The sequence below is a fragment of the Rhinoderma darwinii genome, chromosome 3 (assembly GCF_050947455.1).
Source record: "Rhinoderma darwinii isolate aRhiDar2 chromosome 3, aRhiDar2.hap1, whole genome shotgun sequence".
NCBI lineage: Eukaryota > Metazoa > Chordata > Amphibia > Anura > Rhinodermatidae > Rhinoderma > Rhinoderma darwinii.
The window spans coordinates 305,116,135-305,260,313 of record NC_134689.1 but is presented as its reverse complement, the minus strand read 5'-3'; the positions used below and the strand labels follow the sequence as shown (position 1 = coordinate 305,260,313).

Below are 144,179 nucleotides of genomic sequence, written 5' to 3'. Positions count from 1 at the left end.
CTGCGTTGTTTTAACGTGTGCAAATCGGACACGCTCATCTGAATGTAGCCTAATGTTCCCATTTTAAGCGTGCATTGAAAACTAATTTCTTCAAGGAGACCTTTGCCACATAACCATAGTCCGTGGTCCATACACAACCTCATAAAAATCTACACTGTATTAGTTCCATTACTGGCCTAAGGACAGGTACATGGGGCAAGTTCCCCGGACAAAATTAGCGACTTGTACATATTCCAGTACATTTAGATTATAAATTAGTTTTGGCAGGGGCCTCTCTCCTTTTGTCTCATTGTTTGTTTGTTTTGATTATTTGTCATTTTAGTTACTTTCCCAATTGTAAAGTTCTGTGGAATATGTTGACGCTATATAAAGATTGTTATTATGATCAGGGACGTCGCTAGCACCGGGCCTTCGGGGCCCAAGCCCCGGATCTTTGGCCCGGTGCCCAGGGTTGAAAACCTTCTGTAAATTTACAGACAGTCCGCAAAAATGGGTGTTTTTTTCTGCCGTCTGTAGCGTCCGGCAGAAAAAAGCACCGGCCGGGAGTTTTGGCAGTCTCTCGGAACTTTGCACTGCGCATGCACCAAAATTCACATGTGCAGTGCAAAGGAATAGTAGACCGCGGCCGGGCATATTTTCATATTCTGTGGAACCTGAAAATATGCAGGCTGGCCGCTGCCAAGTGAGGTCGGTGCTGGGAGTGGACCAATCCAGTCACCTGACATGAGGTCAGATGACTCGGGTCAGGTGACTGGTCTGGTCCAGTCCTGTGCCGTCACTATCGCCGACCCCATTCAAAGTGATCCTCTGCCGCTTTGCTTCGCCGCATGACCACCTTCTCCTCCTGATGGTGAGTGGTGTCAGGCAGAGCGGAAAGTGGTAGTGTTAGGCTACCGCTGTCCGCTCTGTTTGCACTAAGTACAAGGGAAGGTGGGATGCTCTGTGTGGCTACAAGGGGGAGCTGTGTGTGGCTATCTAAAAGGGGGGAGCTGTGTGTGGCTATCTACAAAGGGGGAGCTGTGTGTGGCTATCTACATTGGGGAGCTGTGTTTGGTGTTTGGCTATCTACACGGGGAGAGCTGTGTGGCTATCTACAAGGGGGAGCTGTGTGGCTATCTACAAGGGGGGAGCTGTGTGGCTATCTACATTGGGGGAGCTGTGTAGCTATCTACAAGGGGGAGCTGTGTGGCGCTATCTGCAAGGGGGGACCTGTGTGGCTATCTACAAGCGGGGCTGTGTGGTATCTACAAGGGGGAGCTGTGTGAAACTATATACAAGGGGGCTGTGTCTAGCGCTATCTACAAGGGGGGGCTGTGTGGCGCTATCTATAAGGGGGCTGTGTGGCACTATAATAAAGGGGGCTGTGTGTGGCTCTATGTACAAGGTGGGCTGTGTGGCATTATCTACAGGGGGGGCTGTGTGACAGTATCTACAAGGGGGGCTATGTGTGGCGCTATCTACAAGGGGGGCTGTGTGTGGGGCTATCTACAAGGGGGTCTGTGTGTGGGGCTATCTTCAAGGGGGGCTGTGGGTGGCGCGATCTACAAGGGGGGCTGTGTGGCGCTATCTACAAGGGGGACTGCGTGTGGCGCTATCTAGAAGGGGAGCTCTGTGGCACTATCTACAAGGGGGCTGTGTGTGGTGCTGTCTAGAAAGGGGGGCTGTGTGTGGTACTATATGCAGGGGGGGCTGTGTGTGGCGCTAAATACAGGGGGGCTGTGTGTGATGCTATATACAGGGGGGCTGTGTGTGGTGCTATATACAGGGGGGACTGTGTGTGGCGCTATATACAGGGGGGCTGTGTTTGATGCTATATACAGGGAGGGGCTGTGTGTGGCGCTATCTACAGGGGGGACTGTGTGTGGCGCTATATACAGGGGGGCTGTGTGTGGTGCTATATAAAAGGGGGGCTGTGTGCGGCGCTATATACAAGGGGTGCTGTGTGGCTATTTACAAGAGAGACTGTGTGTGGTGTTATCTGCAGGGGGCATGGTTATTGATGGGGCACTTTTATTGTGTCGAGCACTGAGGGATCATTATTACCATCTGGGGCACTGTGGATTACGGGTTCGTTTAGAGGATGGGTTATAGGTAGAAGGTGCTGGAAAAGCGAGAAGCCAACATGTCTGTGTGTCACATTCTGCAGAGATGAGTCGTGGCTGGAATAAGTCGTCACAGCGGTCTGGGCCGGATGGAGAAAAAAAATGGAAGGTGAACGACTAATCAGAGAAAACACCCCATGAGTTAGCGGGGGAAAGCTACAACAGGAGCTGTGATTGGTGAGTCACTCCTAGAACACTGCACACTGCACAGGCAACAATTTTGTAATGTGTTCGTAAAAATTTTGGTCTGTCCGTGAATTTTAGCTCAGTTGTCCAGAAATTTCTGAAGTGGAGGTTGGCAACCCTGCCGTTGCCCCGGATCCCCAGCGACTGGCACATTCGCGGTGCAGCGGTCGCAAATGCGACCGGGCCGCGACCGTCCCCACAGCATCTGTTAAAGTTACTATAGTAACTGGGGCCTATGTAATCAAATATACAGGCCCGTTACTATAGTAACGACAAATACTTACTCATCTTCCTTCTCGAGCGCAGCGGAAGACCTGACGTCTTCTCTCGTCATGACGTCAGGATGCTGTGCGCCGCGATTGACGTCACGACGCTAGATTTTGTTGAGACATGATACATCCCAGACCCGAAGAGGAGGTAAGTGTAACGTTACGGTCTGCTGGGGTGCTGTATCTAAGCCTGCCTTGCGGTAGTATAAGATTACTGTCTGCTGTGGTTGTGTATCTAAGCATGCCTTGTGGTAGGCTTAGATACAGGGTCTAACAGACAGTATCACACATGGACCCTGTATCTAAGCCTTCCACGTTAGGTTTAGATACATGGCCCCAGCAGACAGTAATCTTATACAGTATAAGATTACTGTCTGCTGGGGTCCTGTATCTAAGCCTACCTTGTGGTAAGCTTAGATACAGGGTCTAATAGACCGTGTCACACATGGACCCTGTATCTAAGCCTATCACATGGTATTCTTAGATACACGGCCCATGTCTGATCCTGTCTGATGAGCCTGTATCTAAGCTTACCACATGTGTTACTAATTGGGTGTTTTTGTGTTTTTTTACAGGTTTGGTCATTGTACTATGTCGAATTCAAGGACTACTTCGATGACAGCTTTTTTTATTTTCAATAAAATGGTTAATGAGGGTTGTGGCGGGGGTTTATTTTAATAAAATATTTTATCTATGTCTGCTGCTGGCTGATTGTCATCATCCATTACTAAAGCGGGGCTTAGTGTTAGCTGCGGTGCAGAGGCTAACACTAAGCCCCGGCTTAGTAATGGACGCTGTCAATCCGCCAGCGGTTATTAATAAGGCAGTAGTAATAAAGTTTAAAAAAAATACAAGGACATAAAAAAAATATTTTATTGAAATAAAAAACCTCCCACTGAACCCTTATTAACCATTTTGAGAATAAAAAAAACCATCATCGAGGTAGTCCCCGAATCTGACGTAGTCCAATGACCGAACCTGTAAAAAAACACAAATACACCCAAAAAATGTGTAACACCTAAAAAACAAAACAATTATTATTCTTACTTTTCCTGGGTCCAGCGCTGGAGCTGCAATGTCAGCAAGATGGGCCCTATATCTAAGCCTATCATGCTCGTCTGAATGAGCCCTAAGTCTATCAAGTGTGATAATATCTGATGTGGTCCTGTATCTAAGCCTATCATGTGTGATACTGTCTGCTCGGGCCATGTATCTAAGCATATCATGTGTGATACTGTCTGCTGGGTCCTAAGCCTATCATATATGATACTGAATGCTGAGACAATACATCCAATTCTATCTAGCGGTGCATTTAAAGGAGCCTTAGTCTTAGGGTATGTTCACACGGCCTATTTACGGACGTAAATCGGGCGTTTTTGCCCCGAATTACGCCCGAAAATAGCGCCTCAATAGCGCTGACAAACATCTGCCCATTGAAAGCAATGGGCAGACGTTTGTCTGTTCACATGAGGCGTATATTTACGCGCCGCTGTCAAATGACGGCGCGCAAATAGACGCCCGCGTCAAAGAAGTGACCTGTCACTTCTTTGGCCGTAATTGGAGCCGCTATTCATTGACTCCAATGAATAGCAGCGCTAATTACGGCCGTAATTGACGCGGCGTTCAAGCGCCTGCACATGCCGGTACGGCTGAAATTACGGGGATGTTTTCAGGCTGAAACATCCCCGTAATTTCAGCCGTTACGGACCCCCGCCGTGTGAACATACCCTAATAGATACAGTGAAGGAAATAAGTATTTGATCCCTTGCTGATTTTGTAAGTTTGCCCACTGTCAAAGACATGAACAGTCTAGAATTTTTAGGCTAGGTTAATTTTACCAGTGAAAGATATATTATATAAAAAAAAAAAAAGAAAATCACATAGTCAAAATTATATATATTTATTTGCATTGTGCACAGAGAAATAAGTATTTGATCCCCTACCAACCATTAAGAGTTCAGCCTCCTCCAGACCAGTTACACGCTCCAAATCAACTTGGTGCCTGCATTAAAGACAGCTGTCTTAAATGGTCACCTGTATAAAAGACTCCTGTCCACAGACTCAATTAAAGAGGCTCTGTCACCAGATTTTGCAACCCCTATCTGCTATTGCAGCAGATAGGCGCTGCAATGTAGATTACAGTAACGTTTTTGATTTTTAAAAAACGAGCAATTTTGGCCAAGTTATGACCATTTTTGTATTTATGCAAATGAGGCTTGCAAAAGTCCAAGTGGGCGTGTTTAAAGTAAAAGTCCAAGTGGGCGTGTATTATGTGCGTACATCGGGGCGTTTTTACTACTTTTACTAGCTGGGCGTTGTGTATAGAAGTATCATCCACTTCTCTTCAGAACGCCCAGCTTCTGGCAGTGCAGACACACAGCGTGTTCTCGAGAGATCACGCTGTGACGTCACTCACTTCCTGCCCCAGGTCCTGCATCGTGTCGGCCACATCGGCACCAGAGGCTACAGTTGATTCTGCAGCAGCATCGGCGTTTGCAGGTAAGTAGCTACATCGACTTACCTGCAAACGCTGATGCTGCTTCAGAATCAACTGTAGCCTCTGGTGCCGATGTGTCCTCGCTCGTCCGACACGATGCAGGACCTGTGAGTGACGTCACAGCGTGATCTCCCGAGAACACGCTGTGCCTGCACTGCCAGAAGCTGGGCGTTGTGAAGAGAAGTGGATGATACTTCTCGTCAGAACGCACAGCTAGTAAAAGTAGTAAAAACGCCCCGATGTACGCACATAATACACGCCCACTTGGACTTTTACTTTAAACACGCCCACTTGGACTTTTGCAAGCCTCATTTGCATAAATACAAAAATGGTCATAACTTGGCCAAAAATGCTCGTTTTTTAAAAATAAAAACGTTACTGTAATCTACATTGCAGCGCCGATCTGCTGCAATAGCAGATAGGGGTTGCAAAATCTGGTGACAGAGCCTCTTTAATCAGTCTGACTCTAACCTCTACAACATGGGCAAGACCAAAGAGCTTTCTAAGGATGTCAGGGACAAGATCATAGACCTGCACAAGGCTGGAATGGGCTACAAAACCATAAGTAAGACGCTGGGTGAGAAGGAGACAACTGTTGGTGCAATAGTAAGAAAATGGAAGACATACAAAATGACTGTCAATTGACATCGATCTGGGGCTCCATGCAAAATCACACCTTGTGGGGTATCCTTGATCCTGAGGAAGGTGAGAGCTCAGCCGAAAACTACACGGGGGGAACTTGTTAATGATCTCAAGGCAGCTGGGACCACAGTCACCAAGAAAACCATTGGTAACACATTACGCCGTAATGGATTAAAATCCTGCAGTGCCCGCAAGGTCCCCCTGCTCAAGAAGGCACATGTACAGGCCCGTCTGAAGTTTGCAAATGAACATCTGGATGATTCTGAGATTGATTAGGAGAAGGTGCTGTGATCAGATGAGACTAAAATTTAGCTCTTTGGCATTAACTCAACTCGCCGTGTTTGGAGGAAGAGAAATGCTGCCTATGACCCAAAGAACACCGTCTCCACTGTCAAGCATGGAGGTGGAAACATTATGTTTTGGGGGTGTTTCTCTGCTAAGGGCACAGGACTACTTCACCGCATCAATGGGAGAATGGATGGAGCCATGTACCGTCAAATCCCGAGTGACAACCTCCTTCCCTCCACCAGGACATTAAAAATGGCTCGTGGCTGGGTCTTCCAACACGACAATGACCCGAAACATACAGCCAAGGCAACAAAGGAGTGGCTCAAAAAGAAGCACATTAAGGTCATGCAGTGGCCTAGTCAGTCTCCAGACCTTAATCCCATCGAAAACTTATGGAGGGAGATGAAGATCCGAGTTGCCAAGCGACAGCCTCGAAATCTTAATGATTTACAGATTATCTGCAAAGAGGAGTGGGCCAAAATTCCATCTAACATGTGTGCAAACCTCATCATCAACTACAAAAAACGTCTGACTGCTGTGCTTGCCAACAAGGGTTTTGCCACCAAGTATTAAGTCTTGTTTGCCAAAGGGATCAAATACTTATTTCTCTGTGCAAAATGCAAATAAATATATATAATTTTGACAATGTGATTTTCTTTTTTTTTTTATATATAATCTATCTCTCACTGGTAAAATTAACCTAGCCTAAAAATTCTAGACTGTTCATGTCTTTGACAGCGGGCAAACTTACAAAATCAGCAAGGGATCAAATACTTATTTCCTTCACTGTATGCTATCTCCTATATATATATATATATATATATATATATATATATATATATATACACACCAGTAGAAAGGCAGCAGCACTCTGTTTCCAAGTGGGAAATCCAATAGTAAAGGGTGCCAGCTGATAGTCCTGATCCAAAGACCATACAGATATCCCAAAAGAAAATCCAGCAGCACTCCGATAATCAAGGTGAAAAAAAGTGAAGTTTATTGTGCCAACATGGCAAGTGCAACGTTTCCGTCCCACCTTGGGACCTTTTTCAAGGTGGGACGGAAACGGTGCACTTGCCATGTTGGCTCAATAAACTTCACTTTTTTTCATCTTGATTATCGGAGTGCTGCTGGATTTTCTTTTGGGATATATATATATATATATATATATATATATATATTTTTCGGGGCTTGAGCCCCTGATCTTTTAAGACCCTAGCAATGCTCCTGATTGTGATTATTATTATTATTAATATTATTATTATTATTATTATTATTATATGGAACAATATGGGCTTATAAGCTTCTATGGGTTCTGCATTACTGCTCGCTACAGCTTGTAGTTTGTAGCTTCTAGCTGTAATACGACTGGGAGCATGAGGTCTAAGCTCTGAACATATTTGGGAAGCTGAATAGCAACCAGAGCTTCTAATAAGTTATTTTATTAGGGAAAATTCCCTTTACCATTCAAACAGATGGGACTTTACTGCCAAGAATCGCTTGTAAAAAAAACAAAAGACTATTGCTGGCTTTGTTTTTAGTTTTCACTTACTCCGTTTTTCACACTATACTGGTTAGGTAATACAATAGCTTACATTTTGTGTGGTTGCAGTACATGGTTATTGATCTCATTAAAGGGGGTTTCACACTGGACGATTATCATAGAACGCTCATTGCCGGTAATTGCCCAGGGTAAACAGGGCAGCGATCAGCAGATGAACGAGCAAACACTCAATCATCTGCTGGTCGTATCGTTTTAAAAAAGTAAAATATTATCGTTGTCGGCAGCACATCTCCCTGTGTAAACAGGGAGATGCACTTCCATCATGATAATAACGTATGGGGACGAGCGATCGGAGTAACGACCACTTGTCCCCATGCATAGCTCCGTGTGACAGGAGCAAACGAGATGTCTCTTTGATCGGCGCTCGCTGCACGGGCCGACTATCGGCCGGTGTAAAAGGGCCTTAAGTCTTTGCTTGCTTTTCCCGCGCAATTAGAATTTATGAAAGATTTTGAAGCACTTTTTCATTTCACCTTCCATACCTGCAACTGTATAACAGCATAGCAGTTAATCTGTGCAATATGTGATTTGGCCTTGTTGTCTTCATTATTTCCATTATTTCTAAGTGGTTATGTAACGTTATTTTAAATATTGTGTATTCTGTAGAAATCATTATAATACTAGAATAAAAGCTTACAAAGAAATTACTCAGCCACGGAATTCCATGTTTCATCACCACTGTGAACTGTTGTGCAGTTCAGTCATTACCTCATAATTAGAAATCCTTCAACAGAAAATTGTATTAATATGTGTGAGAATGAAGGGTGTCAACAGATGGAATCAACAGTGCAAATCATGGCAGGAAAGCGAAATATATTAGTACTATTACTAATGTTATTTCTCTGTGAACTACGGGTATCCACATTGAAGGCATGTCCCAAATACAGGTCCAGCTTCAATATCCCTTGCTGATCTGTTGTTATTTACAAGGGAAGCTCCATTCCACTTATTACATGGAGCCCGATCAAATGAAAAGGCGACCATGGTTGTGCCAAGTCCACTAGAGTGGGAGATACTTTTTCTACAAGCTCACTGATCTGTCTTGAGTCATGAGCTAGTGACTCCCGTCTTCTATGAAATCCCTATGTGGACTTCAATATGGACAGGGGTTTGTTTTTAACTATTTTGCTATATACCAAACTGCTATCTGTAATCATTGTAGTACTGTGATTGAGTCCAATCTGGGTAACATCTCACCCATGAGCTGGTTTACTCCCTGGTTTACTACCACACTCCAAAAATATACTGATTGGTTAATTGACTTCCTATAAAATGGACCTTTATGTTAGAGAGGGAAATTTTATTATAGGACAAGAAATGAGAAACCGAAACAATTTTTTACCTTACTGCTTTGCAATGTATACAGCTGAGAAGAAGGGCGCAATATGGTCCACTCCCTCTAAAATATTCTGCTAGCCAAATATCAAAATAAATTGTATACCAGGGCATGTGGTATCAGGAGACCAAACTCAGGCTGAGGGAACCTGTATGGGGCTTCCCTCTCTGCAGGCACCACACATGTGGATGCGACTGCTCAAAGGGTCACATTTCTTGTATCTCCTATAAAGGTTAGCTATTTGGCTTCTTTTAAGCTCTGGTCCATTAGGACACTGCAGATTAGTTGCATTGCCTAATAGTCTGAGATCTTAAATGGACACTAACTTTTCAAGAACTTATGCAGATCTAATAGTATACCTGATATAAAACAACTTTGTAATTTACTTACTGTTAAAATGTAGCTGTTTTATCCATGCAAATTCTGTGTGAAGATACTGCCACTAGGTGTCTCTCTTCCTGTAATCTGCACACCTGTACACTCACTGTTGTTAAGCATTGGCCATCCCTGGTTACAGAACAGAATTGATGGCTGCAGAAGGTGGGGGGATGTCGCTTCACTGCCTGGCTATGACTTTTTATGTAGAAGGGAGTGAGCAGCAAGAGGAGGGAGCAGAAGCAGAGAAAAACACACAGACGTGATGGTAAGCTTTCTATGTCACACCAGTGCTGGATTTTCAGCTACACTGCTCCTTACTGCTGTATGATGTCCTCCATGCTGCTCCTGCTTCTATATACACTACAGTTCAAAAGTTTGGGGTCACCCAGACAATTTTGTGTTTTCCATGAAAACTCACACTTATATTTATCAAATGAGTTGCAAAATGACTAGAAAATATAGTCAAGACATTGACAAGGTTAGAAATAATGATTTTTATTTGAAATAATAATTTTCTCCTTCAAACTTTGCTTTCGTCAAAGAATGCTCCATTTGCAGCAATTACAGCATTGCAGACCTTTGGCATTCTAGCTGTTAATTTGCTGAGGTAATCAGGAGAAATTTCACCCCATGCTTCCAGAAGCCCCTCCCACAAGTTGGATTGGCTTGATGGGCACTTCTTGCGTACCATACGGTCAAGCTGCTCCCACAACAGCTCTATGGGGTTGAGATCTGGTGACACTATTTTACAATCTTCCTCTGTCCAATGTCTGTGTGTTTTTGCCCATATTAATCTTTTCCTTTTATTAGCCAGTCTCAGATATGGCTTTTTCTTTGCCACTCATCCCGGAGTCGCCTCTTCACTGTAGACGTTGACACTGGCGTTTTGCTGGTACTATTTAATGAAGCTGCCAGTTGAGAACCTGTGAGGCGTCTATTTCTCAAACTAGAGACTCTAATGTACTTGTCTTGTTGCTCAGTAGTGCAGCGGGCCTCCCACTTCTCTTTCTACTCTGGTTAGAGCCTGTTTGTGCTGTCCTCTGAAGGGAGTAGTACACACCGTTGTAGGAAATCTTCAGTTTCTTGGCAATTTCTCGCATGGAATAGCCTTCATTTCTAAGAACAAGAATAGACTGTCGAGTTTTACATGAAAGCTCTCTTTTTCTAGCCATTTTGAGAATTTAATCGAACCCACAAATGTAATGCTCCAGATGCTCAACTAGCTCAAAGGAAGGTCAGTTTTATAGCTCCTCTAAACAGCAAAACTGTTTACAGCGGTGCTAACATAATTGCATAAGGGTTTTCAAGTGTTTTCTAATCATCCATTAGCCTTCTAACACAGTTAGCAAACACAATGTACCATTAGAACACTGGAGTGATGGTTGCTGGAAATGGGCCTCTATACACCTATGTAGATATTGCATTAAAAACCAGACGTTTGCAGCTAGAATAGTCATTTAGCACGTTAATAATGTATAGAGTGTATTTCTGATTAATTTAATGTTATCTTCATTGAAAAAAATTTTGCTTTTCTTGCAAAAATAAGGACATTTCTAAGTGACCATAAACTTTTGAACGGTAGTGTATGTGATAGAGATTGGAGAGCAAAATTATTCTCTTCTATCTGCATACCTTCCAACTTTAAAGTATCGCAAAGAGGGAAAACTCCCAGTTAAGCGACGCCTGTAACCCTGCCCAATCCCCGCCCATAAACACCCATTTCAGCCCACACAGTATCATACTCCTATATTGCCTGTATAATGCCCATTTAGCCGCCCCAAACAGTATAATACCCCATATTGCCTCCCACACAGTATAATGCCCCCATAGATGTACCCATACAGTATAAAGCCTACATAGATGGCCACGTACAGTATAATGCCCACACAAATTCCCCCATATAGTATAATGCCCCATAGGTGCCCCCATATAGAATAATGCCCCCATAGCTGCCGCATACAATATATTGCCCAGATAGCTGCCCCTATATAGTATATTGTGGCCACAGATGCCCCCATACAGTATAATGCCGCCATAGCTGCCCCTATACAGCATAATGCCCACACATATTCCCCCATACAGTATAATGCCCCACAGCTGCCTCCATACAGCATAATGCCCCCATAGCTGCCCCCATACAGTGTAATGCCATTATAGCTGCCCCATACAGTATAATGCCTCTATAGCTGCCGCCATACAGTATAATTCCCCATGGCTGCCCCATAGAGTATAATGCACCCACAGCTAGCTGGAGAAGGAACTGTGAAAGTAAGTGATCTTGCGGGATCACGCTGTGCTGTGACTAAAGCTGGGCATGAATGAAGAGAAGTATATGACACTGATTTGTCAGCGTCATACATTTTTCTTTACAACGCCCACTTGGTTAAAGTAAAAAAAATGGCCAGTTTTAAAAAATTTGAATAAATGTTAAAATGATAATAACGTTGTCACTAATAAACGTTTGTTTTCTTTTAAAAAACAACAACACAGTAGTTATCTACAACACAGTGCCTATTAGATTAGGTAAGGAGATAGGAAAGTATGAAACTGGTGACAGAGCCTCCTTAAATTCACAAGGAGTTCAGTGCAAGTTATAAGCTCTGTTACATAAAGGATAAAATAATTATAAGCTAGACAACCATAAAAAAAAACGGTTAATTTTGATACACAGGCAAATGAGCCTCAATAGCGCTAAATTCAGACGAGCGTGTGCAACCTCGGATGTAAAAACCGACGTTTTTCACGTCCGAGATGCAGCCGTTCGGGATGCGTTATCACGGATCCCTCATAGACTAGAGTCTATGGAGGGATGTGTGAAAACGCCAGAAAATAAGAAATGTCCTATTTTTCCACGGACCCTTCACACGCCTGTTGAAACAACGGCCGTGTGAACAGCCCCATTGAAATACATGTGTCCATGTGAAGGCCGTTGTTTTAACGGCTGTCACACGGACGAGATACACGCTCATCTGAATGAGCCCTAATGGGGGAAACCTGGTGTTCCATTTTTTATGTCTGTCCGGGAGTGCTGGGTTTTGTCACTGGTCCATTAATAATACATATACTGAAATACATTATAGTGATTTTTGTTCAAACAACAACTGGTTGCTTTTGCCAGGTTCAGATAAAAGACTCTGTAATGCAAGTTAGATTAAACAAAATAAATACACAGAAAATCCATTAGCTTTACCTACAAATAATACTTTGGTAGAAATAAGCAGCTTGAATAAATACAGCAAATCTCACGTTGCGGCAGCAGAAAGGATGGAGTCTAATGTTTTACTGTAATAAGCAGATTTCTTTGGCCTCTTGACTAAAACATTAAACCTTTTTCTTGCCGAACAGACACATTCCATTTCTGCAAATTATTACATATTTCATCTTCTATTTTTTACTGCACTGATCTATTCTTCTGTTTCCTCTTGTGCATATGCAGCTGGTTAGGGTGCTGCGCTGCGACCTTAGGACCTAAATTGACAGCCAGGACTGTGTTGCCAGGAAGCATCGGCTCTGTTTATGGCTAATGCTTAGATACACATTCTTTACATCACAAACTGTTCCAGATATGTAATAATAAGTAGGGCTTAATGCCCATATAAACACAAATGTAGAACTCATTTGTACTAAATCAGATGTGTGTAGGCATATGTGGATAAGATCATGTGTGTCCTCATTGATTAGAAGTGTATTGTACTTTAAAGCAAAGCACACGTGAATAAAATAATCTCCAACCAGTTATATTGAGTTTAATTGGACGTTCCCCATCTTCCCCAGACATTGGTCTGAGCTCTACATTTACATACAGATACATTTTCTAGGTTGGAAACAGATAAAGAAATCTTCCCATCCTAGCAAGATAATTTCTCAGAATGGGGTCTTTCATCTGACCACCTACAGCCCGTCATATTATAAACAAGGATGAGGCATAGAAAAAGTAGTATATGCATCAGGGATCTTATAGGAAATTAGGGTCAGAAAATATATATTAAATCCCTTTTTATTTGAAAAAAAAAATTTAATTTTTGATTTGAATGATTATCCATATAAAAAATATCTTGAACTTTTGTTGTTTTCATACTAGCCACTAGAGCAGACACAATAGGCTGACACTGCCTGTTTCCTGCAGCTCACTTGTCAGCTTTTCTGTAGAAATTGGGACAGATTAAGACTCTGTTCACGTCTTGTTTTTTTAAAACAATACATTTTTATAAAATTTTCAAAGTTTTTTACAAATCAAGGTACAAACCGATGACCTCTAAACAATGCGAGATCATCGAAGACATAACAGAAAACATCATGAATACCATGTCACGAAAGTACTGTACCGATGTATCAAGCAAAGAAAAATTTGTAGACAATTCTTATAAATAACAAGGACATATCCTACATAAGGAGATGGGCGCTGTAATGTAGGGGACAGTAATGCTTTTTATTTAACCCCTTAACGCGCCATGACCTACTATTAGGTCATGCTAACTGTAGCGTTCGCGCTCAGTGACCTAATAGTAGGTCATGGAGTAAACACGGCGCCGTTCGCGCGGGGCGCGTTCATGAGCTGTGATAGCTGCTGTTTCCGACAGCAGACTATCACTGCTCAATGTGCCGGGACCGATCGCGGAGCTCCCCCGCCGATTAACCCCTCAGAAGCCGCGTTCAATAGCGATCGCGGCTTCCTAGGGGTTAATCCGCCATCGCCGGCCTGCTACACGATAGCGGCCGGCGATGGTGACTATGGCAACCGGACACCAAACAATGGCGTCCGGCTATGCCATAGACGGAAGCCTAGTGGGTCCTGACAACGTCAGGACCCACTATGCTTGCTGTCAGTGAGTAGCTGACAGCTCTAATACACTGCACTACGCATGTAGTGCAGTGTATTAGAATAGCGATCAGGGCCTCCTGCCCTCAAGTCCCCTAGTGGGACAAAGTAATAAAGTAAAAAAAAGTTAAAAAAACATGTGTAAAAATAAGAAAATAAAAGTTTTAAAAGTAATAAAAGTAATAGTCCCACTTTTTACCTTATCACTCATTTATTATTAATAAAAATATAAAAACAAACAAATAAACTATACATAATTGGTATCGCCGCGTCCGTAAAGGCCTGAACTACAAAATTATTTTGTTATTTATCCCGCACGGTGAACGCCGTAAAAAAAATATATTAATAAACCGTACCACAATCACAATTGTTTGGTCACTTCACCTCCCAAAAAATGGAATAAAAAGAGATCAAAAAGTCGCATGTACCGAAAAATGGTACTGATCGAAACTACAGTTCGTTACGCAAAAAATAAGTCCTCGCACGGCTTTATTTATTGAAAAATAAAAACGTTCTGGCTCTTAGAATAAGGTAACACAAAAAGTGAATGATTGTTTACAAAATGTATTTTATTGTGCAAACGCCATAAGACATAAAAAAAACTATAAACATCTGGTATCGCCATAATCGTATCGCCCCGCAGAATAAAGTGAATATGTCATTTATAGCGCACCGTGCACGCTGTAAAAAAAATTGAATAAAAAAACAATAGTAGAATTGCTGTTTTTTAGTCACCACGCCACCTAAAAATAGAATAAAAACTGATCAAAAAGCCGCATGCATGACATGAAAAATGCAATGGATTCCTCAAGGGGTCTAGTTTCCAAATTGGGGTCACTTTTGGGGGGTTTCCAATGTTTTGGCACCACAAGACCTCTTCAAACCGGACATGGTGCCTAATAAAAAAGAGGCCTCATAATCCTCTAGGCGCTCCTTTGCTTCGGTGCTTCAGTCCATTACCGCCCGAGGACCACATGTGGGATATTTCTCTAAACTGCAGAATCTGGGCAATACGTATTAAGTTGCGTTTCTCTGATAAATCCTTTTGTGTTATAAAAAAAATGGTATAAAGAGGATTTTCTGACAAAAAAAAAGAAGTAAATTTCACCTCTACTTTGCTCTAAATTTCTGTGAAACACCTAAAGGGTTCATAAACTTTCTAAATGCTGTTGTGAATACTTTGAGGGGTCTAGTTTCTAAAATGGGGTGTTTGATAGGGGTCTAATATATGGGCCCCTGAAAGCAACTTCAGAACTGAACTGGAACCTAAAAAAATAAATAAATGAGGCAATACTTAGCTTCTTACATTATACTGATAATGAGTCGTGCCCATCCCGAGATTACCCCAGTTTTGACCGTTTGTGTAAACGGAGACCCCTATTAGACCGTCTCAGTGCCCGGTTTTCCCAATCATTCACCCCCGAGACGTGTATTTCTATTGATGAGTCCCTGGTACATTTTAAAGGGAGGGTTCAATTCCGCCAGTACCTGCCGGGTAAGAGGGCAAGGTATGGCGTGAAGATGTATAAGCTGTGCGAGAGTGCATCCGGGTATACCTACAGATTTAGGATATATGAAGGAAAGGCCACCCCCAAACCAGGCTGCATCCTGGACTACAATAGGTACATGGGAGGGATGGACTTGTAAGATCAAATCCTGAAGCCCTACAGCGCCATGCGGTGTGGTATAAGAAGCTGGCCGGGCACATCATACAGATGGCTTTGTACAATGCGTACGTGCTACGTCGATGTGCAGGCCAGAGGGGAACTTTCCTGGAATTTCAAGATCTAATCTTTAGGGACCAGGAAGGGGGGGCACCCAGTACTTCTGGAAGCGAGGCCACACGCATCGTACCAGGGCAACACTTTCCAGGAGAAGTTCCCCAAACCGGTGGAAAGGGAAAGAGTCAAAAGAGGTGCAGAGTCTGCTATAAGAGGGGGATAAGGAAGAACACAATATACCAATGTGACACGTGTCCCGAAAAACCAGGGCTCTGTATAAAAGATTGTTTTAAAATGTATCATACATCCCTTGATTTTTAATTTACCCTGATGCACTCCGCACAGCTTACCCCCCTCATCTTTCCCTTCTGAGCCCTGCCGTATGCCCAGGCAGCTGATAACAGCCACATGTAGGGTATTGCCGTACCCAGGAGAACCCACATTACAATTTAAGGGGTGTATATCTCCGGTGGCGCATGCTGGGCACAATATATTGGACACGGAAATGGCATAAATATATATAAAATTGCAAATCTCACACTGCACCATCTGCTGCGCATTATCTTTTACACAGTACCTGTGGGGTCAAAATGCTCACTACACCTCTAGATGAATGTCTTAAGGGGTGTAGTTTTTAAAATGGGGTCACTTCTCGGGGGTTTCAACTGTACTGGTACCTCAGGGGCTTCTGCATACATGACTTAGCACCAGAAAAGCTCCAGTAGGCCAAATGGTGGTCCTTCCCTTATAAGCCCTGCCGTGTGCCCAGGCAGCTGATAACAGCAACATGTAGGGTATTGCCGTACCCAGGAGAACCCACATTACAATTTAAGGGGTGTATATCTCCGGTGGCGCATGCTGGGCACACTATATCGGACACTGACATGCCATATATATATATAAAATTGCAAATCTCACTCTGCACCATCTGCTGCGCATTATCTTTTACACAGTACCTGTGGGGTCAAAATGCTCACTACACCTCTAGATGAATGTCTTAAGGGGTGTAGTTTTTAGAATGGGGTCACTTCTCGGGGGTTTCAACTCTACTGGTACCTCAGGGGCCAGGGGCGTAGCTAAAGGCTCATGGGCCCGGGTGCAAGAATTCAGCTTGGGCCCCCCTACCCCTCCCCAGCACCACCATCATCATCAGACCCCTGCGCGCTCCTATGCCCAGATGCCTTGCCCAACAGCCCCCATAGTATAATGCCCGCACACAGTTAATGCTCCCATAGCTGCCCCCACACAGTATAATGCCCCATAACGTATACTGCCCCCCCATAATAGCTCCATACCGTATAATGCTCCCCATATCAGCCCCCCATAGAGTATAATGCCCCCCCCACAATATCAGCCCCCCCATACAGTATAATGCCCCCATATGTGCATAATTACTTACCTATCCCCGTTCCCACGTTGAGTGGAGGATCCTTCGCCTCCTCCGGTGTGTACTATGAGTGACTCAGCGCAGGCAGGCGCGATGATGTCGCTACATCCCGCCTGCCTGTGTCGAGCCACTCACGGCACAGGGAATGCTGGATCAAGGAGATGTTAGCTCCTTGCTCCAGCATTGATTGGAACCGGGACCTCGGTGAGTGACTCACAAACCCCCAGGGGGACGCGACCCACAGTGTAGGGATGTCACGATACCAAAATTTGGACTTCGATACCGATATTTCGTTTACTTTGCCAACAGTAATAAAAATAAAAAAAAGTTCTTCCATTTTCTGATGTGAGGCAGGAGGTGTGATTATGAATTTTTAATGTGCCTCACATTAATAGTAATTAACCCCATTATGTTTCTCAGTCATAATGGGTTAATGTGCGAGGTACATGATGGAGTTAATTACTATTAATGTGAGGCACATGGAGGTTAAATTCATCATCGTACCTTGTGCCTCATAATTAGGCCCCATGCACACGACCGTAAATAACCTCCATACACTTTCATTGAGCGCGGACACATTTCCGTAGCGCTACGGATGGGTGTCCGTGCCGTAGAAATGTTCCGAAAATTATGGAACATGTCCGTCCTTTTGCATTTTGCGGGCCGTTCTCCCATACTTTGTATGGGAGCACGGCCCGAAAATGCGGGTGGCAGTGGGCGGCCGGCCGTGCCCGCCGTGATTGCGGGCACGTTCGTGTGAATGGGGCCTAAGTGATAGAAAACAATTTTTATTTTATTTTTTTACAGAGTACACATCATAAATGATGCAAAAAAATAGTTGTGCAGGTTATTACGGGCGCGCCAATACCGAATGTGTGTATATGTTATGTATTGAGACTTATTTTAATGTTTATTATAAAAAAGGTGTATGTGTATTTTTTTTATTTAACATTACTTTGTTTTTACTTTATTTTAAAACTTCAATGTACTGGCCTATAGCTATATGCTAGTACATTAGCCTGTGTACTGATAGTACACAGGCAGTTGTTAGGACATACCTCAGTATGCCCTAACAACAGGAAATATGGTAGGACAGCCCTGGGGTCCTTCAATAGACCCTGGGCTGTCTGGCCATATATGGGATGTCCCTTAATCGCGTCACAGGAATTCCCTGTGACGCGATCCAGGGGCATCCCCCCTTCTCATTTTCCCCTGAATGCTGCTGTCAGCTTTGATCGCAGCATTCAGGAGAATAGCGGCGGAGATGAGCGGTTTCTCTGATCTCCGCCGTTATAGAGCAGGGCTGCGGCTGTATAATACAGCCATTGCCCCGCTCCTGATATGAGTCAGCATGAGGAGATGCGGCCGGCGCTGCACTAATGAGCGGCGGTTCAGGCATTGAGGACAGAACATGGGGGTGTTTTGTAGCGCGCCCACCATGTTCTGTCTTCAGTGCCGACGCTCATTAGTGCAGCGCCGGCCGCATCACATCATCCTGACGCCGCGCACATGTCAGGACTCAGGAGCGGGGCAGTGACTGTATTACACAGCCGCAGCCCCACTCTCATACACTCGTGTGTACTATACTGTATTGTGTTGTATTGTGCAGTTTGCGGTGGAGGAGGGGGGGGCTGTGATTTAACGCCCCCCCCCCTCTCCACCGCAAACAACACAATACATTACAAGGCATCAGAACACATTACATTACAATACATAACGTTACAACACAATACATTACATTACAATATACATTACATTACACTGCAGCTTACCTGGAGTCCTCCGCACCGCCTCTTCTGCTCTGTCTGGAAGCCGTGTCACGTGGCAACACGGTCACATGGTACACTAAGTGTACCATGTGACCGTAACCAGGAAGTGCCGGCTTCACGGACAGAAGATTCAGTTAGAAAGCATGCTGTATGGCAACGGGGGCCCGTGGGCCCCCCAGGCTTAGGGGCCCGGTCGCAATTGCGACCTCTGCGACCCCTATAGCTACGCCACTGTCAGGGGCTTCTGCATACATGACAGCACCAGAAAAGCTCCAGTAGGCCAAATGGTAGTCCTTTCCTTCTGAGCCCTCCCATGGGCCCAAACGGCAGTTTCTCACCACAAATAGGGTATTGCCGCACTAAGGACAAATTGGGCAACAAAATGGGGTATGTTGTTCCTTGTGAAAATAAGAAATTTTGATCAAAAATGACATCTTATTGGAAAAAATATCATTTATTTCATTTCACAGTCTAATTCAAATAGGTGCTGTGAAATAACTGTGCCGTCAAAATGATAACAAAAACCATAAATGAATTCCTTGAGGGGTGTAGTTTCCAAAATGGGGTCACTTCTGGTGGGTTTCCATTGCTTTGATACCTCTGGGGCTCTGCAAATGCGACATGGCACCCGAAAACCAATCCAGCAAAATCTGGACTCCAACAAACACATAGCGCTCCTTTCCTTCTGAGCCCTCCCATGGGCCCAAACGGCAGTTTATCACCACAAATGGGGTATTGCCGCACTAAGGACAAATTGGGCAACAAAATGGGGTATGTTGTTCCCTGTGAAAATAAGACATTTTGATCAAAAATGACATCTTATTGGAAAAAATATCATTTTTTTAATTTCACAGCCCAATTAAAATAGGTGCTGTGAAAAAACTGTGCGGTCAAAATGATAACAAAAACCATAAATGAATTCCTTGAGGGGTGTTGTTTCCAAAATAGGGTCACTTCTGGTGGGTTTCCATTGCTTTGATACCTCTGGGGCTCTGCAAATGCGACATGGCACCCGAAAACCAATCCAGCAAAATCTGGACTCCAACAAACACATAGCGCTCCTTTCCTTCTGAGCCCTCCCATGGGCCCAAACGGCAGTTTATCACCACAAATGGGGTATTGCCGCACTAAAGACAAATTGGGCAACAAAATGGGGTATGTTGTTCCCTGTGAAAATAAGAACTTTTGATCAAAAATGACATCTTATTGGAAAAAATATCATTTTTTTCATTTCACAGCCCAATTCAAATAGGTGCTGTGAAAAAACTGTGCGGTCAAAATGATAACAAAAAACATAAATTAATTCCTTGAGGGGTGTAATTTCCAAAATGGGGTCACTTCTGGTGGGTTTCCATTGTTTTGATACCTCAACACCTCTTCAAACCTGGCATGCTGCCTAAAATATATTCTAATAAAAAAAGAGGCCTCAAAATGCACTAGGTGCTTCTTTGCTTCTAGGGCTTGTGTTTTAGTCCAAGAGCGCACTAGAGCCACATGTGGGACATTTCTAAAAACTGCAGAATCTGGACAATACATATTTAGTAGTATTTCTCTGGTAAAACCTTCTCTGTTACAGAAAAAAATTGAATAATATTGAAATTCAGCAGAAAAAATGAAATTTGCAAATTTCATTTCCACTTTGCTTTAATTCCTGTGAAATGCCTGAAGGGTTAAAAAACTTTCTATATGCTGTTTTGAATACTTTGAGGGGTCTAGTTTTTAAAATGGGGTGTTTTATGGGGGTTTCTAATACATAGGCCCCTCAAATCCACTTCAGAACTGAACTGGTACCTTAAAAAAAAGGCTTTTGAAATTTTCTTAAGAATATGAGAAATTGCTGTTTATGTTCTAAGCCTTGTAACGTTCAAGAAAAATAAAATAATGTTCAAAAAACGATGCCAATCTAAAGTAGACATATGGGAAATGTGAACTAGTAACTATTTTGGGTGGTATAACCGTCTGTTTTTCAAGCAGATGCATTTAAATTCTGAAAAATGCTATTTTTTGTAAATTTTCTCTAAATTTTGCAATTTTTCACAAATAAAGACTGAATATATCGACCAAATTTTACCTCGAACATGAAGCCCAATGTGTCACGAGAAAACAGTCTCGGAATCGCTTGGATAGGTTTAAGTATTCCGACGTTATTACCACATAAAGTGAAATATGTCAGATTTGAAAAATGGGCTCTGAGCCTTAAAGGGAATGTGTTGCCAGAAAAACATGTTTTTTTTTAAAAAATTAAACATGTAGTGTGTGGGTGATTAAACATTGTTCAAATTTTTTTTATTTTTTTCACGAGACAGGAAATATTATAAATTAATTCTAATTTATAATACTACCCATTTTTGGTCACTAGATGGAGCTATTCCCAAAATTGCAGCATTGCAACATTGGGTTAAAAGCCCTCGCTCTAGTGAGCTCTCAGCATCCCCCCCTCCTTTATCCTGGCTAGTGCAGGGATAAACGAGGGGTTTGAACGGTGTAACCTCCTACACTGTGTGTCGCCATTTTTTGAGCTAACACACAGTGTAGTAGGTTTACATACAGTAGTAAACACACACAAACACGAACATACATTGAAATCTCTTACCTGCTCCTGCCGCCGCGGCTCCCTCCGGCCCGTCCGCTCCGTTTGCTGCCGCTGGTCCAAGTGCACAAATCCGGAAGCCGCGACCGGAAGTAGTAATATTACTGTCCGGCCGCGACTTGCGGTCCACAGGAAAATGGCGCCGGACGGCGCCAATTTCGAATTGGACTGTGTGGGAGCGGCGCATGCGCAGTTCCCACACAGACGCCGTACACTGAAGTCAATGGGACGGGAGCCGTTCGCAGTCCCTATGGGACTGTGGCTGCCGTATTCCATGTCTGTATGTGTCGTTAATCGACACAGACAGAAATGGAACAAAAAATGGCAGCCCCCATAGGGAAGAAAAAGTGTAAAAGTAAGAAAAAGTAAAACACAAACACACAAATGAATATAAACGTTTTTAATAAAGCACTAACATCTCTAACATATAAAAAAATAATTTGTGATGACACTGTTCCTTTAAGGCCCAAACTAGGCTGCGTCCTTAAGGGGTTAAAAAAACGATCTTTTTTCACAAAGTTAGGAGCGATTTAAGTTTATGCTAATGAGCTTTCTTAATGCCCAAGTGGGCGTACTTTTACTTTCGACCAAGTGGGCGTTGTACAGAGGAGTGCATGACGCTGACCAATCAGCATCATGCACTCCTCTCCATTCATTTACACTGCACTAGCGATATAGATATATCGCTATGTGCAGCCTCATACACAAACCCTAACATTACTACAGTGTCCTGATAATGAATACACATGACCATCCAGCCTGGATGTCATGTGTACTCAGAATCCTGACACTTCTGACTCTTTTTTTTGTGAGATTCCGGCAAGTGAAACCAAATCTCTTTTAGCTCCGTGATCTCGTGAGATTTCGTATCCGTTGCTGGAATCTCACAAAAAAGATTCAGAAGTGTCAGGATTCTGAGTACACATGACGTCCAGGCTGGATGGTCATGTGTATTCATTATCAGGACACTAGTAATGTGAACCAAAATTTATCCAATATACCCTCCAAATATCTCCAGCTAACCCTATCAAATGCCTTTTCAATGTCCAGTGAAATAAAGACAGAGGGATTCAGAGAGTTGTTAGCTATTTGTATGAGATCCAAAATTTGTCTAGTTCCATCACTTGCTTGCCGTCCCTTCACAAATCCCACCTGATCCAATGCAATCAAAGAAGGTAAACACTCCTTCAGTCTAACTGCCAAAATTTTAGCATACAGCTGTCACGAAGGGTCTGTGGACCCACTGGGCCATACCGCCTTGGCGGTAAGGCAGCTGGCAAACAAGTAGCAGGTGACTGTCTATAGTTCTATAGGTAGCTGTGGCAGCTCAGACAGCAGCAGGGAAGGCTCGGCTGGGACTTAGGTAGGAGGCGGACGTCAGGCGAGGTGAAGCAGGTCAGATGTAGAGGCAGCATGGCACGACTTTGGCACAGCACAGTACTAGACCAGGAAGGTATGGAACAGGAACTGGAACAGGAAACACACTAGGAGGCCATCACATAGACAAACTATAGGGAACACAACAACGCTCAGGCATAGAACTAGGGGGCTGGACCCCTCTTATAGTCCAGGGTACTCATGGGTCAAAGTTCGTCCATGAGGTCCGGTGTGCGCGCGCTGCCCCTTTAAGAGCGGTCACGAGCGTGCGCACGCACCTTACGGGATCCAGCAGAGGTGAATGGATGCGAGCGCTGGCGTCTCCTGAGGAGGAGGCTGGGGCCAGCGCTTGCCAACTCGTGGCTGCGGCTATCAGGGGGAGGTTGGAGCTGACAGCCCGCAGCCACGGACATTACAGTATCCCCCCTCTTACGCCCCCTCTTCTTGGGACCAGAGTGAGAGAGAAACTTCTTCAGAAGAGTAGGGGCATTGAGGTTCTCCTCTGGCTCCCAGGACCTCCCTTCAGGACCAAACCCCCTCCAAACCAAATAAAAAGTCTTTCCTCTCACTCTCTTGGTATCCAAGATCTCCTTGACCTCAAACATGTCCGAGGGACCACTGGAGGCAACCGCAGGGCTGGGAGTCTTGGAATTGCAGTTCAGGATCACAGGTTTCAGGAGGGAGACATGGAAGGAGTTGGGAATCCTGAGGGTAGGAGGCAGCCGAAGCTTCTAAGCGACAGCGTTGATCTGCTGCAGAACCTCGAATGGTCCTAGGAACCTGGGGGCAAATTTACATGACAGCACCCTCAGTCGGATATTCCTGGACGACAGCCAGACCTTAAGAGGCTCTGTCACCAGATTATCAAATCCCTATCTCCTATTGAATGTGATGGGCGCTGCAATGTAGATAACAGCAAAGTTGTTTTTTTTTTTTAAAAACTAGCATTTTTGCCAAAGTTATGAGCAATTTTATATTTATGCAAATGAGCTTTTCAATGGACAACTGGGCGTGTTTTCTCGTTTTACCAACTGGGCGTGTATTGTGTTTTTACCAACTGGGCATGTATTGTGTTTTTACCAACTGGGCGTTGTGAATAGAAGTGTATGACGCTGACAAATCAGCATCATACACTTCTTATCGTTCCCACCCAGCTTCTTTCACAGCAGACACAGCGTGACGTCACCCACAGGTCCTTCAGCCTTGTCGTCGGACAAAGAAGATACATCGGCTCCAGGCGTCCAAAAGGTTAATATGCTCGTCTCTAGGGAGTTTGCTATGCTTACCTGCACATGGTGATGCTTCTGCAAATTCAACTGTACTCTCTGACGCCTGGAGCGGATGTGTCTTCTCTCTTCCGACGCCAAGGTTGAAGGACCTGTGGGTGACGTCACGCTGTGTCTGCAGTGAAAGAAGCTGGCTGAAAATGATGACGTCACCCACAGGTCCTTCAACCTTGGCGTCAGAAGAGAGAAGACACATCAGCTCCAGGCGTCAGAGAGTACAGTGCAGGGTATGTGCAGGTAAGCATAGCAAACTCCCTAGAGACGAGCATATTAACCTTTTGGATGCCTGGAGCCGATGTATCTTCTTTGTCCGACGACAAGGTTGAAGGACCTGTGGGTGATGTCACACTGTGTCTGCTGTGAAAAAAGCTGGGTGGGAATTATGAGAAGTGTATGAAGCTGATTTGTCAGTGTCATACACTTCTATTCACAACGCCCAGTTGGTAAAAACACAATACACGCCCAGTTGGTAAAACGAGAAAACACGCCCAGTTGTCCATTGAAAAGCTAATTTGCATAAATATAAAATTGCTCATAACTTGGGCAAAAATGATCGTTTAAAAAAAAAAAAAACTTTGCTGTTATCTACATTGCAGCGCCCATCACATTCAATAGGAGATAGGGATTTGATAATCTGGTGACAGAGCCTCTTTAGTGCCAGGAAGAAACCAAGGAGGCTCTCTTCTCCTTTTGTCAGCCTTCCGTTTCATGCGGTCCACTGCCATTATGATGGAGGATCGAGTCTGCTGCCAGATCTGCAAAAAGTCTCTAAACGTGAAGTCAGCTGCAGGTACCTCGGAAGTATCAGGCACCGGGAGAGGAATTTGTGGGTGCTGGCCGTAGACAGTGCAGAACGGTGTATTCCTAGTAGACTCGCTGTTGTGATTATTGTAGCTGCACCCAGTCATCATGCTGCTTGGAGATGAAGTGGCGTAGGTAGTTCTCCAAAATCTGGTTGATCCTCTCGACCTGACCATTAGACTGAGGATGGTAGGGAGAAGAAAAGTCCAACTTCACGCCAAGAAGTCCGCAGAGGGCTCTCCAGATCCTCGAGGTAAACTGAACCCCCCGATCAGACACAATATGCTGCGGTAAGCCGTGCAGGCGGAAGATGCGTTGGATAAACAACTTAGCCAACTGAGGAGCAGAAGGAAGACCGGTCAGAGAAACGAAGTGGGCCATCTTCGAAAATCGGTCCACCACCACCCAGACAGCACTGCATCAAGCAGAGAGAGGCAGGTCCGTGATAAAGTTCATCGCTATCTGCTGCCAGGGAGCATTGGGCACAGGCAATGGCTGGAGCAGGCCAGCAGGTCTGGAGTGGTTGGCCTTGTTGGCTGCACATACAGCACAGGAAGAAACAAAGTCCACAATATCCTTGGGCAGAGTGGGCCACCAGAAATGACGAGCAATCAAATCCCAGGTCTTGCGTAAACCCTGCATGACCTGCCAGTCTAGAGGAGTGACCCCAGTGGAGGATTCTTCCACGATCAGCCAGGCGCACAAAAGTCCTCCCTGGAGGAATGTCCCCAATTTGCAGGGGATTGACCGAGACAATGCAAGATGGTCGATAATGTTCTGTGGACTCTCAATGGTGTCTTCTGTCTCGAAAGACCTGGACAAGGCATCGGCCCTCACATTCTTGTCGGCCGGGCGATAATGAAGCTCAAACTTGAACCTTGCAAAGAACAGTGACCACCTGGCCTGACGAGGGTTCAGCCGTTGGGCCGTCTGGAGGTAGGTGAGATTCTTGTGGTCCGTAAAAATCAAGATCGGATGAGCTGCGCCCTCTAGTAGATGCCTCCACTCCTCCAGAGCCAATTTGATGGCCAGTAACTCCCGATCCCCAATCGAGTAGTTGCGTTCTGCGGAAGAGAAGAGCTTGGAAAAGTATCCACATGCCCTTGACTTGCACTTGGGACCTCTCTGGAACAGGAGTGCAGCAGCACTGACAGAGGATGCGTCCACCTCTAACGAGAACTGTAGAGAGACATCCGGATGATGGAGGATAGAGGCTGACATGAAGGCACTCTTCAGGTTATTGAATGCGGACTCTGCCTCGGGAGTCCACACCTTGGCGTTCATACCCTTCGTAGTAAGGTTAGAGATGGGAGAAGTCAGTGAGGAGAAGTTCGGAATAAACTGCCTGTAAAAATTAGCAAATCCCAAAAAGCGCTGTATGGCCCTCAAGCCTTAAGGGCGTGGCCGCTCCAGGACAGACTTTACCTTTTCAGGATCCATCTCGAGACCTCAATTCGAGACAATGCAGCCCAGGAAGGGTAGAGCATCCTTGTCAAATACGCACTTCTCCAACTTGGCGTACAGACGATTCTCCCTTAACCGTAGCAGAACCTGACGGACATGTCTCTGGTGCGTCATAGGATCTGGGGAGAAAATCAAGATGTCATCAAGGTAGACTACTACACAAACATAGAGGAAGTCACGGAAAATGTAATTCACAAACTCCTGGAAGACCGCGGGAGCATTACACAGGCCGAAGAGCATTACTAGATACTCATAGTGTCCATCACGGGTGTTAAATGCAGTCTTCCATTCATCGCCCTGGCGAATCCAGACTAGGTTGTAAGCCCCACGCAGGTCTAGTTTAGAAAAAAAAATTGCACCACGTATACGATCAAACAGTTCGGAGATCAGTGGCAACGGATATTTATTCTTCACCGTGATCTGGTTGAGACCACGGTAGTCGATGCAAGGACGAAGAGAGCCATCTTTCTTTTTGACGAAGAAAATCCCGACTCCTGCCAGGGAGGAAGACTTTCGTATGAAGCCCCTTTCTAAGTTCTCTTTCACATAGGAGGACATGGACAGAGTCACTGGCAAGGAGAGAGGATATACCCTACCACGGGGAAGGGATGCACCAGGAATCAGTTCAATAGGGCAGTCATATGCTCGATGTGGGGGCAATATGTCCGCCTCCCTCTTGCTGAAGACGTCCGAAAAGGCAGCATAATGACACGGTAATCCTGTCAATGTCCGAGGCAGAGAAGGCTGAGTTGAACGAATCCGCGCCAGGCAACGACCTTGACAATCAGGGCCCCACTGGAGAACCTCTCCAGAATTCCAGTCCAGAACTGGGGCATGCAGTCGGAGCCAAGGCAGGCCCAGCAACACAGGGTTAACAGCTTTGGGCAGGACATAGAAAGACAGAAGTTCGGAGGGAAGGGCTCCCACTTGGAGCCTCAGCGGCTTGGTCACGGCTATAAGTGGGTCTGGCAGAGGTAGTCCATTTACTGAAGCAACTGTCAACGGGCTCTCCAGAGGGGGGGGGTGGGCAATTGCAGAAGGTCCACCAGATCTCTGCGGATGAAATTAGCAGAGGATCCAGAGTCCAGATACACAGAGTCCTGATGCGTTTTCTCGCCGGACACTATGGTCACAGGTATGGACAATTTAGACAGAAGTCCATCTTTACCCAAGGTCGTCATTCTAAGCAACCCTAGGTTTTGGGATTTTTGGGGGCACAGGCGCACAAGATGACCATTGAGACCGCAATAAAGACAGAGTCCAGATGTGCGTCTGCGTTGTCTCTCTTGAGTAGATAACTTACACTAGTCCGTTATTACCGACATTTTAGGAGGATCGACATCGGGGGACAGCAGGGGTTGCTGCAAATTAGGAACCAGACTAGGAAGGGCTCTCTCCCGTTGAACCTCTTGGAAGCGTTCACGGATTCATATATAAATCCGGGTAGACCGAAGGATGAGGTCATCCAGGGTAGACGACAGATCCCGGGCGGCAAGTTCGTCTTTAATTCTGGAAGACAGTCCATGCCAGAATGCAGCCACCAGAGCCTCATTGTTCCGTAAGAGCTCTCCCGCCAGGGTACGGAAGTGGATAGCGCACTCACTCACGGAGGTGTCTCCTTGGTGCAGGTTAATCAAAGAGGCCGCTGCAGATGAGACCCGTCCAGGCTCCTCAAACACCATGCGAAAAGTCCGGAGGAAGGCAGGGAAGTCACGGGTCTCTGGTCCTTGTCTCACCCAGATAGGGTTCGCCCATGCAAGAGCCTTGCCAGTGAGGAGAGAAATGATGAAAGCGACCCTGGCACCATCAGACGAAAAAGTCCTAGCATACAGACTGAAATGGATCTGGCATTGATTTAGAAAACCACGACAGGTACTTGCTTCTCCATCATAGCGGTCAGGAAGTGGCAAAGAAACACGTGGGTCAATGCTGCCAAGAGGTGTAGACTGAGGATCTACATTGCCAGGAGGTGTAGTAGGAGGAATGGCGACTTGTGCCTCCTGCCGACGTGCAAGAATGTTCAACGCTTGGGGGAGTTGGTCCTGTCGAGACCGGAGGTCCAGCATATCCACTCGCATCTCCTGTGACGTCGTCATAGTCTTGGATCGACCAGCGGGGTCCATGGCCTGAGCGCACTGTCACGAAGGGTCTGTGGGCTCACTGGACCATACCACCTTGGCGGTAAGGCAGCTGGCCAACAGGGAGCAGGTGTCTGTTTATATTTCTATAGGTACCTGTGGCAGCTCAGACAGCAGCAGGGCAGGCTCGGCTGGGACTTAGGTAGCAGGCGGACGTCAGGCGAGGTGAAGCAGGTCAGATGTGGATGCAGCATGGCACGACTTTGGCACAGCACAGTGCTAGACCAGGAAGGTATGGATTGCTAGGAACAGGAACTGGAAACACGTATAGGTACAGGGACAGGAAGTGGAACAGGAAATACACTAGGAGGCCATCACATAGACAAACTATAGGGAACACAACATCGCTCAGGCATAGAACTAGGGGGCTGGACCCCTCTTATAGTCCAGGGTACTCACGGGTCAAAGTTCGTCCATGAGGTCCGGTGTGCGCGCTGCCCCTTGGGATCCGGCAGAGGTGAGTGGACGCGAGCGCTGGCGTCTCCTGAGGGGGAGGCTGGGGCCAGCACTTGCCGACTCGTGGCTGCGGCTGTAAGGGGGAGTTTGGAGTTGACAGCCCGCAGCCACGGACAGTACAACAGCTTTATATCACAATTCAATAGAGATATGGGGCGAAAATTAGCAGGTGTGTCTGGTGTTTTACCTGGTTTGGGTAAAGTAACTATAGTAGCTTGTAATAACTCTGGAAGGGGCCGTAAGTTAGCTGCTATGCCCATAAAAGCATTTTGTAAATGAGGGAGTAAACTGTCACTAAAGGATTTATAATATTAATTTGGCAAACCGTCTGGGCCTGGTGATTTATTAGGTATAGATTGAAGAATGGTTCTGCGGATTTCATCTAGGGAAATAGGTGCATTTAACTGGGATATTTGGGAAGTCGACAAAGTAGGAAGCTCCAGTTTTTCCAAGAAAGCGTTAACTGTATTCTCAGTAATGACAGGAAGGGAGATGTCATCTTTAAGGTTATACAAGGAGCTGTAATATTCCGCAAAGGTATTAGAAATTTTCTGAGGATCGTAGATCTGAGAGAGGAAATTTTGGACTTCGCTATATGGTGTTTAACCCTATTTGCTAAAATTTTGCTCGGTCTATCCCCTTGAACATAAAAGTTCCAATTCAGTCTTTTTAAAGTTTTTTCATACAAAAAAAGGTTATGTACTCAGAGTTTATCGCGGTATTCCCTGAGCTCACGTCTACCATCCTCCGATGGATTTCATTTAAAGAGGCTCTGTCACCAGATTTTGCAACCCCTATCTCCTATTGCAGCAGATCGGCGCTGCAATGTAGATAAGAGTAACGTTTTTGTTTTGTTTTTTAAAAACAAGCATTTTTGGCCAAGTTATGACCATTTTTATATTTATGCAAATGAGGCTTTCTAAAGTACAACTGGGCGTGTTTAAAGTTATGTACAAGTGGGCGTGTATTGTGTATGTACATCTGGGCGTTTTTACTTCTTTTACTAGCTGGGCGTTGTGACTAGAAGTGTATGATGCTGACGAATCAGCATCATCCACTTCTCTTCACAACGCCCAGCTTCTGGCAGTGCACAGACACTCAGCGTGTTCTCGAGAGATCACGCTGTGACGTCACTCACTTCCTGCCCCAGGTCCTGCATCGTGTCGGACGAGCGAGGACACATCGGCACCAGAGGCTACAGTTGATTCAGCAGCAGCATCAGCGTTTGCAGGTAAGTAGCTACATCGACTTACCTGCAAACGCAGATGCTGCTGCAGAATCAAATGTAGCCTCTGGTGCCAATGTGTCCTCGCTCGTCCGACACGATGCAGGACCTGGGGAAGTGACGTCACAGCGTGATCTCTCGAGAACACGCTGTGTGTCTGTGCACTGCCAGAAGCTGGGCGTTGTGAAGAGAAGTGGATGATGCTGATTCGTCAGCATCATACACTTCTAGTCACAATGCCCAGCTAGTAAAAGAAGTAAAAACACCCAGATGTACATACACAATACACGCCCATTTGTACATAACTTTAAACACGCCCTGTTGTACTTTAGAAAGCCTCATTTGCATAAATATAAAAATGGTCATAACTTGGCCAAAAATGCTCGTTTTAAAAAAACAAAAAACTTTACTCTTATCTACATTGCAGCGCCGATCTACTGCAATAGGAGATAGGGGTTGCAAAATCTGGTGACAGAGCCTTTTTAAATTGCGCCTCTAAAATTGTAATCTTAGCAAGAAGAGAATCCAGCGTCTTATTTATTTCTTGAATAAACAACCCTCTAACATAAGCTTTATTAGCACACAAAAGGACTTCCGGGGAAGAGACCATGTTTATATTAATCTCAAAAAATTATTTCAGGGAATTTCCTATTGATGCCTGAAGGGAGGAGGATTTTAAAAGAAAGGAGTTCAATCTCCAGGCAGACCCCGGAGATGTGTTAAACCTGTCAGAAATCATGAGGTCAATTGGAGCGTGATCCGACCAAGTCAGAAGCCCAATATTAGTTGATTGGACATTTGTTAAAACTGTTCTATCTACCAGGAACAAATCAATTCTGGAATACATTCTGATTGGGGAAGAATCAAATGTATAATCCCTCTCAGAAGCATGTTGGTACCTCCAAACATCATGAAGATCCTCCTCAGATATGAAAGCTTGTAAATCTTGGATCAATCTTCTGGAACTGACAGATCTATCCATTTCAGAGTTGCATACGATATTAAAATCCCCACACAAAATCAAACTTCCCTTACGAATGGCAGATGCCTTTGCTAACATTTTTTTAAGAAACGGAAGTTGCCTCCTGTTCAGAGCATATAATGAAATCAAAGTATACGCTATATTATTGAGTTCACAAACTAGAATTACATAGCGGCCTTGCGGGTCAGAGTATGAATTAAGGGGTTTAAAGGAGACCGAATCCCTAATGGCTATGATGACCCCTTGTCTTTTAACCTCTGTAGAAGCAAAGAAAACGTGTAAATTTCTTATTATGAAATAAGTGTGAATCTTTAGAAGAAATGTGAGACTCCTATACACATAATACATCACAACGAGACTTAAAAGCTTCTTTCCACAGAAGGGACAGTTTAAACGGGGAATTTAAGCCGTGAGCATTAATAGAGACTATTTTAACCCCCATTTATAGAAAGCAATAAAATGTAAAGAGCCGGAAAAACAAAAAATCTGTCTACATAGGAGCCGAAACTCCGCGTGGGAAAAAGAAGTAACATGGGCATCGTGACATAAAACCAAAACAAATCAAATCCCATTTGATAGTATATCATGTCAAACAATAGGAACATATAAATACAACTTTCCCTCTTTCAGGGAATCAGTAGGAGGAAGCAACAGTCTGTCTGGTCACCTATCCCCAGGGGGTAAGTGAGACACAACAAGGACTTTCCACCCTCTAGAAAACAAGAAGCCTTCACATATAACCTGTATATGATGACATGAGTTCATCAATCAGGAGGCCGTCGTATTCCGGTCCTGCCAACGTTTTCGGTCCACAAAGGAGCATAGTAGCAAATCAGGGTATAAAGAGATTTCTATAAATCGATCTGGCAATTCCGGAGAGGACTTCAGTGCTTTAAGAATTTCATCTTTCACATGGTAAAAGTGGATACGAGCAATTGTATCCCTAGGAAGATGAGCTGCAATATGGCGTGCTTTAGGAATCCGGTGAATTCTGTCGATCAGAAGATCCATGGTGGACTTGTCAGGTAGTACTAGAGACATCAGATCCACTAGGAACTGGGAGAGGAGGTCAGGGGTGACCGACTCAGGAATTCCTCTAATACGAACATTATTTCGTCTTGACCAGTCCTCCAAGTCCAAAACTTTGTTGGAAAGACGCTTTACTTCTTCCTCCAGAGTGGAGTTTGCGTCTATAAGTAAATTGTGAGAAGTCGTAAATTGCTCCATCTTGTTCTCTATGTGATCCGTTCTCGTAGCAATAGCCTGAATATCAGATCTTAACTCCCCTATGGCCTGTCTGAGGTCAGCTTGCAGTGAAACTCTAAACGAATTCAAAAGTTTCTTAAGGGTAGCCCCTGGAGCCGGCTGCATGTCAATGTCTTCTGGTACGTCGTTATCCATAGAATCTGCCCTCGACGAGGGAGCAGGAGAGGAGGGAGGGAGAGAAATGCGCCTGGTTACGTCAGACCGTTGAGAGGAAGAGTTCATAAAGAATTCTGTAAGCTTGGCCGGTTTAGCCTTAGCATTCCGCTTTGATGTACCTCCCATGTCCTCCAACGACAAACACCACGTGTATCAAGCCAGATAAGCAGCTCAAGACAAGGACAACCAATCTGGTATAACGATATTGGTGCAACACAGATCCAGTCAATAAAGTAAAAAGTCAATCCTGGTATATGTTAAGGGCAATCAAATAGCGATACTTGTAAAGGTAAATCTATGCACTTGTAGTCGCCGCCAATCCAGCACAATGGCTGCTCCACAGATAATCAGGCCCAATTGCAGTAGGTAAAAAGTACAGGAAGAATTGTATGGAGCAGAAGTGCATTCTCACACCTGTACAGTGGCACAAATAGGCAGCTCACCCTTATCCAGATGATGTTTGCAGGACCAGTTAATCCTAGATGAAGATAGCAGGCTTCCTCCTCTGCAACTGCAGCAGGAATGCAGGGAAAGAATCCAAGATGGCCGCCGTCTAGGAAGAAGGGCTCCAAATGGCGGCTACACGTGCCAAACGGACCTCACCGATGTATCCTCCACGACCAAGCAGGACTACACGAGGAGCAGAGAGCCTTGATCCCAGGCCTCCAACACCAAAGGACAGCGATTCCCCAGGACCCGATGCGCCCACGACTTGCAGGCCACGAGGCTTCTGGCACAGCCCAGCAGAGGATCCCGACAAGCAGGGGAAGCGGCGCTGCACCTGGCACCGCTCAGCTTCACTCACCGAGCCCCGAACATCGCACACCGGATTTCCTTCACCTCCGAGGACCGGCAGGACCCGATGGATGACTGGGAATACAGGTAGGAAGGTTTATTTATGCCGTTTTAGGCTTCAAAGCTCCGGAGCTCAGCGATTACACAGCCACCAACATGTCCGTTCAGACCACCCACATCTTGGTTTTTTTACACGTTATTAGGTATACATCAGTATTCCATGACGCATGCCTTTGATCTGTCCATAGGCCCCGAAGCACCCAGCATATGCCAAAAGATGGTCCTCTTGACATGCGCTGGGCAGGTATGGTTCCAAATAACTTTTTTCCCCCTGTATAGTAAGGCGTAGTCTACTAAGCTTTGTATGCAAGAGGGACACAGTAAAAAGAGTATATCGTGCAGTATACACTTTTTACAATGGGAGTCTACGGGTGATGTATCCCACTGTATGCCTATACAGTGGGATACGTCGCAGACTTCTGTCTCTATGATTAGACCTTATTCACACAAACGGACCTATATAATTCAATGGGGCTATTCACACGGCCATTGTTTCAACGGAGCGTTTGAAGGGTCCGTGAGAAAATAGAACATGTCCTATTCTTTTGCGCTTCACGCATCCCCCCATAGACTCTAGTCCATGGGGAATGCGTGATAACATGACCAGCAGCGTACAGCATGGATGCACCTCGAACGAGAAAAATTACAGTTTTTCACGTCCGAGGTTCACAACCTTCATGTGAATCCGGACTTAGAGAGGGGGCAAGTTAAATTACAGCTCTATAGTACTGCTGGAGTCCTAAATAAGACCGGATAGTTACACTATACACAAAGATAATGACTTTTGCGGGAAGGGGGCTGTATTCTATCACTTCCTGGAGACTGTAATAGTCCATGACATTACTTTATCAATTAACTATCCCGCATTACTTCTGCCATAAAGATACATCTTCCTGCAATAGCTGTACATGCAATGCAGGAAGTCTGTGTCTTTAATATGACTGCTTTCAGGGAAGATTAAAAAAAAAAAAAAGCTACAATTCCAAAAAAAAATAATTAATAAACACATTATTTCTCTTCTACAGACTAAGGGCCTGTTCACATCACCGTTCAGGTTCCGTTCAAACTTTCCGTCATAGGAAAACAGACAAAAAGGAAAGTGACGGAAAACAATTGAAACAGAATCTGAAATCAATGGTAAAGAAAACGGAAGCTGTAGTTTCCGTTCGGCTTTCCGTTCATCTGTTCCTCTGACGGAATAGATGAACGGAAACCCCAAACGCACCCAAACACTGATGTGAACAGACCCTAACATCTAATTAATTAAACTAAAATGAAATACATGAGACATTCCCTTTATTGGACTCTTCCACCCAAAATGTACATATGGCCATACAATAGTAAATCAGAAGTTAAAGAGATAGCAAAAGGTGTTTATATTTCAGAAGCAGCGTCATTTCTTGGTTTTCTAGCTTCAGTAGAAAAAAAGCACTTGCTTCAGACATCATGATTTTACGTAATGGCTTATGGCTTATGCAAACAACCATACTATAGATTTATAAATTTTGATTATAAATGCTATTGTTGTATTATATTTATTTGGATTTGTTTTACAGGATGAGATTCGATCAATTGTTTAAATGTCATATATTTATATTTTCACTGTAACCTACTAAACTTTACTTCTAACCAGCCATAGACATGAAATAATTGTCAGCAAAAACTTATTCTGAGAGTAGATCATTTATTATTCAGGTTCTTTCGTCTAAGAAACTAACTTCTGCCAGACAATCTATAGAAAAAATATTTTTACGGCTGTTAGGGTACAAGTGCATGATTTACGGACAATCGGACATAATAAAAGAGCATTCACAGGGGTGTTAGAGTTAACTGTACCAGCTATTGTTCGTGCATAGTTGAAATCTTTGGTAGGCTATTGGGCCAAAAGTCCAGTCGGACAGCCAGATGGTCAGCTTTACTGGAAGCTCTCCCATATTACTACATACATCTGTGATGTCAGGAAACAAAACTGCTGGTCTTAATGTATGCCTGTAGATGTCATTTCCTGTTGCAGAGCCAAGAATTGTATATGGAACATTTACAACAGTTCAGACAAATTCCAGGACATTGACCTGTGCAACTAATATGTATGGAATATTTAGTCTAATAAAAGCAATGTATATTGTGGCCAATACAAACATTTAATATGCAGATTATACAGCCAGAGAGCTACCAAAGGTTAATCTGCTGTAAAGAAGGACGGTAAAAGCACTTGGCAGTGTTGGCTGTAACTAATGATGAATACCTGAAGGAAATTCTGACATAGATGATTAAGTATATGTAACATAGGAACATAGTAACATAGTTCATAAGGCCGAAAAAAGACGTGTCCATGCAGTTCAGCCTATTATTCTGCAATGTTGATTCAGAAGAAGGCAAAATGCCAATGAGGCAATAGCATACGAAGGAAGTAAAAAGGAGGATCCTATAGGGCGCTGCTGCGTGGTTGTGGTGGAAAGTCAATGAAAAATAGAAGATATATAACAATTATTTATTTGAACAATAGGTGGCTACGCGTTTCAACACTGAACTAGTGTCTTCCTCAGGCCATGGGAAGACACTAGTTCAGTGTTGAAACGCGTAGCCACCTATTGTTCAAATAAATAATTGTTATATATCTTCTATTTTTCATTGACTTTCCACCACAACCACGCAGCAGCGCCCTATAGGATCCTCCTTTTTACTTCCTTCGTATGCTTCAATTAGCGGTGACCATTCGGTTTCACCGGTTTTGGATCCTGGCAGCAGCATTAGTGGAGTTACTTATTGCCTTTACCAACTTCCACGTGGTGAGCATATTAACTATGTTCTGCATTTATTTTTAGTCTGATTGACCTGCACTATGTGGCGCCGTGCCTTTTGCTTCTTTATTTACTAATGAGGCAATAGGCAATTTTCCTCATCTTAGGTAAAAAGGTTGTTTTTAATAGAATGACGCGTTTCGACACCGAACCAGTGTCTTCATCAGACCATTTACACATATTAAAAACACCCTATTAAAAACTACAACTACGCTTAACGAGATTGATGACCTCTTTCCTCTTGATGAAGTAGCGCTAATTGACTTCCCAATTTTCCTGCATCTAATGCAAAACTACGCGGTGGAGCCTTGCAGTCCCACCGGATAGGATGTAGCTGCAACTAATGATGAATACCTGAAGGAAATTCTGACATAGATGATTAAGTATATGTAACATAGGAACATAGTAACACAGTTCATAAGGCCGAAAAAAGACGTGTCCATCCAGTTCAGCCTATTATTCTGCAATGTTGATCCAGAAGAAGGCAAAATGCCAATGAGGCAATAGGCAATTTTCCTCATCTTAGGTAAAAAGGTTGTTTTTAATATAATGACGCGTTTCGACACCGAACCAGTGTCTTCATCAGACCATTTACACATATTAAAAACACCCTATTAAAAACTACAACTACGCTTAACGAGATTGATGACCTCTTTCCCCTTGATGAAGTAGCGCTAATTGACTTCCCAATTTTCCTGCATCTAATGCAAAACTACGCGGTGGAGCCTTGCAGTCCCACCGGATAGGATGTAGCTGCAACTACATCATTCCTTGCATATAATCAGAGTTGTGCCTGGACATCGCACAACCATCCCAGGTGAGGGGTACCCCTACACCTCTATCGTTTTCTTCCTTATTGTTGGGATTTCTGCACCATGAGGCGCTTTCTTCTTTGATTTTTCAGATTCACAACTCATCAGCATATATGCGCCTTTTGATGTACTCCATGATCTTATTTGCCTTAGCAGCCTGGCACTGCTTGTTATGTAGAGTAGACCAAGTCAATACCTTGAACTCTTTGTTATGTTCCTCAAAACGTTTCAGTGTGCCTTATCCTGCTGAAATGGCCACTGCCATTAGGGGTGTACTTGGTCTGCAAAAAATGTTTAGGTTGGTGGTGTCAAAGTAGCATCCAAATGAATGCCAGGAAGCAAGGTTTCCCAGCAGATAATTGCCCAGAGAATCACACTGCCTCTGCTGGCCTGCCTTCTTCCCATATTACAGCCTGGTGCTATTTCTTTCCCAGGTAAGTGACCCACACACACCCAGCCATCCACATGATGTAAAAAAAAAAGCATGATTCATCACACTAGGCCACCTTCTTCCACTGCTCCATGGTCTAGTTCTGATGCTCATGTGCCCATTGTAGTCATTATCAGCGGTATACATGGATCAAGATGGGCACTCTGTATGAAGCTGTGTAGCCACAGACCAAACACAGAAGGTTGCGATGATCTGTTTGGTCTGACTACTTTTTAGCATAGCCAGTGTTAACTTCTTCAGCAATGTGCTCTTCTGTGGCATCAGAGAAGACAGGCTAGCATTCGCTCCCCGCATGCATCAATGAGCTTCGGGCGTCGATGACTCTGTCACCAGTTCACCTGTTGTCCAATTCACCTGTTGTCCTTACTTGGACCAATTTTCATAGGTACTAACCACTGCATACTGGGAACACCACACAAGACCTGCCGTATTAGAGATGCCATGACCCGATCATCCAGCCATCACAATTTGGCCCTTGTCAAAGTCTCTTATTTCCTTAGGGTATGTTCACATGGACTGTTTTCGGCTAGTTTTCGGGCCGTTAACGGCCGAAAAACGGCGGAAAAATCGGTAGCAGAATGCCTCCAAACATCTGCCCATTGATTGCAATGGGAAAAACGTCATTCCGTTCCGACGAGCCGTTTTTTTACGCGGCCGTTTTGAAAAATGGCCGTGTAAAAAAACAGCCACAAAAAAGAAGTGCAGGTCACTTCTTGGGACGTTTTTGGAGCTGTTTTTCATAGACTCTATTGAAAACGGCTCCAAAAACGGCCGTAAAAAAAACGCTGCGAAAAACAGCTCCGTATTTTCAGACATTTTTTGCTGAGCGTTTGAACATACCCTTACACTTGCCCATTTTTCCTGCTTTCATCACATCAACGCCAAGAACAGACTGTTCACTTTCTGCATAATATATCCCATCCCTTGACAGGTGCCATTATAACAAGTTAATCAATGTTTTTCACATTGACTGTCAGTGGTTTTAATGTTACGACTGATCGTGTAGTGTAGTTCGGCGTCTTCTTTTTAATTAAAGGGGTTACTGTCATAAAAATTTTATTTTAATAATGTATAGGACAGGCGATTTTAAGAACTATTGGAAAATAGTTTATTAACCAATTCAGACTCCTTTCATTGTAAAACTGTTCCTGAACTGCTGCCCCTATCCTCAGCTTTTGGCCGTAGCTAGGGAAAATCCGTATTCAGTGCCGTACACATTGAATACAGCCTCTCTGTCGAAGTGCATTGGGTATGTCTACAATGGACTATTTTAGTCCGTTCCTAATAACCAGCCACGCTGCTCTTATCTTCCTGCTCTCCCTGCCAGATGCTCCAAAGGGTGGGGGATGCATGCCTCCTCCTGGATTTCCTCGCTCGTTCCCCACTCATCAGAGCGTCTGGCAGGGATAGCAGGGAGATAAAATCAGCGATCACAGTACAGAAGTTGGCATCACTTACTATGTATATTAGGACACATAACGGATGAGCAGCAATCTTACCTTCAATAAAGATACATCAATTCAATTCCTAAAGGCTATGGACACCTTTGAGGACATTTTTATTTTTATTTTTTAAATAAATAGTTTAAAAAAAAATTGCCCTCAAACGTGTCCCTAGCTGTTAAACACAATATTCCCTGCAGCTCTTATTTTAGCGTAAGTATCTAAAAAGCCCTCCTGCATCAGGAGACAATCGGACCTGTCTCCTCCCGAAGAAGGCTTATTGACCTTTTCATAACCAAAGAATTTAAAATATGTTGTTTCACCTCCTTGGTCCTTAAAATTGTTTAGTAGGAACCTGAAAGATTCCTGACTTTGGGATTTGTCACAGTTCAGCAAACCTAACTTTTAGCCTATGGGGTACACTTATTAAGACTGGCTTCATACGCCAGTCTTAATCTAAAGATCGCTGGAGTAAGATGCGCCTAATTTATAAAGAGAGACGCCTTTTATTAAATTAAGCGCATCTCTGGCAGTCCGTGTGCCTGCGGGCTGGCGTATATTTCCGCTATAATTTACGCCAGCTGCTGGCGTAAATTATAGTAAATTTGTCAGATTGTGACAGACCACACCTCTTTCTCCAAACACCACCCACTTTTAATAAAAGACCCGTGGCTGGCGTAAATGCATCGAAAATGGTAACGTTTGATGCATTTGTGACATTTCTAGGCTACAAAACTGCTGTAGAAAAGTTAATAAATTCCACCAATGTGTAGTGAATCCGATCTACATCACATCACATGAAGCGCACAAAATAATACAATAATAAAACTTTTTACAGGAAAAAGTTTGGTATTCAAAGATAATAAAAAAAATACTAGAAACCTTGCCATGCTTACTCATTCTACACATACTGTAGGTAGGTCATATTTAAAGAAACTTTTGTATTTCAACTAATGTTCCTTTCTTTTATTTCTATTATTATTATTTCTGTTACTTATATAGCGCCAACAAATTCGGCAGCGCTGTACAGAGGTTGTTCTTGTATACTGCTCCCATTGGGGATCATAATCTTAATGCCCTATTGGTATGTTTCTGGGGTGTGGGAGGAAATTGGAGTACACAGAGCAAAACTACGCAAACACTGGCAGAACATACAAACTCCATGCAGATGTTGTCCTTGGTTGGATTTGAATCCAGGACCCCAGCTATCTGCATGCAAAGATCTGCCTGCTATGAATTTACATCCATCTGACAGCAAATCACAAAAATCGCTGTCCTATAACACAGGCAAATATGTATTTATAACATTTACTAATTTATCATACTCGCTGCTATAACTTTTTACTATTATGGGTCTTGTAGAAGATTTTTGTGCTTTTTATTTATGTGCTGTATTCCTTTTGGAGAGAAAATGTATCCCATCCTGTTTTGGTATGTATCAAGATGTATTTATCTTTTTATTGGATTACATGGAATTTATGATTTGAGAATGCTGAACACCATCTTTCTCATTGGTTTTTTTTTCAGACTAACTTTTCCTGTACATTTCAGAGAGAATCAATGAATGGTTTAATGCTGCAAAACAAGACAATATGGTGTAGTACTGTGGCTGCTTGCCATGTTATCAGATGATCAGAGGGGAAGTCATGCGGTAATCTATTTGTTCTGTATTATAATCCAAACAAAAACACATCAGACCATCACTACAATCAGGAGAACTTTATCTGAACACGACCTGTAACACAAACCTGTCTGGTTAGTCACACACAATACGATTGACATAGATTACCGCAGTGAAAGCTCATCTTCCCAGGAGGAAAGATTATCATTCCACTATTGTAACGGAAAACCACATCCAGCCCTCATGAAGTCAGCCAGCACGAGTCCGTTTACTGTGTCACCTAGTGCGCCACTTATTAGTGTTACAGTGTATCAGCCATTGTACCATACACAATGCTTTCAAGCACAGGGGATTATCGGCTGCAGGCTTTCCCACTCCGCTGCTTAGACTGTGTTATTACGCTAGACTTGGGACACACGTTGACATTTTGTTGTTTTTGTAGCCAGCATGGGTCACAGTGACAAAATATCAAAGCCCTGACTTTTACTGCAACTTTTGTTTTGTGTTTACTCTCCTTTAGAATATAATTAAAAGTTGCATGTGGCATTATTTACAATTTTTGAGCTTTGTGACTCTATATGTTATATTATCACCTTCATCCACTTTAAAGCATATGTTATAAGACTTTAAATACAGTTTCGAAGGGATTACATTATTAATAGAATTAGGGTCGGATTTACCTATAGGCTCAGTAGGCCTGTACTTATAGGTGGCCCTGGGGGAAGGACCATTTATCACAGGTAATGTGTATTATAATGTTATTTAGGTACTCACAGTGTTGTGGGACTGTGAGGACAACCAGAGAGGGATCAGGGGAATGCTGCAGAGAGTGCTAGTTGCTTGCTCATCGATATGTTCTGTTCTATGTTGTAGGAGCAGACAGGTGAGGCATACCTGATGGCCATACACATTAGATAGGTAGTTCTCCGGAGCCACCATACACATACGTTCTCAACTCGAACAGCTTGTGCGGCTTATCTCCCCTGAGAACAAAAATGATTAAGCATGTTGAAAGCAAACGGCCTAATCCTTCTCTCCCCCATACACATAGAGATCGTCGACTGGTGGTGCCAAAATTAGCTGGTTTGGCTGACATTTATCTAATGGCCACCTTAAGGCACCATTCTGGCGCTACAGGCTCCTGAGACATAATTCCAGTACTGATTGGAATAATTCCCCTTAAAGGGGTTGTCCAGGCATAGGCGGTTTAGCATACTGATGACCTCATATAGGTCATCACCAGGATAGGTCATCACCAGGGGTGGGATCCGGCCAGTTCTTCCTAGTTCTCACGAACCGGTTGTTAAAATTATAGCCCATTCGGGGAAACCAGGGTATTGCGGGAGCCCGGAACCGGTACCCTGCACTCAATTGATTTGGCTACTGCTGCCCTGGCGAGGCACAAGATGCCTCGCCATTCGGCGCTTTAGCGATGATGCAGTCGGTGCGATTACGTCGTTGCGCCGCTGTGTCATTCCTCTGTATGAGGCCTGGCGTTGCTGGAGGAGGCGCGGGAACTGGGATAGGTAAGCATATCATGTTTTTTTTTTTTACAGTGGGCAGTGTTGGGGGCCCTATTTACAGGAGACTATATAGTGGGCCCTATCTACAGGAGACTATATAGGGGCCAAATCTACAGGAGGCTATATAGGGGGCCCTATCTACAGGAGACTATATAGGGCTTCTATTTACAGGGGACTATATAGGGGCCCTATCTTAAGGGGACTATATAGGGAGCTTTATTTACAGGAGATGCTAAAGGGGGCCCTATCTACAGGGGACTATATAGGGGGCTCTACCTACAGGGAACGCTACTGAGGGCACTATCTACAGGGGACTATATAGGGGGCCCTATCTATAGGAGATGCTACAGGGGGCCCTCTCTACAGAGGACTCTATCTACAGGGGATGGTACAGGGGGCACTATCTATGGTAACACTATAGAGGGCTCTATCTACAGGGGATTCTATAGGTGGCCCTATCTACAAGGGATGATGCAGGGGGCAATATAGGAGCCCTCCTATAGAGTCCCCTGTAGATAGTGCCCCCTGTAGATGATAGGGGGCACTATCTACAGGGGACTCTATAGGGGGCCCTATCTACAGGGGACTCTATGGGGGCCCTATCTATCTATAGAAGGCACCTATCTACAGGGGGCACTATTTACAGATTGTAGACTACAGGGAGCACTATCTACAGGGACCATTATCCGCAGGGGGCTCTATGAGGGGCACGATCTACAGGAGGCATTGCAAGTGGCACTATCTACAGGAGGCACTGTGTGTGTGTGTGTGTGTGTGTGTGTGTGTGTGTGTGTGTGTGTGTGTGTGTGTGTGTTTGTGTGTGTGTGTGTGTGTGTGTGTGTGTGTGTGTGTGTGGTGCATTACTTTACAGTAAAGCTGTATACAGTGAAGGAAATAAGTATTTGATCCCTTGCTGATTTTGTAAGTTTGCCCACTGTCAAAGTCATGAACAGCCTAGAATTTTTAGGCTAGGTTAATTTTACCAGTGAGAGATAGATTATATAAAAAAAAAAAAAGAAAATCACATAGTCACAATTATATATATTTATTTGCATTGTGCACAGAGAAATAAGTATTTGATCCCCTACCAACCATTAAGAGTTCAGCCTCCTCCAGACCAGTTACACGCTCCAAATCAACTTGGTGCCTGCATTAAAGACAGCTGTCTTACATGGTCACCTGTATAAAAGACTCCTGTCCACAGACTCAATTAATCAGTCTGACTCTAACCTCTACAACATGGGCAAGACCAAAGAGCTTTCTAAGGATGTCAGGGACAAGATCATAGACCTGCACAAGGCTGGAATGGGCTACAAAACCATAAGTAAGATGCTGGGTGAGAAGGAGACAACTGTTGGTGCAATAGTAAGAAAATGGAAGACATACAAAATGACTGTCAATCGACATCGATCTGGGGCTCCATGCAAAATCTCACCTCGTGGGGTATCCTTGATCCTGAGGAAGGTGAGAGCTCAGCCGAAAACTACACGGGGGGAACTTGTTAATGATCTCAAGGCAGCTGGGACCACAGTCACCAAGAAAACCATTGGTAACACATTACGCCGTAATGGATTAAAATCCTGCAGTGCCCGCAAGGTCCCCCTGCTCAAGAAGGCACATGTACAGGCCCATCTGAAGCTTGCAAATGAACATCTGGAAGAATCTGAGAGTGATTGGGAGAAGGTGCTGTGGTCAGATGAGACTAAAATTGAGCTCTTTGGCATTAACTCAACTCGCCATGTTTGGAGGAAGAGAAATGCTGCCTATGACCCAAAGAACACCGTCCCCACTGTCAAGCATGGAGGTGGAAACATTATGTTTTGGGGGTGTTTCTCTGCTAAGGACACAGGACTACTTCACCGCATCAATGGGAGAATGGATGGAGCCATGTACCGTCAAATCCTGAGTGACAATCTCCTTTCCTCCACCAGGACATTAAAAATGGCTCGTGGCTGGGTCTTCCAGCACGACAATGACCCGAAACATACAGCCAAGGCAACAAAGGAGTGGCTCAAAAAGAAGCACATTAAGGTCATGGAGTGGCCTAGCCAGTCTCCAGACCTTAATCCCATCGAAAACTTATGGAGGGAGCTGAATATCCGAGTTGCCAAGCGACAGCCTCGAAATATTAATGATTTAAAGATGATTTGCAAAGAGGAGTGGGCCAAAATTCCATCTAACATGTAGGCAAACCTCATCATGAACTACAAAAAACGTCTGACTGCTGTGCTTGCCAACAAGGGGTTTGCCACCAAGTATAAAGTCTTGTTTGCCAAAGGGATCAAATACTTATTTCTCTGTGCACAATGCAAATAAATATATATAATTTTGACTATGTGATTTTCTTTTTTTTTTTATATATAATCTATGTCTCACTGGTAAAATTAACCTAGCCTAAAAATTCAAGACTGTTCATGTCTTTGACAGTGGGCAAACTTACAAAATCAGCAAGGGATCAAATACTTATTTCCTTCACTGTATATGTACCGAGCTTGGTTCTGGATTCTGGAGTTATATACATTCATAACTACAAAGCTCAATCCATATATACAGCACCAAGGAGAAGCTCAGTACATATATACAACTCCAGAACCAAGTTCAGCATATAAATACAGCACCAGAACAAAGCTCAGTACATAAATACAACATAACAACCAAGCTCTAAACATATATACATGCACTAAGCTTGGTTTTGGTGCTGTATTTATATGCTGAGATTGATTCTGGAGTTGTATATATATATATATATATATATATATATATATATATATATATATATATACACCAGTAGAAAAACGGCAGCACTCTGTTTCAACGTACAAATTCAAGTAATGAAGGGTGCCAGCTGATAGTCCCGATCCAAAGACCATACGCATATCCAAGAAGAAAATTCAGCAGCACTTCAATGATCAAGGTGCAAAAAATGTGAAATTTATTATGCCAACATGGCAATGCAACGTTTCCGTCCCACCTTATATGTGTATTGAGCTTGGTTCTGGTGTTGTATATATGTACTGAGCTTTGTTCTGGTGCTGTAATTATGTACTGAGCTTTGTTCTGGTGCTGTATATATGTACTGAGCTCGGTTCTGGTACTGTATATATGTACTAAGCTTTGCTCTGGCACTATATTTATGTACTAAACTTGCTTTTTTATATATGTAATGAGCTTCGTTCTGGTGCTGTATATATGTATTGAGATTTGTTCTTGTCATGCCCATGGCCGCGGGCCATCAGGCTCACTCACCTCCTGACGCCCGCAGCCATGGAACTGTGAGCGCTGGCCCCCATCTCCTCAGGAGCCGCCAACGCTCACTTCAGCTTCTCCTGGCCGGGTCACCTGAAATTAAGTTAAAATTAGCCCATGAGCCCCTGGACTATAGGAGGGGCCCAACCCCTTCCTCCCTTGCCTGAGCCTTGTTGTCATTACCATAGTCTGTCTAAGCAAATGGTCTCCTAAGTGTTTTCCAGTTCCCAGTGTTTCCCGTTCCTGCTACCTGTAACCTGTATCTCGTGCTATCCTGGTCAAGTACCGTGTTGAGCTGAAGTCATGCTGGTCTGGTGCTGTATATAAGTATGAGCTTTGTTCTGGTGCTGTATCTATGTACTGAGCCGACACGATGCAGGACCTGTGAGTGACGTCACAGATCTGCAGTGCCAGAAGCTGGGCGTTCTGAAGAGAAGTGGATGATACTTCTCTTCAGAACGCCCAGCTATTAAAAGTAGTAAACACGCCCCGATGTACGCACATAATACACGCCCAGTTGTACTTTTACTTTTCAACACGCCCAGTTGTACTTTTGCAAGCCTCATTTGCATAAATACGAAAATGGTCATAACTTGGCCAAAAATGCTCGTTTTTTAAAAATAAAAACGTTACTGTAATCTACATTGCAGCGCCTATCTGCTGCAATAGCAGATAGGGGTTGCAAAATCTGGTGACAGAGCCTCTTTAAGGGTACATCCACACATTGCATAATGGTGCAGAAGAGAGCTGCACCTTCTAATGAACACCGCATAAAAAATGCGTGTGAGTGATGACAATCACTGCAGAATATGTTGGCTCTATGTAAATGAATAAAATGTAAATACTCGTAGATTTCATTGCCTGACTATTTTAAAGGGACAGTTGTATGAATATACTCCTAGAACTGTCTTTATGGAAAACCACATGTATAAACCCATGGTTGTGATTTTTACATGTAGTTTTAATGCTGCAGATTCTCCCATTAAAGGCAATGGGGAAAGCTGACGCAAAACCGCAAAAACAGTGCCCATCTAACAGTGCCAGCTAGACTGCCCTCATAACAGAGCCATAGTGCCTACATAACAGTACCAGTCAGAGGGCCACATAACTGAACTACATTGTGTATATAACAGTGCCAGTCAGAGTGCCCTCATAATGCTAGCTGCCATACTTAATCACATGCAACTCCCTTCCATGGCACTGAGCGCTATATGTCTGGCGGAGCAGGCAGTAACTGACCACTCCTGCTAGACAGATTCCTAGTTTTGCGGGAGATTTGCCTGCCCTCCCGGGAAGGCAAGTCTGGGAAGTTCCTTTTTTTCTGGAGAATTGTATTATCCAGACGGGTTGGAAAACGTGTTGTATAGTGAGATGAATCCATTAATCCAACTGGTACCCTGTAAGTTTTAATAGACAAAATGTATGTACAAGCCTACTTACAGGTTTTCAAGGTCGGTTTTGCTGCCACGTGGAACATTACATGAAAGCACATTTTTTTCAAACACAAATTCTGCCTGTATCAGAAATATCACAAATGAGATGCACATGCCTTTATATCACAAGAGCCATAATAACTGTTGGTTGCACTATTCTTCTCCGTTAAATGCAGAGCATCCTGTGTCCACATTTTATATCACATCAGTTAGTCCAATAAGGAGGATTTGGAAAATGTGTTTTTTTTTTCTAAATGATATTGCAATCCTTTTATTGTGCACCTGTTTTGCAAATGTTGTACATGTGTTTAGGAAACCAGTCTATATTCAGGAGCTTTGTAGAGAATTGGGGTCAGTTGAAGCTGTTTTCTATACACACTAATTCTAAATATATGCTTTATTATCAGAGCCGGCCTTAGGATAGATGGCGCCTTGTGCAAGATTTTCTTTCAGCGCAGCACCCCATCATATATAAAATGCCTCATAAAAAAGTATAATGCCCTTTTTAGTGCCCCCACACAGTTACATAGTTACATAGTAAGTACGGTTGAAAAAAGACACATGTCCATCAAGTTCAACCAAGGGATGGAAAAGGGAACGTAAAACCTTCTACACATAGGTAATATATTTTTGTTCTAGGAAATTATCTAAGACTTTTTTTAAAGCCATCTACTGTCCCTGCTCTGACCAGCTCCTGCGGTGACTATTCCATAGATTCACCGTTCTCACAGTAAAGAAGGCTTGTCGCCTCTGCAGGTTGAACCTTTCTTTCTCCAGACGGAGGGAGTGCCCCCTTGTTTTTTGAGGGGTTTTACATGGAACAGGATTTCACCATATTTTTTGTATGTGCCATTAATATATTTATATAAATGAATCATGTCCCCCCTTAGTTGTCTTTTTTCAAGGTTAAATAGGTTTAATTCTTTTAATCTTTCCTCATAAGTTAGATTCTCCATTCCATGCCCCGTATTAGCTTCGTTGCTCTTTGTATTTTTTTCTAACTCCAGGGCATCCTTTCTATGAACTGGAGCCCAGAACTGAACTGCATATTCTAGATGAGGCCTCACTAATGCTTTGTAAAGTGGTAATATTACATCCCTGTCCCGTGAGTCCATGCCTCTTTTAATACACGACAATATCCTGCTGGCCCCTGAAGCAGCTGAATGACACTGCATGCTGTTATTGAGTTTTTGATTTACAAGTACACCCAGATCCTTCTCAACAAGTGACTCCCCCAGTGTAGCTCCCCCTAGGACATATGATGCATGCAGGTTGTTTGTACCCAGGTGCATAACTTTACATTTATCTACATTAAACCTCATTTGCCAAGTGGACGCCCAAACACTCAGTTTGCTTAAATCTGCTTGAAATTCACAAACATCTTCCATAGACTGAACATTACTACATAGCTTGGTGTCATCTGCAAAAATAGAAATAGTGCACAGTATAATGCCCTTTATAGTGCCCCACAACGTATAATGCCCCCTTTAGTGCCCCCACACAGTACAATGTCCCCTAAGTGCCACACACAGTATATTGCCACTACACATTATAATGTCCCCTTAGTACCCCCCACAGTCTAATGTCCCCCTTTCTCTGCCACCCCTTGTAGATAGTGCCCCTCTGTAGATTGTGGCATACAGTCTCCCTGTAGATTCTGCCATACAGCCCCTTACCTCACCCTTGTAGACTGTGCCCCCACCTCCCCTTTGTAGATAGTGCCATATAGCCCCCACCTCCCCATTGTAAACAGTGCCTTACAGCCCCCCACCTCCCCTTTATATAGTGCCATACAGCCCCCCACATCCCCCTTGTGAACAGTGCCATACAGCCCCCCACCTACCCATTGTAGATAGTACCATACAGCCCCTTACATCCCCCTTGTAGACAGTGACCCCCAAACAAATAAAACAAAAAAATCATACTCACTTAGGCCCCGTTCCCGCGACAAACGGAGCTGCTCCACAACGCCGACAGGATCCTTGCATAGGCTGGCGTGATCCAGTGGTGTCATCACGCCGACTTGCAGAGGGATCCTGTCCCAGAGCAGGGAGATACCTCCCTGATCTGTCATAGGATTCAATGGTATCTGCGCTCTAATTTTTTTCCTGTTTAAGCCACGCCTCTAATCCGACCCAATCCCCGCCCATACACACCCAGTTCAGCCCACACAGTATCATGCTCCCATAGTGCCTCCCACACAGTATAATGCCAAACAGCTGACCCTACACAGTGTAATGTCCGCATAGATGCACCAATACAGTATAAAGCCAACACAGATGCCCCCATACAGTATAATCCCCACACAGATGCCCTATGTAGTATAATGCCAAAACACATTCCCCAATATGGCATAATGCCCCATAGCTACTCCCATACAGCATAATGCTCCCATAGCTGCCCCATACAGTATAATGCCCCCATACTTTATAATGCCCACACAGATGCCCCCATACAGTATAATGCCCCCATAGCTGCCCCATACAGTTTAATGCCCCATAGCAGCCCCCATACAGCTTAATGTCCCCATACAGCATAATGCCCCATAGCTGCCCCATACAGTATAATGCCCCCCTAGCTGACCTTATACATCATAATGCCCCCAAAGCTGCCCCTCCTGCCAGTGCCCCTATATAAATGCCAGTGCCCTTGTAGATAGTGCCACAGTGCCCATGTGGATAGTGCCCATGCAGATAGTGCCCCTATATAGTGCCAGTGTCCATGTTGATAGTACCACCACCCCCCTGAATATAGGACCACCCCCCTGTAGGTAGCGCTACCCTCCCTGTAGATAGTGCCATTGGGACTCCCTCTATGGACAGTGACGTCAGTGGCTACTCCTTGAGCGGAATCCCCGCTGCCGACTCTGGCCGGGGATTCTGCTCCAGGAGGAACCCCTGACGTCAATGTCCAAATATGGACAGTGTCCCCAGGGGTTTCCTCTAGGAACGGAATCCCCGGCCATGTCATCGGCAACGGGGATTCCACTCAATCAGTAGCCACTGATGTCACTGTCCATGTATGGACAGTGACGTCAAGGGCTTCCAAGAGCATAGTGCTTAAAGTAGCTCTGTGCCCAGGGAGTCCTCGGCGAGCAGAGGAGCTCCCTCTGCTTCTCCGCTCTGAACTAATTCTGAAGCAGGGATAAGATGGGAGCTTCAGTATTTAGTTCAAATGTATTTGCGTCCTAAGGATGCAGATACAGTTGACAGCTGGACATACACCGGCCACCTGGGACAGCGGACACCGCCCGAAATCCAGGACTGTCCCGCTGAATCCAGAAAGGTTGGGAGATATGTGTTACAGTGTCAGGGTCTCCTGCTCCTTTACAGACTGGGGTCCCATAGATTATCTCTGTAATTCTTTAAAAAAATTCTGGCATTTTGGTCCGGATATTTTGGTCTGGCATTTTGGTAACGGAGCCTCCAACAGAGATGTAAACAAGCAATGAGATATTGGAGGAGTCCCCCTCTTTCTAACGGCCTTGATAGTCGCTATGAATCGCAGCATATAAGTGGTTAAATGTCTGGGATCGGAGTTATCTCTGATCCCGGCCATTAAAGTAAAGTGTCGGGTGAAACATACAGCCAACACCCAAAAAGTAAGCCCGCTTCATACTCCCCCCTTCCCGGCCATGATGTACAGTTACGGAAAATGTCGGAAAGAAGTTAAACTCTAATAAAACAGCTTATAACTGCTAAGTAACCAAGGTCCATGGCTTGGTCCAACAAGCATACATTTTCTTTATATTCCTGATTACACATGACAGGATCCAATCAAATGTTTTTGCTGTAAATATATGTCTTCATAATACATAACTTCATCTGAATTTCCACAATGCACTGCCCTCCTCGATCAAGAATTTGGAAAAAAAATTTGTTTAGTTCTGGCATAAAGGAGAATTAAACATTTTACATTTTAGATATATGTATTTATACATTTATTCATTATATCCAGCCACTGGCGAGACCACATTTAAATAAAGCATTAAATAGCATTGAAATCAATAGTACGTCCATGTAATGAACAGACAAGCCAGGTCTTGCAGAGGGATAGCTGTTCTTTGTAGAAGCTATCCGCTCTGGCTAATAGAGGTTGAGTCCTGAGTAGGGGAACTTTATAAAACATCCTAATGTGGATATGGGTTATGCCCTAATGTGGAAAGCTGTCTGGAACTGATCTGATTATAATCTCAATAAAATAAATGAACAGACGAGCCATGTACTGCAGAAGGATAGCCATTCTTTGTAGAAGCTATCCGCTCTGGCTAATACAGGGGAGTCCTGAGTAGGGGGACTTTATAAAACATCCTAATGTGGATATGGGTTATGCCCTAATGTGGAAAGCTATCTGGAACTTGTCTGATTATAATCCTAATAAAATAAAAGAAGCAGTTAGGAAAATATACAATCAATAAGTGATATACTGATACAAAATAAAATGCATATCAGAAAATAATATACAAATTCCTGTAAAAAAAAAATGCAGCGTAAACGTTAATTGACCTGCGGTGCGGAATTTGAATCCGCAGCATGTCAATTTATGCTGCGTTTGAGTTGATTTTCTGTTGCAAGTGTTGCGACTTTTGCAGTATATTCGCAGCACTTACGCCGCAAAAATAGCAACTATGGAATAAAAAATAATTATACTTACCCAAAAGTCTGTGCTTCTTCGTCCAGTCCAGCCTCCTGGGATCACAGGCTGCAGTGGTCACATGGGCTGCAGCGTCATCTAGGCAGGCTGGACTGCACAGGTGGGACCCGTCGCCATAAAAACGGCCTAGGTAAGTAGGAGCGTTTTTTCCCTCCGCTTTCCGCAGCGGAAAATCCGTCCGATAAAACGCACCACAATGTGGTGCGGTTTTTCGGACGGCATGTACTACGGGTTCCAGGTCGGATACGCTGCAGAATTTTTAACGCAGCGTATCCAAACCGTGGGAACTCGGCCTTAAGACCTTTTTCAGTTGGTTATTCTATACATGGTTTTTTTCTGGTATTTTTGAGGTCCTATAGAGAAGCCTATGGTCAAAAACGTCTGAAAAAAACGCCATACCCGGAGCATGCTGTGGATAAAAATGCCACTGACCACAAAATTGGCACAAACTAAAATGCAGTTGTGTGTAGCGAATTTGATATTTTACTATAGACTTTAATGTAACATCTGGATGCACTTAAAACTGCATGAAAAAAATGCCGCAAAAATTGCCATAAGAAAACACCATCAAAAAGTAGCAAAATGCTGTGTGTGAATCCAGCCTTAAATGGAGACAGAAAAGGGCTGTAGGTAGGGCCGCCATCAGGGCAGTATTGGCGGTACTGCAGTCAGGGGCCCAGGCATACATTTTTTTAAAAAGGGGCCCGCACACTGCTGCTGGAATTAATATACTCACGGCAGTGAGGCCCTTATGATTTCATTTTGGTGAAAGGAACACCTCTGTAGATAGTCCCACCTAGCCCTGTAGATTGTACCATCTGCCCTGTAGATAGCTCCCCACACAGCCCCCTGTAGATAGTGCCACCCCCTGTAAATAGTATAGCTCCTTCGCAGTATGGGGCCCAGAAATTCCTGATGGCAGCCCTCGCTGGAGGTAAGAAAATATACATGGACTTGGTTTGTATGTGGTGCATGTAAATGTTCAATCACATTTAAATAAATGGAAATCAAATCTGTGGGAGTGTTATGGGGACGCTTAAGTGCTGCAAAGTTGTGGTTAAATGTACCTTGTGAGTCTTATGGCAAGAGTTGTTAACACTTAGCATGTCATGTACATTTACTACAAATAGTCATATTTTATGTGCAGAGTCCAAGGAGACCCCTGCACCTGATTTATGACCCCAGAGAAATTCTTAAAGTAACCACACCTATTTCTCATGCATGATTTGGCTACTATAAGAGACATGTCTCAAATATACATTCTATGTCATTTTGTAACTCAAGATATTAAAGCCAAAGCCTCTGGCACCAGCAATACTGTTAATCCCTTGCAGTATATCACTTCTTCCTATCCATCCCGATCTGCAAGTGCTTTCAATTATCCATAGAGTAAACACAGCGCAGGCCCTTTTCCACGGGCCAATTATCGGGAAAACTCGTTCCTGAACATTGCCTTGTGTAAACAGGGCAACGATGAGCCGATAAACTAGCAAATGCTCGTTCATCGACTGATTGTATTGCTTTTGCTGCAAGAAATATTACCATTGTCGGCAGCACATCTCTCTGTGTAAACGGGGAGACGTGCTGCCGACATGATGGAAATGTATGAAGACGAGCGATCGCAGTAACGAAAAAATAGGAGGGTTCCTCCAGCTCACCTTGTTATGAATGTGTAGAGTCACTAACGCACGGATCCCCGTGTCGGCACACGTACAAGCATAGGGGAAAGACAAGAAAATGGATCCAGCGTTGAGTTCTTTAGGTCTGTTTAAAATAGTAATCTTCTTCCAAGTTTTATTGGCAAAGGGATAAAAAACAAGTGCGGTGAAGTAAGAATAATTTCCAAGTACAATTAGAGGGATGGTAGAGCAGTGTAAGCGGTGCCTACGCGTTTCTGACGCTAGCTGCGTCCTTAGTCATGGCTGCTGTAGCAGTAACCATCGCTCATCCCCAAACACAGCTCCTTGTGAAAGGCTCAAACGAGCTCCGATCATCAAGCTGTCTCGTTGATTGGCGCTCGTTTACACGGCCCATGTCAGGCCGCGTAAGAGAACCCTGACCCCATGCCTTCAGTTTTTACATGTAGTAAATAAAAATCATTGGGGCACATTTACTGATACTTTCTTAAATTTAGATAGCTTAGAGTTAGACTAGATGCGCCAAGTTAATCAAAGTGACTCATGGATGATAACTTTGGTGTAACTTTAGACTACCTCTTTTAGCACAATCTGGCACAACGTAAGCCCCGCCCCCTTGATGGACAAGTCACAAACATCTGTTCTCTTTTGGTGCATTTCATTGATAAATGTGTCTAACATGATTTGTGCCAAGGAGAAGGTGCAACTTAGGCCAGAATTCTGGTGCAGCACCAATAGTAAATCTGCCCCATTGAGATGTCCTCTGTTGTCAAGTTCTTAAAAACTATTCCGACATTTTTTGTCGTTGTATTCATTTCAGGAAAACCTAGGCGACAACCAGTATAGCCGCAATTACAGCTTCTAAATAGGTTATCATCCAACCATCCCAGACTCTCGAAAGCGAAATCTGACTAGTAAGGCCTGGGCTAAATGGCAATATTATGCATAGTGATTACCACACTGTCCAATCGTGGTAAATCGTAGTTCGATATCGTGCGTTATCACCATCTTACCAGTGTTCCAATATATTTCACGATCAAGACATTGGTCATTAACCCGTCAACTCACCATGACATACATGTATTTCTTGGTGGTTGCGGAGTAGTATCGAGCAGGTTTAGGAGCTGAGCCTGCTCCATAAGCAGCTCCGTCAATAGCAACCACTGCATCTAAGCCTCTGTCGTCCCATCGCGGGGTGCCAATGTGTTGTCATGGCAGCCAGGGGCCTACTGAAGCCCCCCAAGTCTGTCATGTTAGTACTTTCAGGCAGGGCTTATTTAAGCAGACCGTTAGTACAAATCACTGCAATACAGAAGTACCAGCAATCAAACAATCGCATGTTCAAGTCCCCTAGTGGGACAAAAATTTTTTTTTAAGTAAGTTCTGCCATTCTGCAGCTTTTATGCACACACATCCCCCTGAGGAAGCATTCGTGGCGAAACGCGCGTTGGGGTTCATGTGGAGGAGCGGACACTGACAATCATCTCTCTTGCTGTCTATGGGTAAGGCTGCTGTTATACATACTACTCTGGAGAACTGTCACTTTATTTCACCCCTTCCTGCTTACATTTACCAAATATATCTATAAAGTATACTTACTAAGATTGGGAAGATTTCCCTTATGGGTGTTGGTATATACGTCTTTAAATTAGTATTTGGATATAACTTGTAAACCCATACAAAATATTCAGCAATGATAATTACTAGCCCCGCTGTTCTTACTAGAGTCTTGTCTTGATATATTTTTATATACAAATTGGCTTGAAAAGCTCTGATTGCTCTCTTTTGTGTATGGATTCTTACATGGAGCTGCCTATATGATATGGGGGGATGTTTTTGTTATAAACGGTGCCCAGCCCTCACTACAATTGTGTTTGGAGTCTATATATTGATTATAGCTTTTATGTACTGTAGTACATAAAAGCTAAAATGTGCAAAAGTTTTAATAAAAACATTTTAAGGTATGTTCACACAGCTTATTTCCAGGCATATTTCAGAGCGTAACATGCTACTATTATGATACAAAATACAGCTGAAAACAGATTCCAATTTATTTAAATGGGAAATACACTGTGTAGTTCACATGAGGCATATTTTTACGCTGCTGAATTAAAAAAGCACCTCGTAAAAAAAAAAAGGGACATGTCACTTCTTGAAGCATTTTACAAGCTGATTTTCCATTGACACTACAAAAAACGCTTTGAAATTAACGCCTCAAAATAACACTTCAAAATGTTATTGAAAACACTTCAAAATACGCTACAAACACGCTTGCAAAAATCAAAAACGCTTTGAAAATCAGCTCCAAAAACGCCTGGTTTCGGATTCTGTTTTCTCTTGAAAAAGGCTATCAAAGGTGTCCATCCTTTTACACAGAAAGAAAGATTGCTAAAACGAGAGCCGCTATTAGTAAGTCAGTAACGATTCCAAAACTTCGTACAATAATTCCGTGTTTTTTTTTTTTTTCATAAACTGCGATTATTCTTGCAATCGCTTGCCTTTTGTCCTCTTATACTGAAAAATGATTGTTCGGGCAAATATTACACCGTGTAAAAGGTTCACACGCAGCAGATTCTTTACAGAAATTTCTGTGACTAAAAATGTGTTACATACAAAAGAGGATTGTTTCTGCAGTATGTGCATAGATTTTTTTACAAACCCCAATCAGATCTATGGGACGGAGTTTTCCAGTTGCAGAAATTTCTGTAACAATTCTGTCACGTAAACAAACCTTTTTTTTTATATAGTCTAAATAAATAAAAATGTATATATATATATATCCTGGAGAACCCCTTTCAGCACAATAAATTCCTATATTTTTCTTTATAAATACTCTTTATATTTACTTGAATTTTTTTTCTTTAACACATTTTAGGCAAGCTTTTGAATTCATGTGAGGCTGGGAGTTAAGTTGAGTATATAGTTACCATACGTCATTTGCCTCCTTGTTGTGCATTCCTGATATCCTCATTATAAGTAAATCCACTGCTTTGACATGGGAACACAGCATGTCACATTGTTGTGAACATTTGTGCATTTTTCACACTACTCACCATATCTCAGTATAGTTGCTGCTTCACAGGCAAAAAAACTGACATTTGATAGATGAATGGTTCCCACAAGCTCATCCAGAGCTTTGCTTAACCCCTTCAGGACACAGCTTGTTTTGGCCTTGTGGACACAGATGATTGTTTCAAATCTGACATGTGTCACTTTATGTGGTAATAACTCCGGAATGCTTTTACCTATCCAAGCGATTCTGAGATTGTTTTCTCGTGACATATTGTACTTTATGTTAGTGAAAAAATTTGGTCGATAAATTCAACATTTATTTGTGAAAAACTTCAAATTTTAGCAAAAATTTGCATTTTTCTAAATGTAAATGTATTTGCTTTTAAAACAGATAGTAATACCACACAAAATAGTTACTAGTTAACATTTCCCATATGTCTACTTTATGTTTGCATCATTTTTTTTCACGTACTTTTATTTTGCTAGGATGTTACGAGGCTTAGAACTTTAGCAGCAATTTCTCATTTATTCAAGAAAATGTCAATAGGCCATTTTTTCACGGACCAGTTCAGTTGTGAAGTGGCTTTGAGGGCCTTATATATTAGAAAGTCCCCATAAATCACCCCATTTTGAAAACTGCACCCCTCAAAGTATTCAAAACCACATTCAGAAAGTATTTTAACCCTTTAGGCGTTTCACAGGAATTAAAGAGGCTCTGTCATCAGATTATAAATGCCCTATCTCCTACATAATCTGATCGGCGCTGTAATGTAGATAACAGCAGTGGTTTTTATTTTGAAAAACGATCATTTTTGAGCAAGTTATGAGCAATTTTAGATTTATGCTAATTAGTTTCTTAAAGAGGCTCTGTCACCAGATTTTGCAACCCATATCTGCTATTGCAGCAGATAGGCGCTGCAATGTAGATTACAGTAACGTTTTTATTTTTAAAAAACGAGCATTTTTGGCCAAGTTATGGCCATTTTTGTATTTATGCAAATGAGGCTTGCAAAAGTACAACTGGGCGTGTTGAAAAGTAAAAGTACAACTGGGCGTGTATTATGTGCGTACATCGGGGCGTGTTTACTACTTTTACTAGCTGGGCGTTCTGATGAGAAGTATCATCCACTTCTCTTCAGAACGCCCAGCTTCTGGCAGTGCAGATCTGTGACGTCACTCACAGGTCCTGCATCGTGTCGGCACCAGAGGCTACAGTTGATTCTGCAGCAGCATCAGCGTTTGCAGGTAAGTAGCTACATCGATTTACCTGCAAACGCCGATGCTGCTGCAGAATCATCTGTAGCCTCTGGTGCCGGCTCGTCTGACACGATGCAGGACCCAGGGCCGCCATCAGGAATTTCAGGGCCCCCTACAGCTACATTTTCTGGGCCCCCCTACCGTGGCACCGCCTGTTAACGGTACTCCGTCCAGTACTATATCATGGTACCCAGGGCCGCCATCAGGGGGGGTATTAGGGGTACTGATGTGAGAGGCCCGGCCAAACCTAATTGAAAGGGGGGCCCGGCAAACTGCCGCGACTTGCCTTTGGTAGAAAAAAAACAGGCCCCTGCAATGGGGCCCGTTTTTTTCACCAAAAGAATGTCATGAGCTGCGGGCCCCCCTTTCAATTAGGTTTGGCCGGGCTTCTCACATCAGTACCCCTAATACCCCCCCTGATGGCGGCCCTGGGTAGCATGGGGGTCGTCATGGGGGCCGTCAAACACCGCCGCCCGTGCGACCGATCACGCAAACTCCCGCGCATGCGCCCCGGCGACCGCCTGGAAGCGCGCACCGAATTTTGAGGCAGATTTTGACCTGCCCACACTATCTTGCCGCGTTTTTTGCCTGCGGCGATTGAGGACAGCAGACAGAAAACGCAGCGAAAAATGCATTTTCTGCCTCCCATTGATTTAGATGGGAGGTCAGAGGCAGAACCGCGGCAAGAAAGGATGTGCTGCTTTTTCTTTTTTCCGCGACTGGCTCCCATTGATTTCAGATTAAATCAATGGGAGGCGGTTTTGGAAGTTTTTTGGTGCTGATTCTGACGCAGTGTCCGAGTCAATATCAAGGCCCAAAAACGTTGAACTGGGCCTTATTGTTAGGGCTTATTCAGACGAACGTGTAATACGTCCGTGAAACGTGTGTGATTTTCACGCGCCTCGCACGGACCTATGTTACTCTATGGGGCCGTGCAGACTGTCAGTGATTTTCACGCAGCGCGAGTCCGTGTGTCCGCTGCGTAAAACTCACGACATGTCCGATATTTGTGCATTGTTCGCGCATCACGCACCCATTGAAGTCAATGGGTGCGTGAAAATCACGCCCAGCACTTCCGCAGCCGTATAAACTATGAATGAAAACAGAAATGCACCACGTGCTACAAACATACAGAGTGTCATAATGATGGCGGCTGCGCGAAAATCACGCAGCCGCGCATCATACGCTGCTGACACACGGAGCTGTTATGGACCTTTTGCAAGCGCAAAACGCCACGTTTTTGCGCGCGCAAAAAGCACACGCTCGTGTAAATCCGGCCTTAGGGTAGGAACACACTAGGCATGAACACTGCAGATTTTATGCAACACATTTTATTGTGGAAAATCCGCAGCGTATCACAGTCGCAGCCGAGGGGGTCAGATATGAACAAATCTCATCCACACGCTGCAAAAATAATGGACCTGCAGTGTGGCTTTTTAAGCCGCAGCATGTCAATGTATTCTGTGGAATCGCCGCTCCTCTGTTGCAGAAATGCTGCGTTTCTGCCGCAAAAATCACAAATGAGAAAAAAAAAAAAAAACACTTTTTTAAATTTATAAAAAAGTTTAGACTTGCCCCGGCCGTAGTCCTGGTGACGCGATCCTCTATTCTTAGCGTAGCCCCGCCTCCTGTCATGACGTTTCATCCCATGTGACTGCTGCAGCAGTCACATGGTCTACAGCGTCATCCCAGGAGGCGGGGCTACGTTCAGAAGAGAGAGATGCGTCACTTAAACTACGGCCGGGGCAAGTCTAAACTTTTTTTTCCCTGCAGGATTCCCGCAGCGGACACGCCTCACGAAACCTGCGCCACTATTTGGTGCGGTTTTGCTGGCGGAATTCCCTGCGGCTCCCGGGATAAGCTGTGTAGTTTTACTCAGCATATCCGCCTAGTGTGTCCCTTATGATGTCGCTCCTGGAGCTGCTGCCGGTCTCTAAATAGGCAGTTGGTCCAGTAGAATTTGGAATTATTTTTTTTTGTGAACCAGCTTAAAAAAATACAAAACTTTGGTGTTAGGGCCTGTTCACATCACTGTTCGCTTCCGTTCCGGGGTTCCATCTGAGGTTTCTGTCGGGTGAACCCCGCAACGGAAAGTAAAAGTGATAGCACAGCTTCCGTTTCCATCACCATTAGCGCAGTCGACTGCGCTATTAATTCCGTCCGAAAACCAGCCGGAATGGTGACGAACGGAAACCATTAGCGATGTTTCCGTCACCATTGAGATCAATGGTGACTGAAACGGAAGCTGTGCTGTCACTTTCACTTTCCGTTGCGGGGTTCACCCGACAGAAACCTCAGACGGCCCCATAGAGTAACATAGGTCCGTGCGAGGCACGTGAAAATCACGCACGTTGCACGGACGTATTACACGTTCATCTGAATAAGCCCTAACAATAAGGCCCAGTTCAGAGTTTTTGGGCCTTGATATTGACTCGGACACTGCGTCAGAATCAGCACCAAACAACTTCCAAAACCGCCTCCCATTGATTTAATCTGAAATCAATGGGAGCCAGTCGCGGAAAAAAGAAAAAGCAGCACGTCCTTTCTTGCCGCGGTTCTGCCTCTGACCTCCCATCTAAATCAATGGGAGGCAGAAAATGCATTTTTCGCTGCGTTTTTTGTCTGCTGTCCTCAATCGCCGCGAGCAAAAAACGCAGCAAAAAAACGCGGCAAGATAGTGTGGGCAGGGCAAAATGTGCCTCAAAATTCTTTAAGGAATTTTGAGGCAGATTTTTTTTTGCCTGCAAAATACTGTGTGAACAGGGCCATACATAAACAACACTTGAGATAATTTACTCACTGTCAGAAGAGCTGCTCCCACTCCAGTCCTCTTCCGGCGATGTCTTCCAGGGGAGGTCTTCGGTCCAGACGTCCAGTCCTTCACCTCCAGCCAGGCTCCAGGTAAGTTTTGTCCATGTGTGTCCGCGGCTGCGCGCGCTTCGTTCGCGGGTGCGCGCGCGGCCGGTCGCGGGTGCGCGCGCTTCGTTTGCGGGTGCGCGCGCGGTCGATCGCGGGTGCGCGCGCGGGCGGTCTCCAGTGCGGGCGTTCGTGGATGCGCGCTCGCGAGTGCGCACGCGCGGCAGTTTCATTGTGCGCGCGATCGGGTGCGCGCGCGGGCGGACGGTTTGACGGCCCCCCATGACGAGGGGAGGGGGCCCGCAGCAGCAGCAGCAGCAGCAGCTCACGACATTCTTTTGGTGAAAAAAACGGGCCCCATTGCAGGGGCCCGTTTTTTCCTACCAAAAGAATGTCGAGGCAGTTGCCGGGCCCCCCTTTCAATTAGTTTTGGCCGGGCCCCTCACACCACTACCCCTAATACCCCCCTGATGGCGGCCCTGGCAGGACCTGTGAGTGACGTCACAGCGTGATCTGCCAGAAGCTGGGCGTTCTGAAGAGAAGTGGATGATACTTCTCGTCAGAAAGCCCAGCTAGTAAAAGTAGTAAACTCGCCCCGATGTAACGAACATAATACACGCCCAGTTGTACTTTTGCAAGCCTCATTTGCATAAATACAAAAATGGCCATAACTTGGCCAAAAATGCTCGTTTTTTAAAAATAAAAACGTTACTGTAATCTACATTGCAGTGCCTATCTGCTGCAATAGCAGATAGGGCTTGCAAAATCTGGTGACAGAGCCTCTTTAAAGACCAACTGGGCGTGTTTTTACTTTTTACCACCTGGGTGTTGTACAGAGGAGTGTATGACGCTGACCAATCAGTGACCAATCAGCTTCATACACTTCTCATTGTTCCAGCCCAACATGATCCACAGCCCAGTGTGATTGTGCAGTGAAAGAAGCTGGGCTGGAACAATGAGAAGTGTATGACACTCTGACAGTTGGTCTACGAGGATCAGCAAAGGCTGATCCTCATAGGCTTCCATACATGGCAGACCCGGAGGCCGTTGCCTGGCCTCCGGATGCATTACAAGCATCAGCAGCCCCCACGAATGCATGGGTGCTGCTGATGTGGTACAAACCCTGTACATGCGGAGATCGCAATCGATCCCCGCATGTAACGGGTTAATTGTCTAAATCAGCGGCGATGAGCCGCTGATCGGCAACACTGGAGTGTCAGCTGTCGGGGACAGCTGATGTCCAAGTTCCCGATGCACACCTTGTCGCCGACAGTGTGCATCGGGAATGACACAGTGACTTCCTGTCACTCTGACAGGAAGCCTATCAGGACCAGCTGAAGGTTGGTCCTGATGGGCTTCCGTCCATGGCAGACCCGGAAGCCATTGTTTGGCTTCTGTTTGCCATACTAACTATCGGCAGACCGCGCGATTTCGGACCGGGGTTTGCCGATATGCTAGAAACCCCTAAAATTTGACGATTGCAACCGATCGCTGAATTTAAGGGGTTAATTCGCCGAAATCAGTGGCAAAGGACCGCTGGCCGGCAAGAGGGGAGTGTCAGCTGTCGGCGACAGCTGACCTCCCGGTGCACACTGTCGCCGACAGTGTGCACCGGGAAAAACTCAGTAACTATAAGTCCTCGTGCGGGAAGTAACCTCCTGCAACGACGGACAGTTACGTCCTCGTGCGGATAGGGGTTAAAGGGAAGGTGTCATGAATTTTTTTTATTTATCATATTGCTTTCAATATGATATTGACATAAATTGTATTTATTTGTGTTCTCAGGTTGTACTTTTTACTTTGTTCTTACTTTTACTTCTGTATGGGGGCTGACATTTTTTTTTTCATCTCTGTATGTGTCGATTAACGACACATACAGAGATGGAATACGGCACATACAACCCCATAGAGAATGCGAACGGGAGCCATTCCATTCTCTGAAGCGTACGCCGTCTGTGTGGGAATGGCGCATGCGCCTCTCCCACACCGACCAAAATGAAGCTCATTCGCAGAGCGAAATCCGGCGCCGTTTTCATGTGGACCGGAAGCCGCGGCTGGACAGTAAGATGCAGAATTCCGGCCGCGGCTTCCGGCCATATGTTCAAGGAAGCGAAGGCGCAAGGAATAGGAGCGGAGGCGGCAGGAGAAGTTAATTTATGTTCGTGTATGTGATGTGTGTATTATGTTTGTGTATGTGATGTGTGTATTATGTTACGTCTATGTTCGTGTTATACTGTCGTCTGAGCACTGTATCTAATCCTCCTACACTGTGCAGTCGCTCAGTAAATGGCGGCACACAGTGTAGGAGGTTTGAAGATTCAAACCCTTCTCCTGGCACTAGCCAGAAGAAGGGAGGGGGGATTGTGTGAGGACACTAGAGAGAGTGTGTCTACCCCAAATTTTGCAGCATAAAGCAATGAGGTTGCTTTACCACATTGACCATGCTGCAATTTTGGGAAATGCTCCCTCTAGTGGTCAGCACATGGAAATGTTATAAATTAGAATCTAATTTATATTTCCTGACTTGTGAAAAAATTAAAAAAATTAAAACAATGTGTAATCACTTAAATAATAATTGTTTAACTAAAAAAAAAAATTCTAGCGACACATTCCCTTTAAGATAAACATTTATAGCAATGCTCTCTAATACACACAAAAAGTTTTTTCTTTTTGCTTGCAGAAAACTTAATGAATTTCAAGCATTTTTCATTAAAAGTCATAAAAAAATGCCACTGACCAAAAAATAAAAAATAAAGATTGGAAAAATTACACAAACAAAGAAAAACAAAACATTGTAGTGTGTCGTATATTTCACCATGGACATTCAGCTAATATTTGGCCAGTGTTTTAGGCTAAACGACAGAAAAAAATTAAGCATTTTTCCAAAAAACACTATCTGAGAAACAACTTTAACATATTTATATCCATTGTTTGTAAAATAACGAGATAGAGAAATACAAAATAAGAAATCTCATGAAAATACAGCAAAAAATACTGTTGGATTATGTTGTCTTTTTTTTTCTTTTGGTGGGAACCCAGCTAAATACTCCCATTTCTGTGTTATTTTGTTATGTTATCTTTCACCGTGAAACTATTTTACATTTTGATTAGGCTTTTAAGTCATTCACCATGCTCGCTCATCAGTAAGGGTGTCCTCGTTCGTGCTGGTAGATGGTGGCAGAAAGTTGCAAGACTACAGAATTGGGGCCAAAAAAAAAGCAAACAAATAAGTACCGCATTTTTTACTTAACCCCTTCCCGCTTTGGCCACTTTTGACCTTCCTGACAGAGCCTAATTTTTCAAATTTTACATTTCATTTTATGTGGTAATAACTTTGGAATGCTTTAACCTATCCGAGCGATTCTGTAATTGTTTTCTCGTGACACATTGGACTTTATTTTACTGGCAAAATTTGCTCGTTACATTCAGTATTTAATTGTGGAAAAACACAAAAATTTTGTGGAAATTTAAATGTGTCTGCTTGTAAGACAGGCAGTTCTACCACACAAAATAGTCACTAATTAACATCCCCCATATGTCTACTTTAGATTGGTAATGTTTTTGGGAATATCCTTTTATTTTTCTTAGACGTTACAAGGCTTAGAACTTTAGCAGCAATTTCTCACATTTTCAAGAAAATGTCAAAAGGCTATTTTTGCAGGGGCCAGTTCAGTTGTGAAGTGGCTTTGGGGACCTTATATATTAGAACCCCCCAATAAGTCAACCCATGTTAAAAACTTCACCCCTCAAAGAATTCAAAACCGCATTTAGAGAGTTTCTTAACCCTTTAGACGTTTCACAGGTATTAAAGCAAAGTAGATGTGAAATCTACAAATTTCATTTTTTTTGCAGAAATTCATTTTTAATCCATTTTTTTTTTGTAACACAGAAGGATTTACCAGAGAAATGCAACTCTATATTTATTGCCCAGATTATGCCGTTTTTAGAAATATCCCACATGTGGTCCTAGTGCCCTAACGGACTAAAGCACAGGCCTCAGAATCAGAGGAGCATCTAGTGGATTTTGGGGCCTCCTTTTTATTAGAATATATTTTAGGCACCATGTCAGGTTTGAAGAGCTCTTCTGGTGCTAAAACAGGGGAATTCCCCCAAAAGTGACCCCATTTGGGAAACCAGGCCCCTCAAGGAATTTATCTAGAGGTATAGTGAGCATTTTGACCCCACAGGTTTATTGCAGAAATTATTAGTAGTGGGCCGTGAGAATTAAAAGCTACATTCTTTCAAAGAAAATGTAGGTTTAGCTAATTTTTTCTCATTTCCACAATGACTAAGGGTATGTTCACACAGAGTGTTTTCAGATGTTTTTCTGGCCGTAAACGGCCGAAAACCGGCTGAAAAATCGGAAGCAGAATGCCTCCAAACATCTACCCATTGATTTCAATGGGAAAAATGGCTGTCTGTTCCGATGGGCCATTTTTAAAAACGGCCGTGTAAAAAAAAACAGCCGCGAAAAAGAAGTGCAGGACACTTCTTGGGACGTTTTTGGAGCGGTTTTTCAGCTCCAAAAACGGCCATAAAAAACGCCATGAAAATCACGAGTGTCTTAAAAAACATCTGAAAATCAGGAGAGGTTTTCCCTTGAAAACAGCTCCGTATTTTCAGACATTTTTGACTCAGCGTGTGAACATACCCTAAAGGAGAAAAAGCACCGCCACATTTGTAAAGCAATTTCTCCCGATTAAAACAATACCCCACATGTGGTCATAAACGACTGTTTGGACACACGGCAGGGTTTAGAAGGGAAAGAGCGCCATTTGGCTTTTGGAGCTCAAATTTAGCAGGAATGGTTTGCGGAGGCCATGTCGCATTTGTAAAGCCCCTGAAGGACCAAAACAGAGAAAACGCCCAAAAAGTGACACCATTTAGGAAACTACACCCCTTGAGGAATTCATCGACGGGTGTAGTGAGCATTTTGACACCACAGGGGTTTTATAGATTTCATTAGAATTAGGGCTGATTCAGACGAACGTGTTTTGTGTCCGTGCCGGGCGCGTGGTTTTCACGCGGCTCGCGCTGACCTAGAGAAGTCTATGGGGCAGTGCAGACAGTCCGTGAGTATTGCGCAGCGTTAGTCCGCTGCGTAAAACTCGCAACATGTTCTATGTGTCAGCGTTTTTCGCGCATCACGCACCCATTGAAGTCAATGGGTGCGTGAAAATCACGCATGCCCCATGAAAGCACTTCTGTGGGACAAGCGTTATTCGCGCAATAACAGTAAAAGAATGAATGTAAACAGAAAAGCACCACGTGCTTTTCTGTTTACAAACATCCAAACGGAGTGTCATAAAGATGGCGGCTGCGCGAAAAGCACGCAGCTGCGCATCCATATGAACAGGGCACACGGAGCTGTCAAGTGCCTTTTGCGCAAGCAAAACGCTGCGGTTTTTGCAAAAACGTCACGTTCGTCTGAATCAGCCCTTAGATGTAGCTTTAGCTCAAAATTTTTCATTTTCTCAACAAATAAAGGAAAAAAAGAACAACAACATTTGTAAAGCAATTTCTCCTGAGTACGGCAATACCCCATATGTGGTCATAAACTGCTGTTTGGGCGCACAGTAGGGCTCAGAAGGGAAGGAACGCCATTTGGCTTTTGGAGTGCAGATTTTGCTGGATTGGTTTCTGGTCGCTATGTATACATGTCCTTGTGGGACCAAAACAATGGAAACCTCCCAGAATTGACCCCATTTTGGAAACTACACCCCTCAAGGTATTCGCCTAGAGGTGTAGTGAGCATGTTAACCCTGCAGGTGTTTTGTAAAAATTAGTGTGCACTCGATGTTGCAGAGTGAAAATGTTATTTTTTCCATAGATATGCCAATATGTGGTGCTCTGCTTGTGCCACCATAAGAAGACAGCTCTCCAATTATTATGCTGTGTTTCCCGGTTTTAGAAACACCCTACATGTGGCCCTAATCTTTTGCCTGGACTATCGACAGAGCTCAGGAGTGAAAGAGTACCATTCGAAATTGAGGCCTAATTTGGCAACTTACAAAGTATTGGTTCACAATTGCAGAGCTCTGATGTGAAATAATAAGAAGTGACCCCATTTTGGAAACGACACCCCTCAAGGCTTCTGTATTTGTGCACGGATCTATACACAAGCATCTGACCCTAACAAATTGCTACCATACAACAGTAATCATCTTAGACCCATGGGTGAGTCCCTGCCGTGGATTCAACTTTTGACAGTGTGTAAAATAACCATAAAACATGATACATTTCTTGGTAACGTGGTTAGAATGTGCAAAAAATTCCTACAACGGGGTTATCCAAACCCCATTTTGGATAGACATAAAAAAAAGGGTTTATAACACGACCAGAGATATGGCGATCAATAACCAGAAAACGGAGGATGATCTAAAAAGGATACCTTTGTATTCACCTATTGTGCGATGAGTAGCAGGAATGCCCAGATAGTCAGGGGTGAATGGGGACTATTAAAGAAAAGAATGGGTAGTTCTAGTCCGGAGTTTTTGTCTACTAAAAAATGAGCCTTACCAGTGGTAGAGCTTAATGTAAGTCAATTAGGATACAGAATAATAGACAATGTACCAATACTCAGGAGAGGTGGAGATAGGTGTCATCTGTTGAAAAGAAAAAAGTCAGATAGATACACAAATTGAACACTTTGGTCTCTAATGGGATGAATTTAGAATATAATTTGCATATTTTTACTTGTAGACCCTAGATCCCGACTAGTCACACTAATAAGGTAGATTGTGTAGTGCACTGACCTTATTTTTTTTTTATATTGATTTTAATTGGTGTGTTTTTGAATATTTCAGAGAAGGAATGTATGGAGTACAACACTTACAGCATGACAAGTTCAATGGAAAAAATATATTTATATTGGATACACTCACTCTGCTGCCACAAAGAGTAATTGTAATAGAATGGGTTTATTGTGGTGAAAGGAAAGTGAAGTGTGATCAGTATACATTGCAATTTAATAAAACAGGATGGTGAAAAATGTAACGTGGAGATTGTTGAATGAGGTACTTAACATAGTAGATTTACTTTGTATTGGATATTTGTGACATCACCTTTGTTAGACAACGACTTTTCTGTTTGGGCGGCAGTGACACACTATAGATCAGGGGTCTCAAGCACGCGGCCCGCGGGCCGCATGCGGCCCCTGGGGCTGTCATCTGCGGCCCGCGGGACACAGAGCCGCTAGTATCGGCTCTGCTCCGAGACTCTGGAATTCCCTGACATGGCTGTCCACATATGAACAGCGATGTCTGGGGCTTCCCCAGAGCCTGAGTCCCGAGCAGAGCGCTGGTGTCAGCTCTGCTCCGGGACGCTGCGGAATTCCCTGACATATCTGCCCATATATGGACAGTGTGTCAGGGTCTTCCCCAGAGCGGAGTCCCGGGCAGAGCGCTATTATCGGCTCTGCTCCGGGACTCTGGGGAAGCCCCTGACATCGCTGTCCATACATCGACAATGATGTCAGGGGCTTCCCCAGAGCAGGAGTCCCAGTGATGTCAGGAGCACAGCTGGAGTCCCAGGAAGAGCCTACTAGCGCTCTGCCTGGGACTCCAGCTCTGGGCAAGCCCCTGACATCACTGGGGCAGCCTCTACAGAGGGCACTGGGGCAGCCTCTACAGAGGGCACTGGGGCAGCCTCTACAGAGGGCACTGTGGCGTTATCTAAAAGTGGGTGTGTGACAGTATCTGAAGAGGACACTGGCATTATCTAGGGGTGTGTTGCATTATCTACAGAGGGCACTGTGGCCTTATCTACAGAGGGCACTGTGGCCTTATCTACAGAGGGCACTGTGGCCTTATCTACAGAGGGCACTGTGGCCTTATCTACAGAGGGCACTGTGGCCTTATCTAGGGGTGTGTTGCATTATCCACAGAGGCCACTGCGGCAGCATCCACAGAGGGCACTGCGGCACTATCTAAAAAGGGGCTGCCCAATCTTGACGTGTGCTAACTGAGCCGCCGGACTGCATTTAGCGACACTTAAACTGGAAAGCTGGATTGTTGAAATAAGCACGTGGAGAAATATCTCAAATTTTAAACCTAGCGCTATTATTATAGTAATGTAGTATTATTATTCTAGTAATATAGTGTTATAGTAGTTCAAATAACTAATTGATTAACAATAATTTTGTATTGTATCAAATTTGAAAGTAATGCAGCCCATCAACTTCCCATTTTTTCTATATGCGGCCCACTTACCCGGCCGAGTTTGAGACCCCTGCCATAGATGTTGGGGGCCTGTTAGTATGTACAAGAATGTCATCCTGTTGCACACTGGCTATCTGACTATAGATCGGGTTACGTTACTGATGGATGCAAGTTTATCCAATGGGTGGTGCTCATAGGTGAACATACGATCATGCAGATTTGGTACATACACTATTAAACTATATATCCGATAAACCATATTGTCCGTGGCCTTAAGATAATGAGGTAAAAATGCATTTATCCTGGTGTTTTTGAAGTTCTATAGCGAAGCCTAGAGGAAACACCCCACTGTTCCAAAAAGTGCCACAAAGCAAATCTCTTTGTATGTGGTATTTACTATAGAGTCTATAGTTAAAGAGGCTCTGTCACCACATTATAAGTGCCCTATCTCCTACATAATGTGATCGGCGCTGTAATGTAGATTACAGCAGTTTTTTTATTTCGAAAAACAAACATTTTTGACGGTGTTATGACCTATTATAGCTTTATGCTAATGACAACTGGGCGTGTTTTACTATATGACCAAGTGGGCGTTGTACCCAATAACTGAAGAAGTCTCGAGGCTCCTCTCTTCTTCTCGTCCTACTACCTGCCCTAGTGATCCTGTCCCCTCACACCTCCTCCAGTCCCTCTCCCCAGCTGTCACTAGTCACCTCACTAAAATATTTAACCTCTCTCTTTCCTCTGGTATCTTTCCCTCCGCTTTTAAACATGCCATTATAAACCCATTATTGAAAAAACCAACACTTGACCCATCCAGCGCTGCCAACTACCGACCAGTCTCTAATCTGCCCTTCATCTCCAAACTCCTGGAATGCTTGGTCTACTCTCGCCTTATCCGCTATCTCTCTGCTAACTCCATTCATGACCCCTTACAATCTGGTTTCCGCACTCTACACTCCACAGAAACTGCCCTTACTAAAGTCTCAAATGATCTCTTGGCGGCTAAATCGGACGGTAAATCCTCTCTCCTGATTCTTTTGGATCTCTCTGCAGCCTTTGACACTGTAGACCACAAACTCCTACTTAACATGCTCCACTCAATTGGCCTCAAGGACACAGCTCTCTCTTGGTTTTCCTCCTATCTCTCTGACCGCTCATTCAGTGTGTCATTTGCTGGTTCCACTTCTTCTCCTCTTCCCCTTGATATCGGGGTTCCTCAGGGATCAGTCCTAGGTCCGCTCCTCTTTTCTCTCTACACAGCTCCTATTGGACAAACCATCAGCAGATTTGGCTTCCAGTACCATCTCTACGCTGATGACACCCAATTATATACCTCTTCCCGTGACATCACCCCTGCTCTAATACAGAACACCAGTGATTGTCTGTTCGCTGTCTCTAACATCATGTCCTCTCTCTATCTGAAACTGAATCTTTCTAAAACTGAGCTCCTTGTGTTCCCACCATCTACTAACCTCCCTAAACCTGATGTCTCCATCTCTGTGTGTGGCACTATCATAACTCCTAAGCAGCACACCCGCTGTCTTGGGGTTATTTTTGACTCAGATCTTTCCTTTACTCCTCACATACAATCACTTTCACGCTCCTGTCATTTTCACCTCAAAAACATCTCCAGAATCCGCTCTTTTCTTACGGAGGAAACTGCCAAAACTCTCATTGTTGCTCTGATTCACTCTCGTCTTGACTACTGTAACTCATTACTAGTCGGTCTTCCCCTCACTAAACTCTCCCCTCTCCAATTTATCCTCAATGCAGCAGCCAGGCTCATCTTTATGACCAACCGCTACACCAACGCCTCTAATCTGTGCCAGTCACTGCACTGGTTGCCCATCCCCTTCCGAATAAAATTCAAACTTATTACTCTCACCCACAAAGCTCTCCACAGTGCTGCACCTCCTTACATCTCCTCCCTCATCTCTGTCTACCACCCTACTCGGGCTCTACGTTCTGCCAACAACCTTAGATTAAAATCCTCCATAATCCGAACCTCCCACTACCGACTCCAGGATTTCTCTCGTGCTGCACCCGTCCTCTGGAATGTGCTACCCCAGACAATCAGATTAATTCCCAATATCCACAGTTTTAAACGTGCCCTGAAAACACATCTACTTAGACAGGCCTATAACATTCCCTAATCTGACTCCTTTCCATGGACCTCCATTTAGATTAGTCATCAGAATAAGATTCCCTCACACTCCTTCTCTTCATGTCCGTCATACACGGATACTGGCTGGTGACCGGCTCATGCAGCTTTATGTTACCACCGCATGTGTATAAAAATGGCCGGACCATTGTACAGAACAAACACTATTACACTTTGTCTCCCTTATGTCCTCATAGATTGTAAGCTCTTGCGAGCAGGGTCCTCACTCCCCAGGTTTGAATTGTAAATGAACTTTGTCACTATGTAATGTCTGATATTGTTTGTTTCATGTTCCCTCTAAATTGTAAAGTGCTGCGTAATATGTTGGCGCTATATAAATAAAGATTATTATTATTATTATTACAGAGGCGTGTATGACGCTGACCAATCAGTGACCAATTAGCATCATACACTTCTCCCCATTCATTTACACCACACATAGTAATCTTACTCGATCACTACGTGCAGCCACATACATTAACGTTACCGAAGTGTCTTGAGAGTTAATAGACATCACCTCCAGCCAGTACGTGATGTCTATTCACAATCCCGACACTTCGGTAACGTTTGTATGTGATTTACAGCACAGCAAACGTAATCTCGCTGTAAACTGTCATTTACAGCATAATCTCGTGAGATTACGCTTGCTGTGCTGTAAATCCCACACAAACGTTACCGAAGTGTCGGGATTGTGAATAGACATCCTGTCCTGGTTGGACGCGATGTCTATTAACTCTCAAGACAATGCGTCATACACTTCTCTCTACAACGCCCACTTGGTCAAAAAGTAAAACACGCCCAGTTGTCTATTAAGAAAGTTATTAGCATAAAGCTAAAATAGGTCATAACTCCATCAAAAATGATTGTTTTTCTAAATAAAAAAACACTGCTGTAATCTACATTACATGGCAATTGCGGGCATGGCCGCCGACACCCCCGGGACGCATTTTACAAGGTAAAGTATGGGAGCACGCCCGTAAAATCCAAAAAGTAGGACATGCTCCATAATTCCCGGTACGGTTCCACGGCACGGACACCCTTCCGTAGCGATACGGAAAGGTGTCCGCAGTTAATACAACTGAGCGGGTCCGTAATTACAGATCGTATTGCAGTCCGCAATTACTGAGTTTTTCCACGGTCGTGTGCATGGGGTCGGAGGCCCTGTTCACATGGAGTTTTTTGCAGGCAGAAAATTCTGCCTCAAAATTCCGTCTGGAATTTTGAGACAGATCTTTATCTGCGTGCACGCCATTTGTAGTGTTTTTTGCCTCGCACCATTGAGCTCGAAAAACGCTTTCTCTGCCTCCCATTGATGTCAATGGGAGGTAAGAGACGTAAACGCTCGAAGATAGAGCATGTCACTTCTTTTTCCGGCTCGCGGGGAAAACTATGCCTCCGCCTCCCATTGAAATCAACACGGTTTCCCTGTAAAAAAAAAAAAAAAAAAAAAAAAAAAAAAACCTCAGTGTGTGAACAGGGCCTAATGTTTCTCCTTTCTTGCATCGACTCCTGTGTTTGGCTAAAGAAAAAGTGAGCCAAACCAGCATCAAAACTGGTTGTTTGATCCTGGCCTACCCTTAGACTATTTATTTTTCCTTTTGTGTATAAACAAACTATATGAACAAAAGTAAAAAAAAAAAAAAAAAAGAAGGACATAGGTCCATCAGGTTCAACCTTTCTTAATCCATTACGTCTTTCATTGCTAGATTAGTTATAACCCTTAGGCCTTATTCACATGAGCGTATTTCACGTCCGTGTTACGCGCGTTAAACCAACGGACATCACACGGACCTATGCAATTTAATGGGGCCATTCAGACTTTTTTCACACAACGTGAAACTCACTGCACGTCCTATACTTATGCGTTTTTTGCGCATCACGTTATAGATTCAGCAGAGCGTTGGCGACTTATGCATTATGTGCCTCAGTACTCGGCAACCCCGCTCTGTAACTTAACGTGGTCTGCCACTTCATGACTTAGTTGCTGTGGTTCCATACACTTCCACTTTGTAATAATACCACTCACAGTTGATCGTAGAATATCTAGAAGGGAAGAAATTTCATGAACTGACTTGTTGCATTAGTGGCATCCTATTAGGGTATGTTCACACGCCCTATTTACGGACGTAATTCAGGCGTTTTTCGCCTGGAATTACGAGTGAAAAAACGGCTCCAAACATCTGCTCATTGAATTCAATGGGTCTTACGGTGTTCTGTGCACACAGGCTTTTTTTTTTTTTTATGCGCCGCTGTCAAAAGACAGCACGTAAAAAGACAACCGCCTCAAAGAAGTGCATGTCACTTCTTGGGACGTTTTTTGGAGCAGTTTTTCATTGACTCCATTGAAAAACAGCTCCAATTACGTTCGTATTGGACGCCGGGAAAAACGTGTGCACTTGCAAAAACTTCTGAAATTCAGGAGCTGTTTTCACCTGAAACCAGCTCTGTAATTTCACACGTAATTGGCGTTGCCGTGTGAACATACCCCAACGGTACCACGCTGGAATTCAGTGAGCTCTTTAGAACAACCCAGTCTTTCACTTATGTTTGTAAAGGCGATTGCATGGCGGATTTTATACATCTGTGGCAAAATGACTGGATAAAACACCTGAATTCAATGATTAAGGCTATGTTCACACACTTAGGCCTCATTTACACGAACGTGATACACGTCCGTGCGACGCGCGTGCTTTTCACGCGGGTCGCACGGACCTATACAAGTCTATGGGGGCATGCAGACAGTCCGTGAGTTTTGCTCAGCGTGAGTTCGCTGAAAAAAAAACTCACGACATGTTCTAAATTTCTGCGTTTCTCGCGCATCACGCACCCATTGAAGCAGGAAGTTCTTGGTAAGTATGAACGTCTTTTATTCACAGGTTGCTGTATATTGTGATCGGAATTCACCGTCGAGGGTGCTGAAAGAGTTACTGCCGATCAGTTAACTCTTTCAGCACCCTGGACAGTGACCGGCGTCGACTAGCCTCACCTCTATGATGGCGGCTGCGCGAAAATCACGCAGCCGCGCATCATACACTGATGACACACAGAGCTGTCAAGTGCCTTTTGCGCACGCAAAACGCTGCGTTTTTTTGCGCGCGTAAACGCACGCGCTCGTGTAAATGAGGCCTTAGGCTGGGTTCACACAACCTATTTTCAGGCGTAAACGAGGCGTATTATGCCTCGTTTTACGTCTGAAAATAGGGCTGCAATACGTCGGCAAACATCTGCCCATTCATTAGAATGGGTTTGCCGACGTACTGTGTAGACGACCTGTAATTTACGCGTCGTCGTTTGACAGCTGTTAAACTACGACGCGTAAATTGACTGCCTCGGCAAAGAAGTGCAGGGCACTTCTTTGCAATGTAATTTGAGCCGTTCTTCATTGAACTCAATGAAGAGCAGCTCAAGATTTACGAGCGTCACAGACGCCTCGCATAATACGAGGAGGCGCTTTTACGGCTGAAACGAGGCAGCTGTTTTCTCCTGAAAACAGTCTGTCATTTCAGCCGTAAAAGCCTCTCATCGTGTGCACATACCATTAATAAAAAAAAACAGCTGTAAAATACAGTGCTGTTTTCAAGGTAAAACAGCCTCTGATTTTCAGCCGTTTTTTTATGCATCAAGCATTTTTTGAGGCGTTTTTAGAGCTGTTTTTCTATTGAGACAATGAAAAACCGCTCCAAAAACAGCTCAAGAAGTGACATGCACTTCTTTTTTCCGGGGCATTTTTTTAGTGCCGTTTCTACAAACTTTTGCGTAAAAAAAACGACCCGTGGGAACGAAATGCCGTTTTGCCTATTGAAATCAATGGGCAGATGTTTGGAGGCGTTCAGCCCCCGTATTTTCGGAAACAAGAACGACTGAAAATAGGCAGTGTGAACATACCCTAAGAGGTGTGTCCTAGTACTTTTGTCCATACAGTGTATGTGACTCTTCAGATTTTGTGTTAAACCAATAGTGATGAGCAGACCGAAGTAGTCTGGAAAGTTTGCTATTTTTATCTTTTCAGTTAGTCATTAAAAGGTATCTGAGGACTCAATTTTTATCTTTAAGGCCCCATGCACACGACCATATCTGTAATCACGGTCCGTGATTACGGGCACATCTGGCTGCGGAGTCATCCGCGTTTGCCGACCGTGCTCCCATTATAAAGTATGGGAGCACGGTCCGTAAAATAAAAAAAAATAGGACATGCCCTATTGTTTACGGCAGCTTTCTACGCGCCGGACACCTTCCCGTAAATATACAGGAAGGTGTCCGTCGGCTATAGAAATGAATTGGTCTGTAATTACGGTCCCTAATTAAGGATGAAATCTACGGTCGTGTGCATGGGGCCTAACACGGTACAAAAATACTGTTTTTCCTTTAACCCCTTCCCGCTCCTTGACGTACTATTACGTCATGGCAGCTGTATCGTTCGCGCTCCATGCCGTAATAGTACGTCTCGGGAGTAACGGCCGTTTCGGCCGTCCTCCCGACACATACAGGAGCTGTGACGCTGCTGTCTTGTTCAGCAGCTGTCACAGCTCCTACAGCGGGGACCGATCGCTGTGTCCCCGCTGATTAACCCCTTAAAAGCCGCGTTCTATAGAGATCGCGGCTTTTTAGGGGTTAAGCTGCCATCGCCGGCCTGCTACGCGATAGCGGCCGGCGATGGTGACTATGGCAACCGGACACCAAACAATGGCGTCCGGCTATGCCATAGACGGAAGCCTAGTGGGTCCTGACAACGTCAGGACCCACTATGCTTGCTGTCAGTGAGTAGCTGACAGTTCTAATACACTGCACTACGCATGTAGTGCAGTGTATTAGAATAGCGATCAGAGCCTCCTGCCCTCATGTCCCCTAGTGGGACAAAGTAATAAAGTAAAAAAAAAGTTAAAAAAAGTTGTGTAAAAATAAGAAAATAAAAGATTTAAAAGTATTAAAAGTAAAAATCCCCCCTTTTCCCTTATCAGTCCTTTATTATTAATAAAAATATATAAACAAACAAATAAACTATACATAATTGGTATCGCCGCGTCCGTAACGGCCTGAACTACAAAATTATTTCATTATTTATCCCGCACGGTGAACGCCGTAAAATAAAATAATAAACCGAACCACAATCACAATTCTTTGGTCACTTCACCTCCCAAAAAATGGAATAAAAAGAGATCAAAAAGTCGCATGTACCTAAAAATGGTACTGATCGAAACTACAGTTCGTTACGCAAAAAATAAGTCCTCGCACGGCTTTATTGATTGAAAAATAAAAACGTTATGGCTCTTAGAATAAGGTAACACAAAAAGTGAATGATTGTTTACAAAACGTATTTTATTGTGCAAACGCCATAAGACATAAAAAAAAACTATAAACATCTGGTATCGCCGTAATCGTATCGCCCCGCAGAATAAAGTGAATATGTCATTTATAGCGCACGGTGAACGCTGTAAAAAAAAACGAAAAAAAAAACAATAGTAGAATTGCTATTTTTTAGTCACCACGCCACCTAAAAATAGAATAAAAACTGATCAAAAAGCCGCATGCACCCCAAGAAAACTACAATGGATTCCTCAAGGGGTCTAGTTTCCAAATTGGGGTCACTTTTGGGGGGTTCCCAATGTTTTGGCACCACAAGACCTCTTCAAACCGGACATGGTGCCTAATAAAAAAAGAGGCCTCAAAATCCACTGGGTGCTCCTTTGCTTCGGAGGCCGGTGCTTCAGTCCATTACCGCCCGAGGGCCACATGTGGGATATTTCTCTAAACTGCAGAATCTGGGCAATAAGTATTAAGTTGCGTTTCTGTGATAAATCCTTTTGTGTTGGTATAAAGAGGATTTTCTGACAAAAAAAAAATGTAAATTTCACCTCTACTTTGCTCTAAATTTTTGTGAAACACCTAAAGGGTTCATAAACTTTCTACATGCTGTTGTGGATACTTTGAGGGGTCTAGTTTCTAAAATGGGGTATTTGATAGGGGTTTCTAATATATGGGCCCCTCAAAGCAACTTCAGAACTGAACTGGAACCTAAAAAAATAAATAAATGAGGCAATACTTCGCTTCTTACATTATACTGATAATGAGCCGTGCCCACCCCGAGATTACCCCAGTTTTGACCGTTTGTCTAAACGGAGACCCCTATTAGACCGTTCCAGTGCCCGGTTTTCCCAAGCATACACCCCCGAGAAGTGTATTTCTATTGATGAGTCCCTGGTACATTTTAAAGGGAGGGTTCAATTCCGCGAGTACCTGCCGGGTAAGAGGGCAAGGTATGGCGTGAAGATGTATAAGCTGTGAGAGTGCATCAGGGTATACCTACAGGTTTAGGATATATGAAGGAAAGGCCACCCCCAAACCAGACTGCATCCTGGACTACAATAGGTACATGGGAGTGATGGACTTGTAAGATCAAGTCCTGAAGCCCTACAGTGCCATGCGGTGTGGTATAAGAAGCTGGCCGGGAACATCATATAGATGGCTTTGTACAATGCGTACGTGCTACGTCGATGTGCAGGCCAGAGGGGAACTTTCCTGGAATTTCAAGAGGTGATTATCAAGAACCTAATCTTTAGGGACCAAGAAGGGGGGGCACCCAGTACTTCTGGAAGCGGGGCCACACGCATCGTACCAGGGCGGCAACACTTTCCAGGAGAAGTTCCCCAAACTGGCAAGAAGGGAAAAAGTCAAAAGAGGTGCAAAGTCTGCTATAAGAGGGGGATAAGGGAGGACACAATATATCAATGTGACACGTGTCCCGAATAACCAGAGCTCTGTATGAAAGTGTTTTAAAATTTATCATACATCCCTTGGTTTATAATTTACCCCAATTTTACTTACCCTGATGCACTCCGCACAGCTTATCCCCCCTCGTCTTTCCCCTCTGGGCCCTGCTGTGTGTCCAGGCAGCTGATAACAGCCACATGTAGGGTATTGCCATACCCGGGAGAACCCACATTACAGTTTATGGGGTGTAGGTCTCCGGTCAAAATGGTCACTACACCTCTAGATGAATGCCTTAAGGGTGTAGTTTTTAAAACGGGGTCACTTCTTGCGGGTTTCAACTGTACTGGTACCTCAGGGGCTTCTGCATACATGACTTCGCACTAGAAAATCCCGAGTAGGCCAAATGGTGGTCCTTTCCTTCTGAGCCCTCCCATGGGCCCAAACGGCAGTTTATCACAACAAATGGGGTATTGCGGCACTCAGAACAAATTGCGCAACAGAATGGGGTATTTTGTTTCTTGTGAAAATAAGAAATTTTCAGCCAAAACTACATATTATTTGACAAAACTAATTTTGTTTTCATTCCCAGCCCAATTCAAATAAGTTCTGTGAAGAAACTATGGGGTCTAAATGGTCACATTACCCATAAATGAATTCCTTGCGGGGTGTAGTTTCCAAAATGGGGTCACTTTTGGTGGGTTTCCATTGCTTTGATACCTCTGAGGCTCTGCAAATGCGACATGGCACCCGAAAACCAATCCAACAAAATCTGGACTCCAACAAACATATAGCGCTCCTTTCCTTCTGAGCCCTCCCATGGGCCCAAACGGCAGTTTATCACCACAAATGGGGTACTGCCACACTAAGGACAAATTGGGCAACAAAATGGGGTATTTTGTTCCCTGTGAAAATAAGAAATTTTGATCACAAATGACATTTTATTGGAAAAAATGACATTTTTTTCATTTCAGAGCCCAATTCAAATACGTGCTGTGAAAAAAATGTGCGGTCAAAATGGTAACAACAACCCTAAATGAATTCCTTGAGGGGTGTAGTTTACAAAATGGGGTCACTATTGGGGGATTCCTACTGTTTTGGCACCTCAACACCTCTTCAAACCTGGCATGCTGCCTAAAATATATTCTAATAAAAAAAGAGGACTCAAAATGCACTAGGTGCTTCTTTGCTTCTAGGGCTTGTCTTTTAGTCCACGAGCGCAGTAGGGCCACATGTGGGACATTTCTAAAAACTGCAGAATCTGGAAAATACATATTTAGTAGTGTTTCTCTAGTAAAACCTTCTGTGTTACAGAAAAAAAAATGAATAAAATTGAAATTCAGCAAGAAAAATGAAATTTGCAAATTTCACCTCCACTTTGCTTTAATTCCTGTGAAATGCCTGAAGGGTTAAAAAACTTTATAACTGCTGTTTTGAATACTTTGAGGGGTCTAGTTTTTAAAATGGGGTGTTTTATCAGGGTTTCTAATACATAGGCCCCTCAAAGCCACTTCAGAACTCAAGAGGTACCTTAAAAAAAAGGCTTTTGAAATTTTCTTAAAAACATGAGAAATTGCTGTTTATGTTCTAAGCCTTGTAACGTCCAAGAAAAATAAAAGAATGTTCAAAAAACGATGCCAATCTAAAGTAGACATATGGGAAATGTGAACTAGTAACTATTTTGGCTGGTATAACCGTCTGTTTTACAAGCAGATGCATTTAAATTCTGAAAAATGCAATTTTTTCAAAATTTTCTCTAAATTTTGCAATTTTTCACCAATAAACACTGAATATATCGACCAAATTTTACCACGAACATGAAGCCCAATGTGTCACGAGAAAACAATCTCAGAATCGCTTGGGTAGGTTTAAGCATTCCGACGTTATTACCACATAAAGTGAAATATGTCAGATTTGAAAACTGGGCTCTGAGCCTTAAGGCCAAAACTAGGCTGCGTCCTTAAGGGGTTAACAGAGGACTTGGGATACAGGTAATATTTAATTGTTTTATTAAACTTTTTAGAACGGTAGATAACCATTAAAGTTAAAGTGCTCCTTATAGTGACTTTATAAAAAAAAAAAAAAAGGTGTTTATTACCAATTCTCCACGTGTGTGAGTGTACACGGCACTATAGTAAAACGTTATCCTTTCTTTTTTAGACTTTCTACATAACAAGTTTGTAGGATTTCAGATCTGTAGTGAAGGAAATTGTGGCAATTTGTAACAATGAAATCCTGTTTATTTGCTTTCTTCCTATAACAAACTGCAACAAAGAATCGGCATATTAAAGAGGTTTGGTGTTATTTTCAGGTGTCAAGGCAATCAAATTCTTTTAAAATGACAATGTTTGTATAAAAATGACAAATTTCCTGCTAGCGCCACTTCTAATAGTATATGATCCATATGGTGAGACTATGTGGATTATAGCGGTAAAGATCAGCCAGCCATTACAGGAGCCAATATCGCTTGTCTGATGAACATTACAGAAGTACAAACTATATAGTAACATTAGGGGCCACACTGGGTAAAATGACATTAGAATAGCCAACACAAATTCTAGGTATTACATCTCGGCCTGAGGCTGGGTTCACACGAGCATGTTACTTCCGTAATGGACGGAACGTATTTCGGCCGGAAGTCCTGGACCGAACACAGTGCAGGGAGCCGGGCTCCTAGCATCATAGTTATGTACGACGCTAGGAGTCCCTGCCTCGCTGCAGGACAACTGTCCCGTACTGTAATCATGTTTTCAGTACGGGACAGTAGTTCCACGGAGAGGCAGGGACTCCTAGCGTCGCACATAACTATGATGCTAGGAGCCCGGCTCCCTGCACTGTGTTCGGTCCGTGACTAACGGCCGAAATACGTTCCGTCCATTACGGACGTAACATGCTCGTGTGAACCCAGCCTAAAGGGTGCAGTAGAACTAATAGACTGAAATACAAAGAACTTTTGGATTTGGATTTTTACAATGCTGGCACACCAGTCGCTGGAGTAGCAGCATTGTGGTTTATAGACAGTGCACTTCAAAGCTTTAAAATACTGAACTGGTTACAAAAACACACAGTAACAATAAATTCACAACACGTATTACAGCGCTCACAAATATCTTACAGCAGACAATTAGTTTACCCCCTAAATAGTCGGCATGGTTAATTTGGGCATTCGGATTTCATGGCAAATTTAATTGAGCAGTGATAAGTCCCAATGTAACAGACATAATCATCGGTTGTGTTATATGGAATCTGCTCTGCTTTAGCCAAGGTCTGGGAAGCTTTCACTGACTAAGCTTCTTCCCCCCGGCACAATGAAAACAATTACGGATTAAGAGGAGGAGGGGAGTAAATCTGGGAAACCGTGACTGATGATCACTTGGTGCACAATTCTACTGTCATTAACGCGTCTGTTGTTCAGTTGTCACATCCGAGGAGCTCCATCCGCAGTGTGATGCGCTCATGCCAGGACTGAGGGAGAATACGCACATATCGAGCTGAGAACGGAGGACTGAAGATGTTCTTTTTGTGGGAGTAGTTGTCAGTATTTCCAAGAAACACCTGTCAAAAGTCAAACATTAAAACCAAGAATTTGCGTTATCTGTCAAAATATGACTTTGCAATTCTTCAATATACAGTCATTATATATTACACTAAATACATTCAGGTACTAATAAAAGAAGCTAAAAACCACTCTGGGTGCTCGCCGGAAACAAGTGTCTGTCCATATGTTAGTGCAGCTATGGTCTACCACTTATAGGAATCACGCGACACGACAGTAACCGTGGAAGGGCTGCCAAGAAATGAACATTTCCCACCACGAACAGGCATGTGCATCAAATAGTAGCCTGTACTCTGCACTGGGACAAGGTTTACAGTCACATAAGGTCTGTTTGTACGAATGGGTCTTTAGCAGTACAAGAATTAAGTTTTATTTATGACATTACTACCAATTACCCGTTTTATTAACTTGTAGGAAATTATCAGCCATACTCCGAGAGGACGCTATTAAACTAGCTAAAACTAGCCATTTGACAACTAAAGCAATTTACGAACAATGTTGCAGGATACCAGTGCATGACTTACATGGAAAAAGCATATATGACGTGTCTTAGAACTTGGATAACCAAGTTATATATATTTTTAAACCTCTTGAATTGTTGTGATGTTTTTATAGTTTAATCGTGGTCATTTAGGAGTCCTGGCCCTTTAAACAACTAATGATATAGCAGTGCTGGGTTTGCATCAATCGTGCATGCTAATAACAGTCGTTTTATGTACATGCAGCCTTAAGTAATGCCTCTGATAACACATTGCAAAATCACAATTTGTTCTAGATTACAAGCTCAGCTCTGCTACATCTTTATAAGTGTATAAAAGTAGATTACTTAAATTATTGGATTGCAGAAAGAAAATACCTTATCTCTTTTGGTCCTGCTGTCCTGGTATACAATCCACGTTGAGCCAGTGTCACTGTATGCTACTTTAAATGCTTCCACATATTGAATATTTCCAAAGTCTTTTGCACCCTGTGTAATAATTCCTGTGATCTTCTTAGGGACTCTTAGATTAATCTGTTTAGAGGTTGCAAGATTGAGATGGTGAAAAAGTGACACCCAACGTGTTCTATTCTGATTAGAATTATTTATATATTACTTTTTTTTGCTAATTAATAAGACCAAAAAAACCAAAAAAAAACACAAAAGAAGAACAATAAGATTATGGAAGTTAGTTTTATAGGTGACTTTACTAGGACTTGTGTCATCTGTTCTGCTATAGTTAGAATGTAAAAGAAACATGAAGTCCGTCAGTTATTCATGGAGTATCGCAAAATGAGTCCCTGAGGGACAGGAAGACAACGAGGCCAGGGACCATGTCACAACTATCCAAATGGCACAGAGATTACATCTGTTTTCAAGCTGAAACAGCATTTGGAACATCAGAGTGATCACTTATTTACACAGGATTGCGGTCGGCCACGGAAGGAATTAAAACACTGGGAGAAAGCCGTAGAGGGGAATGTATATCAAAGGCTCGCCATATCATCACTTTTATTTCTGAATGACTTCAGTTGTGTTTTCCTCCAATATAAATGCCATTATTTACGGTCATGCTGGTGGAGGTGCTTGACTTCTTCTATCCAATAATCAGTTCTCTTGATGTTCTTTACTAAACTAACAAATATTGCTCGCCTCTTTCATGCGAATGTAACGTTCACGTATGGAGTAAACAGATGCAACTTCACAATGCTGCAGAGAGGGACCACAGTTTACAGCTGGCATGATGTAACTACTGTTGGCAGCAGACAGTGTCAGTGTAAACTGCCTGGGTGCTGACAGCTGTTCTTTTCAATGTCTGTCATGTGCAATAAATAGACGGATTAGAAAATATGTATCCTGTTTATATAGAACATTATGAGAGACAAACTGTTCCTATGGAGAGAGTAAGGACAGCAGTTCTACAACACGACAGAACCAGGTCCTAAAGAACGTCTAACAGTGGGCATCATGTGTAAAAAGCATCCGGTCAATGGTGAAAAGACATGGCAATACTACAGCTCAAGTATTGCATAGGTCTGCCAATGTGACTGAACAGGACTTCACTATCCAAAGATGGAATCTGGTCTAGTTTATAGCTTCAGGCAAGGGGGCTCAACTACCGTACTGTGGAATGGCTTGATATTAAAAAAAATATAAATAATTAATTATCTTCAAGCTTCTCTGCTACTACCTGAATGGATTGCACCCACTGAACAGTGCCCATAACTGGTGTTTGGGGGGGCGTTCCAAATCACGCACTGTATAACTACGGAACCTCTTATAGACCCTCTTTATTAATGGGGTTTGTCTTGTGACAGACTCCCTTTAAAGCCAGAGTCATTGGGTTCAAAGGAATAGATCAGTGAATTTCTGTGTATGCCAGTCTCTTACATGAAGTAATATTTTTTGTTTTTGACAAAATGTGGGACCAAAAAGAAGGTATTTTGTAATATACATGCAAAAGCACTTTATTGCGGTCCCTCCTGGTCCTTATCCATCATAGGGCTGTCAGCAGGTCACTGCTTTTATCCAGGAGTGCACGATCATTAACCACTGGGCAAATTGCTGATGGGGTCCAATCACCAATAAAATATTCCACCTGACTAAAGCAGGTGGGTGGGCGACTGCTCTGGTCTCCCAGTACTGAGCAACCCAAACACCAGGACTACAGGGGTGCTTGGATTTAAAGTTCCATAACCAGTACTTTCTCAGCCAATTATACTTTGAAAAGCTTCTAGTATGTAGTTATGTACAAAATAATCCTCAATAGCAGAAGTTACATAGTTAGTACGGTTGAAAAAAGACACATGTCCATCAAGTTCAACCAAGGGATGGGAAAGGGAAGGGAAACATTTCTACACATAGGAGCTAATATTTTTTTGTTCTAGGAAATTATCTAAGCCTTTTTTAAAGCCATCTACTGTCCCTGCTGTGACCAGCTCCTGCGGTGACTATTCCATAGATTCACAGTTCTCACAGTAAAGAAGGCTTGTCGCCTCTGCAGGTTGAACCTTTTTTTTCTCCAAACGTAGTGCCCCTTTTGTTTTTTTGAGGGGTTTTACAAGGAACAGGATTTCACCATATATTTTGTATGTGCGATTAATATATTTATATAAATTAATCACGTCCCCCTTAGTCATCTCTTTTCAAGGCTAAATAGGTTTAATTCTTTTAATCTTTCCTCAGAACTTAGATTCTCCATGCCCCTTATTAGCTTCGTTGCTCTTCTTTGTATTTGTTCCAAATCCAGGGCATCCTTTCTATGAACTGGAGCCCAGAACTGAACTGCATATTCTAGGAGGCCTCACTCACTAATGCTTTGTAAAGTGGTAATATTACATCCCTGTCCCACGAGTCCATGCCTCTTAATACACGACAATATCTTGCTGGTCTTTGAAGCAGCTGATTGACACTGCATGCTGTTATTTAGTTTATGATTTACAAGTACACCCAGATCCTTCTCAACAAGTGACTCCCCCAGTGTAGCTCCCCCTAGGACATATGATTCATGCAGGTTGTTGGTAACCAGATGCATAACTCTACATTTATCTACATAAAACTTAATTTGCCAAGTGGACGCCCAAACACTTAGTTTGTTTAAATCTGCCTGCAATTCATGAACATCTTCCATAGACTGAACTATATTACATAGCTTGGTGTCATCTGCAAAAATAGAAATAGTGCTATTAATCCCATTCTCTATATCATTAATAAATAAGTTGAATAATAGTGGTCCCAGCACTGAACCCTGGGGTACACCACTTATAACCGGGGACCATTCAGAGTAGGAATCATTGACTCCCTGGATACGGTCCTTGAGCCACTTCTCAATCCAATTACAAATTACACTTTCTAAACCTATAGTCCTTAATTTACCCATTAGACATCTATGAGGGACAGTGTCAAATGCCTTTGCAAAGTCCAAAAAGTCTAAGTTCACTTAGAATTAAATAACAAATCCTACCCCAAACAAGTATCATAAGTGGAACATTAAATAAAAGTACTTTATAGAAATAACATGCTAAAAATCACCAATTATATAACGGATATAATGTACCTACATATTTCCCAATACATACCTGGAGCCATTCTGACTGATTATTCTCACGGGCAGTCCAGGCATTCGTTTTCCCAATCTTGTCCAGACGGGCATAGTGTGGGTGCCAGGTAAATGCATCAATTCCCCATGTCTTGAAAACACTGGATGCGGTTATTTGGTTATCAGGAATCAGATGGGATTTCAATCCAAGCGGGTCTGAGCAACCTACCGTGTTGAAATACACTGTAACACAACGGTTTGTAAAAGGATGGAAAAAGGGGAGTGCTCAGAGTTACAAGCTCAGTGCAAGCGTGAAGCTGACGTCTGAAGCAACAGAAATAAAATCCTAAAGAGTAACTGTCGTTTCAACTAACTTTCCATAAATCAAGGGTATAAGGCTAGATAAGAAACTGTAATATATCATATTACAGAAAAATTCCTCTCTTTCTCCACTTATCAGATTTTTCTTCCCCCTCACCTGCCTCATGCACGGATCATGCACTCTCAATTCACTGGTAAAATTAGTCTTTAGTGAAGCTGCAATGGAGATGGATTATCAGCTCACTGAGGGATAAGGTTACAGCTGCTTCCCATAGCAACTACAGAGAAAGACACAAACATACGATGCTGCTGCTTCTACTAAGTGTTGGATGCACAGCAACACTGCTCATTACTGCTGTATAAATGTCCTCCATGCTGCGGCTTGTGTGGGGGAGAGAAGGGGAACAAGATCTCCTGTTCTCTGTCTCTGCCCCCTCTGGAGCGGAGTTCAAGGACAACTGATAAGATATGGAGCCTGCAGAGTGGAAAATTGCTGAAAATACAGATACAAGTCATATCAGAATATGCAGATACAAGTCATGTCAGGAATAGTGTTATTCCTCATGTACACACGACATTGTAGTCTAAAAATTCACCTGAAACGACAAAAACTCTTTAAAAGAGCAGATATGAAGAATATATAGTATAGTAAGATTTATAGATAGATAGTGGAAATATTACAGCCCTAAATCTACCAGAATTCCCTACAAGCATCACAGTGAGTGGAATGACTATTAAATAGAAGTGAGGTTTGAGAAGGAAAGAAAAAAAACTCATACTTTTTTTGAACTGGCCCCAGTGTTGCTGGATCCTAATAATTCAGTCTCTGCATGTCATGGCCAGATCACACCCAATGTCACCATCTATGTCAGAATTTCCCAACCAGGGTTTCCTAGAACCCTGGGGTTCCTTGGGTCATGGTCAGGGGTTCCCTAGAGCACAGCAGCAGCAAGACTTTGAACTTTTACAGAAGGTAAGGCAAATTGATGTCTGCCTGATGCTTAGAAAACCAGTCAACATATCTTATCCAGAATATAGTGGTAGGCAAGAATTATACAATTTTATACGAACTACTTCACCAAGCTTCTACAAGGTAGGAATTGGGTACCCTGGAAATGGAAACATATTTCAGGGGTTTCTCCATGTTTAAACAGGCTATGTACTATATCAATTTAAATAGCTTATCAGACCAGTATGAGGGTAACTTCCCAGAATTCTCTAGCAAGTGGATAACTAAGAAGAACATCCAGTAGGACCAACAAAACATAACTAAGGACGTACAACCAGTTTGCCTGAAATAACTGAATAATGCAATGGTTTGTTTTTTGGGGGGGGGGGGGGGGGGGGTTCGACAGAAGATTAAAAGCTCTGCACCTCAAAGCACAATCTGTACAGCGGATCTTTCACATGATCTCTTAATGCATTTCGTTTATTTATAAATGGCCAAAAACTGATTCCTACAGAGCCCAGTTCTACAGGAAAGAATCTGTTTCTAATCAAGTCGGATGGTGATTAACAATGGTAAAAAAAAACCTCTAGATGACGGATGAGCATGATTTGCATGTGTGTGGTCGCTGCCATATCACATGTGGTTAATACTAAAGAGAGCAAGATCACATCACTCAGCTGTCATGCTCTGTACTTAAAGCTACAAAAGTATTTCTGGCCATAGACATACGATGTTTGGATGACAGCTATTCCCTCCAACTCCTTCACAAAAATTCTTGAGTTGCATGTTATTTCTTTGGTGGGGCAGAGATAAGCTGCCTTCAGACACCTCTAGTGGTGCTTATCTTGAAAGATAAAAATCTGGATAGGATGGGATAAAATCCAACCTATGGTCAGTTTTTTGTTTTTAAATAAAAGAGTCTAATTACAGACAATCCTTTAATGGTTGACTTTGGTTTGGTAAAACAGTCCCTGTTCTGTCCTATGTTCCCATATCTCATGTGAACTTTATAATCAAAGTATTATAACATGGACATAAAATAAATGATGCCATATTATACTAATTTGGCAAATACCTAAGTACATAATTTCTAAGAATGAGTCGCATGTGAATACTTACACCATGCCTTATCCTAAATCTCCACCCTCTTTGAATCACCAAATCATACGATAGAAATAGGAGTGTGATTTCTGGATAAGCTTCCCAACAACAACATATCACTGAGCTGACTCATCACGCACTGGCTTCAATGAACAGGTTTATGACGGAAGTATACTGATGTGTAATTTCGCTCAGTGCCATTAGATGGAGACTCCGATAGAATTATTACAGCATGAAAATCCAGCCCAAACAGCAGATCAGGTTTCTCATTGCTGATGAATGTTTAGATATTCTATTCTAGGAAACACATGGAAGACGGGAGCTTTAAAGGGGATTCTATATATAAGTAGTAGCCTTTAACTGTTGATATTCATTCTTTTTCTAGATAAACGGATGTCTCAAAGTCAAAGTACATATGGACAGACAGACATATCAGGCAAGCGCAGGTGGTTTTTACCTTAATATAAGACCACTTTTTACAACACTTCACACAGTATAAATCTACATAAAATGTTGAGTAACTTTTAAAAAAAAAAAAAAGGGATTTAGTTAGGTGGTATGTATGCATTAAAAATTCTGCTGGTTGCCCTTGGAAACAGACAACAGTTTATAGCCACTCTGCTGTCAGACATGTGACCCAACACCTTATATATGTGTAAAAAAAATGGAACTTCCATAATGCACTGATTTCTGATAACAGGAAACCAGCAGAATTCTTTATTAAAAAGGACCTGCCAGTGACATTATGCTGTCCTCAGAGGGCAGCATAATGTAGTGACAAACACACGGAGTTCAGCGGTCGGTCACTGATTTGCTTAAGTTAAGCCAATTGTAAGAACTTACCTGCAGAGCCAAGGCAACCATGCCCAAGATGAGTCAGGCGTATTCACGAGCTCCTGCTGGCTTTGCCCACTCTCCACTAATTGACAGATGTCTCCCTATGCAAAATAATAGGGAGACATCTGTCAATCAGCGGAGAGTGGGCGATGCTAGCGGTAGCTCATGAATACGCCAGACTTATCTCTAGCGGCGCTGCCCAGGTCAGTTCTCATAAATGGCTTAACTTAAGCAAATAATTGACAGACCATTGAAATCAACATGTCTGTCACTACATTATGCTGCCCTCAGGGAGGGCTGCATAATGTCAATGACAGGTTCCCTTTAACTTTGAATGTGATAGGAAAAATCACGTGACTCAAAAATAAGATAAATAAAATAAAAAAAATTTGCAAATGTAGTAAATATTTTATGCAGATTTAAAATGTTAAAGTTTTTAAAAATGTGTAAAAAAAAAAAAAGTGCAGTTTTTTCTTAATAGCAGTATATTGAGTGCTCAATTATATTTAAAATCAGTTATCGGTCGCTACAAGAGAAGGCAAGAGGAGCAGAAAACATAAAAAAGTTCAGTTAACTCAATCAAAAAAAATTACCACTCATTTCGCATCCAAAGAGTTCAAAACGCAAAGTGCAGGCTCTGTGACAGGTCACGGGGTAGATACGGATGTATTGTGCGGTGATTGGAGGACTCAAGATATTGGCCTTTCTGCCATCATTGTCGAGGTTTCCATGGAAAGTCTAAAGGAATAACAAAAAGGCATAATACAACTAGTATGGTTTTCATTAACAGCAATTTACAATCTATAAATCACATAGTATTCACCTCTCACCCAGAGTATATTAGGGGTCATATACTTGCATTACTCAAATCTGCAATTTTGCACTAAACTCAATATCACAATTATGATATTTTATTATGTTTCCTATAATAACCAAGCAGAATTATTCTGTCATTTTTGAGGGGCCACGGATGTACCGATAGTAAGCGCTTGTACTGATAAGGGTCTGTTCACAACACACTATGGCGCTACGTTTGGAGCATAAGCTGGGGAAATTTCACAGCATATGCGCTCAACCCAATGCCCCGACGTATGCTACACCATACATCATCCATGAGCCCCATTAAAAAACAAAACCATATAAAATCGAGCTGTATAGGTTGTTTTTTTTTTTTTTGTGGTGGCTGAATGTATAGGAAAGGTCAAAAGTTGCTGCAATATAAAAAAAAAAAAAGTATATACCTGCCTGGCGGATGCTAAAAGGACACTCTTTTGGGGATCTATGGAATCATATAACATATGTGCTGGGAGTATCTCCAGTGCATACACCAAACACGGTGTGAACATAGCCTAATCCATATATCTATGGGGCAAAGGATGTAAACCTCAGTTTACGTTTGATAAAATTTACCGGTCATGCTTCAAAATTTATTTTCCACCGTGAAACCAACATTATATTAGGAAATAAAATAGTTAGTAACTTCCTAATATGTATTTCTTACTCAAATAACTCAATTTACGAAAATGCAGAGTTTATGGTAAGGATATGTTCACACGCGGAGTCAAAAATGTCTTAAAATACAGAGCTGTTTTCAAGGGAAAACAGCTCCCGATTTTCAGAAGTTTTTTAAGCCACTCGCGATGTTTGCTGCGTTTTTACATCCGTTTTTGGAGCAGTTTTCAATAAAGTCTATGAAAAACAGTTCCAAAAACGTCCCAAGAAGTGACCTGCACTTCTTTTTATGCGGCCGTTTTTCAAAACGGCCCATCGGAACAGAACGCCGTTTTTCCATTGCAATCAATGGGCAGATGTTTGGAGGCGGTCTGCTTCTGATTTTTTGTCAGTTTTTCGGCCGTTTATGGCCCGAAAAACGGCCGAAAATAAGCAGTGTGAACATACCCTAACAGTGCAAAGCAGCATCAACACCAGCACTCCGTAAAAGGTGTGGATTCCAAGAGAAGGTTACTTATAAAGGCCACTTCTTAAAAATGTAAAAGCCTCCAGCATAGAGATTGACTTGAATTTGAGGCATTTCCTATCAAATACTAAAATCTACTAGTTATATACAAAAATAATGTAAGCCGTGCTTCTATATAAGCATAGCAAATAATGCTCACCTTGTCTTTGCTCTGTCCTTCAACTTTGTAAAAGGTGAACTCCTGTCCATCCACACTGTATGCCACCTTAAATTCCTTCAGGTACTCGGCCTTTCCCATCCGACTGGCGCCTTGAGTAATGATCCCAGATACCCTCATCTGTCTTAACAGGTTAACCTGTGGAAAGATTGCAATACAGCGCAGGTTAGTAGAAGGAGTAATAGGAAAAGATGTGAAAAAGTGAAATATAGACCTGCTGAAATACAGTACATTATGGGGCATATTGATCTTCCAGAATGCAGCTGATCAATCTTCCGAGGGATCATTAGTACGACGATCTCACTAGCAACATGCCAGACTAAACTGGCGAATTAGGGAGATAGTTTAAGAAAAAAAAAAAAAGAAAACAAGGAGTGGCTTTGCGCAAAGTGGCAAATGATCGGCTGATTCAGCCGATCATGCCATATATTTGTATATTCAGCGGACCACGGCGAAAACCTGACAGTCCAGATACTTGGCAGACGATAATCTGCTGTCGGCCGCTGCAATCTATCGTGGACTGATATATAACTGTAGGACTGAAGCAAAGGCCATTATCCAGAAAAGAAAGTTCACCGCATCACATTAGATTTAATTTCACAAAAGGCAAATACTGAATAAGATTAGTAGCGGGAAGGGTCCATTGTTAGGCCTTATTCACACGGACGTGTCCGTTTTGCTCGCGCAAAAGGTCCGTGTGTCATCAGCATATGGTGTGCGGCTGCAGGATTTTCGCACAGCCGGCATCATGACGACACTCTGGTTTTCTGTTTACAAACGGAAAAGCACGTGATGCTTTTCTGGTTTCATTAATTTCTTTTACTGCTGTTGCGCGAATCACGCGCGGCACCCGATAGTGCTTCCGTGTGCCGAGCGCGATTTGCACGCACCCATTGACTTCAATGGGTGCGAGCAGTGCGAAACACGGCCAAATATAGGACATGTCATGCGTGTCACGCAGCGCACATACGCTGCGTGAAATTCACTGACAGTCTGAACGACCCCATTCATTAAGATAGGTCCGTGCGACGCGTGTGATTTCCACGCGCGTAGCACGGACGTATTATAAGTTCGTGTGAATAAGGCCTTATAAAGATGTCCAGTAAAGAATTTTCTAGACAGCACATAAGGTTTCAAGTCATATGCTGTATACCTTTGAAGAAATATACTTGCCAGATTTTGTTCCACTTGTAGGTACAATACAAACGCTTAGAGGGACACACATTATGGACGTGTCATCACAAAATCAAGTTACCGTCTCGCTCTAATGATTCACGTAAGCGATTTAAGAACAGCCAAGCAGTAGTCTAAAAGCATAGGAAGGAGTGACAGGAGGCTGCACCTGGGCGATGGTGATGTCATACATGAAGCCTGTTCACCTCCTTACATCATCAGCCTAGTAATTCTTGGACAGCACAAACTTCTTTAACCCTCTAATGCCGGGGTGAAACTTCCTTTGAGTGCCAAGGTACCAATAAGGCTGGGACTACCCTACTATAGCAAATTGAGGTGCATTGCTGTAAATCACGAACTGAAAAAATTCTGACACGATTTTATAGTGATTTACTATGATTTTGTGCCACCACGTAGACTAAATATGAAAAGAAAATGATAAAATGAAGCATCTGTCACAGAAAACCCACACCCATGACATAGTAACCCCATAAAAGTAATATACCTTGAAGGCGCTGTCCCTGGGTGGAAGAATATAACTACTAAGACTATACGCCACTTCTACAACCGTGGTATGGTGGACAGCGGAAAGGAAAGACGAGGCTGGACGCAGCCTGCAGGGCTTAGGAGGGAAGCCTCCATGACAGCCCTAGGAGGGAAAGGGTTAACTTTGTAGGGAAAGTTAGAGGTGGAGGAGGGACAGGGAGGAGTTAGGGGGCCGTTACGGAGCTTCCCGCTGTTTTTCGGCAGTGAGCCGGAAGCAGCGGGAGAAGTAACACTCACACAAGTAAGCTCCCGTTGCCCCGCTCTGTACTGCATGTCTGAGGCTGAGATTCTTGCGCGGCTGCGTGCCGCTGCTGTGCACCACGGTCCCGGTTGGTTGGAGGAGACCGTGGCTGCACTTACAATGATCCCCGACGCCGATTCGCCACGTCAGGCACGGCATATGAGGTCTGTTGCAGTGGGGGACAGGCTCCCCTCCCCCGGCCCCCTTCCTGGCAGTAATATGGCGGCGGGGGGGGGGAGTCTACAACACCCGCTCCTGCTCAGAGGAGGCAGAGAGCGTCGCCGGGGGTGACGGCGACTCAGGCCGGGTCTGCCCGTCGCTCCCGGCGGTCCCGACCTCCAGAACGCCTCAGCCCTGAGGTGGTCCCGCGGACACGGCGTCGCAGGGGGAGCCCTAATATGGACGCTGCAGGCCAGGCAGCTGGGAGGACCGTCCCTTCCCAGGCCCTGCGTCCTGGCAGGAATCCCAGGCCGCGACGGGGTCCGGCGGTTCTCAGGGAGTCGCAGGCCGGGCTCCCTGTCACCCCCCCCCCCATCAGATGCAAGATCGGGAAGACTGGTTACGGCCGCCCCGCCTGGTGATGCTCCGGCCAGGGGGCAGGCTTCATCAGGATCGTCGAGACGGACGCCTAGACCTGCAGCGACGTCGAGGCAACAGGTCCGGTCGGAAGTTTGGATCCCAGCGGTCGGGCGGCAGGTTGCCGGCCCATCTGCCAGCGCGTCATCATCCCCGGTTCGGAGATGTCGGTGGGATGGCCAGTCGTCGGCGAGAGAGGAGCTGGAAGACGGTGAAATAGACGTGTATCGGCGAGGGCAGGATGGTCCGGCTGACGGGAACACAGCGCCTGTGCAGCCCGGTGAGTGCATAACTCCATCTTTGTCGTATCCAGCGATTTTTATGTCGGGTGTCGGCAGGGGGGCTGCTAGCGTCGCATCGGTGGCCGGTAGTGGCGCGGGCGGGCGCGACGGCGCGGGTCTAGCGGACTTGGTGGGTTGCTTGCGGGAGCTGGTCGGGCGTCTAGATAGGGCGGCGGCGACAGTAGTTACGGAGGTGTCCCCGGCGGTAGTTTGGGAAGGCCCCAGGGAAGTGGGACTGTTACAGGCGCGTCCCGTAATGGCGGCTACGGAGGCGGTCGCGGTGTCGGTACAGACCGAGGCCCAAAAAGACGGCGATCGGGTGCGTATTGATGATCGTGCTCGCGGGGAGGTGTATGTTTGCTTTGAAGGTCCGTTGGGGGCGCACTTAAAGCAGGAGGTGCGTGAGCGTATTTGGAAGGACGAATACGTTGAGATTTTTTCTCTTCTGCCGCTTGCTAAATTCAATTTGGATAGGAGCAAGCGGGATGAGAGCAAGAAGGACGAGGAGGAGCGTCGGCGGTATAGGCTTATCCCGCAGACGTTCGTTAATTGGTCGCAGGCGTTCGCCATCTTAGCCAGTGTAATAGGAGAAAAGGCGCCGGAAAATTGTTCGGCGTTGTTTTGTTATTTTGACGCCATTGGGGAGGCTCATCGGGTGTACGGGGGGCAGGCTTGGCTCAGATACGATGAGCAATTCCGTCAGCGTAAAGCGGTTCGGCCGGCGATTCAGTGGGACCAGAAGGATATTGCTCTCTGGTTAAGGGTCACGGCTCCGGTTAGGCAGCCCTTTCCCGGGAGCGTTGGCCAAGGGGGCCAGTCCAGTCAGGTCGGACAGGGCGGTGGGGCAAAGTTGGGATTCTGCTGGCAATTCAACGATGGCCAGTGTAAGTTTGGGGCCACGTGCAAGTTCAAGCACGTGTGTTCGGAGTGTAATGGTGCATCCCATGGGGCGGCAAAATGTATGCGAAAAAAGAGGTCAGGGAACCAGTCCTCCTCGGCTGGTCAAGGGGTTGTCACCGGTGAGGGTGGAAAGGATGGCCCCCTATCTAAATGAGTATCCGGATAGGGCTGCGGCGAAGTTGCTTTACGAAGGGTTTAGTGTTGGTTTTATTATTCCTCCGCCTCCTTATGAGGTCCCGGTTACGCGGAGGAACCTAAAATCGGCCTACTTGCATGCTGAGGTCGTGTCAAAAAAGTTGTTTAAAGAAGTTTCGTTAGGCCGCATGGCGGGGCCTTTTATTGATCCGCCCATAAAGGATTTAGTCGTGTCCCCATTGGGTATTGTTCCAAAGCGCGAGCCCCAAAAATTCCGGTTGATTCAGCACTTATCGTTTCCCAAGGGTTTGTCGGTAAATGACGGGATTGATCATGAGTTGTGCTCCGTAGTGTATACCTCATTCGATAAAGCGGTGGGGTTAGTTCGTGCTGCGGGTCCAGGCGCGCTGCTCGCAAAAACCGACATCGAGGCGGCGTTCAGGTTGTTGCCAGTTCATCCAGAAAGCCAACGGCTGTTGGGTTGTTTTTGGAATGGGGCTTTTTACATGGATCGGTGCCTTCCGATGGGGTGTTCCCTTTCTTGCGCGTACTTCGAGGCTTTTAGTAGCTTCGTGGAGTGGGTGACGAAGGGTGTAGCCGGGGTCGATTCGTTGATACATTACTTAGACGATTTCTTGTGCGTCGGCCCGGGGGGTTTGCCCGTTTGCGGTAATCTGCTTCACGCACTGCAGAAGGTTGCGAGGGATTTTGGGATCCCTTTGGCGCCAGAAAAGACTGAGGGCCCGGTAACGACGATTTGTTTTTTGGGAATTGAGATAGATTCGGTGGCTATGGAGTGTCGTCTTCCGATGGATAAGTTGGGGGCTTTGAGTCAGGAGGTACGTCGGGCTTGCAAGTTAAAGAAAATTACGCTGCGGGAGATTCAGTCGTTGCTGGGGAAGTTGAATTTCGCCTGCCGGATTATGCCAATGGGGAGGGTGTTCGGTAGACGGTTGGCGGCGGCTACGGCGGGAGTGCGTGCGGCACATCACTTCGTACGGCTCAAGGAGGAGCATCGGGCTGATTTGCAGGTATGGGATGACTTCTTGGGCCAGTATAACGGTCGGTCGCTATGGATGGCTCCAGCGCAGGATACGAGTGATTTGAATATTTTTACGGATGCAGCTGGAGCGGGCGGTTTTGGAGCTTATGGGGGGGGTCCGTGGTGCGCGGGTCAATGGCCGGCTAGCTGGGTGTCCAGTGGACTCACGCGGAATCTGGCCCTGCTCGAGCTGTTCCCCATCGTGGTTGCGGCGACCATCTGGGGGGACAGGCTCAGGGATAAGAAGGTTCGTTTTTACTGCGACAACATGGGGGTGGTGCTGGCCATTAACAACATCACGGCGTCCTCTCCTCCGGTAATTCAGTTGTTGCGACATTTAGCGTTGGTGTGCTTGTCATTGAACGCGTGGGTGGTGGCGGTGCACGTGCCGGGGGTACGGAATTGTATCGCTGATGCTCTTTCTCGCTCGCAGTGGGACCGGTTTCGGCAATTGGCACCGGGAGCGGAACGTCTCGGTTTGGTCTGCCCGGAACATCTTTGGGATCTGGTCTCGGTCCCGTAGAACGATTGGTGAAAAGGTCTTTGGCGCGCTCAACGTGGAGTGCTTATTCTGCTTGCTGGAGGCAGTGGGAGGAGTGGGTAAGAGAGTTGGGTGACGTCAACACGGATAGAGACAGGTTGGTGGCACTTTTGTACTGGTTAGGGGACGCCTGGGAGGCGGGGTTTTCATTGGCAAAGGTTAACCGTTTCATGTCGGCGGTGGCGTTTGGTTTCAAGTTACGGGGCTTTAGGGATGTGTCTAAGGAATTCTTAGTGGGGCAGGCTTTGAAGGGTTTGCGCCGAGGTAGGGTTGAGGCGGATCGTAGAAGGCCTGTGTCGTTTTCTCTGCTGAGCTCTTTGGGCGGATCATTAGCATCGGTCTGTCGTTCTTCGGCCGAGATGAGGTTGTTTCGGTTAGCTTTTTCTTTGGCGTTCTTTGGGGCATTTAGAATCGGCGAGTTGGTTTCGCCGAGTACCAAGCAAGCTGGGGGGTTGAGACTGAGAGACGTGAGCCTATATACAGATCGGTTGGAGGTATGGTTGCGTCGGTCAAAAACTGACCAATTAGGAAAGGGGAAGCTGATAGTGTTGTTCGCTCTCCCGGGTTCGGCTATGTGCCCGGTGGCGTGCAGGCAGGGTTTTAAGCCACAAGTGGGGTCTCCGGAGTTGCCATTGCTATGTCACGAGGACGGGTTATTTTTGTCTAGATTTCAATTTAGAGCTGTATTCAAAAAATGCTTGGCGGCGGTCGGTGTTGCGGCGGACGCGTACTCATCTCATTCCTTCAGGATTGGCGCAGCAACGGAAGCAGGGCGCTGGGGGTTGGATGATGAGGGGGTGCGGCGCATCGGTCGTTGGGAGTCCAACAGATTTAGGTCTTATGTCCGCCCCCATCTGTTATGAGTTTTGCCGTTTGCACTTATAAGAATGTTTTGTGTGGTGGTATTTAACTTGCTTTTCCGTTTCAGATCCGCCTCCGTGTTTGGTGTGGTTGCTGGGCCACTCTTACGTGCATTGGGGGGCTTTGAGGGCGGACGTCCGCCCGGACGGTCGCCAGTTGCGCATTCCGCGACAGGATGCGGTTTTGCATTGGCTGGGATTTAGAGGTATGTCGTGGAGTAGGGTGTTAGCGGAATTCCAGACATATGCCCGGCTTGATAGGGTCCCGGAGATCTTGGTCTTGCACGTGGGTGGGAACGATTTGGGTGTCCGCCCTTTTCGTGAGTTGGTGCGGGATATTAAACACGATATGTTGTGTTTGTGGGTTTCTTATCCCAGGTTGGTAATTGTGTGGTCGGACATTGTCCCAAGAAAACATTGGCGGCTGGCTAGGTCAGTGGAAAGAGTCAATAAGGCTCGCATTAAGGTTAATCGCGCGGTGTCCCGATTTGTAGCCAAAAACGGGGGCATTTGTGTTCGGCACAGGGACTTGGAGTCAGGAGTGGGGAACTACTGGAGGAGCGATGGGGTTCATTTGACCGAGGTTGGGATTGATCTGTGGAGCTTGGCAATAGCAGAAGGAATTGAAAGGGCGGTGGTGGTGTGGCGGAACTCACAGGCTTAAGGTGGTCAAGGCCTGTTTCGCTGTGGCGGGGGGAGTCCTTGAGGCCAGTCAGTACAAAATTGGTGGGGGGGGGGTCGCATCGGGGGTATGCGTCCCCCAAAAAAGGTACATGGTTGAAGACTTCATCGGGTGTTATCCCTTTGAAGTGGTCTTCTGGTGGAAGGTATATCACTCGAAGGCTTCATCGGGTGTTATCCCTTTGAAGTGGACTTCTAGTGGTCGGTATAGCACTTGAAGGCTTCATCGGGTGTTATCCCCTTGAAGTGGACTTCTGGTGGTTGGAGCCATCTGCAGAGGTGAGCGGTGCCTCCGAGCTGGTTTACGGCTGGAGGTAATTGGTGGTTTGCAGATGGCTAACTCGAGGTGTGTAAAAAAGGAATATCTAAAATGGCTTCAAGGACTGCCCCTGCTCGGTCTAATGTTAACGTTAAATTGTTATTTATGATTCTGACCCATGTTGGGTCATGTGAATTATTAGGAGGAATTCTCTGGTGGATTCCTAATTAGTTATCCGAATGTTTCGGATTTAATTTGGTTTTAAAACTGTGAAATTAATAAAACGGCTGCTGTGGCCATTTCACATCCAACCTCGGTGTCACGTGTCTTTTTCCTAAAGGTGGGGGTGAAGGGATTGGTAGGGATAAGGGAAGGTGCACTAACACACGACTCTACTTAGGCAGGTCAAGTGTAATTATTGCTTTGGCTCATTGGATGTCACTCAGTAACAAAAGTATTACACGCAACATCCTCTCCTCACCACCCTTCTAAATTCCAGAAGTGCCAGGAAAATTCCCATGCCCAGTTAACACAGCGCCCAAAAAAAAATCCCAAAATCTCGCTCCTTGTGGTAGAGGCAGTTTTATTTACCGCTCACAGAAAAAGAAAGCATCTTGTCCTATCTTGGAGGGGTTTCCACTTCTCTCTCTCATTTCAAATGAGGTTTAGAGAAAAAGCACACGGTTCGTTTGGAGATTTGACGTGGGTTTTGGATTTGCCGGATTTGAAAAGACTACTTATAAAATCTGTGTCAAACAATGCTTGCACTTTGAAATCACCCACGAAAATTCAGAAGGATTTTTTCTGCTTCGCACATAGATACCCTCACATATACCACTTTTATGCCTTGAAGAGGTACCATCTGGTCTTGTAACACCATGTCATTTAAAGCCTACTTAAAAAGGTACACCTACAAAAAAAACTGAAATATACAGAAGCCCCCGAGGATAAAAAATGGATCTTCATATTTAACAGATAGGAGATGTTTTAACTAGAACGTTTCTCAATAATGCCAGCCACAGGTTCACTAATATTTGCTTGGACGAAAAGATTCACTTGATCCGTGTGGGTTACTGTGGCTTTTCCGGTTTTGCATGTTTGGAGCAGTGAGTGGGGTCCTGCTTTGCATCCCTTATCCAGCCTTTGCATTATGAGGAGTACGGCCTTTCTATGTTGTCTTTACTAAAAGTATGTTTGCATACATTGCAGAATAATAAAAATCATACAAAAAGGCAAAAGACAGATACCTGAATCCACGGGTGCTTGTCGTAGCTACTTGCAGTCCATGCATTAACTAATCCTTTATTGTTCAACCGGGCAAGATTAGGACCCCAGCGCTGTAATCCAAGGAAACCATGGTATAGGGAAGAAGCGGTGATCTGGGCATCGGAAATGGCTCCACCCTCCATCCCTAAGGAGTTTGCACAGCCTAGGTAATTCAACGTATGGGATTAGAGCAAAATCTCAGGACAGATCTACTATTTTAGACATAAACATACTCATTAAATACATTTCCAGTTTTATGTGAATACACCCTACTTGTTGTATTATATACAACGGTCTAATAGCACCAGATAACAAATCCAAAAGAACGGATCCATACACTTGGCAACTTTTCTTTTTCTTACATAGGAAAATATAGCACAACATGCTGCACTATGCCGACCATCATACAGCAACAGAAGCCTGAGGCAAAGAAATAACGCAAGTGTGAACAGAGTCTAAGTTCTGTACGTGATATTACAATTGTACGATTGGTTAATTCATAGACATGGGCATGGCAAAAATCAAATATCTCATTTGAGGTACCAAAAACATACTATCAGCTAAATGATGTGCAACAAATCAAGCTGTGACCTTGAGCCAAACAAGTGGGGGGCGGACGCTGACACTACAAATTAGGGAACATTGATGTAATAACATTACCATTAGGAGGGTCATTTGGTGGACAACATTATAAAGGATGAAAATAATAATCACTTACGAACTTGGCAGCCTTTTCCAATAAATGGAGATACGCATTTACAGTTGTAATCATTGACAAGATTATTGCAGACACCTCCATTTTTACAAGGATATGAAGAACAATGATTCTCGCCTAGGACAAAGAAAAAAAATATATATAAGACATTTTGACAACATGCCATAATATGTACATAGGTGATATATGGTGTATGGTTCTGTTCGCATTGGCGCTGTTTTCCATTCCATCAGGGTTCTGGTGTTTTTGATGGCAAGAATAGCATAATCTGCTGAACCGCACCGTAAAGGAAATCAATGGAATCTGTCAGGATTTATTGGGATTTGTTTTGAAGACGTATCTGTCGTACCGGTCTTAACTCCATTAAAAATGGAAGGCATGACAATAGTGAAAACAGAGCCGGATATTGCTTATTAAAAGTAGATTCAACTTGAAAGAAGAAAAAGTAGAAATCTTACATAAAAAAAAAAAAAAAAAAAAAAGGCATCAATTGCCTCTTAATCCCTTATATTTTTCTGGGGATTGATGTTCGATTAAGGGGGGACTGAGCTTGGCTAAATCAATTTGATTTGTCACTGCAGACAGAGCAATGGTGAAGGTTCCTCCGGAGCAGAATGCCAGAAATGGGTATAACCGGATGTCGTCACAGAAGAGGGGACACAAAATGGATTGGCAGTGGCAGTGGGTCCACCAGAATCTCTCAGATCGCTGGCGGTTCGGGCCACATTGCAGTGATGACTCACATATTGATATTCAAGAGCTGGAAAACACATAGAGATGCCACGGATGTCACTGTGAATTCAACAACGATTTCAAGTGCCAGACTATCAGGTGAATTCCTACAAAGCCGGTATGAGACTTTTAGAGCAGGATTTCCGGAACATCATGAGCTGGAATGTTACAAAATGTGCAAAGTTACTCAATGTTTTTATAGGGGAAAACAGTGAAATGCTTTAAAAATGCTCAAAGTAGAGTTTTCCTTTAAAGAAAGCAAACAGGGAATGCTTCACGGGGAAGAACGAAAAATCCCTCGGCCTCCGATTTTGCCTCAGGTAAAATAAAGCTCAGCTAAATGCTAAATACAAAATCGGCACTTCAGGAATGAAGGTCTTTAGAAACAAAAAAGTTTATTTTTCAGGCCTGCGCTCTAATCTCCAGCGGGTTGTTGGAGTCATGCGTTTAGTTCAATCAGATTGTCCTCTTGTGGCCCTCGGCACATACTGTAATCATTTCACATCATTACCGGCCCCAGGAAAAGCTCCACATAGTTTATGTTACAAGTTTTTTCTCCGCACATTCCTTTAGTAAAGCCCTCTGGAGTTTCTCACAAGGGAGGAAACTCAAACTAAGAAAACACAGTGCGGTTGGCATTGATACTTTTAAAGTACAATTTTGCCAATTGCCACTGATATTCTGATTAACTTTGCAATTATAAGGATATGACCCCGCCGACCCTTTCCCTCAGCACAGTCGCTGCCTTTCACAATGCTAAATAGAAATTAATACCATTTTATTTATTGTTGCTTATATAGCGCCAACATATTCTGCAGCACTGTACATAGATTGTAACTTTTCACATCAGTCACTACCCCCAATTGGGCTCACAACCCTATTTCCCTATCTCAGCCACATAAACACACATTAGCGACAATATCATAGGAACCCAATTAACCTATGTTTTTAGAGGGTGGGAGAAAACAGGAGAACTCCGCAAAGACGGGCAGAACATACAATGCAGATGGTGTCGGATTTGAACTAAGGACCGCAGAGCTGCAAGGCAATAGTGTGGACCACTGAGCCGATATGATTAATAGATCTGCAATTTAATAGCATTTTTCACACTGCTGAATAGAAATTCTCTGCAGAACAAATGTTATTGCGTGTCACATACTCCAGTATTTGCTATACATTCTGAATTATTTGATTAAAAAAATCCTGATTGCAGACTTTTTGGCACAAATTAATTAAAGGGGGATGTACAATAAGGACAACTCCAGCACATATGTCCTATTAGGACATATGGACCGTATAGAGGTCTCCTGCTCGGAACCCCATCTAATAGCCAGAGCAGAAAGTCATTGGGGGGAGCTTTTCTCACTCTGGAGGACTCGGCATGATCATGCACCACTGCTGATTTTAGGAGCCAGACCCTATCAATCAATTCACACTGAACATTTTTGCAGGCAGAAAAAAAAAATCTGACTCAAAATTCCTTCAGGAATTTACATGCCTGTAAATTCTTGCTGCAATTTCCGTGGCGTGTTTTCACCAGCGGCCATTGAACAACGTGGGCAAAAACCGCAGCGAGAAATGCTTTCCCTGCCTCCCATTGATTTTAATAGGAGGTCAGAGGTGGGACCACGGCAAGAAAGAGCACGCCACTTGTTTTTTTCTTGCGAGTGGCTAAAAATCGCAACGGGAAAATCAATAGGAGGCGATTTTGGTCATTTTTTTGCCGCGGATTCTGACACAGTTTCCCCGTCAAAACCAGCATAAGAAACTCAGTGTGAACTGGGTCTAAAGGAAGTTTGTCCTGAAGAGACAATTCAATTAAAATCTAAAACCTACCTCAGATACAAGTTTGGGCCACTGTACTTGAAGCACATTCATTTTGAAAAATACATATTTGTAGCTTAAACTCTTAAAGCTAAAAACACAGGTGGACATCAAAGAGTCCGCTCGATTCTTCACTTCCCCAGCATAGGGTTATAGCCACACAAATAAGGGTACACAGTGTTCAGAAATCCAGACTGGCGATATTTCCAGAAAGTTTTATGTCATGAGTCAGAGAATTGCTACAGATTCTATTTCCCAGCCTGTTTATATCTAGAATCCAAAAATACTTTCATACCACACGTAACAAAACAAAAAAATCTTGTTTACAGGAAAAACACTGGTTCCTTTTCTGCAGCATTATCATTTATATATTTTTCATTACAAATAGAAGTCTTAATACTCACTGTTTTCACAGTTCTCTCCAAAGTAGCCAGGAAGACATTTACAGGAATATTGGGCAAAGGTATCCCCTCTGCGGGTGTGGGACAGTTCCTGGCACAGCCCATTGTTGTGGCAAGGATTTGGTTGACAAGGGCCTAAAAAAAAAACAAAGTCACAGGAGTTCAAATCAAATCATTGAGTTCAGAGCTTGTCTAAACATCATAGTTAAGATGTCTTATACAGAGCGCAGTACAGTGTAATTAACTATGGCTATGTTCACACAGGGCAGTTGTGGATTTCACCATTTGAATTGCAAGGGTTAAATCCATGGCTAAATCGGACGTCTTTCTACAGCATAGCCGAGAAAGCCCCAACTTCTCCAGTAAATGGACAGGGTATTGAAAACTCCATTGACTTGCATTGCACTGCAGTTCGCTATAGATTTACGGTCTGGAAAAACCGCAGCAAATGTGTGCTCTATGAACATAGACCAATGGAGGGTGATCTCCAGAATAGAATGAGTTTCCATGACCAATAATTGTATTGACTATAGAAAAAAAACATCCTTGTAGATCTGTAGTTTTGTTTAAAAATGACAGATAAAATAACACAAGATAAAAGGAAGTCAGATTGTATGCTGCACATTAAGATATGCAGACTGCAGGTTATACCCCAGTGTCACAGCGTGAATAGTTAAAGAGGCCCTGTCACCACATTATAAGTGCCGTATCTCCTATATAAAGGAGATCGGCGCTACAATGTAGGTGACAGCAGTGCTTTTTATTTAAATAAACTATCTATTTTTAACACTTTATTAGCATTTTTAGATTTATGCTAATGAGTTGCTTAATACCCAACTGGGGTTATTTTCACTTTAGACCAAGTGGGCGTTGTACAGGGGAGTGTATGACGCTGACCAATCAGCGTCCTGCACTCCTCTCCATTCATTTACACAGCGCATAGGGATCCTGCTAGATCCTTATGTGCTGTCTTATACTTACACATTAACAATACTGAAGTGTTTAGACAGTGAATAGACATTCCACGGCATGTCTATTCACAATCTCTGCACTTCGTTACGGTTTCTATGGTAGTTACAGCAGAGCAAGCGTAATCTCGCTGTAACGACGAAGGCAGTTGCCGAAACGCGCGTCGGGTCCAGACATCCTTTTCCACCGGTATGTTTTACAGCTACTACTGAGCTTTTGCCTGCTATTGGCCTGACACCTCCCTTTTGAGCCCATGCACAGTGTTGGATGTTATCTTAAACAGTGATCCTGCAATACACACTATGGCTTATATTAGTCTACCATTCATATGCAGGTAATCACTGCATTCAGGTATCTACATGTAACCAGTGCTATATATTTACTCCCATAGTGGTGACCTAGGCATTACACACAGGTATTTCATCCTATGTGGATCTTTTTCTCTATCATTACCCTTTTGGCTCCATTAGCTATAGGCCCGCACAGGCATATATACTATTCTCCTTTGCTGTACTAACAAACAAACAGTTTTGTATAGATATGTCACATCTACATCTGGTGCATGATTGTTTTCGATGTCTTTTTATTGAGTGACTCATTCCCTGTTCCAGTTTTAACCTTTGTCATGCTTTCATGTTAATAAAATTTTGTACTTTTTGCTATCAATTTGTCGTGCTTCAGTCGATCACTTTCTTTTTTGGGTTTATTAATGTGTAAGTATAAGACAGCACATAAGGATCTAGCAGGATCCCTATGCGCTGTGTAAATGAAAGGAGAGGAGTGCATGATGCTGATTGGTCAGCGTCATACACTCCCCTGTACAATGCCCACTTGGTCTAAAGTGAAAATACACCCACTTGGGCATTAAGCAACTCATTAGCATAAATCTAAAAGCGCTAATAAAGTGGTAAAAATAGATAGCTTTTTAAAATAAAAAGTATTACTGTCACCTACATTACAGCGCCCATCTCCTTATATAGGAGATAGGGCACTTATAATGTGGTGACAGAGCCTCTTTAAGGGCCACTAACATGTAACTCAAAGACTGATAGAGCACTCGGCAGGGACTACAGCTTGTGGTAAAAAAAAAAAAAGGAAAGATGCTCAGTAACAGCGCCATGTTATCTTATGTTTTAAAGGGTAACTAAAACTTTAACCCCTTCCCGATGTGGCCAGACCTTCCCGACAGCCTTATTTTTTCAAATCGAACATGTCACTTTATATGGTAATAACTCTGACATGCTTTTACCTATCCAAGCGATTCACAGAATGTTTTCTCCTGACATATTGGACTTTATGCATTAGTGAAAAATGTAGTAGATAAATTCAATATTTATCTGTGAAAAACACCAAAATTTAGAGAAAATTTGCAAAAATTAGCAATTTTCTAAATGTAAATGTATCTGCTTGTAAAATCGATAGTAATACCACACAAAATAGTTACTAGTTAACATCCCCCATATGTCTACTTTATGTTTGCATCGTAGTTTTATTTTTCTAGAACGTTACAAGGCTTAGCACCAATTTCTCCTATTTTCAAGAAAATTTCATAACCCTATTTTTTCATAGAGCAATTCAGTTCTGAAGTGGTTTTGGAGGGCCATATATATTACAAAGTCCCCATAAATCACCCCATTTTAAAAACGGCACCCTCAACGTATTCAAAACAGCATTTAGAAAGTTTCTTATCCCATTAGGCATTTCGCAAGAATTAAAGCAAAGTAGAAGTGAAATTGACAAATCTCATTGTTTTTTAAGAAATTCATTTTTAATTCATTTTTTTCTGTAACAGAATATTTTACAAGAGAAACGTAACTCAATAGTTATTGCCCAGATTCTGCAGTTTTTAGAAATATCCCACATGTGACCCTAGTGTGCTAATGAACTGAAGCACTGGCCTAAGAAGCAAAAAGGTGCACCTAGTGGATTTTAGGGCCTTCTTTTTATTAGATTATATTTCAGGCACCATGTCAGGTTTGAAGACGTCTTGTGATGCCAAAACAAAGAAAACACACCAAAAAAGACCCCATTTTGGAAACTACACATCACAAGGAATTAATCTAGGGATGAAGTGAGCATTTTGAAACCACAGGTATTTCATATATTTTATTAGAATTTGAACGTGAAAATTTTTTATATATAATTTTCCAATAAAATGTCGTTTTATCTAAAAAAATAAAAAATAAAAATTCCACACTCAATAAAGAAAAAACCCTCCAACATTTGTAAAGCAACTTCTCCAGAGTATGTAAATACCCCATATATCAGGGGTCTCAAACTCGGCCGGGTAAGTGGGCCACATATAGAAAAAATGTGAAGTTGACGGGCCGCATTACTTTCAAATTTGATACAATACAAAATTATTGTTAATCAATTAGTTATTTGAACTACTATAACAATACTACATTACTATAATAACAACACTACATTACTATAATAATACTACATTACTATAACAATACTACATTACTATAACAATACCGCTAGGTTTAAACGTAACGGAAATTTGTGAGTTTTCTCCACGTGCTTATTTCAACAATCCAGTTTTCCAGCTTAAGTGTCACTAAATGCAGTCCGGCGGCTCAGTAGGCAGATACACAAATGTCAAGATTGGGCAGCCCCTTTTTAGATATTGCCACAGTGCCCTCTGTAGATGCTGCCACACTGCCACAGTGCCCTCTGTAGATGCTGCCACACTGCCACAGTGCCCTCTGTAGATGCTGCCACAGTGCCCTCTGCAGATGCTGCCACAGTGCCCTCTGCAGATGCTGCCACAGTGCCCTCTGCAGATGCTGCCACAGTGCCCTCTGCAGATGCTGCCACAGTGACCTCTGTAGATGCTGCCACAGTGACCTCTGTAGATGCTGCCACAGTGACCTCTGTAGATGCTGCCACAGTGACCTCTGTAGATGCTGCCACAGTGACCTCTGTAGATGCTGCCACAGTGACCTCTGTAAATAATGCCACACACACCCCCCTTGTAAATAGGGCCACACACACCCCCAGTAGATAGCTCCATTGGGGCTCCCTCTAGGAGTGGAATCCCCAGCCAGTCAGTCCATACACAGTGACGTCAGGTGGTCCTCCTGGACCGGAATGTGCGGTCAGGGGCAACCCCAGACCCGGCGTCCCAGAGCGGAGCACTAGTATAGGCTCTGCTCCGGAACTCTGGGAAAGCCCCTGATATCAGTGTCCATATATGGAGTCCCGGAGCAGAGCCGCTTCTAGCACTTTGCCTGGGATTCCAGCTCTGCTTCTGACATCACTGTTCATATATGGACAGAGATGTCAGGGGCAACCCCAGAGCTGGAGTTCCAGGCAGAGCGCTCGTAGCACTCCCACTGGGACGCCAGCTGTGCTCCTGACATCACTGTCCAGCTCTGGGGAAGCCCTAGACATCGCTGTTCATATGTGGACAGCGATGTCAGGGGATTCCAGAGTCTTGGAGCAGAGCCTATACTAGCGCTCTGCCCGGGACTCCGCTCTGGGGAAGACCCTGACAACACGGTCCATATATGGACAGTGATGACAGGGAATTCCACAGAGTCCCGGAGCAGAGCCGATACTAGCGCTCTGCCTGGGACTCCACTCTGGGGAAGACCCTGACAACACTGTCCATATATGTCCCGGAGCAGAGCAGATACTAGCATGCTTGAGACCCCTGCCATATATGGTCATAAACTGCTATTTGGGCACACGGCAGAGCTTAGAACGGAAGGAGCGCCATTTGGAGCGCAGATTTTGCTGTATTGATTTCTGGGCACCATGTCGCATTTGCAGAACCCCTGAGGTACCAGTACAGTGGAAACTCCCCAAAAGTGACTCCATAGGGGAAACTACATACCATGAGGAATTAATCTAGGGGTGTGGTGAGCATTTTGACGCCACAGGTGTTTTATAGTTTGAGAATTGGGCAGTGAAAATAAAAAAAGTGGGGTTTTTTTTCCAATAAAATGTAGCTTTAGCTCCAAATTTTTTATTTTCTCAACAAATAAAAAGGTCAAAAAGCAATTTTTCCCAAGTCGGGAAAACCCAATATGTGGTCATAAACTGCTGTTTGGGCACACAGTAGGGCTCAGCAGGGATGGAGCGCTATTTGGCTTTTGGAGCACAGATTTTGCTGGATTGGTTATGCGCTATGTTGCATTTGCAAAGCCCCTGTGGGACCAACACAGTGGAAACCCCCCAGAAGTGACCCCATTTTGGAAACTATATCCCTCAATGTATTCACCTAGGCATGTAGTGAGCATGTTAACCGTGCGGGTGTTTTACAGAAATTAGTGTGCAGAGTGAAAATTGGAATTTTTCCATAGATATGCCAATATGTGATGCCCAGCTTGTGCCACCATGGAAAGACAGCTATCTAATTATTATGCTGCTTCCAGGTTTTAGAAACACCCTACATGTGGCCCTAATCTTTTGCCTGTACATTTGACAGGGCTCAGGAGCGAAAGAGTATCGCTAAAATGAAGCGGCAGAAGCGCTGAGCCGCCGTTTCTGATCTGTTTTTTTCGTAAAGCAGAGCATTTTGTGTACGGGATCAATGGAAGAGCCCATACACAAACTGCTCAGCATTCCGAGAAAAGCCGCTCAGAGCTCACCTAGGTGCTTTTACCGCTTCGTTTTAGCGATCGGTGGGGGTCTCAGTGCTCAGACCCCCACCGATCAAAACTTCTGACATGTCAATATGACATTTCAGAAGTTTTTTGAAAGTTTAGTTACCCATTATATATAGTTCAGTTATTTGACTATTGACATTAGGCCAGACTCAAAAATTTCAGGTACAATGCCCATCATTAAGATTCATGTGTAAATAGCATTATTTATTCAAGTCATGTGTAGCTTCTAGAAGCAAAATCCCCCAAAAAATAAAAATATAGACACTTTTAAAAGAGACATGCCAGAAGTTTTAATGAAGTGTGCATGAAAAATCTAAAATATGTTTTATTAGTTTTTCACATAATCTGTGGTTTATGTTTGAGGGCCGGTGCCTACAGCTCCTCTGCCTTGGTATCCCCATGACAACTCTTACTGTTGTGCTGTAGCTCATTATTGTTTTCATTGAGTCGGTGTTAAGTCCAGTAAGTTGTGAGTTGGGGCCTCCATGGATCAGGCTTCTTTTTCCAACACATTCCAAAGATGCTTGATTGGATGAAGATCTGGAGAATTTTGAGACCAAGTCAACATCTCAAACTCATTGTCATGTTCCTCAAACCATTCCCAACAATGTTTCCAGTGTGGCAGGGTGCATTATTCTGCTCAAAGAGGCGGTCAAAAGTAACATCCACATGAATGCCAGGACCCACAGCTATCCTGGAGAACATTGTCCAGACCATCGCACTGCCTCAGCCGACTTGCCTTCTTCCCATAGTACATCCTGGTGACACTTCTTCCCCAGCTAGGAGATGCACACAAGCATCCACATGATTTAGAAGAAAATGTGATTCATCAATGTGCCACCATCTTCCATTGCTTTATGGTCTGGTTCTAAAGATCACGTGCCCATTGTAGGTGCTCTGGAAGTGGACTGGGGTCAGAATGGGCACCAAGCTCCAGCACGGTGTATTTTGACAACTTTCTGCCATTCTTTCATAGCCAGCGTTAACTTTCTCAGCAATTTGTGCTGCAGTAACTCTTCTGTTGGATCGGACCAGACTGGCTAGCCTTCCTTTCCCACGTGCATCAATGAGCTTTGGGCGCTCATGACCCGGTCGCCAGTTTTCCTTCCTTTGACCACTTTTGGTAGGTACTAACCACTGCATACCGAGAACACTCCCCAAATCTGACATTTTGGAGATGCTCTGATCCGGTCGTCTAGTCATCACAATTTTCCCTTGCCAAAGTCGCTCATATCCTTACACTTGCCCACTTTTCCTGCTTCCAACACATCAACTTCATGAACTGCCTGTTCACTTGCTGCCTAATATATCCCACTCCTTTACAGGCACCATTGTAATAAGATAATCACTGTAATTCACTTCACTGGTCAGTGGTTTTCCACATGATTTCTTAGGCCAGAGCTACACATAGGCTTTTTGTAGTGAGATTTTCCAATTATAACCATCGGGCTACAGCTGCAGTACAGACGAATACATAGTTGCATGCAAGTCAGTGCACTTCGTTGAAGTGAGGCTTTCAGTTAAAATTGGAAAATCTCACTAGTGTGTAGCCCTGGATTTAGGATTAGACTACACCACCTACTTTCATGCCACATTTCTCATTACCAGAGCATGTAAAGTTTTACACTCTTTTATAGTATGCCAGTGAGTGCCACAATCCAGGTGCTGCTAACCAAATATCAGGAATGAAAGTAGGTAGCTCAAATGGGAGAGTAGAATTCAATGTCCCTCAAAACCTTTTAAGCTGTTTTTTTGTTTTTTTTTAAATGTAATATGTTCTGTCATTTTAAACATTTTTCTAATATAAATGTATTAAAAAAGTTATAACGTTTTAGCTATACATAGAAGCTACATAAAACCGCTGAGCTGAACCTGTCAGTCAGCTGGACTGACAAGCCATCAGCGGCTTCTGCGTGCCTCTGACACACAATCTAACACTAAAAACGATCAAATCTAAGTTTATCACTTAGGGTATGTTCACACGCGGTGTTTTCAGGCGTATTTCGGGACGTTTACGCCTGAAAAAGACGGCAGCTGAACGCCTACAAACATCTGCCCATTGAAATCAATGGGAAAAACAGCATTTAGTTCATACCGGCGTCTTTTCACGCAACTGTTTTAAAAAAATGGAGCGTAAAGAGACGCTCCGTAAAAAGAAGTAACATGTCACTTCTTGAGGCGTTTTTTGGAGCTGATTTTCCATTGAACACTATGAAAGACGCCTCAAAAAACGCCTGAAAAGAAGCTCCATTTTCAGCTTCAAAAACGCCTGAAAATCAGAGGCTGTTTTCTCTGCAAATAGCTCGTTAGACGTTTTTTATTCAGCGTGTGCACATACCCTTGAGTTCACACAGAGTTTTTTGAAGGCAGAAAATTCTGCCTCAAAATTCCGTTTGGAATTTTGAGGCAGATTTTCATCTGCCTGCACGCCGTTTGCCGCGTTTTTTGCAGCGTTTTTTGCTCGCGCCCATTAAGTGCCACGGGCAAAAACGCAGCGAAATACACTTTCTCTGCCTCCCATTGATGTCAATGGGAGGTCGTAGGCGTAAACGCCCGAAGATAGGGCATGTCGCTTCTTTTTACCACAAGCGGTAAGGCATTTCCGACCGTTTTTTTGGCGCCTTTTCCGACGCAGTTTCCGCGTAAAAAAAAACCTCAGTGTGAACAGGGCCTTAGTATTAGGGTTAGAAGAGGTGTCAGACACACAGGAGTCGCTGTCACCTGAGCTGTCAGTCCAGCTCAGTGGGATTCGGCTTACAGCGCCGTTGTGCATCTTCTATGTATTGTGGATACATAAAAGCTGAATTGCTAAAACGAAATAAATAAAAATTTTAATAAAAGTATATTCGCAATTTAAAAAAAACAAACAAAAAAAAAAAAAAAAGCAGTTTAAAAGGTTTACATAACCTTTTAATAGGTCTAATGCTTCGGATTGAGTTTCCAAGCAGGGGCCCTCTCTTTACATTGGTCTTGTTACCTTTTTCTGTCATGTTGCAATCTGTACCAGCAAAGCCATCAGGACAAATGCAGAAGGACTCCTTACTCGAACTGACAAAACAGGTTCCTCCATTAAGACATATGTTCGTTTCACAGAGCTCACCTAAAAATGAAACAAACCACAATTAAATTTGGCCAAATCAGCAACGGTATTGTGTTCAGAAAACTGTGCGCATATTGATTATATATTATTTAACAGAAATTTAAAATTGTTACATTTTTATCTTATTTGTATGTGTTTTACTTACAGAATAATTAAGACTACAACCTACAAAAAGCTCAAGCCTTGTAGCACGTCATTATAATGTATAGCAAGGGGTTACTGAGGCCAAAATCAGGAACGAGTAGCCGAAGAAAAAAAAAGTGCTTATACACAAAAAAAAAACATAAAAGTTAGGCACCAGTAACCAATATCCTGGTTCAAGTTCTTATTTCTACTGCAACCCCATCAAAAACGCACCAAATCGCAGTAAAAACACATACGGTTTTCAGATCAAGTACGGTTTTAACCGCACGTATACTATGACGTCTGAATGGACCCTAATGAACAAGTTAAAAAAAAAAGAAGAAAAAAAGACAGCGAATAGTATTGTTCAGAGCCTAGGTTCTCAACCTGTGTTACTAGGGGTACAAGCCATGTCTCTAGGGTATACTCGAACTGTCCTCATGCTATGCTTTAATGTGCAGCACAGTGTATGAGAATAGCCTTGGGGGCACTGCAATTTATTTCAGTAGTGGCGACTCGTGTTAGAAACATTGAGACACACTGGTTTAGTGGATCCGACTATGTACCTCTTTAAATTTACACTTTTTTGGTAACCGTTTCCATTTATGCCCTCATAGTTGCAGATCCAGAACATCCGCATTACAGTGCGTAAACAAACCCTCGTTCAAAGGTCACAAATTTGTATTTCTCATATCGATTTACATAATTCAGCTGATTCATTAGTCATTTAACTAAAAGCCTAAGGCTGGGTTCACACATCCCGGTCAAAATGTGTTTTTGTTTTTGCCTCGAGTTTTACAAAACCGTGCCCTTTTTACAGAAAACTTATGGCCATGTACTACATATTCCTGTTCGCCCTTTGCTTTGGCTGTCATATATTATTTAGTTACCTTACTTTTCGCCGATGCCTGTACTGCGCTCTGTGTTGGGGCTTATTCAGACTAGCGTATTATACGACCGTGTGCTGTCTGTTAAAAAAAAACGGACAGCACACGGACCCACGCAATTCAATGGGTCTGTTCACACGGCCATTGTTTTAACAGACCGTGTGAAGGGCCCGTGAAAAGATAGCACATGTCCTATTTTCGTCCCTTTTCATGGATCCCTCAATAGACTCAAGTCTATGAGGGATCCCTGAAAACGAGTCTCGCACAGGCGCGAATCGGACGTGAAAAACGGCAGTTTTTCACATCAGAGTTTACACTAGTTCGTCTGAATAAGCCCTTAGGCTGTATCTACTACTAGAGGTCTTCAGCGTTTTGTTACCAGAGTAACTGGTATTCTTTTGCGGATGTGCCAACTTTTGTCATGCTGGTTCAGGTCACGAATAAGAGACCACAGTCGCAGTACTGACTCATGGGGGTGGGTGCTTGCACATGCGCCAGCCACTGGTCCCGAGTCTGCAAAGTGCTCATTTCCAGATGCCATTTATGGCAATTTGAGTACCGTACATTATAAAGTTCAGGAGGAGGTAACCTGGGCTATTATTTATATGTATTTCCTCTGTTACTTGTATACATATAGGTCTTTATCTCTACCCATACGAAGCTGCACTAGGAGGCAGCGAAACACGTAGGGAGGTTCATCATGCTGCAGCCTTTACTTTGGTCACGTATACTATTATATATATGCTTATTCTTTTATTTTTTATGGTATCATGATGTTACATTGTATATACATATGTACCCCATCTCTATTCTGAGGGGGACTATTGCATTCGCACTTTATCTTACACCTTAAACTATTTGCATTTTTACACTATTTGGCACACTCTGGGACAGATCTGCTAATAATTTTTGTTATTTGCGTCTATTGTACTGGCATTTACACTACAACATTATTGTGCTACACACACACACAGATTGGTGCTTTCTCACCATTAGGCTGGGTTCACACGACCATGTTACATCCGTAATGTACGGAATGTATTTCGGCCGCAAGTCCCGGACCGAACACAGTGCATGGAGCCGGGCTCCTAGCATCATAGTTATGTACGATGCTAGGAGTCCCTGCCTCGCTGCAGGACAACTGTCCCGTACTGTAATCATGTTTTCAATAAGGGACAGTAGTTCCACGGAGAGGCAGGGACTCCTAGCATCGTACATAACTATGATGCTAGGAGCCCGGCTCCATGCACTGTGTTCGGTCCGGGACTTGCGGCCGAAATACGTTCCGTCCATTACGGACGTAACATGCTCATGTGAACCCAGCCTTAGTGTTATCACACCCATACAATGTGTCTCATTCTTTGCTTGACTGATACTTGAATTAGACAGCAGTATAACTTTCTTGACCCTCTTTGGCATATATTCCTTATACCTGATCATGGGCGGATGCTGCAATTGGCCCTGCGTCATACCGCTCATAGACCAGTTCCTTGTTTGGTTTTAAATGATTTTATCCTTTTGCTTTTTGTATCGCAAAAATAAATAAATATTGTAGTCCATTTTGGGTGTGCTCTTGTTTATAATGTGTTTCTCGATACTTAGTGGAGTTTGTGCTTTTTCAGCACCTCATTATTGCTATTTGTTCTGTTTTGGTGGTGCCCGTACACTTCCAGTTTCCCTATTTTGATGTCAATTTGTGAAATCTGCTGCATATAATCTTCAGAGGTTACTGTGGGCACCCTTGCAGCATTCCAAATAGACGGGTTGACAGAGTACCCAGTATGCTTTGAGTTCTACCATCAGACAAGGGTATGAGCTTGCCTACCAACCATTCAGATTAGCGAAAGAGGCCTTAAAGTTGCAGGTCTTGTGCAAATAAGGCCCCAAATGGGTATTTCGGGGAAGCTTTGTGGTTATTCTTGGGTGGGTCAAACAGGGCTTAAAATGTGCCGTGAATGGGGACTGAAAGGTTGGGAGGTATGGATAGGAAGCTAAAGTCCATGTAAGCATGTGTAGGCCTACTGGTGAATATAGCCTGTCAAACATTTTATACATTTGAGGGCAGAATTGGTCTAGGACACCTCTAGAACAAGTGGATAAGGGTGATGGCTCGTGCGGTATTGTGTCTTGCTTCCCCTGTAGGAATGAAGCCAGTCTGTGCTTTCTGGATCAGTTCTGAAAGCGTTTGCTAAGGATTTCTCAGTAAAGCTTATTAGATTAGGAACGGACCACATGATATGAAATCTTATCAACGTGTTACATTATGCAGACTAATAGGTATGCCCATAGAGTAGTATTATTAGAACTCCTTTATTTCCTAATACAAGTATCATTACGCAGGTGGTCAGATAAATGGTACAACTGAGAGCGCCACATATGATAAAATAAAATCTTCATCTATGTAGGCAGGTTTTATAAACATATACCATTTGTTAAGAGGCATATTTGAAGAGAAAAAAAAACAAAAAAAAACGACATGCTAAAAAGTGTCTGTGTCCTATAGTCCAAATATGCCATAGCTGATCAGAATGAAGAGATTGGACATTCGGCAGTACAGGTTGGAGCTGCCGTCTACTAGGTGTCACAGAAGACCCTCAGCCAGAAGCGATTGTTCTTAGGTGTTACAATTCATAATAGCTGCTGGCAAAGGGTCTCGTGACATCTAGTAGCTGCAGGTCACATACACTGGCCATACACTGAGGGTATGTGCACACACACTAATTACGTCCGTAATTGACGGACGTATTTCGGCCGGAAATCCCGGACCGAACTCAGTGCAGGGAGCCAGGCTCCTAGCATCATAGTTATGTACGATGCTAGGAGTCCCTGCCTCGCTGCAGGACAACTGTCCCGTACTGAAAGCATGATTACAGTACGGGACAGTTGTCCTGCAGCGAGGCAGGGACTCCTAGCATCGTACATAAGTATGATGCTAGGAGCCCGGCTCCCTGCACTGTGTTCGGTCCGGTACTTGCGGCCGAAATACGTCCGTCAATTACGGATGTAATTAGTGTGTGTGCACATACCCTAAAGATTGTGGCTGGCTCCAAAGGCACATTTAGACCATTTTCTGCCGACTGTGGTCTCTCTTTTTCGTGACAGGAAGCTGCGTGACAGACACCAACCGAAGGCAGATATCTAGGAAAAAGTTAATCTGCCGTGTTGGATTTGTTCGGTCATTGTCAGTTGCAGTCATGTAAAGTCGTTCACGCCTCTGCCACAGATTAGCATCCCATCAATGGAAGCCCGGACTAGGCCACAGATAAAGGAAGAAATGGATTGGCAATTTCTCATTTTAACTTCGGAGTTGTCATCCAGAATGACAAACTTTACAGACTAACCATGGGAAAGTCCTTTAGAAAGCGTCCGTCTGAAATACCTAATTTATGGCCAGTAGCTCTGCCATGTACTATCTGATGTGTATTTATTAGTCCTCCTCTATCTACTGACCGCACAGGGAGCTGGAAAGAATTGCGTAGCGATTCCAGCATGGTTACGGACTTTACCTTTGTGATTATATGTCCTGGCAAATGCCCTCCAACACACAAGACAATCCATAGCTCAAACCCAACAGCTCCGCTCATGCACCCTGTTCTCAGTCACTAATAAGGTCCCTTCCCTAAGGCCCTATTACACCGGCCGATTTTGGTCAATGCAACGAGCGCCGATCAACGAGACATCGTTGATCGCAACTAGTCTGCTCCTGTCACACGGAGCTATGGATGGGGACGAGTGGTCGTTACTCCGATCGCTCGTCCCCATACATTATCATCATGTCAGCAGCGCGTCTCCCTGTTGACACAGAACGATGTGCTGCCGACAACGATAATATTTAACTTTTTTAAAAACGATACGATCAGAAGATGAACGAGCGATTCCTCTTCCATCTGCTGATCGCTGCCCTATTTACACAGGAATTATCGGCAACGAGCGTTCTATGAACGCTCGTCTGCGCGAAAATCGCCCAGTGTAAAACCCCCTTAAGTAGTCAGAAAAATATGTGTGTACATATTTATAGGCTTTATCTAGCTATAATTAAAGCTCCTCTTTCTGTAAAGTTATTTCCAAGCGTGGGAAAGGATCTCAGCAAAGGAAGGTAGATGATCAATGTGATCTTATATTATATTCTCTTCAGAAGAATCAGTTAAATCAAGTCTCTTTAGGGGACCATACAAGGAATAATTTCTCAAAGATACAATACTATAAATTGACATCATAAACCAACACTGATCTACTGCTCATTCCATAACCAGTAAGATTTTTAGGAAATGAACATTTTTGCACAAAAAAAAACTTAAAACATCTGATAAAATGATGTACCAATATGTTTATTATCTAGTGTGCTTTTTCAATTAGGTGCAAATGAGTCTAAGGGGTTTGCCTATCTCTGAACGAGTCTATGGGTGAGAGCTTGTAGTCTTGTGTAAACTAGCCATAGACGTGATTTAAACCGGCAGACAGATAAACAACTAGTCGTTCTATGAATGTATTTTTGGTTGATAGCATTACAAACGTTTGCAGCTATACACACACAAATATCGTCAGAAGCAGTAAGGAGCGAGCGCAACCGAACATCTAAAATGGTCGTATTATGGTGAATTCCCATTAGCTGTAAAGGAAAGCTTGTCATAGCAAAATCTGCGAAAGCCATCTGTGAAAATCTGCGATCATCGCCAGGACAAATTATTAAAGGAAAACAATTAATGATATCTGCATCGTTTTAGCTGTAATACATTCTGTAGAGACGACGCTTCTTTAGCAAGCACATAAAGGGCGCTCTGTCTATTATAGTTGGACAATTGTTTTCCGCCATTTTAAGCCCCAGCTGTGTTCTCTTCTTCAATAGCAAAAACAAGCAGAACACATATCTAAACAGTAGCATGTTTTTTAGGAAATGCTATTGTGCTCTAGAAGGAATTTCAACGTCTATATTACATATCCTGGCTAAGCCTCAATGACCGGATCCAGAGAATAGCATGAAAAAAAGAGAAAAACACTACAGCCAATGTACATCTTTAGCTAACCTACACTTGTATATTTGGCCATTGCATTTAGGGTCCTGTACCACGAGCTATTGCAATAACAAGATTCACAGGGTTTGTTACAACTGTATTCACCTACATTGTACTGTATTTTGTAGCGGAATTTAAGTGAAGATTCTGCAACCAAAATTAGGCAACAAATACACGATCTAGAACCTAAGGCCACATGTACACGATGTGTATCACAGATCTGCCACGTGGATTTTCCTGTGGCAAATCTGCAGTTTAACCTGACATCGTCACAAACTTTACCTTTGTGACTAAATGTCCTGGCAACAGCCTTCCAACACATAGGGCAATCCACAGCTCCAACATGCACCCTGTTCTCCGCCACCAACAAGGTCCCCTCCCTAGGTGTTGTATGTGCGGCTCCATCTTGTCACTTAGCGGAGATGAGATAGATATATATATATATATATCTATCTCAAGTAAACGTTTATTTCTTGTTGACTACACTCTGAATGGGAGTGTTTTGTTTTTTATCATAAGGCGTGTGTGTTAGACAGAAAAATACTTGCGTTTCCATCTCAGAATTGTACCTGACAAGTCTAAGAAAAAAAAAGAAAAAAATTCACCTTTTTCGGAATCAAAATGTAAAGTCTGCACCTAAACACGCAACAAAAACCACAAATTTTAAGTGCGTATTTTACCTGCATTTATCTGCGATTTTGTTGCAGATATTCTGCATCAAATTTTGCAACTTGTGAATGTAACCTTAGGGTGGTGTCACCTGCGGCAGATTTAGTTGAAGAAATTTTCTGCAACTGAAAATCAGTTCCATTCATCTGAATGAAGCTTGCAAAAATCCATACATCTACTGCAGCAACAACCACATTCAGATAATTGGAACTGATTTTCAGTCGCGGAAATTTCTGCAACAAAATCTGCCGTGTCACTACACCCTTAGGGCACGTTCAGACGTGGCGGAATTTTTCCGCTGCAAATGTTGGTGCAGATTCGGGAAATTACGCAACAAATCTGCACCAACATTTGCATATTTGATACGTAATTCAGACGTTGCAGAAAACACAGCGGACTTGCCACAGATTTCAGTTTTTGCATTGCAAAGGCTGAAATCCGCAGTGAAATTCCGCTTCTTCGCAACAGACAGTGCATGCTGCGGAGGGAAAATTCTGCACCGCAGCCTATGGTCCGCAGCGGAGTTTTCCGCAACGTCCGAACTAACTTGCCTAAAAATGTATAGAAACAAATGTAAAAATCGGCCGCTGGAGAATTCCACTGCGGACTGTCCACAGCAATCCCGCCACGTCTGAATGTGCCCTTTAGAGTAGGTTCACACGGTTAACAAAATACGGCTGAAAATACGGAGCGGTTTTTATAGGCATTTTTCTATTGAGTCAATCAAAAACGGCTCAAGAAGTGACATGCACTTCTTTTTACAGGGCGTCTTTTTACGCGCCATTTTTTTGAAAATGAGGCGTTAAAACAGCCCCGTCAGAACAGAACGCCATATTTCACATTGAAATCAATGGGCAGATGTTTGTAGGCATTCTGCTTCCGAATTATCCGCTGTTTTTCTGGATATTTACAGTTATAAAGGGGCAACCATAGTTTTGTCACTTTATAGCCCTGGGTTCCCTCAGTGATAAAGCGGATGCTGTATGTCAACAATAAGGCTGTGGTGGCATGAACGCATTGACATCACCACATTTAAATTGTCTACACACCGGAGCTTTGGGCAAACTCTGTAATCTGGTACACCAGAAATGAAGTTTTATTTTACATTACATTTCTTAAATTTCAGTCTAGCAGTGCAAAAGTCGACTACGCTATTGCTTCTGGCAAAACGACGGGTCCGGTGCACAACAGACAGAAACGGAAACCATGGGCACCGGATCCGGCACTATTGAAATCAATGGTGATAGAAACGGAAACCTCTGGTTTCCGTTCGTGTCAGTTTGTGTCTGTTCAGGGTCTCGTTCTGACGGAAACCTCCGACGGAACGGGACCCCAACGCAGATGTGAACGAAGCCTTAGAGGACAAAATGTGGTTTTACATATATTTTTTTTACGGAAAATACCAACTTTAAAATGGTATGGGTATGTTTACATGGCCTATTTTCAGCCATTTTTCAGGCTGTAAATGCCCGAAAAGCGGCCCAAAAAAATCGGAAGCAGAACGCCTCCAAACATCTGCCCATTGATTTCAATGGGAAAAATGGCGTTCTGTTCCAATGGGCCGTTTTTTTACGCGGCTGTTATGAAAAACGGCCGTGTAAAAAAATGGCCGCGAAAAAGAAGTGCATGTCACTTCTTGGGACGTTTTTGGAGCTGTTTTTCATAGACTAAAAAATGCTGCTTTGGGTATGTTCACACGGCCTATTTTCAGATGTAATTCGGGCATTTTACGCCTCAATTTACGCTGGAAAAAACGCCCCTAATACGCCTACAAACAACTGCCCATTGCTTTCAATGGGTTTGACGATATTCTGTTCCCCCGAGCCTTTATTTTACACGTCGCTGTCAAAATACGTCACGTAAAATGACGGATCGTCAAAAGAAGTGCAGGACACTTCTTGGGATGTTTTTGGAGGCTTTTTTCATTGACTCCAATGAAAAACAGCTAAAAAAAAAATGCTGCGAAAATCAGGAGCTATTTTTGCCTGAAAACAGCTTCGTATTTTCAAATGTTTTTTGGTCACTGCATGTGAACATACCCTAACTGTTATTTCATTAACCTTCTGACATGTCATAGTGGCAGGTCAGAAGGTTAAATTGTGGACTGGACCTAGGGCTGGGCGATCAAATTAATTCGCCCTCAAGGACTCGCACGATTCGTTTTTTTAACAGAATTGTATAATCATTTCTTTAGTAGGGCCGTCGTGCCGAGCTGCAAGGGGAAGCTCCGCCCCGCCGCCTCATCACTGCCTGGTCCGCCCCGTCCCGTCTCTGCTTCCCCATGGAACTGCTGATCTGTACCGAACAAAATGATACAGTGTGGAACAGCAGTTCCGTGGGGAAGCAGAGACTCCTAGTACATAGCCACACCACCCCACGGTAGATCGCACCACAACCCCCCTCCGATAGAGCGCACCACTGTAAATAGCACCCGCTTGAAGATCGCAACACCACCCCCCTTGTACATAACACCACCCCCCTTGTACAACGAACCAGTCCCCCTTGTACTGTGTAGATCGCACCACAACCACCCTCCCCCTTATAGATCGTGCCGCTGTAGCTCCCACTAGGACCTGAATCACCGGCCAAAGCATCGGCAACATCTGGCCAGGGATTCAGCTCCTAATGGCAGTTACAGTGGTGCGATCTACAAGGATGGCGGGTGCGATCTACAAGGGAGGGGGTAGTGCTGCAATTTACAAGGGGTGGGGGTGCTATCTACAAGGGAGGGGGTGGTGCTGCAATCTACAAGGTGGGGTATGATCTACGTGGCGGTGCTATCTGCAAGGGGGTGTGGAACTGTCTACATGGACACTGTGGCACAATATTGGGGGGTTGGCACTACACTACCGTTCAAAAGTTTAGGGTCACCTAGAAATTTCCTTATTTTTGAAAGAAAAGCAGTTTTTTTCAATGAAGATAACATTAAATTAATCAGAAATACACTCTATACATTGTTAATGTGCTAAATGACTAGTCTAGCTGCAAACGTCTGTTTTTTAATGCAATATCTACATAGGTGTATAGAGGCCCATTTCCAGCAACCATCACTCCAGTGTTCTAATGGTACATTGTGTTTGCTAACTGTGTTAGAAGGCTAATGCAGGATTAGAAAACACTTGTGCAATTATGTTAGCACCGCTGTAAACAGTTTTGCTGTTTAGAGGAGCTATAAAACTGACCTTCCTTTGAGCTAGTTGAGAATCTGGAGCATTACATTTGTGGGTTCGATTAAACTCTCCAAATGGCTAGAAAAAGAGAGCTTTCATGTGAAACTCGACAGTCTATTCTTGTTCTTAGAAATGAAGGCTATTCCATGCGAGAAATTGCCAAGAAACTGAAGATTTCCTACAACAGTGTGTACTACTCCCTTCAGAGAACAGCACACACAGGCTCTAACCAGAGTAGAAAGAGAAGTGGGAGGCCCCGCTGCACAACTGAGCAACAAGACAAGTACATTAGAGTCTCTAGATTGAGAAATAGACGCCTCACAGGTCCTCAACTGGCAGCTTCATTAAATAGTACCGGCAAAACGCCAGTGTCAACGTCTACAGTGAAGAAGCGACTCCGGGATGCTGGCCTTCAGGGCAGAGTGGCAAAGAAAAAGCCATATCTGAGACTGGCTAATAAAAGGAAAAGATTAATATGGGCAAAAGCACACAGACATTGGACAGAGGAAGATTGGAAAAAAGTGTTATGGACAGACGCATCGAAGTTTGAGGTGTTTGGATCACACAGAAGAACATTTGTGAGACGCAGAACAACTGAAAAGATGCTGGAAGAGTGCCTGACGCCATCTGTCAAGCCTGGTGGAGGTAATGTGATGGTCTGGGGTTGCTTTGGTGCTGGTAAAGTGGGAGATTTGTACAAGGTAAAAGGGATTTTGAATAAGGAAGGCTATCACTCCATTTTGCAACGCCATGCCATACCCTGTGGACAGCGCTTGATTGGAGCCAATTTCATCCTACAACAGGACAATGACCCAAAGCACACCTCCAAATTATGCAAGAACTATTTAGGGAAGAAGCAGGCAGCTGGTATTCTATCTGTAATGGAGTGGCCAGCGCAGTCACCAGATCTCAACCCCATAGAGCTGTTGTGGGAGCAGCTTGACCGTATGGTACGCAAGAAGTGCCCATCAAGCCAATCCAACTTGTGGGAGGGGCTTCTGGAAGCATGGGGTGAAATTTCTCCCGATTACCTCAGCAAATTAACAGCTAGAATGCCAAAGGTCTGCAATGCTGTAATTGCTGCAAATGGAGCATTCTTTGACGAAAGCAAAGTTTGAAGGAGAAAATTATTATTTCAAATAAAAATCATTATTTCTAACCTTGTCAATGTCTTGACTATATTTTCTAGTCATTTTGCAACTCATTTGATAAATATAAGTGTGAGTTTTCATGGAAAACACAAAATTGTCTGGGTGACCCCAAACTTTTGAATGGTAGTGTATGTGGGCACTGTGGCATTAGCACTATGTGTGGGCACTGTGTCACTATGTGTGGGCACTATCTCATCTATATGTGCTGCACACGGCAGTTATATAGTCTGTTCAATTTATCAACAACTTTTAAGCAGAAATCTGATGTGGATTTGGCATGTGGACATCCGACTATCACATTTATATGTGTTTGTTGGACATCCCATTCCAAAATCATGGGCATTAATAAGGTGTTGGGCCACCTTTGCCGCTATATTAGGACCTCCACTCTTCTAGGTGAAGAGTGGCCACGTTCACATGTTCAGGAATCTGTGAGAATTTAGGTTTGAATTCCACACATAAATCATGAGAGAATCCGCTAACATCCCGCTTGTAATGTAAGTGAATGGGGTATTTTATCTATAGGGAATGATAAACGTGCTGCGGATTTTAAAAATCCATTATTGCGGTGGATTCAGTGCTGAAAAGCCACAGATTAACTCTATTGAATTACAATGGGGCTACTCTGCATGCAGATCTGCTGGCCCGCCAGAGTTTCAGCCATGGTTTTCTGCCGCAGATTTTTTGTGATCATACCCTTAGAAATCGGAAAGTGAATCCCACCGACTTTGATGGGCTCAGTCAACAATCTAATGTCTATGGGGGCAGCCTGTCTAACAACTTCTGGAGGTCTTCACTGCTCCATTGGAAAAAAAGATGCCCGTTTGGCTGAACTGAATAAGTATACTTATAGGGGAATAAAGGAATAGTTAACATGCGGCCAGCTAAGGTGTATTAATAAATAGTGTATTTCTGATAATAAAAGAAAACTGCAATGTATACAGCGCTCTATAAAGTGGCTCCAAACCACTAACTTTCAGTTCCACATTATATAAAGTTAACAACATAAAAAACAGAAGACAGACGCGGAACTGAGATAAGGGGGTTATTTATGTAACTGTTAAGTGAATTAGAGGACAGTAATGCCATTGAATGGCTGGAACAGTCTAGACGTGAACATGTGGACTTGTATTATAGATCTGGAGATAATATTAACACTACCTGTGGAACAATAGGCGATGGTAATAGATGGTCTGTACCCGGTGGGTATGTTATCAGCCTGTTACATTGTTCTATTAGAGTCAGCGGGCACAGATCCAGCATAGATCACTGTATTACTAAGCAGAATATCAGGTCCGTGCTTGCTGAGCTGCTGCTATAGGCTGCTCGGCTTCCAGCATGATCTCATTCTCTCGCACACAACGCCCATTAGATGTCAGTGATGCTGGAAAACAAACTCCCACTGGTGAGAACTCCCACTCTCATCGGAGACCCATCCACATTTCATTCTACAACCAGCCCTTTTTCTAATCCCATGTTGGGCACGTCTGGTACTACTTGTAATACTCATTATTGGAATATTGACTATTGTTTGGACTATCACATAAACAGTCAGTAAAAGGACTGTCTAATAAATACATACATTTGTATCCATTTTTTTTAAAGGGACAGTCACTACCATTATGGAATAGTTGTTTATAGGATGGCTTATCTGGGAAAGGACACCAGTTTGGCTTATCTTCTTTACATTTGCAGTTTAATTCAAGCTATAGTTCTCTGTTGTCAGCCAATTTGAAATGAGCGTAGTGGAATTACGAAGTCTAGAAAAATGTGTCTGGTCTCACAATCACTACTTTATCGCACATATCTCCAGGTCTGATCACATTTACATGCGTATTCGTGAATGATAGGAGTAGTAACTCCATAGGATTTTAACGTGGAACGCTTCTTATACGAGTCATGCTGCAAGTGGGCGGGGCTTGTTTATTACATACACTCAGAACAGATGGAAATCATAGATATTTCTCGGAAAGATTTTTAAACAAAGTAAAAAAAAAAAAAAAAATCACTGCACCTCCTTAATCTGCCTCTGAGACCGGGTGTCACTACTTCACTTAGGCTTAGCTCCCAAAATAACCAGGAGTCGTGAGTGATCACACAAAATACTAAAGCGATTTCGATCCAATTAATGGATAAAGAGAAGGACTTGGCTGCTGAGAGCTCAGATCTTGAGGGCAATGACCACAGTGAAGAAATACCAGCGAGTACATTAGTTGCTGTCACTTCCACTGTAGACCTGGAATGACTTATCAGGCGTTTCCATCCGCACTGCCAACTCTATGCTACCTGGTTGTCCTAGGATACCCCTTATACACAGGAAGAGTCCCTTTAAAGGAGCGCTGAACCTATACTACTAAATGTATAAAAAAGACATGGTAATATTCACACATATGTAAACGTTTATAATGGGACAGACATTTATCTGGACTTTCTATTAGTAATCCCATTGAAGAACACTACAGTCAGCCTTCCCTAACCTGAAATGGCTGATAACAGGGAACAATAGATAGAATTTAACTTACAGAAGATAATGATCAAATTCTAAACGAGTCAGAACAAGGAAAAAAAAAAGAGTGAAATACATATATTTTGAAATGGACCAAAGAGCTTGCACCCTACCAAGCAGATCTAGCCTTACATAGAGCCCAGTGTAACAGGAACAATAAAAATAGCACTGTATGTAATATTGCCATAGTGACTATGGAGGATAAACTAAATAGGAGCCCCTGCCAAGAAGTGACCCTGCACCCGAAAAAGGTAGAAGTCACATGAGCCAGACTTACCTTCCGCCTTGAGAGAAGCCCAGAAAGTGAGTAAAGTGATCAGAAGTGAGTGCAGTGGCCCGGAGCTGCGCATGGTGCGGTCTTCGGCTCAGGTTTCGTTGCTCTGTTGCTGGATCTTGGCTGTTCCGGCAGGATTTACACTGGGACTGTAGCCTGAGCCTGAGATTGCAGATTAGTGTCATGTGACTCAGGAGCTCCACCAATCAGCGCGGGTTGTGAGGCAGAGGAGGCAGCTGAGCTGGGAGGGAGGGATCCTGCGGGCTTGTTGTGTCTGCTCCACATTCTCCCTTCATGTTATTATCGTCTGTCTGTCCGTCACCCGAGTCTCCAACTTCCAGCCCTGCCTTCTAAGAACAATGGAAGAAGCTTCTCTAATGCACCTTGTCTGTCGTCTGGATGTGTTCACTGTTCTAGCTGTGAATTGTCATTTCTTTTTATTAAACAGTAATTATTGACACAAAAGCTTTAGCCTTTCTGCTGTGGAACTACAAGTTCCATCAGGGATTGTTTTTTCCTAAAAAGCCTATAGCCCACATTCATCACACATTTTTTTTACAAATTTGTTGTAAAATCTGCTCGTTTTCTCGTTACTCGCCAAATTTGGAAAGTGACAATAATCGTTGGCGCGGTCTCCAAGGAGCCAAAGTTTCAGTAATGCCTGAAAATGGCTCAAATGTTGTTGTAAATCTATGTTTACTCATAGTACTGCCTCTCAGTGCCACATTTATTGAGAGGTGTGCGCCTTATAATACATTTGGCGCAAATCACACTATGTCGCCAGTTTAAGTAAATATCGGCCAGATCCTTTGTCTACTGCTGTCAGGTAATAATCTGTTCACACCTCATTTGGCCGATACATCTGATGTATATGTTTGCATTCCCCCAAAAAATTACAAACTTATACTATAAGGGTATGTGCACACGATAACTACATTTACGTCTGAAATTACGCAGCTGTATTCAGGAGAAACAGCTCCTGAATTTCAGAGGTAATTGCTCGTACTTGCGTTTTGCGGGGCGTCCATTACGGACGTAATTTGGAGCTGTTCTTCATTGGATTCAATGAAAAACGGCTCCAATTACGTCCCAAGAAGTGTCCTGCACTTCTTTGACGAGGCTGTTATTTTACGCACCGTCTTTTGACAGCGACGCGTAAAATGACAGGTCGTCGGCACAGTACATCGGCAAACCCATTGAAATGAATGGGCAGATGTTTGCCGACGTATTGGAGCCGTGTTTTCAGGCTTAATTCGAGGCATAAAACGCCTCGATTACGCCTGAAAATAGGTCGTGTGAACCCAGCCTTAGATTCCCATAGGGTTCAATGCAACAAACATACAGCAAGCATGTTTCCAAAGTGAAGGTTTACACTTTAAAGGGGCTGTCCCAGAATCGACACCTATATACAGCACATTGACTTTAATGGGTTCCGTCGGGTTTCCGTAGAGGTCGTTCATCATTTTACAGGGATAAATACCGCAGAATGCTGCGCTATATCTTCCTGCATTTTTCACAGGCACTGTGACGGAGGTCCCTAGCGGAGCCTCTGTGGCAGATGTGAGCAGAGATACTGTGTATAAAAATGTGTCCTGCCAAGTGCCCTAATGAGAGGTTAACGGTATGTTCACACGACCTGTTTTCGGATGATTTTTCGGGCCGTAAACGCCAAAAAAAACGGCTGAAAAATGGGAAGCTGAATGCCTCCAAACATCTGCCCATTGATTTCAATGGGAAATATGACGTTCTGTTCCGACGGGGCGTTTTTTACGTGGCCATTTTTCAAAACGGCCGTGTAAAAAAAAAGTGCATGTCGCTTCTTGAGCCTTTTTTTGGGCTGTTTTTCATTGACTCTATAGAAAACCAGCTCCAAAAACAGCCGTAAAAAACGCTGCGAAACACGCGAGTTGCTAAAAAAACGGCTGAAAATCAGGAGCTATTTTCCCTTGAAAACAGCTCCGTATTTTCAGACGTTCTTTAGTAAGCGTGTGAGCATACCCTAAGGGTTTCTTTACAGACCGTACATTGTCTAAGGTTTAATTTCTCCATAGGGGCAATTTTATTTAAAAAGACTCTGTCACCACATTATAAGTGCCCTGTCTCCTACATAAGGAGATCGGCGCTGTAATGTAGGTGACAGTAATGCTTTTTATTTAAAAAAACTATCTTTTTTCACAATGTTAGGAGCGATTTAAGTTTATGCTAATGAGCTTTCTTAATGCCCAAGTGGGCGTACTTTTACTTTCGACCAAGTGGGCGTTGTACAGAGGAGTGCATGACGCTGACCAATCGGCATCATGCACTCCTCCCCATTCATTTACACTGCACTAGCGATATCGTTATATCACTATGTGCAGCTACATACACAAACCCTAACAATACTACAGTGTCCTGATAATGAATACACATGACCATCCAGCCTGGACGTCATGTGTACTCAGAATCCTGACACTTCTGACTCTTTTTTGTGAGATTCCAGCAACGGATACGAAATCTCGCGAGATCTCGGAGCTAAACGAGATTTGGTTTCACTTGCCGGAATCTCACAAAAAAAGAGTCAGAAGTGTCAGGAGATAGAGCACTTATAATGTGGTGACAGAGCCTCTTTAAACAAACAAATCCCCTGCCGCCATCTTATTTCTCATGTCACACAACAGGGATGCCATTTGTGCACGGGCACTGCAGGCGAGGGGAGCCCACTTCCATCTTAAAAAAAGTAGAACTCCCTACTGTTACCTACTACTACCCTGTCTATTAAATCACATAAAGTATATAAATAGCCTGTACAAAAAATATTGTGAAAAACCTGTTTCATCTTAAATCCCCTCAATAGACAAGAGGGCACTCCCTCCGTCTGGAGAAAAAAGGTTCAATCTGCGGAGGCGACAAGCCTTCTTTACTGTGAGAACGGTGAATCTATGGAATAGTCACCGCAGGAGCTGTCACAGCAGGGACAGTAGATGGCTTTAAAAAAGGGTTAGATAATTTCCTAGAACAAAAAAATATTAGCTCCTATGTCAATTTGTAGAGCTCCTGCCACTTGGGATCAGGAGGCACATTTTTTCCTTTTTAGGGCAGATTGGTTCATGTCTAATGTTTTTTTTTACCTTCCTCCGGATCAATAGGGGGAAAACAAAATTCTATAGTTTACCCATATCCCTTCTCTTTCTCCCATCTCTTGGTTGAACTTGAATCATATGTATTTTTTCCACCGTACTATATAACATGCAACACTCATTCCCATCAATTACTGTTGGATTGGCAAACTGGCGTGGGATTTTCTGGAGTGACATGAAAAAGTTAGTCTATGGCTTGCACCCCACCACCATTAAATTAGGGTTTGGAAAACAAGGGGCCCAAATGGTGTTGTACAGTGTTCGCCCTTGCCATAAGCAGTGGTATATGATATCACTAACCTGTTACACAATGCTGATGTGTGACACCCTGACTGACCCTAACAGAGACAGGGATGGCCAAGCTGAGGATAAACTCTATGTGGGCCACAGCTTGTAATTTTAACATAAATTAATACATAATATTTATGCAGCATGATATTGTAAGTTAATAAACTTGTAATAATATTCAATTATTTTTTAATTTAAATTTGATGATAGTAGAGGCCCCCCTCAGGTGGTGGAGGCCCTAGGGCATGGCCCCATTTGTCCTACCTATAATCTGGTCTTGCTCCCCTATAAACTTGTATGCTAAGATCGACTGAGCATGTATGTTTAATGAAATAGGATACTCCAATGCTATATGTATTAATCACGCTGGGGAACAAAGGGTTAGGCATGATAAAATCCAACATACCCGATCCTTCTCTCCCCCAATGTCAGATTTCAGGAGACAATCAGGCTTCTCCCATATACATTAGATTATTGCCAATTCTGCTCCAAAATAGTACTGGCTTGCTGGCTTTTAAGATGCAACATTTCAGTTATTTCGTGAAATTTCATTCATCATACACCAAATAAGTACAGTGCATTAGGAAAGTCTTCAGACCGGGACAGTCCCGTTTTTTCACCGCTGTCCCACCGTCCCGGGCGGTCTGAGCAAGTGCTATTATATTTACGGGCGTTCACAATTTTATCTTCGTTTATAGGTGCAGAAATGTTTTAAAAAGTGAGAAGCTGAAGACATCTGAGCGGAAAACAGCAGAAATGGGTTGTGGCCAGGTGAAGTCATCATAGAGGTCTGGACCGGATGGAGAAGATAAGAGAAAAAGAACTAGAATCTGAGACGTCACTGGTGGGTCACTTAATGTAAATCTTTATTCATCCTCTAATCAGCACTGTAGTCACTGTATGATCTGCAGGGAGATGATGGGTGTTTGACTATAATATGATTTTTTTTTTGTGAAACAGTATCTCCCAGCATATCCTTACCATTGTTCGGACCATGCTGGGAGCTGTAGTTTTATGCCGTACAAACCTATACGGCAGGGGTTGCACTAAATTGTGCTGTTGTTCTGGTGCTGTATATATGTACTGAGCTTTGTTCTGGTGCTGTATATATGTACTGAGCTTTGTTCTGGTGCTGTATATATGTACTGAGCTTTGTTCTGGTGCTGTATATATGTACTGAGCTTTGTTCTGATTCTGTATATATGTACAGAACTTTGTTCTGGTGCTGCATATATGTACTGAGGTTGCTTCTGGTGCTGTATATATGTATTGAGCTTTGTTCTGGTGCTGTATATATACTGAGGTTGGTTCTGGTGTTGTATATGTGTACTGAGGTTGGTTCTTGTGCTGTATAAATGTACTGAGCTTGGTTCTGGAGCCGTATATGTCAGAGCTTGCTTCTGATGCTGTAATTATATAGGATATATTTATAATAACAAAATTGTAGGGCAGATGGAATTGTTTTCAATTCATTGTATATTTAATAGGAACCTGTCAGGTAGTTTTAACCCCTTGAACCGCGACCATGCGGTAATACATGACCTGACAATATTTCCAAATGTATGTTTTTTTCAGATGCAGCAAAATTTAGAAAATCAACTTTTAAAACGGCGCCCACTATATGCTAATTACCCATTAAAGGGTCATGGGGCGGTGCTGCTATCCTAAAGAGTCACATAGTCCTGCCTTCAAACCTATCTTTCCATGTTTGATTGACATCCCCCTGGTGGATACAACTTTCTCGGATGCGCTATTGCCTTGTACTACTTGGGCACGCACCGTGCTGTGAGGTGTAGTCTGCTCGGCTTCATCACTGCACCGCGCATGCCAGGGGAGAACAAGGCAACGGCACATCCGCAAGAGTTTGAGGAGGCTGGTAGTGATGTAGAACAGCCAGGGGATGCCAATCAAAATCTGGGGGCGCCAATTACATTTTCACCTCAGGCAGCAGAAAAGCTAGAATCGGCCCTGATTGTGTGTATATATATATATATATATATATATATATATATAAAAATATTCACACCTATCATACCTGCTGGAAAAATGTATAGCTTTACATGTTACTCCTGCCCTTTATTGCAATTCTCTATGTCCTATACTGCAGTAAGTCATTTTGGCAGATGTATTCTAGTACTTGCGCTAAATTCAAATATGTCTATGGTCCATGTCCACTTCTGATATAATTTCTGCCATTTTCACATGCACCTTATTTACTAAAGTGCCATGGCTGCATGTGGTCTTTTTCTTCCAATCAGCTAAATGGGACGCACATTTAGAATGGTGGGCACGCTTGTAGGTGGTACCACAAACGGGATTTAGGTGGGGCTACTTAGATAATCCTATTTATCTCTAAGGAAAAAACATATCTTTGTACCGTGTTAGGCCTCATGCACACAAACGTAATAGTTTTTACTGTGCACAAATACGGATCCGACGGCTACGGCTACACATCGGTAGCCGTCTGAATTTGCGGAAGTACCCATAGCCTTCTATGGGCGAGTTCGTGCTCCAATTGCGGACAAGAATAGGACATGTTCTGTATTTTGCGGATAATTTCTACAGCCCGGACACACATCTGTAAATATAAGGAAAGGTGTCCATGGTCAATAGAAATGAATGGGTCTGCAATTTTGTCCGTAATTACGAATTCGGTATTTACGGATGAAAATTACGGTCGTGTGCATGGGGCTTTAGCCAGTAGGTAGAAAATATAAAAATTAAGAGTAACTGAAAACATGATGATAAATAGCAAGCTTTCAAGACTACTTAGAGCTCTTCATCAAGCATGGTTTAACACAAAAATCGGAAAAATCACATATACACAAAAGGACTTAGGGGAGATGTATTAAGACTACGCCAGTCTTAGGGCCTGATCACATTACCGTTGCCCTTCCATTGAGGGGTTAACCCCTCAATGGAAAAGCAGTCGACTGCGCTATTGATTCCGACAAAAACGACGGAACCCTGTCAAAATGGTGACAAACGGAAACCTTTAGCAATGTTTCCGCCACCATTTTATATCAATGGTAATGCAAACGGAAGCTTAGGTTTCCATTTGCCTTTCTGTTGAGGGGTTATCCCGACAGAAAGCTCAGACGGAACCCCTCAGCAGAAAGGACGGGTGATGTGAACACAGTCTTAGGCCACATGCACACGAACGTAATAACGCCCGTAATCACAGGCCATAATTACGGCCCGTAATTACGGGCCCATAGACATCTATTGGCCACGGGTACCTCCCCGTATGCTTACGGGAAGGTGCCCGTGCCGTTGAAAAATATAGAACATGTCCTATTTCAGGCCGTATATACGGCACGGGCAGCCCCATAGAAGTCTATGGGGCTTCCGTAATTTACGGGTGACTACGTGTGTGCACCCGTAATTACGGGAGCGTTGCTAGGCGACGTCAGTGTATAGTCACTGTCCAAGGTGCTGAAAGAGCTAAACGATCGTCAGTAACTCTTTCAGCACCAGGGACAGTGGCTACCGATCACAACATAGATAAAGCTGTAAAAAAAAAAGATGTTCATACTTACCAGGAAACTCCCTGCTTCTTCCTCCAGTCCGGCCTCCTGGGATGACGTTACAGCCCATGTGACCGCTGCAGCCAATCACAGGCCAATCACTGGCTGCAGCGGTCACATGGACTGCGCGTCATCCAGGGAGGTTCGACTGGATGTCAAGAGAGGGACGCGTCACCAAGACAACGGCCGGGTAAGTATGAATTTTAATTATACTTTTATTACGGAAAGGGCTGTCCCTTCTCTCTATCCTGCACTGATAGAGAGAAGGGCTGCCGATTACTGCAGTGTAATTTTGCAGCGAAAACGGGTCCGTAAATACTGGTGCAATACGGGTCGAATACGTGTGACCAAGGACCCGTATTTACGCCAGTATTTACGGTTGGACAAAAATACGGTCGTGTGCATGAGGCCTTAATAAAAAGTAATCTACAGTAAGATGCAAATATATTAAGAAGCTGTAGTGACAGACCTAGGATTGGGCTTTAGTAGTGGCAGCAGGAGGCGGTGTGAGCCCTCCTTGTCACCAAGGGATTTGACTTGGGGCTACTTCTGGGAGCAGAATTTAAGGTAACCCCCGGTCTTCATCGTTTAACCCCTGTACAGGGATGTGGACTTTGCTGCTGCTGGGAAACCCCAGGTTGCTACCCCCAGAGTAATCTCCCTTGGTGACCAATGATGTTGGAAGAGGCAGAGTGGTAAATGTAGCAATAGGTCTGGGCAGGTGGCAGAGGTTCAATATGATAAACGTAGCTAAAGCTCAGGGCAGACAGCAGGCATGGATGGTCAATAATAGGCAGAACATCAGTACACAGAATTCAGAAAACAAGACTGCAAGGGTACTAGGAACACAAGGGATCACTAGGAAAAATTGCTTTGGCAATGAATACCAGAGCACGAGGAGCTTTTATCCCAGGGTCAGGTGATGATTTGAAAATTGGCATGCGCTGGGCCTTTAAAGAGGTTCTGTCACCAGATTATAAGTGCCCTATCTCCTACATAGTCTGATCTGTGCTGTAATGTAGATAACAGCAGTGGTTTTTATTTTGAAAAACTATCATTTTTTAGCAAGTTATGAGCAATTTTAGATTTATGCTAATTAGTTTCTTAAAGACCAACTGGGCGTAGTTTTACTTTTGACCAAGTGGGTGTTGTAAAGAAGTGTATGAGGCTGACCATTCAGTGACCAATCACCACCATACACTTCTCATTGTTCCAGCCCAGCATGATCCACAGCACAGTGTGATTGTGCAGTGAAAGAAGCTGGGCTGGAACAATGAGAAGTGTATGAAGCTGATTGGTCACTGATTAGTCACTGATTGGTCAGCCTCATACACTTCTTTACAACACCCACTTGGTCAAAAGTAAAAACACGCCCAGTTGGTCTTGAAGAAACTCATTAGCATAAATCTAAAATTGCTCATAACTTGCTAAAAAATGATTGTTTTTCAAAATAAAAACCACTGCTGTTATCTACATTACAGCGCTGATCACATTATGTAGGAGATAGGGCACTTATAATCTGGTGACAGAGCCTCTTTAAGAATACAAGGGCCAGCGTACATGCGCACTAAGACCTAGTGGAGCGCGTCAAAGGCTTGAGCGGCCCCCAGACACTGAAGGCAAAGGGAATCCGCATAGACCAGGACGCCGGTTACAGGTAAGCATAACGTGCCAGCATCGGTGACCATAACAGAGGCAGACGACTCTTAATAAATTTTTTGCATTTTCGGCTTTCTGGAATGACACTAATGAAATCCTCTCTGGCTTAGATTTCCAATATAAATTTACGCCAGTTTTTGGCTAAAATTATAGCAAATGCGTCCGGATGTGGCGGCCACGTCCCATTTGCTAAACTCCACTTACTTTTTTCAAAAGTGGCAAGAGCAAGGGAAACGACTCAAAAGTTGCATTTCTCTGTGACTTTTGGGCCGTTTGCAATATTTTTACGCCAGTGATCTAGCATAAAATCATTCTTAACTTCCCCCATTGTGTGGTAAATAAGACGTAATGTGAAGCTGTACCATCAATATGAAGAGGGGAGTAAACCGTTGTAGTAGTAAATAGCTGGAGCAGTTCATAGATATGTTTTATTGTTCTCTGATTGAAATCTGGTCCATGGCTGTGATGCTCCCGCAAGGTGTAAGGGGCACATTCCTTAAAGAGGACCTGTCCGTTCTCTTGACATATCTGTTTTAGTGAATACTTGTATTCCTATGAAATAACAATTCTGAAGCATCTTTTCACATAACTCTGCGTTGTGCCATTCCTCTGTTATTTCTCCTGGAAAGGAGAGGTGACAGGTTCTCTTTAAGTGATGTAGAAAGACGTAAATCCATGTGAGAAGGAGAGTCTAGTAGTACAAACTCATGACAACCTTTGACACCCTTGGAACAGGAATGAATAAGTCGTATGGATTTATGTCTTTCTACATCTCTTAAGGAATGTTCCCCTCAGACCTCGTGGGGGCATTACAACCATGGACCAGATCTTAATCACAGGACAATACAACTTTCACATTACTTATCTATGAACTGGTACAACTGTATTCTTCCCTTATATTGATAGGTCTGCTTTATATCACTTGTCTTATATACCACACTAAAAGCTGGTTTAATCGAGCAGATTTTGGCCTATAACAAGCCCTGATTGCCGATAATAACTGGTCGATCAGCGCTCGTTTAAATGCCCTTTATATGGGTCGATGTAAACTGTATGGGGACGAACGATCGTTAAAGGGGTTTTCCCATTTTGGACATTTATGGAATATCCACAGGACCTCTGGGACCCGCACCTATCTCTAGAACGAGGCTCCCTAAACCCTATTCTATCTGGCTCGGCTCCCGCTGCCTCCCGGCCACTTCAAGATCAGGTGGTTGGGAGTTACGGAAACAGCCAAGCTCGCTGAGCTACACTGTTTCCGTAACTCCCATAGAAGTGAATGGGAGTTATAGAAACAGCCTAGCACTGCTAACTACGCTGTTTCTGTAGCTCCCAAATTCCAGAAACAGCATAGCTCGCCGTGCTATGCTGTTTCCGTAACTCCCATAGTCACTTAATAAGTTCCCACAGAGAAGGCTGTTGGTTAGATAGGAAAATTAATGGCTGTTTCAAATGTGGACACTGTAAAGCATGTACAACGGAACAAACCGTGAAAAAATTTACAGGTGCACACACAGGCGAAAGCTGCATTATAAACGATTTTATTAACTGTAGCTCGAAAAATGTGGTAAATAAAATTACGTGTCCTTGTCCTATGGACTATATACTGTAGGTAAAACAACAAGGGAATGGAGAAAAATAATTCTAGAACATCTGGAAGATATAGAGAACAATAGAGACAATCCGGTAGCTAGGCATGTCCATTCACTACATAGAGGTGACCCAAAATTCCTGAAATTTATAGCCCTGGAACGAATTCGTACTTCACCAAGAGGGGGGACACGGATAAAATTGTATTGCAAAGAGAGTCTAAATGGATCTTTAAGCTCGGTTCAATTATGCCCAATAGGCTAAATGAACAGTTTAACTATGCTTGTTTCATATGAAAATATATAAAAATGTTCCAATGGTGTTCTTGTAACTATTTAAGTTATAAGCCACTCAAATAACGTAGAAAAAGGCTCCTTCCTTTATTTATCAATATATTTAAACTATTTGACAAAGGGCCACTGTAATAACTACTTACTGTGCGGCCGCTGCCAAAACTACCCATCAATTTTATACAATAACAATTTTATTTGAAACAAGCCCTAATCCGTAAAAATCATAAAAATAAAAAAAAGGTAAAGTAGTAGTCTGCTTAAAACGTATAAAACGGTTTGTTTCGATTCTCTGGTCTAAACTATATATCGGTTCGAGTTTGTGGGTGAATATGACTTATCCCTCTGTTTTAACATTGCGAAACGCGTCAGGAAGTCCAATCAGGAGCATGGTATATATACCACGCTTCAAGTTGAGACGCGTTTGTTAGTCAATACACGCCCACCTTCTAACAGCCTAAGATGCAGGACCACACAGCAGCTGCGCACCGGCGTGCTATGATGTGGCCATTCATCTACATCGAGGTGGGGCATTACTGTGACACGTCGCCATGGTGAAGATTCACTTGGCGTCACTGGGATCTTGATTAGAACTCTCACACCTGGTGCTATTTATGATTGAGGGCTGTGGCGAATCAATGTGCATCCTGCACTTCACACCCACGTATGTCACGGGAGGTGTGTCTGCTCAGGGGAAAATACTAGTATAAGTAGGAGAGGCATTACCGAAAGATGATGACATCAGACGCTGTGAACACACGTCTTTCACGATACGGGCCATGCATCTATGGTTGTTACAGCTCCAGCGGATTATATAGCCCCTGTCAACCGAAGATGACGGAGAGGCTGAAGGGCCGATCTCCCCTCATGATTTTGGGCCAAAAAGAAACACTTTGGGAGAAAGAATTAATACTTTATACCAAAGAGAGGTTTCCCAGTCCCCTTATTTGAGAAGCAGAGTTGGAGACACCTGACGTCAGAATTGGTAGGGGGGTTGATTACCCCAGAGCCTCTATCATTATATACAAGGTGATGTGTGGAAAAAAAACAATTTATATTAAGAACGGAGAACTTGTTTTGACAAAGGGACAGTGTAAATAGCTGTTATCCTTTCTCTGTACATTCCATCATCTTGGAAGATATTCAGCAATATATTTCCAGATGTATTTATACGTACATATGTGATATGGAAGAAGAAACCTGCTTCTTATGAAAAGTCTGATGGAACGGGCTCACGGAGAAAATTTGGCGACACAAAATACATTTTATTTTTTACACTTAGGTTTTTACTTGTAAAAGTAGTAAAATATAGAAAAAAACTATATATATTTGGCGTCGCCGTAATTGTATTGACCCACAGAATAAAGATAACATGTTGTTTTAATTGCACAGTGAATTCCGGAAAAACGAAGCACAAAAAACAATGGAGGAATCGCTGTTTTTTTCATTTTCTACCCCACAAATAATTTTTTGCCCATTTCCTAGTACATTATATGGCACAAGAAATAGTGCTACAAAAAACTACAACTCGTCCCGCAAAATTCAAGTCCTCATAGGACTATATCGACGGAAAAATAAAAAACTTATAGCTTTTGGAAGGTGGGGAGGAAAAAACGAAAATGAAAATCTGAAAAATGGCTGTGGTGGGAAGGGGTTAAAAGTATTTTATGTATTCACTTTTAAAAAAGGAATTAACAGTAAAAGTTAAGTTTTAAGGAATTTCATTTTCAGTCCAGTGATTACTTGATAATTGTAACGGATTCCATAACGATATATCGTTGGTGTAAGCTTGGTGAATTTCACTGTTTTTCAATTCCTAAATTAATTTTAAAGAGGTCTGTCCTGGTGAAAGGCACCGTGCTCTGTATCTTAGGGCTTATTCAGACAACATGGGGAAACTTGGAAAAGAAAAGCAGCCGTTTTTCACACCCGCGTTGCCCCTGTGCAGGTCCCGTTTTCACGGATCCCCATAGACTTGAGTCCATGGAGGGATCCATATAAGCAAAAGAAAATAGGACATGTCCTATTTTTCAATGGACCATTCACACGGTCCCATTCTGCCCTGGGTGATTTTAATTCGTTTAATGCTGGTTCCTACCATCCCCAGATATATGTAGGCTTAGTCCCAGTTTAGGGTGTATGTGCAGCGTAGGTTCACACCTTATTGAAGACACCTTGTCGTGGCAGGTGGGCCAAAATGTGCGCTAAGAACCTCACTATTGTAAGTAGACAGCAGTAGTGCATATTTATTTATATTTAGTGGCTTAGGTGGCATTAGTGTTTGCAGTGTGCTGTCGCTATTTTCTTGTGTGCTGTACTCTACGTTCGTCTGAATTCCGCGTTAAAAGATAAACATACCTTCTCGTGTTAAAAAAAAAAAAGCCATATTGCCAGTAGATAATTGTCAATCATTGAATTCTACTTTGTTTGTATTGTTATCTGTCATGAATCTATGATAATAGGGTGCTGTAAGGTCAACATTTATTTAGAGGGTGAGAATTTGGAGCATCCTAGGGGGAGAGTTAGTACATTGTTTTACACCACTGAGAAGACTTAAAGGGGTTGTCCGAGATACCATAACATTTTCAAAAACCCCTTTAATGCATGTAAGTTATAAATGTAAATACATTTGTAATATACAGGGTGGGCCATTTATATGCATACACCTAAATAAAATGGGAATGGTTGTCAATGCAGCCCTCTTCTCCCACTCTTCACACACTGATAGCAACACCGCAGAAGAAATGCTAGCACAGGCTTCCAGTATCCGTAGTTTCAGTTGCTGCACATCTCGTATCTTCACAGCATAGACAATTGCCTTCAGATGACCCCAAAGATAAAAGTCTAAGGGGTGTCAGATCGGGAGGCATTTCTTCTGCGGTGTTGCTATCAGTGTGTGAAGAGTGAGAGAAGAGGGTTGCATTGACAATCCAACACAATGGGCAGCACTTTGAACACATTTTATAAGTGGTCAGAAACTTGTAAATAACTCATGAAAGAATAAAGTAACGGTAAAACCAAGCACACCATTGTTTTTCTTGTGAAATTCTCGATAAGTTTGATGTGTCACATAACCCTCTTCCCATTGAAAAAACTAAAGTTGGATACAAAATGGCCAACTTCAAAATGGCCGCCATGGTCAACACCCAGCTTGAAAAGTTTCCCCCCTCCCATATACTAATGTGCCACAAACAGGAAGTTAATATCACCAACCATTCCCATTTTATTTAGGTGTATCCATATAAATGGCCCACCCTGTACTTAAGTTTTCCAAAGTGGCCCCGTTTCCAGAACCTGCTGTGGGGAACTTGACTGGTGACGTCACTCTCTGCTCTGGCTCTGGCGCTTTGTTGATCTTGAATTCTTCGCCAGGTATACGACACGTCACTTGTATATACATGCAATAGCAGCATCAGACCACCAAGGGACTGCTGTGAATAATACTGCAATGACAGGTCACTCCAGTCGCAAAAGTGCAATGGTGTGGGTAAAACATGGAGCACTGAGTCAATAGAAGGAAATCAACTACAAAAGGTGTAATGGCAGGAAGGAGGTGAAGGGAAAGTGAGCCCTAATCTACCCACCGCCCTGTCCCTGCCTACTTGCAACGACCCGCCCTAGGCGACGGGGTACAACTGGGCGGCGGTCCCTACGCTGTCTAAGTGCACGGGAGAACAAACAGGGAACACGCAAGGGAAGGGGCAGCAGCCACGGAACGCCACGAGGAAACGGAGCGGTGAATGAGTAGTCAGGACCAGGATGAAGTGGAGTATACCAAAGTGAGCACGGAGAAGGAAGCAAGCCAGGGGCAAAGCAAAGCAGGTTAAGCGGAACTGCAGCAAGGCAGAAGCACGGCAGAAGCAGGCTGGAGCAAGCAGCAGTGAGGCCAGGAATCCAGAAGAATTACAAGCACTGAGGAAGAGAACACGGCAGGTAATAAAGGACAGGGGGCGGAGCTAACTCCGACTGACCAGGCCGCGATAGGCTCTCCCACTCCTGAGCCTGCCACCCTGGTTGGTGGGAGATGGTGTCAGTCGAACAGGTCTGGCCTCAGGTGTGGATTGATTAATCCCAGGAGTATACCTAGATGTAGTACCTGGCAGATCCCTAACAAAAGGTATTGGAATTAGACTATACCTGCAGAGGACATGGTGGAGGAAAATGTACACCTGGATACCGAGCACCTGACGAAGGTTGCGAAACCTTGTAGTTGATTTCCTTCTATTGACTCAGTGTTCCATGTTTTACCCACATGATTGCACTTTTGCGACTGGAGTGACCTGTCATTGCAGTATTATTCACATCAGTCCCTTGGTGGTCTGATGCTGCTATTGCATGTATATACATATATTCGTTTTCCTATCTATTTGTAGGGTACATGCTTTGCTGTATGAGGACCTCTTATTGATATTATTATATTTACCATCTTTTTGAATATTCATCAGACTACACCTGACATATATTTTATGATATTTTAATTGTCTATAGTATATACTTGGGAGGGGGGTTATTTTTTGTATCTTCATTTTTGTATTTATGTATAATAGACTAAAAATTATAATAAATAAAAATATTTTGATAAAATAATATTATATCAAGATTTTTTCTTTTTTGGTTTAATGAATATGGATATGTGATATCTTGAGTATGATATATTGGCTTAGTAATATGGATGATCATGTGTATTCATTATCAGGACACGCCCACTTGGTCGAAAGTAAAAGTACGCCCACTTGGGCATTAAGAAAGCTCATTAGCATAAACCAAAATCGCTCCTAACGTTGTGAAAAAAGATCGTTTTTTAAAATAAAAAGCATTACTGTCACCTACATTACAGCGCCGATCTCCTTATGTAGGAGATAGGGCACTTATAATGCGGTGACAGAGCCTCTTTAAGCTTGATTATTAAGCACTTCCCACAACGCTCCATAAATGTATGGTACAGACAATACCATCAACTGCAGGAGGACTGCCGTAATTGACTGCTGTGCCATGTGCCGGGATTGGAGATACTGACCAGAGTACTTCATGGATAGATCCAAACCTTGGAATTCTAATTGATTAATTGGTTATATATGGCAGCTAAGGGCTTAACAAAAGCCATTCTTTAGACATGGCCTAATAGAAAGCTGTCAGTTTTGTAACTGACAGGCAATAATGCATTGGAATACAAAGGAAAAAATAATAATAATGTGCAATAGACTGGAGGCAGAGCAAAAGGGGTCAAGGTGGCTTAGTTAAAAACACTGACACTTCAGCTTAGGTTGAATGTCGGTACCACCTTAGCATTAACTCCTATGGGACACGACCGACTTTGAGTCTTAATGTTGAAACGATTTTTTTCTTTTTTTTCATCTTCAATAACAAAAGCCATAACTGTCTTTTTTCTGTCGATGAAGCGTATGAGGTCTTGTTTTTTGCGGGACAGTTTGTATTTGTAAATGCCACCATTTTGGTGTACATGAAAGGGCCTGTTCACATCAACGTTGCCCTTCCATTGAGGGGTTCCGTTGGAGGTTTCCGTCGGGTTAATCCCTCAACGGAAAGGCAAACAGAAACCTAAGCTTCCGTTTCCCTCACCATTGATATCAATGGTGACGGAAACCTAGCTAATGGTTTCCGTCTGTCACCGTTGTGACAGGGTTCCGTTGTTCTTGAGGAGTTAACCCGTTGCTGAGGGGTTAACCCGACAGAAACCTCCAACAGAACCCCTCGAAGGAAAACAGACGGTGATGTGAACACAGCCTAATGTAGTATATAACTTTTACAATTTTTTTTTTCGGGGGATGGAAAAAACCAACAGTTCTGCCATTGTTATGTGGGTTTTGTCTTTGCAGCGTTCACTGTGCAGTATAAATAACATCTAAACTTTTTTCTCTGGGTTGATACCATTACAGCAATGCCAAATTGATATAGTTGTTTTCATATTTTACTACTATTACACAATAAAAACACTTTTAAAAAAAAATAAAAACATATCGTTTTTGTCTGAATTTCAAGAACTATTACATTTTTATATTTCTGGCAACGTAGCTCGTTTCATTGGTACAATTTCAGGGGACGTACGATTTTTGTTAGGCCTGATGAACAAAAAACAGCAATTGTTTTGCATTGTTTTATAGTTTTTTTTTTATCAAAGTTCATCGTGCAGGATAAATCGTGTTCTATTTTTCTAGTATGTGTTTATGGATGCGGTGAAACTATTTATGTTTATATTTTTGTTGTTTTTTCCATTATAAAGTATTTTGCAAGGAAAAAAGGTTTTCTTTTACTTTTTTTTCCTGTAAATATTATTGTACTTCTCTTTTTACTTTTTTTTTAGTCCCTATATAGGACTTGAACATCAGTTCTCCTGATTGCTTCAATAATACATTACAATACTTTTATATTGCAAAGTATCATGCCTGTCAGTACATAGACTAAAGGGCTCTCATACATGGGAGACCTGGGGGCAATTTCACCCCACAATCCGAATTGTATTGTTTATGAAATAATCTAAACATAAAAGCAATCCACCATGTCTATATGGGTGTTCTCTATATAATGTACCTTACATATTTTGGATATAGGAAAGAGGGATATACATATGCACTATGTCCTGCTTGTAGCATATTTCCCAGCAATACCGCTTTCTATATTGGCCATACCTTTAATACCACACCTGGTCATACTCTCAAAAACAATACTCATTGTCACGGTCTGTGGATATGTGGAGCCACTAGGCCGCACCGCGGTAGCGGGGACGCAGCTGTCCAAACAACAGAGCACCTCAGCAATACAAAGTCCCACACTAGGGTACCTGAATAGTACAGACAGACGTGGCAGATGACAGCAGGTGCAGTACGTTGTGCCAGACGTGGCGGATCACACTGGACGTGGAAGATGGCACTGGACGTGGCATATGACACAGGACGTGGCAAACGACAGCAGGTGCAGTAGACACGACTCCAAGACTAGTAGGCACAGGAACAAGAACACAGCACGGGATACAGAAACAGGTAATAGGGCACAGGTAACAACTGGAACAGGAAAACACTAAGGGACCATTTGCAAGACTGACATGGGATACACTAACAATGCTCAGGCAAGTATCAGAAGGGCAGGGCCCTTCTTACAGTCCAGGAAATCATTGTAGTTGATTATGATGATTGTCCACATGTGCGTGTGCTGGCCCTTTAAGACCGGGCACGAGCGTGCGCGTGCACCCTACGGGACACAGCGGACCAGACCGGAACTGAGCGCTGGCGTCTCCTAGGAAGGAGATGCGAGCCAGCGCTCACTGATCCATGGCTGCGGGCGATGAGAGGTGAGTAAACCCGACGGCCCGCAGCCATGGACGCTACACTCGTTCTTTGTGTCCAGGTCTTTGATACCCTGGAAATTCACTACTCTCTTCTTCCTACCAGTTCTCCTACTGCTTATAACTGCACTGGTCCTGCTGTTTGTGAGACAGCTTTGTGGAGTGCAGGGACTATATTAGGAATCTGTGACTGTTATGCTAAATCCAGCACAATTGTGAGGTATATCTTTACAATAAATATTATTTTCACTTTCTCTGTCTGATAGTCCATTATGTTTGGTTAACGTGCACTTGTTGGGACCAGGCAGATATGTTTTATATTCACAGTCGTGGACCTAAACAATACTCAAACATTCAAATGTGACTTTAAAAAGATAAATTATTATAATCTCAATATCAGTTCCTTAAAGTGTACCTCCAGTTATAGAAAAAAAGATTACAGTCCTGGACTAAGCAAAATAATCGTTTTCCTGTATACTTTTATTAGCTTATACATCTTCTGCTGGTTTGTGCTGTGTGCTGCTTATAACTCAGTAGGAGACAGAGGGGAACATTTATTAAGACTGGTGTTTCATATGCCGTAATTTGACCCTACAGCGCTACCTCCTATACTTGGGATCGGAGCCTAGGAGACAGGGCAAGATGCTCTGACTCCTACTGCAGAGTTATGAGCAGCACGCATTGCGACCCACATCAGAAGCTGTATAAGCTGATGAAAGTATATAGAAAAATGATTATTTTGCACAGTCGTTTTTCTATGTAATTGAAAGAGCACCATAAATAAAAGCAGTAATAACCTCACTAGCTATGGTTCCTTTGTCTTATATTATATTTTATTTTTTATGACATTTAATACATGATCAGAATCCTTTCTAAGGCCCTGTTCGCACGGAGTACAGTATTTTGCAGGCAGAAAACATCTTCCGGAATTTTGAGGCAGATTGTAACCTCCCTGCACTTCCTTTCCACGGTTTTTTAGCTGTTTTTCTCTGCCTCCCATTAATTTCAAGAAACAGCATGTCGCATCATTGAAATCAATGGAAGGCAGTTTCGGGCGTTTTCTGGTGCTGATTCCAAAGCGGTTTCCGAGTCAAAATCAGCGCCAACTAACTATGTGTGAACAGGGCCTAAAAGACAGTAACAGCACACATTAAGAGTACCCCCAGTGAAAAATAAAAACAGGGCTTGTAAATCCTCATGAACAGTACCTTTGAAGCCTTTCTCTTTAAGGCTGGATTCAAACGACCATGTTACGTCCGTAATGGACGGAACGTATTTCGGCCGCAAGTCCCGGACCGAACACACTGCAGGGAGCCGGGCTCCTAGCATCATAGTTATGTACGATACTAGGAGTCCCTGCCTCGCTGCAGGACAACTGTCCCGTACTGTAATCATGTTTTCAGTACTGGACAGTAGTTCCACGGAGAGGCAGGGACTCCTAGCGTCGTACATAACTATGATGCTAAGAGCCCGGCTCCGTGCACTGTGTTCGGTCCGGGACTTGCGGCCGAAATA

At 43.4% G+C, this 144,179-nt stretch overlaps 1 protein-coding gene across 2 annotated transcripts; it reads right to left on the bottom strand.

Moving 5' to 3' along the window:
• Positions 1-80,180: 80,180 nt before the first annotated feature.
• Positions 80,181-125,052, bottom strand: MFGE8 (milk fat globule EGF and factor V/VIII domain containing). 2 transcript variants are annotated; one of them, XM_075858184.1, is made up of 10 exons: positions 124,898-125,052; positions 110,980-111,102; positions 102,418-102,549; positions 99,461-99,574; positions 98,724-98,905; positions 90,224-90,379; positions 88,700-88,844; positions 84,939-85,141; positions 81,739-81,894; positions 80,181-80,881 (listed from the first exon to the last, which is right to left on the bottom strand). In XM_075858184.1, exons 1-10 carry the CDS (start codon positions 124,968-124,970, stop codon positions 80,738-80,740), a joined length of 1,428 nt encoding a protein of 475 aa, XP_075714299.1. In that variant the 5' UTR covers positions 124,971-125,052; the 3' UTR covers positions 80,181-80,737. The 2 variants fall into 2 exon arrangements, with proteins under 2 accessions (XP_075714299.1, XP_075714300.1); XM_075858185.1 differs by having other exon boundaries at positions 84,939-85,123.
• Between the last annotated feature and the right edge of the window lie 19,127 nt (positions 125,053-144,179).

Excerpts from the sequence above, each read along its gene's own strand:
- MFGE8 (XM_075858184.1), bottom strand. The coding sequence starts at position 124,970 with ATGCGCAGCTCCGGGCCACTGCACTCACTTCTGATCACTTTACTCACT. Across the intron at positions 111,103-124,897 it reads GGCTTCTCTCAAGGCGGAAG|GTGAGCTCTGTGAAACGAAC; the intron begins GTAAGTCTGGCT and ends TTTCATTTTTAG. Across the intron at positions 80,882-81,738 it reads GCAGGACCAAAAGAGATAAG|GTGTTTCTTGGAAATACTGA; the intron begins GTATTTTCTTTC and ends GACTTTTGACAG.